The 129,036-nt window shown below is 46.6% G+C and overlaps 2 protein-coding genes across 4 annotated transcripts in view; one reads left to right on the top strand and one right to left on the bottom strand.

Annotated features, from left to right (window-relative positions):
- Positions 1 to 7,375: 7,375 nt before the first annotated feature.
- PCYT1B (phosphate cytidylyltransferase 1, choline, beta) lies at positions 7,376 to 92,508 on the bottom strand. The gene is made up of 8 exons (XM_029603089.1): positions 92,354 to 92,508; positions 88,279 to 88,378; positions 46,628 to 46,744; positions 44,478 to 44,629; positions 32,700 to 32,778; positions 22,587 to 22,729; positions 22,185 to 22,373; positions 7,376 to 9,510 (listed from the first exon to the last, which is right to left on the bottom strand). The coding sequence occupies exons 1-8, from the start codon at positions 92,390 to 92,392 to the stop codon at positions 9,310 to 9,312; spliced, it is 1,020 nt and encodes a 339-aa protein (XP_029458949.1). The 5' UTR covers positions 92,393 to 92,508; the 3' UTR covers positions 7,376 to 9,309.
- Positions 92,509 to 118,516: 26,008 nt separating this feature from the next.
- The window catches only part of POLA1 (DNA polymerase alpha 1, catalytic subunit), a 1,013,915-nt gene continuing 1,003,395 nt past the window's right edge, over positions 118,517 to 129,036 (top strand). For 2 of the 3 annotated variants that reach the window (XM_029603086.1, XM_029603087.1), the window contains exons 1-2: positions 118,518 to 118,814; positions 119,999 to 120,123. In XM_029603086.1, the coding sequence (XP_029458946.1) occupies positions 118,757 to 118,814; positions 119,999 to 120,123 (183 nt within the window). In that variant the 5' untranslated portion in view covers positions 118,518 to 118,756. Of the gene's footprint in view, positions 118,815 to 119,998; positions 120,124 to 129,036 lie in introns of all 3 variants that reach the window. The other variant, XM_029603088.1, reaches the window with a different exon arrangement.

Here is a 129,036-nt window from a genome sequence, read left to right as displayed (position 1 = left end):
GCAATCTTATGTCTAAATTAAGTAGTTGAGAGTATTCTGCTCCATCGTCCTATCTATGAAAGGAAGGGAAATTACCTAAGATGAAACAGTGACATTATCTTTGGAAGAAAGGAAAGTACCATTCAAATCATGACCTGGCTTCCTCCATGAGAATGCTTGTAACTCAGAAACTCATCTCACCGAACATATAACTACTAAGAACGCACTCTTGATGGAAAGAAGTTTAATGGAGATCATCATCAGAGGTTTGAATGGAGAAGCTGCTAGGTAATATAAGAACTAGATTCAAACTCCAAGATAGGACTGGACCCCACCCCAGAAGTCTGATGTTCTTCACTCCTCTAAGGAAACTGGAGCATCTGGATGAGGAAAGGGGTCTGCCAAAGAACTTGACCCAAAATCAATGCTATAGTTGCTGCTTGTACTCTTACAGAAATGTGAACTAAACCCTTATCTAAGCCATCTTGCTGTAACTGTAAAATAGCTGGCACTGAAGCTTTCTTTGCCAACAGCCTCCTGACCATATACCATTCCTCAGCAATCTTTCATACCATCACATTGGCCAAGGACATAGAATACTTCCTGGAGCTTAGGCGTTTTTGAATCACTCCCTGAGAATATCCCTTCCTAACCAAACAATTTCTCTCAAGAGCCAAGACAAAATTGAGCCAGATCATCATGCTCCAGTGGACCCTGGGACAAGAACCCCTTGTCTTGTAGAATCCGGAACAGAACTCCATCCAACCGCCTGACTAGATCTGCATATCAAGGATGCCTCAGCCAGTCAGGTGCCACCAGGATCATCATACCTTGATGCTTGGAAATTTTCTGAACTATTCTATTCACCATGGGAGAAAGACATAAAGAAGTCTGTCCTATGGCCAAAGCTCGACCAAAGTATCGAGTCCCAATAATCCCTTCTCTTTTCTTCTGCTGTAGAACTTTCTCACCTTGGCATTCTTGCTAAATGCCATCAACTCTACTAGCATTATTTGAGAAAAGACCTTTGCCAACAGCACCCATTTCCCAAAATTCAATATGTTCCAGCTGAGAAAATACATCTGAATGTTCTCTGTCTCTATGTGCAATGCAGAGCTAGCCTTCACATTCTTCTCTGCCCATTCTAATGGAGGAGCTGCCTCAGCTGATCCCTGACAACTTCTGATTTCCCCTTAGTGGTTGACATATGCTTTTGATTGATGATACATATGTTGTTTTGTCAGAATCTTGACCACCTGATTGTGAAGGAGGGATGTAAAATGGAGGAGAGCCAGTTGAATCACCATGGTCTCCAACTAACTGATGGACCATTGTGACTCTGTGAATGACCATGTTCCCTGCACTAATTGGCCCTGATAGTAATGCCCCAGCTGGATAGACTAGTGTCCGTTGTCAGAGTTATCCAAGAAGTAGACTCAAGCTAAACTCCCTTCTCCAAGTTCTTGTAATTCAACCACCAACCCAGATGGATCCGCATGTATTCAAAACTGAGAGCCTTAACTGGTATTTTTGAGACTGTGGATTCCACAGTAAAGGTTGTATATGAGTCATTGCCCAAGGTACTAAATCTTAAGGCTGCTGCCATGGACCCCAACAGTTGCAGGTAACTTCAGTCTGGCAACCTCCATTTACTCCTCAAGTTTGAACTTGTTTTTGAAGCTTCTGAATTCATTGCTCTTTCAGGTAGAAATGCCTTCCATTCATGTTGAAAAGAGCTCCTAAATATTCCAAGGTCTGAGATGGCTGTAATCTGTTCTTGGAAAGGTTGCCTACCCATCCCAGCTCCTGAGGCAACTGCCTTAGCTGATTTGCACTCTTTTTGACTTGCTTCAAATCAGCCAGATGTCCAAATACAGATGAATTAGAATCCCTTCTTGATGCAAAAATGCCACCATTACCCCCACCATCTTTGAAAAGGTTTGTGAAGCCATATCTAAGCCAAAAGGTAAAGCTTTGCATTGAAAGTTTTCACCTAAAACGCCAAAATGAAGAAACTTCTGATGTTTCTATCTTTTATAGGGACATGGAGAAATGCCTGTGTTAGATCTGATGACATCAGGAATTCCCCTTGCCTCACTGTTAGAATACCTGATTTCAAGTTTTCCATTTTGAAATGTGGAATCTTCAGCAATCACTCTCTTAAAGTCCACAATAGGGTGCAAGGCCCCCCCCCCTTTCTTGGGAACCACAAAGTAAATTAAATGCTGACCGAGGCCTCATTAAGTCTGAGGATCTGGAATAACTGCTCCTATGCTAAGAAGAAGATTCTGAGTTCCTCAAACTGATTCACTCTTTCTGACAAAGGAACAAGGAGAGATCATGAAAGCGTCTGCTAAGGGACAGGAAAACTCTTAATACATATCCGTCCCAAACAATGTTCAAGACCATTGATCTGTCATTAGCTGGACCCATCTCCGGTAAAATACTAATAACAGAATGCTTTTTTCACAACTGGAGATTGGTCTCCAAAACCTTCACTGTGAGCCTCGGGAAGCAGCAGCTGCTCTCAAATCCCTGTCATTTCCTCCCCTCTTGGAGGAAAAAACGGACTGGAATCTGCAAGTCTGGATCTCTGGCTGCTAGGGTAACACTGTGGATCCCTAAAGACTAGAGCATGGAAATGAAGAAAAGGGTGCATGGGGGTAACTTGCACTATCCTTAATAAATTAGCGTTCATGATTTTAATGCAATTGAAATATTGCTCTCTACTTCAACAGTGGGGGTGAAAGAGGAACTGGATTCAGACAACAACTAACACTGGGCCCTGACTCTTACGGTCCGGGGTACTGAAACACAGGATTTCCAACAGTGGCCTGGATTGGCCACTGTTGGAAACAGGATGCTGGGCTTGATGGACCCTTGGTCTGACCCAGTATGGCATTTTCTTATGTTCTTATGTTCTTAAGCGCAGGACTGCTTCTATGGCCAAATCCAAAAAGCAAAGCACATTCAAGTAGCACTGTCTGAATTATCAAGGTTGCTCACCCTATAAAAATGTTGCTGTCAATATTACTACCCTCAACATAAGGCTTGGAAGTAATCTGCAAGTAGCAGCAGTTACTATCATAAGAAACTTGCTGGGCAGACTGGATGGACCATTTAGTCTTTTTCTACCAACATTACTATACTACTGTGTTCCTCCCGGAATCGCAAAAGCAATTGCAGGCCTGAGATTACTGGAAGGAGCCTAGGTATTTTTGAGTCTTCCCAGGCTTTAGCCAGCTTCTCATGATCCTCACCAAATAAAAGCCTGCCCTTAAAGGTCAAATTAGTCTTAGAAATGAAATAAGATCTGAGGCCTCTGGTGCTTCCTGGCCTTTATCCTTGGCAGTATTCAGAACTTGTAAGGACTTCGATATGAGACCTACAAGTTCATCCTTGTGAAAAAGTCTTACCATTGTGGTCCCATCATAATCATGTGGAGGTTATTCTTCCTTCTCCAACTCACCCTCACTGTCACTCTGCCTCATATCCCTGAAGTCTATCAGCCTGTTGTGGAGGACTTGTCTCATCCATCCTCTCCTTTCTCCCTTCTGCCTGCTCTGTCCTCCTAAAGCAGGTGCCAGTGGGGAAGACAGCACAGCAGCGGGCCCTGGGGCCAATCCTTATCCCATACAAAAATACTTTAAAAATTCTGCCGATAGGCAGGCCCAGGAGGAAGGAGTAGTAATTGCTGGGAACAATGCTACTATTTAATAGCCAAAATGCCAGAGGCCCCTGAGGAATTTTTAACTGATTTCTATGTCATGGTCCATGATCAGCTTCCGTAGGCTGCATTGTCAAAATGGGGACTGTTCCTGCTTTGCATACTGGGGGTAACAGGATGGAGTTTGCCCATTGCTGCAGGCTCCCTCATCACCCCCCCCCCCCCCCCCCCCCCCCCTCCAATAGAGCAGACTGCGTGCGCTGCTCCATGTTTTTCTCCTCTCTGCAAATGTGAGAAAAATCCTCCCCCACCCCCCGGTCTCCTGGCATGTCCTCACAGCACGCATAGCACGGGCTTCTTTCTGCGCTATGAGGAAGAAGGCATCGGGAGTCGGAGCCCCAGCGAAAAAAAATGGCCCTGCTGGAAAAATTCCATTTTTGACAATCGCCTTCTCAGGATGTCATCCACTCAGTGCCCTTCACAGCTACATTTGGCATTCTGAGTAATCCTTTTTTTTTTTTTTTTTTTATTCTTTGTGTAGTGCACAAACACAGACTGACTTCTTAGTTCTCGTTTCTTTTTTTTTTTTCATTTAAAAAGAAGACCTGAAAATCAGGTGGGGGGGAGGATATTATGAAGAGTTGGGGAGAAAGGGGGGTGTGTGAGTAAAAAACAATAGCCAAATACTTCCTTTACCAAAACCTGGAGCCCCCCTGGACCAGGGCCCTGCTCATTCAAGGGAGGGAGTCTGTAACTTTTATCTACCTTTTAATCTGTAATCTTTTATCTAAATCCAGCTTCCTCCCCGCCCCCCCCCCCCCCCCCCTCAAAATCCAGACCCTCACTGGAATCATTTGAACTCACCTCCGCTCTGGAAAGTGAATCCCTAATAAAGAAAATGAAACCCTCTTACCACCCACTCGCCCAAATCCCAACCAAGCTTCTTCTATCGGTGCCAGACTCCATCTCCAAGTACCTAGCGGACATCATAAACTGCTCACTATCTCAAGGAATCTTCCCAGACGTCCTAAAAATTGCCACCCTCAAACCCCTTCTCAAGAAAGCAAATCTAGACCCTAGAGAACCCAACAACTTCCGCCCCATCTCCAACCTACCTTTTTTGGCAATGATTATAGAAAAAATAGTCAACACCCAATTATCAGAATACCTGGAAGATCACAACATTCTCCACTCATCGCAATATGGATTTCGCAAAGCACTAAGCACCAAATCCCTCCTCATCTCCCTCACAGATCATCTCATCATGGGTATGGACTCTGGTCACTCCTTCCTTCTAATACTCCTCGACATCTCGGCAGCATTCAACACTGTGAATCACTCCACTCTCCTTAAACGACTTTCAGACATCGGGATAACAGGTTCGGCCTTCAAATGGTTTGACTCCTTTCTCACGAACAGAGGCTACAAAGTAAAGATCAACAATAAGGAATCTCCGCTCAACACCACAAGAGGTGTTCCACAGGGCTCCTCTTTGTCTCCTACACTATTCAACCTATACCTTCTTCCCCTTTGCCAGCTGCTTACGAATCTTAAACTCAAACACTATCTCTACACCGACGATGTCCAAATCCTGATCCCAATAACCGAATCCCTCACAAAAACACTGAAGTTCTGGGACAACTCTCTCCAAGATATCAACGACCTCCTTACTACCTTAAACCTTGTTCTTAACACGTCTAAGACAGAAATGCTCTTTATATCTCTCAACAACAATGATAACCTACATTCAATTCACACCAACACCCTGGTCAGCCAAGCAAGAGACCTCGGAGTTATAATTGATAACCAGCTAAATCTAAAAAAGTTCATCACCAACACAACCAAAGACTGCTTCTTCAAACTTCAGGTACTAAAAAGACTCAAACCGCTCCTGTACTTTCAAGACTTCAGATCGGTACTCCAGGCCATTATATTCTCCAAATTAGATTACTGTAATTCCATTTTTCTAGGCCTTCCCGCCTCTTCCACCAAACCGCTTCAGATGCTACAAAATTCGGCCGCCAGAATTTTAACAAACTTCAACAGAAGAGACCACATCACACCCATCCTGAAAAATCTGCACTGGCTCCCTGTAAACTTTAGAATTCTACACAAATGTCTCACCATCATCCATAAAGCTATTTACAACAGAGCACCCATCGATATACACTACCCACTCACGATGCACTTCTCTTCTAGACCCATCAGAGAAGCCTACAAGGGCTCGCTACACACCCCCCCAGCCAAATCCACACATCTCTCTTCCACCAAAGATCGAGCCTTCTCGACAGCGGCGCCAACCATCTGGAACGCCAAGCCCCCCGACCTTAGACAAGAACCTTGCACTCTGACATTCAGAAAGAAACTCAAGACTTGGCTATTTCTACAAGCCTTCCCTTATCTATGACCTCCCCAACTACAATAACTCGCCATGGTCCTCCAGTCGATGTACCCCAACCCTGACATGGCTTCTGACTCTATATTAGTTAGTTCCGAGTTTTATGACCAGATACTATTTAGTCATGAATATATAATATTATTACAGTCCTGCGCATATGATATTATTTATATATTTGATAGTACTCAGTCCTGAGTACATGTTATTATTATAGTCCTGAGTATATGACCAGATATTTATTTCTGAGTTACCCATGCCTCTGGCTCTTCCTCCTCCCAGTTCGAATGCCCCTGTTTTATTGTTACTTTTGCACTTTTCGCCTATTGTTCATGTTGATGTTAATGTTATTGCACCATTGTTTCTTGTAAACCGATATGATATGATTGGTATCATGAATGTCGGTATAAAAAAAGCACTAAATAAATAAAATCTCAGGAGCCGCCCTACTTAGTCCTGAATTTTCCTCTTCAACATGGCGTAAACAGGCCTCAGCACAGAGCATGGGATGATATCCTGCTATCTACTGGAAACAAAGAATACTGGCAGGCTGAGGACAGCATGGGAGCCTATAAGAGGGTGGTGTCAGCAACACTGTCACTCTCTGACCCATACATCTGGACTGGCCTGTCTGGATTACGAAGAAAACAGGAGTTTGTTTCACTTATCTATACAACATCCATTTGCTCTTTCATTGTGAAAAAAACAACTATAGAAATATTCCAAAAGTAATTAAGAATTTAAAAAAACTTAATTGCATAAGTCTTCACATCTCTTGCCTCAATACTTGACGGAATCCCCGTTTGCAGCAGTAACAGCTATGAGTTGGTTTAGGATAAGTGTCTACTAACTTTGTACAGTAGGATGGTACAGTTTTTTTGCCCATCCTTCTTGGAAGAGCTCAAGCTCTTTCAAGGTGGCTGGCGATCATCTGTTGATTGCAGTCTTCAAGTCGTGCCACAGGCTTTCTATTGGATTCAGGTCTGGACTTTGACTGGGACATCCACGTTCTTCTTTCTGAACCACTACATTGTTGCTTTTGCTTTGTGCTTAGGATCATTGTCTTGCTAAAAGGTAAATCGTCTCCCCCATCTCAGGTCTATAGCAAACTGGAACAGATGTGCCTGTACTCTACACCATCCAGCTTCTTTATCTTCACAAGCCTCCCTATCCCTGCTGCTGCAAAGCATTCCCACAACATAGTGCTGCCACCATCTTGCTTTACAGTAGGGATGGTGTTAGGGTGATGTACTGTGTTAGCTGTGAAAAATGTACAAGGGTACGAAGACTTTTAGAAGGCACTGTAGTTTTTTTAAAACAGTATTCAATGCAGTTGTGCCACTAATATCTGCTTTTGTATCTCATATCATACCTGGGCTTACATGCTTTGAGCAATGGTCTATATTTGCATTCATGAAATGTGGAATGGGGTGTGCAGCGTTATTACATTGGAAGAAAAACAGAGAAACAGCTTTGTTACTGACTAGCTTGATTTATTGTTCACACTGAGCTTAGGTTTATAAATAAGAAGACATTCGAGCATGTGTACTGAAAAAGGAAGGAAACCAGAAGAGTGTCGTCCTGCCCACATTTGCTTAAAGGTTGTTAAAATGGTTTCTTTTCCATCAGTAAACACTAATGAATAGCAGCAGTGAGCTGTGCTCATGCCACACACAACCCAGAGATAAGGTGTACCAATGTGACTTTATTAGTGGTACATGTGAAAGGGAGCAAGAGGTAAACAACTCAGCTTTAATTATATCTTGTTAGGAGCTAACGCTTCTGGTTTCCTCAGCAGAACTGGACTGTGCTGCTGATATAGTTACAGTACTTATAATCTTGCGTTCTCTCTTGCATATTCTGCCCCAGTGGATCTATCTGATCTCGCTCTTGCGTGATAGGAAGCAAAATAAAAATCCACCTCCGAGCTGGAGCGTGATAAACCGGTTTGGATTTGTCTTTCTACTGATTTATAAAAGGTAAGCTTGCTGGGAACTTGGAAATTACTTTTACCATGGAAAACAAGTGCCAGCCCCCTCCCTGGTACTATGATGGCATTCAACTTTTCGGTTAGTACAAGAGGATGCCTACTTTTCGCCCTGAAATAACTATTTTGGACCTTTTAGTCCAGAAGCTTTCAGGCAGAGAGAGCTGAGGTTTGAACATGCCAGTGTGAAAAGGTTGAGTGCTGTCAGTATTTGGGTAAGGGCTGCTGAAGTGATAGAGGTTGGGAAGGTAGAACAGCTCTCCTGTGCCCAAGGAAACTGCAAGCTTCTGTGTCAAAATCTCAAGGGCTGGAAGGAAGAAAGAGGACAGGCAGCGTGGGAGGAGATGCAGTGTATGATGTATAGAGTGCGTGCTTATTTCATTAGTGCAAAGGTGTTGCTGATATTTCTCCCGAAATCAATGCCTCTCATTTCATTATGAAATGGTTGATCAGGTACAGTTCAATGCATGGCCTAACATCGCTGCAGAACACTCCCATGTCACTTGGCTGCCTGAAGGGGTGGTGACTTATTTGTGGCTGGTCCATTCCTTAGTTAATTATTCTATTTTAAACAAAAGTGTCATTGCCTACAAATTTTAATAAACACGAAAGGGGGAAAGAACAATCATTTGCTTATGAGGCACTAGTAAAAATGAAAAGAAGTTTGTCCACATCCAGCCACCTCTATCTGCCTGCAGTGCAGTGGACCTGTGACAAGTCGAGGCTTTTGCTTCGTTTCGTCTTGCATGTTGTAGCCTGTAGCAATAGTACACGGTCCTGGATAAAATGGGAGTCTTTGCAATTATGTTACCTTTGATGGAGAATTCTCCAAAGCCGATGTCATGTGAGAGCTTTCCTCCTGGTCTCTGGTGCTAAAGATACTGTAATATTGGTGACATTTCTTTGCACTAGCAAGGCTTCAGCTCAGCAATGTTCAGAGAAAGTTACACACTGTACTGAAATATCTGTCCCAAATGTGCTCCTTCCTTTTCACCAAGTGCACAATTTGCCAGTACACAGTTTTAATGATAGCAATAAAAGGTGCCAGGAGTAACAGTGCCACTAGGCACTTGCAGTTCATTCATCTGGGGTGATTTGGTCAGAGGGCCTTTTCCTATGTCCCATAGCAATGAGTGGTTTGGCTGTTCCTGAGATCTAATTTCATGGCTCCAATGGATTCTTGGTTTACTTCTTTTTCATAGATTCTCCGTCTGAAACCACCTTCAGTCACTCCTGCCCTCATTCAGCTGTTGGTTGTGTGATATTTCTTTTTGACTAGTGTTACTTTTCATCCTCATCACCCTCACTCATGCTGCCAATAGAGATTGAAGCAGCCTTGGGAGAAGAGGGCGTAGAGGATTTGTTTGACATCCAGGGGAAAGGAGGGGATGGAGAGCGCTCTCGGGTTGGACTGCTGCTTGGGCTCTGCCTTGGGGATAGTGCCTGCAGCATTCGGCCACTTCGTTCCTGAAACATCTGTTTCTGTACAGGCAGAAATATATAAAAAGACATTTAAGTGAACTTTTACAGTTATACTGAAGAAAAAGATGACCAGGATATCCTCAATGAATATTCATCCATTGTATGTGCATGCATATGATCTAAGGGAGAAGGCTGATTTGTATAGCTTGGTTCCCTTGAAATACAGACTGCCTGCGACCCTTGAAAAGTCATATTCTAAGAGCACAGCTCAGGTCTTCCCAAAGACAACAGCCAATCAGGTTTTCAGGATATCCACAATCAATATGCATGAGAAAAATTTGCATATGCTGGGGTCCCAGCGCATGTGCATTCATTTCCTTCATGGTCACTGTGGATATCCTGAAAACAGGATTGGCTGTGCTATCTGCAGGACAAATTTGGAAAATCCTGGCATAAGCTGAAATGCAGTAATCTACTTATTTGAGAAAGATGAGACTAAGGGGCAGATTTTCAAAGGGTAAAGCTGCCCCTGTGCTCGCCGGGCCTATCTTGCATAGGCTCGGCGGCGCGCACAAGCCCCAGGACGCACGTATGTACCGGGGCTTTGGAAAAGGGGCGGTCCGGGGGCATGGTGGCGGTCCGGGAACGGAACCGAGGCTTCCTTCATTGTGGCCGTGCCGGGGAATGGCGCGCCGCACAAGTTATGCCTGCCTCTGGTCAGGATGGGGGTTTAGATAAGGCTGGGGGACGGGTTAGGGAGGGGAAGGTGGGAGGTGGCAGAAGGAAAGTTCCCTCTGAGGCTGCTCCGATTTTGGAACGGCCTCGGAAGGAACTGGAAACTGGGAAAGCCATCGGGGCTCCCTTAGGTCTCGGCACGTGCAGGGTGCACAAGTGTGCACCCCCTTGCGCGCGTTGACCCCGGATTTTATAACATGCGTGCGGCAGCACGCACATGTTATAAAATCAGGCTTAGATTTGTTCGCGCCAGGTTGCGCGAACAAATCTATGCCCGAGCATATCTTTTAAGAGAATATTTTATTTTTTTAGGATGTAGCTGGATGAGGCTACATATCAAGTCATGAAAATGTTAGGACTGAGAGCTAAACCTTACAGAATATCTGAGCACCATTCCACTGTTGAGTGAAATTATTACTGTAGTCATTGATATAAAGAGGGGGTAGTGGATATAATGTTAGGAGAAGTGTGATCAGATGGCTCAAGCAGTGGAGAAAGCAGAGTTGCTTACCTGTAACAGGTGTTCTCTAAGGACAACAGGATGTTAATCCTCACACATAGGTGACATCATCAGATGGAGCCCCAACATGGAAATCTTACAAACTTTGTAGAACTTTGATTTGCTACATGGAGCATGCCCAGCATGCCCTATACCACACATCCACGAGGGGTCCCTCTCCAGTATTATAACAAAATTATATAAAAACAAAAACAGGAGAAACCCAATTTAGGCTCTTACATAGAAAGCTGAAATCCAGAACCTCCAGGGCAGTATTCTCTGAAATTCTCCCTGTTCCACGCGCAGGTACCCAGAGGCAGGAAGAGCACCGGAGTCTCAATGCATGGATGAGATGATGATGGAAGGAAGAGGTATTCAGTTTTCTAAGGAACTGGGGAACCTTTTGGGGAAGGGGGAGTCTTTTCCGAAGGGATGGGCTCTACCTTAACCAGGGTGGAACCAGGCTGCTGGCACTAACTTTTAAAAAGAAGATACAGCAGCTTTTTAACTATAACAAAGGGGAAAGCGAACAGTCAATCAGCAGCGCATGGTTCGGAGGGAGGTACCTTCGAAGGATACTAATGAAGCATTAGAGTTAGGACATACCAACAGAGAAGTTCCAATAATAAGAAAAGTAGTCCAAGTGCCTGTAAGTAATGAATCACCTGAGCTAAAATATTCCAATTTATCCCTGACAACTGAAAAGCAGAATGTTAATAAAAACAAAAAACACACTTTGAAATGTTTGCATGCTAATGCCAGAAGTCTAAGAAGTAAGATGGAAGGGTTAGAGTGTATAGCAGTGAATGATGACATAGACTTAATTGGCATCTCAGAGTCATGGTGCAAAGATGATAACCAATGGGATAGTGCTATACCAGGGTACAAATGATATCGCAGTGATAGAGAGGAGCAACTTGGTGGTGGGGTGGCATAGAGTCCAACAGGATAAAGATCCTGCAAGAGACTAAATGCGCAATCGAATCTTTAAGGGTAGAAATCCCTTGTGTGTTGGGGAAGAGAATAGCGATAGGAGTATACTGCCATCCACCTGACCAAAATATGAGACGGACAGTGAAATGCTAAGAGAAAGTAGGGAAGCTAACCAAATTGGTAGTGCTGTAATAATGGGAGATTTCAATTACCCATCAAATAATAAGGGTAAGTATATAATCAATTTCAGGTAAACCTAAACACATAAATTAAAAAAAATATTTTTATTCATTTAAACAATTTATAAACCAATTTGTATCAGCAATCAGATACACATCTACTTATATTTATATATCAAATGTTTATACAACAAATTATAAAGAATATATAAAAAATGTTTACATACACATCCATACCACAAAACACATGCATGCCCACAAACAATTTATAAAAACAAGGGTTACAATAAAATCTAAATATATGCAGCTTTCACAATAACATGAACAATCTGAGTTTTCTCTAACTGTTCTTCAAGAGATGACCAAACCATCTCATGGTTTCCTGCCTCCAGACCCTGCTGTACTACTGCTGAGAACGCATTCTGCTCCTGTTGAGGCAGGCGGTCTGACAGCTCCTGGACCTGCTTCCACTGGTTCCAGTTATACTGGATAATATATAGTTGGTAGGAGGCGATATGGGCGATGGGCATAGTGCCCTGATACACCTTCCTACCCAGACTATCCAACGCCCTGTGATCTCGACCTGGAGGGGCAGAGGCGTGGGTGCGGGAGCATTTGGCTTTTTTAAGAGCGAACTCCACTGCAACCAATTGGTGTGGGAGATGGTGCCTCTTAAATCTCAATGCTTGTTGGACCCAGGTAGATGGCATCCGTCTTATGATTAACTGTAGGGACAGACACAGGATATTCCCAGATCCTAAGAAGAAGTTCCTTAAAAATACGAACTTGGACAGCCACTGATTCCTTTGGAGCATCTACAAACTGGAGGACCTCCAGCATTTTTGTTACGCGTGGCCGACCACAGGCTGCCCCTGCAATCGGCCGTCCTTACCTCCGATGCCAGGAGTCGCCGGCAAGATATCCGTCCAGACCAAGATGCGGCAGGCTGCTGCGCAACACTATCCGAGCCGTGCAGGGGATACCACTCAGCTGAGCGGACATCTCTAGGCGCACGTGTGCGGTGCCCAATTCTTAAAGGTCCCATAGCGGGAACTCTCTGTGACGCTCCTCCCACTGTTGCCATCAAGACGTCCTTTTTAAGCCAGCCTGAACCAGACTCTAATGCCTCTGCAACAGGTCTCCTCTCTTGTGATTAGCTGGTTGAGTTCCTTGGTTTCTGTTTTCCTGGTTTCTACATCCTTGATCCCTGTGTTCCTGCAGTCTTTTTCTGGACTTCTCCTGGTGTTCCTGCTCTCCTGTTTTCGACTTCCTCCTCCCAGGACTGATTCTCTGGTTTGGACCTTGGCTTGCCTTGACTCGTCTTCTTCCCGGACTGACTTCTGGCTGACCTCGGATCTCCGCTCGACTACGCTTGTTCTGCTGCCTGCCCTCACCATGGTTCGTCTTCATGTTCACTGTCTGCTGCCTGCCCCGACCTTATCCTGCCTGGACCTCCTCTTAGTTTGCTCCTTCTTTGGATACCACGCTTCTCAAAGGCTTGTGCCTTAGTCCAGTCAATCCCGGTACCCAAGGGTTCAACCTGTGGGAAACAAGGACTGGTAATGGTGAAGTTCCTGTTAACCCTCTGTATCTTCCTACCTCCACCTGCCGACAGCGAGAACCTTCAGGGCCCTACCCTGTAGGTAGTGCTAACTCTGCTTCGTCTCAAGGGTCCACCGACGTAACAGTTTGCAGAGGCCATGGACATGGCAGATCATTCTGGCCTCCAGGCCATACCAGGGTTGGCTCAGAAGATCCAGCAACAGCAGTTTCTGGAAGTGCTGGCCGGCTCTATTGAACACCTCAGTGACCGCCTTGATGTCTCTACAGCTCTGACCAATACTCCGAGCTCTGCAACACCAGCACCTGGGTCGGTCACACCAACCATACGACTCCCCGCACCGCCTAGGTATACAGGAGACTCTAAGCAGTGCTGTGGGTTCCTAAACCAGTGCTTTATGCATTTCACCCTCCAACCAGCACAGTTCTCCAGTAATGTCATCAAGACCACATACATCCTCTCCCTTCTCGATGGGAAGGCCTTGGCCTGGGCATCTACCCTTTGGGAGCGAGGAGACGCTCTACTCCAGGACTTGCAGCAGTTCGTTAAGCCTTTAAGCAGGTGTTTGATGAACCTGGCTACTTGGCTACTATAGGATCTGATCTCCTGCACCTTCGAGAGGGTGCCCGACCCCTGGTGGACTACGCCATTGAGTTCCGTACTCTAGCCACCAAATTAAACTTGTGTGAAGATAGTTTGCGGAGCATTTCCTTGGAAGGACTATCCTCCCAAATAAAGGACGAGTTGGCAGCAAGGGAGCTTCCAGAGTCACTTGACACTCTCATAGATCTAGCCGGGAGGAGAGACCACCATCCCCAGCAGCAGAGGTCGGAAGTTGCGAGCCCCACGAAGGCATGGAGTGCTTGCCCCATCGTTCTCTCGACCCCCTCACACCAATCCCAGCAGCAGCATCCACAACTACCCAACCCGAGGAGTCTATGCAACTTGGGCAGAGTCGCTTCCCACCAGAGAAGCACCATCGTCGCACCCAGGGTCTATGTTTTTATTGTGCCAGGAAGGGGCACCTTCTTGCGCACTGTTCAGTGAAGCAGGGGAACCAATGAGCCTAAGCGCCAGTGGGGAGATGACCCTAGGCTTTACTACCCCTGTTCCCCAACTTATACTCCCAGTGGCTATCACTGTGGACAAACACGAGTTCTCCATCCTCGCATTGGTAGATTCTGGCGCTGGTGGGAATTTCATCATGAAGCCCTGACAGACCACTTGAAGCTGCCGACGATTTCCAGGGACTCTCCCCTTGTTATTTCATCTATTTCTGTGGAACCCCTTCTGGGTCAGATCACGAAGACTACCGCTCCATTGCATCTTTGCACCGGCATCCTGCATGTGGTGGAGATCACCTTTCATGTCATTGAGAAGGCAGTAGATCCCATTGTACTAGGACTACACTGGTTGCAACGCCATTCCCCCAGCTTCGACTGGGGAACTCTACAGTTAACCAGTTGGAATCCTCAATGTCATACCTCTTGTCTCCTCCAAGTCAGATGCCTATCGTTCATTCCTTTTGCTACAACTTCTCTGGACCTGCCATCGCAGTATGCTGAATATGCAGACATCTTCTCCAAGAAGAGAGCCGAGACCCTACCGAACATCATCCCTTTGACTGCGCCATCAACCTAATCTCAGACACTATGCCGCTGCAAGGAAGGGTATATCCCCTATCTTTCCCAGAGGCTAAGGCCATCTCCCAGTATATTCGGGAAAACCTTGAAAGAGGATTTATTCAACCCTCCCCCGGCAGGAGCAGGATTTTTCTTTGTGGCCAAGGATGGCACACTTTGGCCTTGTATTGACTGCCGAGGTCTCAATGCCATTACCAAGAATGATCACTACTCCTTGCCGCTCATTTCAGAATTACTTGACCATCTGCAGGGAGGCAGAATATTTACAAAGTTGGATCTCCGGCATCAAACCAGGCGACGAGTGGAAAACCGCGTTTAACACGCAGGGCGGCCATTATGAATATCTGGTCATGCCCTTCGGTTTGTGTAATGCGCCTGCGGTATTCCAGAATATGATGAACAAGATTTTCAGGGACCTCCTATATGTCTGCATGGTGATATATCTCGATGACATCCTCATTTTTTCCAAGGACCTGCAATCCCATCGTTGCGGCATCCAGCAAGTCCTCCAATGACTATGGGACAATTGTTGCGTCCGTCGCTGCTCAACGCCCTCACCTCGCCCTCTTTACCTCTGTGGTGACTCCCTCCGGGTCTGATGGACAGCTGGCTGCCGCGGCGTCTCCACACCGTCTCCCTCCGGCGTCCCCGGACCGGCTCAACGTTGCAGATCCGCCATGTTGCCTGATGACCTAGGGCGCGTGTGCGCTCTGATTGAAGTACCAGCAAGGGCGCGAACCTCAGGGGCATCCCCCTGAGATGACATCATTCGCTTCCAATATTTAAAGGTCTCTAATTCACTATCTAACTGAGTTAGCAAGGGGATTGCTTCAGCTTTACTCCCAAGCTACTCTGCCTCATCGGACTTATCAGAGGTACCCGCTCATCGGGGGCCTCGCTCTTTTCTTTACGTTCAGATTACAGATAGGAACCGGTACTCACTCCTCGAGGGCCCATGTTCCTGGACACTCTGAAAATTCTCTACTGCCTGGAAGCTATCGCTGCTATAAACAACTGTGAGTTGTCATCACTCTCTCAGAGCTTTCCCTGGGACCAGGTATTCGCTCCTCGAGGGCCTAAAACCTTTCCAGCTCCTGAGTTTCATTGAGACCTTATATGAGTTTTATCATCTAGTTCTGTTCATGAACCTTGTCTACTCTACCTACTCACTTTCTACAGTTTCTCAACAGCTCAGCCATCCTGGATCGCGGTTCCAGTGCCTGAGGGACTACAGCCCTGTCGAGCATATCAGCTCACTACTGCCACCTCTGGTAGTTTCCAAAACCTGTTTAATAAAAGAACTAATGTGTGTCTGTCTCCATACTCAAGCCTAGCCGGTGCTCCCTCTCGGGGTATCCTCCTGGGGGCATGGTCATCTGCCACCGGCCCAGGGATTCACCACTACTATCTCAGATTCATAATAGACTGCTAACTCCTCACGGAGAACCCTAACAGATTGCTACTCCCAGCATAACGGAATATACAGAATCTGAGACATTACAAGATAGCTGACTCCTCCTTCTTAGGAGCCATTCATTCAGATTGCTCCTCCCATCTAATGCCCAGCTTTCTTAACAGATTTACATCAGATTGCTAACTCCTTAGCAGATTTCCAACAGATATATTACAGATTGCTAACTCCCTAGCAAATCCAGAACAACAATAAGCTCTATGCAAAGTTAGAGAAGTGTTATAAAATCCACGCATCCATGTGTGCGCACCGGGAACCACACATGCACCCCATAGCGCATACCTGATCTCCCGAAGCTCCAGGAAGTTGATTTGAAAGCAGCTTTCCTGAGCAAACCAGAAACCTTGGGTGCTGAGCCCATCTGTTTGAGCTCCCCAGCCCAGAGTGGACGCATCCGTGGTGAGGACAATTTGGGTCGGAAGACTTTGAAAAGAGATCCCCCGTTCCAGATTTGAAAGTACCCAGATTTGAAATTACAACGAGTCCTGGAGGTTCTATGTGGACTGGCACCACTGTGACCTCAGGGTCCATTGGGCTCTGCGCATGTTTAATTGTGCCAAGGGTGTAACAAGGATGGTTGCAGTCATATGGCCCAACAGTCTCAACATTTTCTAGGCTGACACCTGCTGGCTCGGCTGAATTTCTGCCGCGATGGTCGTCAAAGTGACGGCCCTTTGACGAGACAGGAAGGTCTTGGCCTGAACTGTGTCTAGCAAGGCTCCTATGAAGTCTAATTGAGATGATGGGCCAAGATGGGACTTCGGGTAGTTGATGACGAATCTTAGCAACTCCAACACCCAGATGGTCAAGTGCATGTACCTGATGGCCTCTGCCTGAGATGTAAACAAAAGAAGGGGATAGATCTCAAGTCCTTTTGAAAATCTTTATTATTATAAAAACAAGTCGCTCAATAATAGCCCGACTTCGGCTGAGTTTCGCCACATTAAATGGGCTACGTCAGGGGCTGTATGAGTACTATATCAGTCATACACTGACTTGCAGAACCCGTTGATTGGCAACCATCTATTGGTGTCCCAGTCTGATCACATTGGGATCTTTACTGTGTGCAAGCTCCTGTCAATGACGTCATTCAAAGAATACCAGCCAATCATCCAGATAGGGGAAAACATGCACTTCCAGTCTGCGGAGGTATGCCCCCACCATGGCCAGGCACTTTGCAGAGACACGTGGGGCTGACACTTGCACCAACGGCAACACTCTGTACTGGAAGTGCCATTTTCCCACCACAAATCTGAGATACTTCTTTTGACCTGGAAAGATCTCAATGTCAGTGTACGCATCCTTTAAATCGCGGGAGCAAAGCTAGTCCCCTTTTTGCAGGAGGGAAATCAGGGTGCGCAGGGAAATCATCTTGAACTTTTCTCTTTTTAGAAACTTGCTTAAGGCCCTCAGGTCTAAGATGGGACGGAGTCCCCCTGTTCTCTTTGGAATCAGGAAGTACCGGGAGTAGAATCCCTGCCCCTTTTGCCTTGGTGGAACAGGTTCGACTGCTCTGGCCATTTAAAAGGGCAGAGAGCTTCCTTAACATTACCTCCTGATGCAGTAGCAGCCCCCAAAACGGGCACGGAGGCAAATTTGGTGGGACACCCAATAGAATTATTCGGTAGCCTTGACAGACAATAGACAGAACTCACTGGTCTGAAGTTATATGGGTCACCAATTCGCGAAGAAACGTAGCCTGGGGTCCAGCGTCTCGGTTACAGGTGGATGGCTTATGAGCTCTACGATCCAGTCAAAACCCTGTCCCAGGATTTGGCTGAGGCGCCGGTTGGGGCTTGGGAGCTTGCTGCTGCCTGGGACGGCCGCAGAAACTCACCCTTTGCGAACAGGTGCGAGGGGCCGGAGAATAGTACTTCCTCTGGTGGTAGAAAGCCCCCCTCTGACCCTGTCTCACAGACTAAGCCCAACAGGCAAGACAGAAGGTTAAGAAAGCAACTAGAACGCCCTGATGCAGCGTTAAGCAAAACGTTAGCGGCGGCTGAACAAAATTCTGTGTTCTTTGCAGGCACACGCTTTTCAACAGAAAATAGAAAAAATGGAACAGGTTGTGAGATAAGTGCCTTTTGCTCTTTATAATGTTGGGAAAAGTTGTTTAAAATTCAATGCATCCGTTCTAAAACACAGGACGCATGCAGTTTCATGAAGTTTCTCTGTTCCTTGAAGTATCATAAATTGGGCTATACTGTTAAGTATAAGTTGCTGTCTTGAAGATTGGAGCCATATTTTCAAGTTGATAACATCAGTTCAAATAACTTCAATTGCAACACAAGTAGTCCCATTGTGAACTTATACATAATTAGGATGAGAAAGAAGCAACATTTATTCACAAAGAATTTTAAGTAAAAATCAAATAAAAGAGGTATTAAGACCGGTGACTGCAACAACTGGCTACACAGTTTCTGTGCAAATTAGATTCTGTGCAGTACTGAGGTCTTTTCTCTTAATATAAATACATTTCACAAAAAAAATTAAAACAAAAATTTTTTATTGAATTTGTTGAAGTTACATAATAAATAAAAAATATTTTAACAGATTAGATACGGTTTCACAGACAAATAAATGGGAGTTATTGATAGCATTTTTGGATTTCATCAACTAATTATTTTTGGCTATCATTTGGAAACTAGTTATTCCCTTATTTTCTATTTCATTGGGTCTTATGGTGATCCCACAAATGAGCCATCCCTTGTCTCCAAAAAGATTATTTCCTGTGCGTGGCAGGTCAGCGAATCTTTCCTGTACCTCCGGTCAGAGATCCAAGGTCTGCAGCCATGCCATTCTGCAGGTGCCAATTCCCGCTGCAGAGGCTCTCGCTGCCGCTAGAAAACATCATAGGTGGAACACACCTTGTGTTTTCCACACTCCAGGCCCTGACGCACCAGTGACAGAAAGGTGTCTTGCTGCTGTTGAAGCAGCCCCTCCTGCACCTTCTTCCACAGGTTACAAGAGTATTAGCTCATGTAGAGCTGGTAGGAAGCAATGTAGACAATGAGCATAGTCCCCTGAAAAACTTTCCTCCCAAGAGCATCCATCACTCTATGATCCTTCCCCAGGGGGCACTGAGGCATGGGTTCAAGAGCGCTTGGCCCTCTTGAGAGAGGATTCGACCACTACCAATTGGTGTGCCAGCTGACTCTTTTCAAAACTGGTTGCCTGTTGAAGGAGGTAAACCCCGTCTGCCTTACTATTCACAGGCGGAACCATGAGGGGGTGCTCCCAAATCCTCAATAGCAACTCCTTAAAGATGTTGTGTACCAGGACCGCCACGATCTCTTTAGGAATCTCCATAAACTGGAGGATTTCCAGCATCTTGTGCCTGATGTCCTTCGTCATCATCAGCTGAAACGGGATGGCCTCTGCTTTTGCCCTTACAAAACTTGCAAAGATCAAAGATGGCGACCTCCTTCGTTCCTCTGGAGGAGACGGTTCTGAGGGAATACCCTCCAAGTCCTCTGAGGAGGATTCTGCAGTATACTCCTCCCAGGGGTCATAAGGGGGCCTCATCCTCGCTGTAATCCACAGGGGATGGGCCCTGGGTGCTCAGCCTTCGTCCAGAGGCCTAGGCATCAGTGGCAACGGTGCCAGACCCAGCAAAGCTGGATGGTGGGCTGCAGGCCTCGGTGCCCCCACCAGCCACAATGGAGCTTCCTCCTTGGAGTAACCGGCAACGAGCACTGCATCAGTTGGGGGAAGCATCGGTGCCCGGAACCGGTATCAGCTGGGTTGGTGACACAGCAGCGGATCCAGCAGGGAGAGCACAGGCTTCGATACCATCGGTGCCACAGGCTCAATGCCCCACAGAACGGATCAACTGCCAGCTGGACTCTGTGCTCCAACTCCTCCTCAAAGGTTGCCCATGCCAAAACGGACTGGGAGGCAGGAGGGGTGTTCCTCAGATTCCCAAGGTGGATCGGCGAATGACTCCAGGACCAGTGGAGACCATTGCGGACTTCCAGCATCTATTGAAGATAGGCACTCCTCGCTGTGGAGTCGCTTCAGAGGCATCACAGCAAGCTCTGGCGCCGACCTGAGCCCAGCACTGTGCATCGACTGAGACCAATACTGATGCTTCTTTGGTTTCCCTCGTTGCTCGACCCGGTCTTTCCCCTGGTCGAGGTCAATGACGACAAACCCGATGTCCTCGACCTGGAAGAGACTAACAGAGGTCAGTCCCCTGTGCCCCTATCTGCCGGCTGCAATGATGGAGCGGACGGCCCTGCCAATGTCAATGGCTCGGTGTCCATCGGTGTGGCTCATGTCCTTCGGCATTGATGCCACCGATGCCGATGTCAATTGCTCAGACTTCCTCACCCCAAAGAGCTTTTCCATTTTGTCAAGGCGAGCATGACATCCCTTCGGGGTCATTTGGTTGCACGAGCGGCAGCCCCGGACATCATGCAATGCCTACAGATAGAGGATACACACATAGTGTTAGTCCATACTGGACATGGTCCTCGGGCACTGAGGGCATCAACGGAAACCCAAGGCTATGACGATACGAACTGAACAGGGCAAAAAATGATTGCGGTGAGGGCAGGCGATCAGTGCTGGTGGCACCGAGGCACCATCACCATGGGGGGACAGAAGTGAAAGAAAACTTACCGAACCATGAAAAACTTCACAGAGACACTAGAGGAAACCGAAGAGGGATCCAGACCAAAAGAAAGTTGTGAAAAAAACGAAAACTATCGGTGGAAATGTTTTCCAAGCAATTTTTTAGAAAAAAAAGTCATGAGCTCAAGCAACCATGAGGGGAAAGCTCCGCATCATTAAAGAGACTGAAGAGAGACCCCACATGGATGCATGGTAGAGGGCATAGAAAGACATAAGTTTTCCGTGCCGGGATCCATCCGATGATGTCACCCATGTGTGAGGACACCATCCTGCTTGTCCTAGGAGAAACATTGATATCAACAAATAATATGCATTAATATAGCACATACTACTGTAAATAGGACTTGAGGGAAAGGGATTTTTTAAAATACTGGGTGGAATAAAATGTATGTTTTTTATTCGAAGGGGCTGATTCACCAATGATGTGGTTCCTATTTGGTGGTTATGGGAAAAGACCTTGATGAATCGGACCCTAAAAAGTACATATATAAAAATTAGACCAAAAAAGGAGACCTAGGAATAAGACTAAAAGAAGAAACAACAGAACTAAGAAATGAGATGATCCTGTGAAGAGTTTGGCTCAGGTAAGGCCTTCGCTAGTACTTCAGAGCTACACAGGTCTGGTTTTCAGGATGAGGCACAACAGGGCTTTCAGTCACATTCTTAAACTCCAGCTGTGGAATACAGATGTAGCTCATGAATATTCAATTATTCATTACAAGAACAGTGAAAAACAGAGCTGTCTGCAGCCCTGAAGGATAGGAGCTGCCCATCCCTCACAGGGTTGCTGATCATACGAATTACTCCATAGCTTACAGACAGCAGTTTCCCCTTTTCTTTGACCCTGGAAACCTGTTTTTATGTCTTTTGTACCTTCTGAGACTACAGGAGAGTCTCTTAAATGACCTAAGAAATACTTGCAGCCAACAAAAATCAGGAGGGTGCTGCAGCCTCCTAATGGTCTACGAAAGCACAGAATAACCAGCCTTCAGGCAGCATAGACAGGTCCCAAATAAAAGGTTTCACATCTTTGCCTGTGCTCTGTCTGGATAATGAAAGTGGCTGGAGAACAACATACCCAGGTTCCATCCGGACCAAACAACTCCAGAAAGTTCCCGATGAACTCCCGAGACTTCTCCTCCCACTTCTGAATGAGGTCATGGCTCTTTTCTTCTACTTTATACACAAATTCCTTTGATTTCTCCTCCACATTCTTAACCTTTTCCTTCATCTTGTCCACCTGGTTTTGAAAGCGATACTTCTTCTCCTGGTGAAAAGATCCAGGCAAAGAGAAAAGATTATCAGGCATAGGTCTGGAAGACTACTGGGCTATTTATTTTCATGTTAGCACTAACCAAACACCAAGCCACCCTGAAGATAAAAAGCAGGCTGGAATTAGTGTGCTCCACATGCTGGTCCAGCTGAGGTGCCGCACTGCACGCATGAAGATCCAAAGACCCAGAAAGGGAGGTTCACTTACATTTATAAAGCTGACGTTCAGCTCCTTGGCAGTGTATCCTCTCTGGAGATTGCGACGGGCATAAACATCATAATCTCGCACAATACGAGTGATGATGTCAGATGTGGAGATTCCTTCTGTTCTCTGCGTAGGTACAAACATTCCTGCCACAGAGTAAGTAGAGAAGCAGTGAAAGAGACCATTTTAAGTCAATGCTGCTGCTATTTAGAGCCCGATGTTAAGAAGCCCCTCCTTTACTCACCAGCAATTCTGCATGGCCTGTCTTCATTTTAATTTATTTTATATTAAAAATAAACCTGCTGGGCAATGTTGATTAACACTGCTTAGCTTTGGTTGGGCAGTCACAGTCTGTTTCTTTCTGCTGTCCCAAAGATAGCATCAGTATGTAGATACCAGCTCTTTCATGGGTGCCTGTTCTCTGAATTTCTGAGTCTGGCAGTGTTGCAGTGAGGGAGCTTTTAATGTTACTCTTATATGCAATTTCTACTGTGATGTCTGGATGCTGTAGATGGAACCAATTACACCTGATCTTTGAAATTTCCCAGTGTATAAAGAGATCAATATTCAAAGCTGGCTGTTTAAGTAACTTAGGCAGATATAACTTATCCAACTAAGTTACGATGCATATTCAGCGGTATGGCAAAGCCACTGAATATAGGTGTATAAGTGCACACCGCCGGATAAATCTATCCAGCTAAGCTTAGACCTGCTCTATGGGCCGTCTAAACTAAGACATACATTTATATGCCTACCTCCAAATATCTGTACTTAGACGTATAAGTTATACATCTAACTTGCTCTGCCTCCGATCTGCCCAATGCATGCCCACTCTTTTTGTGCGTACATTTTAGCCATATAAGGGACTTAAATGGCTAAGCGGCGGCTGCTGAACATGGGCGCACATTCAGCGGCCACTACTTAGCCACACAAGTTTCACTTATCTGGCTAAATAGCACTGAATGCATTTTGAATCTTGACCTCAAAGTGTGTAGAGGCTGGAGCAGGTTGTGATGGGGCTGAGGACATACACTGGCCTTACTGACATGTTTCACTAAAGGCTTATGACTCTAAATACTGTACTATGCACACTTCCAAACAAAAATCACTTGTGACGTTAAATATTATTTCCTTTCTACATAAAAGGTCACTTGCCACCACTGGATCCCCAATTATTCGGAGCTGAGGAGGTAAAAGGAACTATGCCAACAGACTCACTTTTTCTCCACCACAAAATGACGTATGTTTTTTTGAAAAGATGAAAGTCAGAAGGGCAAAAATCCAACCTTTGACATATGCCTTATCAACTCTACATGAGTGGGGACATTTCTCTTTTCTTCAATATGTCATTGCCTACCTAGATGCCCATACACAGGGCATGGGGAGTCAATAGCCATCTAACTGCTGCCTATACATAGGTATTGGGGAGTCATGTCTACCCAGAGGAAAGGAGAAAACTCCAATAAAACTGCCAAAGGTGGGAGAAATGTTTTTTTGTTGGACACAACCCTTTTTCTATTTTATTTCTTCATAACAAGAAAGATAACCCAAAATAATATAACATGTCCATGTCTCAGATGCCGAGGAGAACAGACTATCCAAACACACCATCCCACTGAGAGGCCATGTCTAACCAGTAAGGGGATGTAAAGGTTTGGTGTGAACGTCATGTCATGGTCTTACAATCTCAAAAGAGGTCACTTATATTGCTGTCATTAGGGGCTTTGACATACTCTTCTAAGGTCAAGTCAACCAGAGCTTAACAAAAGGAAATACAGTCTGTTCCCCAATTTGAAATGATGCACTTCGTCACACTGCAATCACAAGCCCCTCTAGGTCAAATGAAACAAGTTGAATAGGTTTTCTGTGGGTTTTAGTCTGCTAGAAGATGAGAGCACTCTTGCTATTCAAAGAATGCAAAGTTTGTTCAGCCTTATGGGAATGCAGCCTGGGAAAGGATGCTGGAAGGACAATTGACTGAATATGATGGAAACCTTTTGCTACCATCGGCAAGAGCACTGGAATTCATTTCCAGAGGACATGGTGAAAGCTTTTAGTGTGGCTGTGTTTAAAAAAGGTTTGGACAAGTTCCTGGAGGAAAAGCTATAATTCATTATTAAGATGGAGTTGCAGAAATCCACTTCTTATCTCTCAGATAAGCAGCAAGGAATCTACCTTTTGGGATCCTGCCAGGTACTTGTGACCTGGATCGGTCACTGTTGGAAAGGGGATAATGGGCTTGATGGACCTTTGGTCTGATCCAGTATGGCAAATCTTATGTACTTATGATTAGTGCAGAGCACCATCCTATAGTGATGAGATCTGGTGTGATGAGGCGGATCCCCCTTGCAGTCAGTAATAGTCTACAAATGGGGAGAAAGTAACCAGCCAGAAAGAAAGTAACCAGCCAGAAAGAAAGAACAGAAAACTGCAGACTGCTGGGAGTTGTAATCCCAAAAGGAAAATTAGTTCTTACCTGTTAATTTTCGTTCCTGTAGTACCACGGATCAGTCCAGACTGTGGGTTGAGCCTCCTTTCCAGCAGGTGGAGACAGACTAAAACTGAAAGGATATCCTATATGAGGACAGAGCCTATGCTATAACCCTTCAGTATAACGAATGTCAAAGCAGAAAATAACAAAACCAGAGTAGGATCAAGCAAGCAACCATAAAGCTCAATAGAGCAACTGTAAAACAATGAACGAAACATGTTATGCCTAACTGCTCTTGCATATACTTGGTACTTGGACAACCAAGGCTTCCGGTGTATTTGCTCAGTATTGTTGCACAAAATGACGTCTTAAAAAGAACTGCAACCTGCAAGAACAAGCTTCGAGAGGACAGAAAGAGAGACAAAGGGAAGGGCTGATCCGTGGTACTACAGGAACGAAAATTAACAGGTAAGAACTAATTTTCCTTTCTCTGTACGTACCTGGATCAGTCCAGACTGTGGGATGTACCAAAGCTCCCCTAAACCGGGTGGGATCGAGACAGTCCCACTCGAAGCACTGGTAGACCAAAAGAACCAAAGAGCGGAGCTCGCACAGCCAGGCGGTAGTGTCGATCAAAAGTAGGTAAAGACGTCCAAGTGACGGCACTGCAAATCTCCTACGGAGAGAACAATTGAAAGTTCGCCCAGGAAGTAGCTCGAGAACGCAGTGAATGAGTCGTTAGACCCTCGGGAACCACCCGAGCATGACAAAGATAAGCTGAGGAGATCGCTGCCTTCAACCAGCGCGCTATAGCGGACGCAGAAGCCGGCTTACCCCGATTGGACCCACACAAGAGGCCAAAGGATGGACCGAAACATGAAGGCCATTGGTAACCAGGAGGTAGCGACGTAGAACTCGTAAGGCATTAACGTAACAAAGATCGTCCCTAGTCGCAGGGGAAACGCGGGGAGTTCCGCCGACTGGTGGACATGGAGGTTAGAAGAACTTGCACCAAGAAGGAAGGGCCCGTACGAGAGATACCCCTGAGTTGGAAGAACGCAAAGAGGTTCCGACCGGACAGTGCTTGGATCTCCGAACTCCGATGAGTAGAGGAGATAGAGACCAGAAGCCAGTCTTAAGCGGAAGAGCCTTCAAGGTAGCGCGACGGAGAGGTTTGAACAGAGCCGCAGAGAGGGCCCGAAAAAAACCAGATGAAAACTCTACGACGGGCAAGCAGCGGAGAAGGCGGACGGAGATGTTTGACGCCCATGAAGCAGAAAATCGCAGCCGGGTGACCGCTCAGTGACGACCTTCCACCCGACCCAGGAGAGAGCCGAGAGGGGAGACTTAAACGTGCCAAGAACGAGAGGAAGACCCTCGGAGAGACTGTCTTGGAGAAGAAAAGACTAACGAGATCGGGGTGGCGTACGCTGAGAGATCCGACTCCGCACAAACAGCCTCAAACACGTTCTAGATACGCACGTACTCCAGGGAAGTCGACTGTTTCTGGGCCCGCAGCCAGGCGGAGAAGACCTCCTCCTAATAGCACTTGCGCCGGAGACGTCGTCGTTCAAAGGCCAGGCCGCTAAACAAGTGCAATCGGCCTGGACGAAAAATACAGGTCCCTGACTAGGGAGTCTAGGAAGATGGCGAAGCCGCAGAGGTACGTCCGTCGCTAGGTTGAGAAAAAAACCACGAATCACGGCCCGCGCGGCCACTCGGGGGCTAGCAGAAGCACGGGACCCAGATGGAGTTCTATTCGCCTGAGAACTTTCCCGACCAGAGACCACACACGTAGAGAAGGACGCCCGCCGGTCAAGGGAGAGCCAGAACATCCACGCCCGCCGAGCCGTGGTCCCTCCAGCGGAAGAACCAAGTTGCCATGGTATTGTGAAGAGTCGCCTAGAGGCCCAGGTGGGAGGGAACCACCGGTCGATGAGAAAATCCATGGCTGCGGCAAAGAGCGTCCACTTCCCGGGAGCGAGCAACTGACGACTGAGCGATCAGCCTGAACATTCCCCTGCCCACGGAGTGGGAGACCGCCGGGCACTGTAGATGTTGCTCGGCCCAGGCGAAGAGAAGGCTGGTGTCCAGGGCCACCAGCAGACTGCAGGCGTCTCCTGGGCGACAGATGGAAGCCACAGTGGTGGAGTTGTCGGACAAGACTCGTATCGCCTCGCCGCGGATGAGGGGAAGAAACTCCAGAAGAGCTAGAAACACCGCCCGAGCCTCCAACCGCTTGATGTGCCAGGAAGACGGAGCCGCTGGCCAGATCCCCTGGGCATACAGGGAGAGGCAGACCACACCCCAGCCCGAAACACAGGTGTCCGCGGTTACTATCACCCACTGAGGGACTTGGAGAGGCAGTCCCGGTAACAAATGAGGAAGGGGGAAGCTACCACAGCAAAGCGGCGACGGTAGAGCCCAAACAACGGAAGGACAGTGTGAAGCAGTGTTGCCACTGGCTGCCAACGGGACAGCAAAGTTGCTGGAACGGTCGCATATGAGGAAAAGCCCAAGGGACTAGGTCGACGGTAAGGGCCAAGGAGCCCGAGATCTGCAGGCAGGCACAAGCCATCGAAGAAGGCAGCAAGAGCAGACTCTGAAACTGGCCGAACAACTGGAGGACCCGCACGCGAGGCAAGAAGACCTCGCCCAGCCAGGTGTCGAAGTGGGCTCCCATGAACTCTAACTCCTGGGCGGGTGGAGGTTGCCCTCAGAGAATTCAGTATCCACCCGAGAGGCGCGAGAAGAGCTAACACGCGATACACTGCCCCCCCCGGCAAAGAACCACCGCCTTGGCCCTGACGCGCCAGACGTCTAGGTAAGAGTGAATAAGGAGACCTTCCCAGCGGGGACCTGCTGCCACCAACACCCAGACATTGGTGAAGGTGCAAGGCACCATCACGAGACCAAGGGAAAGCGCCCAGAACTAGAAGCCCCGGCGAAGCATGAGAACGGGAAGAGACTACGGCAGCCACGATGAATCAGAAAATGGAACACGCCTCTGACAAAAACAAGTGAGGTGAGGAACGCTCCCGGGGAAACGGCACGAGGACCGCTCACAGGGTTTCCATGCGGAGAAGCGGGATCTGGAGGGCCCGGGTGACTCATTTGAGGTCTAAGATCGGACGAAGAACATAGGATACTGGCCTGCGGCAAGTATACTGTCTGGAACCGGGACCTCCGCGCCCAGACACAGGAGCTTGGCAGGGGTTTGCTACACCGTTTGCCGCAGGGACCGACCGTACAGGGAAAACAGAAAAGATCCCGACAATCTCGAGTAAAGCGAAGACGTGCCCGTCTCTGAGAACGTCGAGGATCCACTGGTCCGACAGGATCTTGACCCAGGCCACGGAAAACAGGGAAAGGCGACCGTCTAGGAAGGGGACCGAGGAATGAGGCAAGGAAACTCCAGTGAATGTGCAGGCGTAAGGATTGAGTGTGTGGGCTGGCCCCGCGGAAGGGACGGCGCCCACGAGAGGGCTGCGACCAAAACTGCGATCAAGAAGGAAAGAACCCACTGAGGAGTTACCGAGCCCGCGTGGGGTATATCGTCTCTGGCCCCGAAAACGTGGACGAGAGGGAGTAAAGGACCAGGATGGGTTCGCACGGTCCTCCGCAAGCTGTTGGACCTGACTTTCCCCTAAGGAATCCACAGTTTCTCAAGGTCCGTGACAGGGAACAGCTTACCTTTGAACGGCAACGTGCCCCACTGGACTGTGAAGGAGGATCGGACAACCAGTAGCGCAGCTAGAGGAGCCGTATGGCGGATATCGCCGAGGCTATCGCCTGTGCCTGGAAGTGGAGAAGGGTCATATGCGCAGCCTCTGGCCACGGGAGGTTCTGGGCACAGAGCAAAGATGACACTGACCCTACCTGAGGCCTGTCCGCAGCAGGAAACCGCCGCAAAAAGTGGTACACACCCCCAGCGCCAGGACATCAAAATACGCTTCACATGAGCCACGAGCAGGTGTACCTGGGCGGCTTGAGGGTTTCTTTTTTTTTTTTTTAAACAAAGCAAAACAGGCTCAGGAGGTTGAAAGATAGTTTAGTGTTGAGGCTTAGGCCTCAGGGGTGGGGGTAGGGAAGGTTGAGGAGGGGGATTAATGGGGAACCATTTGGTTAAAATGAAACGATGCAACATTTGGGCTTTCCAATGCTTTATCACCAGTTGACTGTTTCACTGTTATATGGGCAAAGAAGTGTCTATGGATTGCAATGAGGACTTAATTGCATAGTAGCCTTACATGTGGAGATAATGTACTCTCTATTTAACTTTTGGACAGCTGGTTATTATGCTTATTTTATTGTCAAATGTCCACATTTATTGTATTTGTTGGTTTCTCAATAAAAAAAAAAAAAAAAAAGCAAAACACCGGGAGGGGGAGCTTGGTCAGGGCACGGCCCGGCCGGGGAGCCTGCCACGCCCACGGGCACAACTGGTTGGGTGTGGGAGGAAGGGGAAAGGCGCTTGCCCAATCCCTGAATCCCACCAGGACCGGGTCCATAACCGTGGGCAAAGCGGCTGTACCAGGGCTGGGAGGATAGCCCACGCAACCGGATTGGCGATGGGATCCGGGAGGACCGGATCCGCCGGGAAGTCAGGGGGGCAACTCCGGGACCACCTGCGCCCCAAGGGACCCCGGGGACTCCGTAGCCGGCCGAACTGTGAACAGCATGGGGCGGGGAAATTTTAAGTATTTATTTATTTTAAAAAATGGTTTTTTTTTTAATTTTTTTGTTAATATTGTTGTGGCCCAGTGGGGGGACGAGGGGGGACCTTCCACCTTCCCCTGCATGCTCGCTAAAGGGGATCTACGCAGGAGGAGGGGAGATGCAGAAAAAAAAGAGAGCCAAAAAATCCCAAGTGGGGGAGGGGAAGGGGGAAGCGAGGGGGGGACAAAGAACCCTTCCTGGGGGGCTTGGGGGGCTCAAATCGTGGGGTAGCTGCAAAGAATTCAGCCCTCCAGCCCTAGGGAGCTCCGAAAACGGAGCCGATAAAAAATCCAAAATGGCCGCTGTTCCCAGGCTTTCCCGACCTGGGAACGGCCTGGCCAAGCTCTGGGGACTCGATCCCCGGGCTAAATTAGCCTTCCCTGCCAAGGAGGGACCTTCCCCACCCGGCAGGGAGGCATAGAAGAGGCCCCCTCGAAAAAAAAACTCGAAGAGGGCTGGCAGAGAAGAGGCAGGCTGCCTGCCGTGGCAAACAGAGAGCCGCTCTGAAGAAAAAAAGGCTGCAGAGAAAAAGTTTGATTGACAGCCTGGAGGCCAGGAGTGAAGCAGGGGGAAAACCTGCTGACTCTGCCTGTCTGGCTGCCAGTTCAAGGCCTCCTGAGACCAGAAAAGAGAAAAAATACTGGTCTACTGCTGCAAATAAGTTAGAGGCAGGGGAATACCTGTAACATGTTTAAAACTGGAAATTGAACCTTTTTTTTTTTTTACTGAGCGCAGCAGTCGGGTTCTAAACCCTCTCGGCAGCCAGAGGGGGGTGGAGACGAGACCCGGAGAGACTCAGTCCCCACACCTGGAAGCAGATACGGACTCAGGCTATGCAGTGCACAAGGGGCAAAGCCCCCCTGAGACCGGCAAGAGCTGGGAGACGGATCCGTCTCCCACACAGAAGAAAAAGAAAAAGTCACTAAAGAAAAAATCTCTTTTAAACAGAAAGAAGAACAGAAGAAGTACTTGCTTGATCCATAAGGAAAGAAGAAGGAAAGGCTGACTAGCCTAAGCAGAGAACGAAGGGTGAGCTGCTAACACCTGCTGGAGACAGACAAATACTGAAGGGTTATAGCATAGGCTCTGTCCTCATATAGGATATCCTTCAAGTTTTAGTCTGTCTCCACCTGCTGGAAAGGAGGCTCAACCCACAGTCTGGACTGATCCGGGTACGTACAGGGAAAGCAATGGTGAGCAAGAGGCTGTTGGGGACAGTAGTCTCAGGGAATCTCAACCTAAAGTCAATCAGAAGGAAAGTACTTGCCCCAAGGGAATACAGGTGAGGCTAAATAAGAACTTGCTTACAGTATAGTCTCCTTTGGGTTAACAGACTGTTGGAGCAGGACACTGCCAAGGAAGCAGACAGTTTGCAGGGAATAAGGTTGCTAACTGGCTTTAGATTTTCCAGACAGCCTGATGCAGTCTGGTTTTACCCTACTGTGTAAAGTGATTTGTAGACTTGCTTTTCTTAGGGAAATCAATAGGGATATCAATACTATAAGTCCATGCAGACAGAGGAGTAAGACAAGAATAGGATCACTATGTTCTGAAAGCTGTAGTCAGCTGGTAACTCTATTACGGAAATAGAAGCTAGTCTCAGGAGACTATGAAAGGCCAAAAGTTTATTTTCCAAGGGAATATCTCAGTAGAAGGACTACAAAGTCTGCTAAGAGGTTGATCAGAGGAGACTGTGGTAGGATAATAGTTTTTTTTAAACTAGAAATGCAAAAAACAGGTTTCCTCATATGCATCTATCAAATAACCAAATATTATACATACGAAAGATGCAAAAACTAAATCTAAATTAAATTTTAATAACATTTCAAAGTACATATATAGTTCTATAATCAAATTAATCAAGTTTCAAAATCCACATATATTTAGACAATTAATATACATCAGAGAACACAAAAAATGCCCACACACAAACTACAGACAAACAAAACACAAACCATCCCCACAAAAAATAAAAAAAAGATTTTCAAAAGCAAGTTCCACTAAGCCAATATCAACACAAAGTTCCACAACTGTGATTCATATACAGATTTGATAGATGATATAGCCAAAGGAAACTGCTGAACTAAAGATAGTTCCAAACCCAATATTGGGTAGAAGAAATCTTCAAGTCTCACGTTGAAAAGTCCATTTAAGATGAATCCAGAAGCAATGAAGATCACATAAGCTGTACTTGGTGAAAATATATGTGTGGATTATGAAACTTGATTAATTTGATTAAAGAAATATTTATGTATTTTGAAATTTAATTAAAGTTTAGTTTACATTTAGTTTTTGCTTTTTTCTTATTTACATATAGTAGGATAAGAGTTGGCACTCCAGGTGTGAAATACCCCACAGGGAATTGAAGTCTATTGCTAGAACCTAGTTGGATACAGCCCATTAGGGATCCCTACAAAGGTGAGGCCTTGTAGAAAAGCCATGCATTTAGAGAAGGAGGGAGAAACGTACCGAGGTCTATGTTCAGACACAGTCCAGATAGCAAAGTTAGCTGAATAAACTTATCTGGGTAACTTTAGAGGTATATTCAATAGTGCAGCCGTGCTATTGAATAAAGCCAGCTAATTGTAGGAGAGGTCGACAGGCTGACCAGACTTAGCCAGCTAAATTATCTGGCTAACTCAACTCCTCCCACTTATGCCCCTGGAACGCCGCACACTTTACTGGCTAAATTCTAGCCGGCTCTCTTATTAGTCAACTAGAATTTAGCTGAAAGTGCCCAAATCTTTATTTAGCTGGCTAACTTCTGACAGGGGGGGGGTGCAGCTGCCCTGAGCGTGTTCCTTGACAGCAGAGATCTGAGAGCTTATGTGTTTTCTATGACAAAAGCCATAGTTATCACTAACACCAGATTCATGGGAAATAACCCCGTCCCTCCCAAGTCTTAGTATAGAGGCTGACTCATAGGAGACGGGCAGAGGAGGGGAATAACAGGAACGATCCTTCACCTGCCTCCTTAATGTGTTTATAGACATCATCTGAACCAGCAGAAGAGTAGGGAATGTCATCATGAGCAACAAAATCAATCTGCAGAGACAGTAAAAACAATTCACAGTAAGCTTATAGCAGGTTGGCACAGTATAGGAACTGATTATACTTTCTCATGCTTTTATTCTAATTAACTCTTCCTGCTTTCCAAATCCCTGCCCCTGGGGCTAGCTTGAGAAAAATGAAAAATGTATTCAGAAATCTTCATTAAAAACTAAAGAAATTTGATTCCCTTATTATGTTTGTTCAAAAAATGCATTGCCATGAACTGGCACTGGTACCCAGAATTACATGTCAGCCACTGAATAAACATCGCCCAAATATGTATTCTGTTTTCATGTTGCAGAATATGAGTTTTTCTGTTCTCATGCCACAGAATATGAGTTTGCAAAAAAAAGAGGTTTTAACCAGTGCAGAAGAAAGCCACATGGAGGTAACTTTAAAATCTGATTGTCACACCAGTGAGACCCTATGAAATAGCATGGTCTTTCTCACTGTATTATACACACTGTTGTGCTTGCCCTTTTGTGTTCCTATATTGAAAGTAAAAGTGATTCTGCAAATCAGGACTTTATCTGGTAACTACAACAGAACAGAATAGAAGAAAGGGATATACTACCATCTACCTAGCCAGAACAGACAAGACAATGACATTCGGGAAACTAACATAATTAGCAATACAGTAATAGGTGATTTAAATTACCTCAGTATTGACTGGGTGAATGTCACATCTGAGCATGGTAAGGAGGTAACACTTCTAGATGAAATAAATGACAACTTCATGCTGCAGCCAGTACAAAAACTAACATGCAGGGGAGCTATTTTAGACCTAACCCTCAGTAGCACACATGATTTGGTGTGAGAATGTTGGAACCACTTGGCAACAGTGATCATAACACGATCAAATCAAACTTCATAATTGGAGGGAGGATACTAAAGGAAAATTGGTTCTTACCTGCTAATTTTTGTTCCTGTAGTATCACAAATCAGTCCAGATTCCTGGGTTTTGACTCCTTGCCAGCAGATGGAGACAGAGAAAGTTTCACTGACACTGTACATGACCCAGTGTGCATTCTGCAGTCCCTCAGTAATGACCTGTACACAAGCCAAGATGACAGCAAAAACCATAAATTCCTATGCAAACTTCTAAGCAAACTCCCTTCGCTCCAATGAGCCAGAAGAAGGTGGAGTTGCTAAATAGACAATGAAAACATATTTCCCAAATTCAATATGAGTTATCAGAATTGAAACCCTCCAACTCTGCACTATATACAAAGCAACAGTATGAACGGCAGACTCTCTTCCTCCCCCCCCCAGTGGGTCTCTGGACTGATCTGTGATACTACAGGAACGAAAATGAGCAGGTAAGAAGCAAATTTTCCTTTCCCTGTATGTATCCAGATCAATTCAGACTCCTGGGATATACCTAAGCTCCCCTTAATTAAATGGGACCTGTAGAGTTCCGCTTATAGAAGACTCTCACCAAAGCACATGGAAATCGGAGCCCCGACATCCAAGCTATAATGAATTTTCTCCAATTAGTTTTATGGTTTAAACGGTTTTATTGAATTTTCAAAAAGAAACAATACAACCACCAGAGAGGAATGAGTCCTGCTCCCCTCCAGACATAACACCATACATGACTTGTTAACCCTCCAACCTCCCTCCCTCCCCCCCCCGCCCCAAAGTAACCGTGATTACACCAATATACATGAGGTTACTCCTTGAGTAAGACCAATGCAAAGGGAACACACAGTAATATGTTCTTAATCATTTAGCACATAACTTCTCGCACGATGCGGGAGAGACTGAATGTACAGTTGCCAATTAACTAGAAATCGTCGCCGTTGTGCTATGGAAGTCCGGCCCGCCAGATGCTCCATGGTCATCATAAAATGAAGGCCATTCCTCCAAGCCCAAAAGGACGGGCTATCCTTTGAACGCCAACCAGATAGAAGTATCTTCTTACCTACAAGACAAGCCTTTAGTAACAACATTCGAGAGCCAGGATCTCGAACACGAACCGGGGACACACAGCCAAAAAGCATCCAGTGAGGCGTCACCGGAAAGGCCACGTCTAGCAGGTCAGCCAGATAGTCCCCCACCCGCCTCCAAAACCTCTGTACTGGAGGACAGGACCAAAAAGCATGGGACAAAGTACTCACAGCTGCTCCACATCTCTGGCAGCCTCTGGTGCAATCAGCGCCAAAATGACAGGCCACATTGGGCGCCAGATAAGCCCGGCTGAAAAACTTAAACTGCATCTCTCTATAATAAGAGTTGCTCGAGATTCTGGCTGCTCGGCGAAATCCAGCACGCAATATATATTTAGTCACAGTAAAGTCCCCATCATGGTTCCACCGGGATACCAAAACATCTAGGTGGTCTTCCTCTCGTAATTGACGGATCTCCTTATAATACATGGATAAAGATGGGACCCTGGATCTCCCAAAGTGAAACACCTCCTCCAAAGCATGTACCATAGTGGGTGCCTTATAGGCATCCGGGATTGCTCTGAGATAGTGTCGAATCTGAATGTAGGAAAAAACCTGCGTGGCTCCTAACCCATACAGATCTCCCAGCTCCTCAAGGGACATGAGCGCGCCCTCCGTATTTAGCAAGTGACCCAGGCGAGTAATCCCCTTGGATTCCCAGACCAAGAAGCTAGCAGACTGGTAACCCGGGGTAAAGTCTACATTACCGCGCACTGGCAAAAGACTGGCACACTGGGTTGGCAGTCGCAGCAACCTGAGCAGTCTCCGCCATCCCTGTCTAAGGGGGCGCAGCAAGCTAGCAGTGCGCAACACAGGAGGGAGCTTACTAGAGGGGGCTTGAAGCACGCACGCAGGATCATAAGGCGCCATCAAGGACTTGTCTACCGACAATGGGGAAAAATCCGAGGAGCCCAACAACCAGTCCCTAATGGTCCGTAACAGACTGGCCAAGTTGTAGTCTAACAAATTTGGGACTCCTAAGCCACCCCGCCCCCACCGCGACTGCAACCATTTCAGTGGAACCCGCGATTTCCCACCTCGCCAAAGAAAGCGCCGCAAGCTACCCTTCAACCGCCGAGCGTCGGTCGAGCGTAACAGAATCGGCAGAGTCTGAAACAAGTAAAGCCACCGAGGCAAAATGACCATTTTGAATAAATTGACCCGCCCACTCAATGAAAGGGGCAAATTCATCCACTGTGCCAAACAGTCCTGGGTATACTTAATCCTATCTGGGATATTCATCCGGTACAAGAGGGCTGGGTCCGCCGGGAGACGGATCCCCAAGTAGGGTAAGGAATCCTCCACCCAATGCAAGGCGAAAGTATCCAGCCAGGCCGCGCGCAAATCCGGCGGATAAAGCAGTGCAGAGGACTTAGCTTCATTCAACTTCAATCCCGAGAAGACCCCAAACTCCCACACCAGGCACAGCAAAGGGGGTAAGGAGGCCTGCGGGTCCGTCACCAGTACCAAGAGGTCATCCGCAAAGGCCACGACCTTAAAGATGGACGCCCCCAACCGAACGCCCCGTATCTCACGGTGACCCTCCATCGCTAACAACAACGGCTCTAACTGTAAGATGAAGAGCAATGGGGATAGGGGGCACCCCTGTCTAGTTTCTCCAATTAGTTTTAAATGTACTACTAGCTAACTTCATGGAGTGCCCCCTAGTCCTTCTATTATCGAAAGAGTAAATAACCGATTCACATTTACCCGTTCTAGACCTCTCATGATTTTCAAAGACCTCTATCATATTCCCCCTCAGCCGTCTCTTCTCCAAGCTGAACAGCCCTAACCTTTTTAGCCTTTCCTCATAGGGAAGCTATTCCATCCCCTTTATCATTTTGGTCACCCTTCTCTGTACCTTCTCCATCTTTTTTTGAGATGCGGTGACCAGACTGCAGGTGCAGTCTCACCATGGAGCAATACAGAGGCATTATGACATTTTCCGTTTTATTCACCATTCCCTTGCTAATAATTCCCAATATTCTGCTTGCTTTCCTGACCACTGCAGCACACTGAGCCGACGATTCCAATGCATTATCCACCATGACGCCCAGATCCCCTTCCTGGGTGGTAGCCCCCAACATGGAAACCAACATCGCGCAACAACAGCATGAACTATTTTTCCCCATATGCACCACCCTGTACCTGTCCACACCAAATCCCATCTGCCATTTGGATGCCCAGTCTTCCAGTCCTGCAATTTATCACAATCCGCTTGTGATTCAACTACTGTGAACAATTCTATATCATCTGCAAACTTGATCACCCCACTCATCGTATTCCTCTCCAGATCATCCACAAATATATTGAAAAGCATCGTCCAAATACAGATCCCTGAGGCACTTCACTGTTTACCCTTTTCTACTGAGAAAATTGACCATTTAATCCTACTCTCTGTTTTCCATCCTTTAACCAGTCTGCAATCCATGAAAGGATACTGCCTCCTATCCCATGGCCTACCAGTTTCCTTAGAAGCCAAACGCCCTCTGAAAATCCAAATACACTTCACCCACTGGCCCACCCCCATCCACATGTTTACCAACACCCTCAAAAAAATGAAGATTTGTGAGGCAAGACCTGCCCCGGGCAAATCCATGCTGACTGTTTTCCATTAAACCATGTCTCTCTACATGCTCTGTGATTCCGATCCCCAGAATAGTTTCCACTATTCTTCCCGGCATTGAAGTCAGGCTCACTGGTCCATAGCTTCCCAGATCACCCCTGGAGCCCCCCCTCAAATACCAGGGCCACCTTCCAGTCCTCAGGCACAACGGATGACTCCAATGATAGGCCACAAATTTTAACTAATAGATCTGAAATTCCATTTTTTAGTTCCTTCTGAACTCCGGGGTGCACACCATCTGGTCCAGGTGACCTGCTACTCTTCAGCCTGTCAATCTGGCCTACCACATCTTCCAGGTTCAAAGTGACCTGGTTCAGTTCATCTGAATTATCACCCCTGAAAACCATCTCCGGAACCAGTGTCTCCCCAACATCCTCACCAGCAAATACAGAAGCAAAGAATCCATCTAGTCTTCCACAATGGCCCTATCCTCCCCAAGATCCCCTCAATCTCTCGGTCATCCAACGTTTCAACCGACTCTCTCACAGGCTTCCTGCTGCTTGCCATATGTGGGCATCACAGCCTGGCATCCACTAACTTGTGTCAGTGCTGCTTGGAGGCACAGGGAGAGTTCTCGCCGACTGATTTTGCTGAGCCTGGCCCATCCCAACATGATGTGGGAATGGGACCATAGGGGGAACCGCCAGAGGCTTCACCTGATTTTGGGGCTCCTCTAACTGATTCGTCAGCAGGAGAAGGCAACTCAGTGGGCGCAGGATCGACACCCTCTGATATGGATCCTTTTGCCTTTTCTTAGATGGAATTTTTTCAAGGGCTGCAGGTGTGGATTAACCTTTCTGAATCCTAAGAAACAGCGTAATACCTGAATGTAATCTGCTTTGAATTGGCTGAAAGGCAGAATATAAATGAGGAATCTTCCTGAAATAGGGATGTGCACAGATAGCAGAGTTGCTTACCTATAACAAGAGTTCTCCAAAGACAGCAGGATTTTAGTCCTCACGAAACCCGCCCACCACCCCGCAGAGTTGAGTTTCTCCTATTTTTTATTTAAATTCTATGTTACAAGACTGAAGAGGGACCCCATGTGGGCACATGGTATAGGACGTGCTAGGCATGCTCAGTATGCCAAGTCAAAGTTCTGGAAACTTTGACAGAAGTTTTCTATGCTGGGCTCCATATGATGATGTCACCCATGTGTGTCAAGGTGTTCTCCAAGGACAAGCAGGATGGTAGTCCTCACACAGGAGTGAATTCCTAAAACAAAAGGGGACCAGCAGACAGCAACCAAGTGTTAATGGGCACAAAAACAACAGTGCTGTTGGTAACTGAGGGGGAGACAGCTTGAATCCAAACAAAGGGCCCTAGGTAGGGAGAGTTGGGTTTTACACCTCCAAGAGTTTCCAAAGGACAGACTAGCTGAACCTACTGTCACATCAGCCATCCCTATCCAGTACCTACAGTACCTGAATGTAATCCACTTTGAAGCGCTAAAAAAAAAAGGTGCAAAAAGCGGAATCTAAATCTAAATCTAAATAAATCTAAATAATAGTGAGATGTGAATGTGTGGAGAGAACTTCACATTGCAGCCTTGCAGATCTCTTCGACAGGAACTGCTCGCAAGTGGGCCACTGACATTGCTATGACTCTGACAGAATGAGCCTCGACAAGACCCTCAATATGCAGTCCCGCCGGGGCATAACAGGAGATGCAATCTGCTAGCCCAGTGGTTCTCAACCGGGGTGTCGCACCACACCAGTATGTCGCCAAGAACACGCAGGTATGTCGCCACACTTCCCGGTCCCCCGCTGACCCAGCTGCTCCCCGGTCCTCCTCCGCCCGGGCTTAAAATGCTGTCAGCCCGGGTGGAACACGGCAGGACAGCTGGAGTCAGCGGCATCGGCATGGTCTCTTCTTCCCCCCCCGCGGCCCGGAAGAGGAAGTGGTGAGCAGCGGGTGTGTGCGGGGGAAGAAGAGACCATGCTAGTGTGGTCAGAATCGGCCCGAAGAACAGAAGAGAGGCGCAGTCTGAAGAATGTGCAGCGTGGCTCGGAGGAAAATGAAGAAGAGTGTCAACCCCCGCGGCCGATGGGACTCCTCCTCCGCGAGAGCTGAAAATGAAGGAGGTTAGGGTTGGGAGGAGGCTGCTGCTGCTAGTTCTGGGGAGGGAGAGAGAGTGAATGAACAAGCAAGCATGTGTGTTTGAGATCCTGTGTGTGTGAGTGAGATAGCATGTATGTGTGTGATTGAGAGCCTGTATATGTGAAAGAGAGTATGTCTGTGATTGAGAGCCTGCCTGTGAGAGAGAGAGCATGAATGTAAGTTTACGATTGGGAACCTGTATGTGTAAGTTTGATTGAAAACCTGTTTGTATGAAAGAGTATGTGTGTATGATTGAGATCCTTTCTGTGTGAGAGAGATCATGTGTATGTATGTTTAAGAGCCTGTGTGTATAAGTAAGAGAGAGAGCATGTGTGTCTGTGTGTGATTGAGAGCTGGTTTAGGTGAGGGAGCATGTGAGTATGTGATTGAGAGCCTGTGTGTAAATGAGAGAAAGAGAGAGAGCATGTTTGTAAGCATGTGAATGAGAGTCTGTGTGTGAGAGAAAAGGACAGTATGTATGTGTGTGATTGAAAACCTGAGTGTGTAAGCCTGAAAAGATACACAGCATGTGTGTAAATGTGTAATTAGCCTATATAAGTGAGAGAAAAAGCATGTGTATATGTGAGTGACTGAGAGCATGTGTGTATAGGTGTGTATTTGAGAGCCAGTGTGAGAGAGAGCGCTGGTATGTGACTGAGAAAGTTCCAAGCAAACCACCCCTCCTCCTGCTAATTCAAAACAATCTCAGGACACCTGGATATCAAACATTTCCAGGTATGCAGAGCAAATAAATTTTTGTATCCTTATTTTTCATTACTGGGTCTTTGTGTCTGCTATTTTGAAATATTTTATTGGTATCTAGAAATTTTTTATATGAGTTTTAATTATTGGATATTCCACTCATCATCTGTTTCGAAATAATTTGTTCTTTTTGTTAGTATGACTTTACTGCTACTGATTTTATATTTCTTGATTTGTTTTATAAGGATGGGTGATGTTTCTTTTTTCCTTTATTACACTGCATACAGAGACTCTGGCTTGTTGCAGTTTCCAATTCAGTTTTTTCTGCATGCTTCTAGTTATGCGTTTTGGTCTCTTTATTCTTTGTTAGGTGAGGGTCAGCACATGTGATTCAGGTGAGGTTTTCTGCTGGCGTGTAGTCTGTGAGGACTTTGTCCGTTTTCCTAATAGGAGATGTATTGGTGTCTTAAGGCCTGGTGTAATATTTCAGTGTTGCCTTTTCTTAGGTAAAGTGGTTACTGTTTAAGTGCTAGAAATTGGTGCTGTTTTGGTGTGGGATGTTTACTATTTATGCAATTTCTGTTCAGACAGAATATGTATCTTTTCCTTGTGTCATTTTAAACAATAAAAATAATTACCGGACCTTTACTTTTTATTTCCGCCGTGAATTGTAATGAGCAGTGTGTCACACATGTGAGCGTGGCCTGTCAGGTGTGTCACGATGGGAAAAAGGTTGAGAACCACTGTGCTAGCCAACTGGATAGTGTCTGCTTGGCAACAGCAACTCCCAATCTATCGCTATCAAAAGAAATAAAATTTGGGTGGACTGTCTATGAGCTTCTGTCCACTGTAGATAGAAGGCTAAGGCTCGCTTGCAGTCCAAACTGGGCAGTGCTCGTTTGACTTGCTGCCTTCGTCCAGAGATGCAGTCACCTGCAAACCCGGTGCAGGCCCCAGCAAAGCTGGAAGGGGGCCAGCAGGCCATGGTGTCTCTGCCGGCCTAGGCGGAGCTTCCTCCTCAGAGGAACCAGCAACGACCACCGCATCAGTTGGGGAGAGCATTGGTGCCCCGCCAGGCATCAATGGCCTCCCGGGAACCAGCACCAACCGGGCCGGAAACACACCGATGAGCACATTGAGCCGTTCCAGCAGCGACTCTAAAGTGGATAGGACTGGCATTGATGCCGTTGGTGCTACAAGACCGACATCCTGCAGTGCCCATTCCATCGCCAGCTGGATGCGCCGTTCCAGCTCCTCCTCGAAAGTTGAAGAAGCCAATAGTGACTGGGAGGAAGAAGGGGTGGCCAGATCTTCCTCAGATCCCTGAGGTGGATCGGTAACTGGCACCAGGACTGGTGGAAACCGTTGCAGACCCCCGGCATCAATGGAGGATGGGTGCTTCTCACCACGGGTTTGCTTTGGGAGTATCACGGCATGAGCCGGCAAATCCCCATGCCTGGCACTGTGCATTGAAGACGACCGATGCCGATGCTTCCTCGGCTTCCTTGGTGCTCAGCCTGATCTTTCCTTGGTATCGAGGTCTAAGGTGAGGAACCCGACCTCCTTGACCTGGAGAAGACTGAGCGTGGCTAGTGTCTGGCACCCCTATTCACCGGCAGCGTTGACAGAACAGATGGTCCCACCAATGTCGATGGCATAGTGTCTGTCATGCAGTTCCAAGATCCATTGATGCCAATGCCGATGCTGAAGTCGATGGCTCGGTCTTCCCTGACCCAAAGAGTTTCTCCATCTAAATGACCCTGAAGGGACGTCGGGTGTGACGTCCCTTCAGGGTCATTTAGGCGCACCTGTGACAACCCTGGACATCATGGGATCGCCCCAGGCAGAGGACACATATATCTTGGGGTCCGTGATAGACATGGCCCTTGGGCAATGGGGGCATCGACAAAAAACGGTAGTGGCATGACCGAAGTGAAAAAAAAGGGATGAAAAACGACTACGATGGCAGTGGGCAACGATGACTGGCAGGCACCAGGGGCAATGATGACCAGCAGGCACCAAAGCACCACCGCCACGCAAAAGAAAACTTACCCGAAAATGCCGAGAAACCTAGTTAAGGAGGCTACGGGAGGAACCAAGAGGGACCCGGCATCCATGGAATGGGAGAAACCCCAGAAAAATTGGGGAAAATAATTTTCCACAAGTTTTAATGAACAAAACCTAAGAGCTGACTCACACCATGATGCAAAAGCTCCACGGAAAAAAACAAACTGAAGAGGGACCCTGCGTGGACGCGTGATATAGAGCATGCTGGGCATACTCAGAATGCCAAGTCAAAGTTCTGGAAACTTTGACAGGAGTTTTCCGTACCGGGCTCCATCTGATGATGTTACCCTTTGTGAGGACTACCATCCTGCTTGTCCTTGGAGAAAAAATGATCTTCAGTTTCTTTTTTTTCCCCTTGTGTTTTTTCATTTTGTTGCTTTACGTATGTAAAGTCATATTTACATGCATAAAATCAGTTTTATGTGCATAAAAAAGTATGCATGCACAGAATTGAAATGAATTGAATGCACATCCCTATCCCAAATCTGACGAACAGAAGATGCGAGCTAGTGTGTGAGTGTCAATCATCAGGTTTATTATTTTTTAAATCTCAGATTTAAAAAAATCATGCTGAAATTACAGCAGTCTCAGACTTTACTGGATCAAATGTTAAGAAAAGGTTTCTCAACAATAACATTTTGGAGAGAATTGTATTTTTGTCTTATTTATTCTCTTGTAGGATCTGTTTTTAAAACTGTACATCAGTTTGTGCACCCCTTTGCACTGTTTTTATGTAAAAGCTGGAGATGTGAGTTAACAAATGATTGAAATAAAACAGATAACGAATGAGGATCACAGTGTGCTGTTGAAGGCAGGTACGATGAGACATTCTAAGGTGCTGGGATTTAGACATTTCTTTCAGTGTTTCTATGGTCTGTACCTAGTTCCAAACATTAGTTCTTTAGGATACAGACTGGAGGGTGGGGATTTAGTTTTCCTCAGACTGAACCTAAAATCCAGATATCAGAATGATACTTGCTTTTCTGCTGTTTACTGCAGTCATCTAGCAGATTTGTGACACTGGCTCCTTTTCGACATGTTGTGATGTGCTGCTTAACATTTCTCATTACTTTCAGAACCAAACTATACTTTTACAGTGATGCAAGAGAAGGTAAGCAATTGGAATACATTGTTACAACCGTCCCTTCCCGACGGCTTCACTCCGCCTACCTTTCTTTCTTTGCACTTCCTTTTGCTATGGATGGACGCCTGGCTGCTGCGGCGTCTGCCTGCCGTCCTCTCCAGTGTCCCCAGACCGGCTTGGGCGCTGCCTCCCGCCATGCTACGCTGGTACCTTAGGGCGCGTGCGCCGCGCGGCCCTCACTCTTATTTCCTACTTGGCGCGAACCTCAGGGGCGTCCCCCTGTGAAGACGTCACGCTGCCCGGATATTTAAAGCCTACGATGTTTGCTAGCCTTTGAGTTAGCAAGGGGTATCTTACGGATGGGATTTGCTCTCCGTACCCAGCTACTCTGCCTCTCCAATCTTCCATTGGACTCTAATGCTAACGGGGTACCTGCTCCTCGGGGGCCTCACTTGCTTTTCAGGTCACTATCAGGAAACCGGTACTCGCTCCTCGAGGGCCCATGTTCCCTGACTCGCTACCTGCTCCTACCTTCTCTTCTGCCTGGAAGGATTCGCAATCTACAACACCAGTGAGTACTACTACCATCTTCACCTCAGAGCTGTTCCCTGGAACCAGGTACTCGCTCCTCGAGGGCCTGCCCCCGTTCCAGCCCTAGTGCCATCTCCTACGTGGAACCATTGTGTGAGTACAATACCTTCAAGCCTCTCAGCTCTCAGGGATCAGGTACTCGCTCCTTGAGGGCCTGTTCTCCCTATCCTGGGTTCTCCATACTGGGGCTTTGTGCATATTCCACTGTACTCATTATTCTCAGTTCTATCCACTACAGCACTGCTACCGGAGGAGTCGCTGTTCCAGCGCCTGAGGGATACTAGCCCAGCAGGGCTACTTTTGCTGCTCACTGTTGCCACCTCTGGTGGCTTCATCACATTGTCTAATAAAAGATCAATCTCTGTGTTTGTGTGTCCTAAGCTGAGCCTGACCTGTGGCCCCTCACGGGACTTCCCCCCGTGGGCGTGGTCAGCTGCCACAGTGTCCAAGGGTCCACCCAAATCCACTAATTATAACATACATTTACAGCAAAAAGCATGACAGCTGATCCTGGAATGAATCAAACAGCATTAAAGCAGAAGGAAAAGGAAAATGCTTCCACAGTAATTCCCACCTTATGTTTCTCCAAAAACTCTGCAGTGAGAGTCCAGGGGGCATCTCTGATGACCTCATCCACATAGCGACAGTGTCGGAGAGCCTCATAACGCTCACTTTCAGTCATCACTGTGAAGCCTTTGTATTTATGGGTCAGTTCATCACTACAGACTAAACAGATACATGCCCAGGGATCAATCAGGAAATGTACTGCACCAAAGTGACATGTACACATGCAGAAATCAATCAGCAAATGTACTGTACCGAAGTGATATATATACATGCAGAAATCAATCAGCAAATATACTGAACCAAAGTGACATGTACACACACAGAAATCAATCAGCAAATGTACTACACCGAAGTGATATATACACATGCAGAAATCAATCAGCAAATATATTGCACCGGTGACATGTACACATGCAGAAACAAATCAGCAAATGTACTGCACCAAAGTGACATGTACACACACCGAAATCAATTACCAAATGGACTGCACTGAAGTAATATATACACATGCAGAGATCAATCAGCAAATATAATGCACCAAAGTGACATGTACACATGCAGAGATCAATCAGCAAATATACTACACCAAAGTGATATGTACATACACAGAAACCAATCAGCAAATGTACTGCACCGAAATAACATGTAGACATGCAGAAATCAGTCAGTAAATGAACTGCACTGAAGTGACATGTACACATGCAGAAATCAATCAGCAAATAGACTGCACAGAAGTGACATTCACACAAACACAAATCAATCAGCAAATGTACTTGAAAACCTTTACATGTACACACCAAAATTATATATCTTATTCATGTTAGTTTGGCTTATGCTTCAATGAACAGGAACCAGGATTGCTGTATGGGTTAAGCACTAACAAGTAGATTTTAAAAGGCCCGCGCACGTAAAATCAGGGAGATACGCTTGTAGTCAAGCTTGCGAGCACCGAGTGCATTTTTAAAAAGGCCCGGCCACATGCGTATTTCCCGATAGGCGCAGAAGTGCCGGGCCTGAAGAAAGGGGCGGGGCAGGGAGGAGGCCGGCCAGGACAGCAGCCATTAGGCCCTATACCAGGGTAGTGCACGCCGGAAGAACTTACTCCTGCTCAGAGGAGGAGTTAGTTCTTCAACAAAAAAAACAAACGCTAGTTAGGGTAGGTTTAGGGGTCAGGGAGGAGAGGGGAAGAGGGAGGAAGGACAGAGTTAGGGTTAGGGAAATTCCCTCCCACTCCGCTCCTTTATTGGAGCGGACAAGGAGGGAACTTGGCAAAAGCCCGATTGCAACACCGCGCAATTCTTTTAAAATCCTACACCCCGCCGCACGCAGAGGACACCTGCCTGCATATGTGTGCGCGGACATTAAAATCCGATGCGCATGAGCCTGAGGAAATTGCATTTTATAACATGTACGTGCCGATGCGCATGTTATAGAATAGCCAGGACCATGTGCACCCGCCGGGAACTGCACACACATGGACTCGCGCACAGGCTTTTTAAAATCTAGGTTTTAGTGCCATCGAAGTCTGTAACTTTAAAAGAGACTCCCAGCCTACTCAGACCCTGGGACAGCAGTGTCTGTAAGGTTAAAGGGTGTGGCTGGCTTTTCTTGGATTTGGGGGGAGATTGGAGATAAGCAGTTGTATTTGCCCTTGTACTTGGCGCTATATGAGGCCTGACTCTCATTTCAATTTTTTCTGTTATTGGCAAGCCTATTTTTCCCCACTGAGTAAATCAAGACTGTAATTACTCGGGTCTTTTGCTGCAGTTAGAATAAAGTTTAGTTCAATCAAGGAGTCCAGTGGGTTTCCCACAAGTAGAGTTCAGTGATAATAAAACATAGAGGAGGCAGAGTAGCTCCATTATTGCAGTTGTCAGGACTCTTCCATAGTTTCAGTGCATACTCTGGCCTTGCTGGACCTGAGAATAGGGAAGTTAACATGGCAAAAAGCCCTATGTCACTTCCAATTTTAGTTAATTCTGCTAAATACCAACTGTTCAATCACATTGACTGATTTATAATTTTGGTTATTGTTTTATATAAAAAACATATACCGTATATACAAATGATAATTAAAAGCTATAAGTCTGTGGCAGATTGAACAGGATGCATGAATCATGCTGACTTTTCCTACACTCCAATCAGTTTTGATCTTACCTCCTACAAGTAAGTAGCTGTTAGGAAACAGATTTTTGGCTTGCATAAGGGCTCTAGCATGGCCAGAGTGGAAGAGGTCAAATATCCCATCTGCATAAACTCGGACTGGCCTGTCAACTGTGTGAGAGAAAAGACAATGGTAACAACACAACTGAAAGTAAACAATGTCTCCAACTCAAAAGCTTAAGGAGTCATTCAAGTTCCACAGTAAGACAATGCTCAAACATTGTTCATACATATGGGATACAGATACACATCAGTAAACCATAAATGTTGGCAATAATACCCACAGTTCTTCAACCTCTCTGTAGTTTACAACAGATCTTACCATGGATCACTAATTATAACATTTCCCTTTGCAAAGCAGAAAACCTGGCACAAGATGGGTCCTAATTTAAATTTTAGATTCAATTAATCGCCATTCCAAATCTGAGCTAAACATGAGTTAAGCAGAGTTGCTTACCTGTAACAGATGTTCTCCTAGGACAGCAGGATGTTAGTCCTCACACATGGGTGACATCATCGGATGGAGCCTGGCACTGAAAACATTTGTCAAAGTTTCTAGAACTTTGACTCGCACACTGAGCATGCCCAGCATGCCACTATCCACGCATCCACGCGGGGTCCCTCATCAGTCTCGTAACATAGAACTCATGAGCGAAAAATAAAATAATAAAAAGAAAGGAGAACCCAAATTCGCGGGGTGGCGGGAGGGTTTTCTGAGGACTAACATCCTACTGTCCTAAGAGAACACCTGCTTTCTCCTAGGACAAGCAAGATGGTAGTCCTCACAGATGGGTGAATACCAAGCTACAGGCTGCTCCCGGATACAACAATGACCAACAGCCCTTAAAGAGGTGCCAATGGGTGTTGCGGCTTTCGGGGAAAGTGGTGTGCCCTTGGACCACAACGCGACTGCAGAGAGGAGCTCCTTAGAAGCGCCGAGGCAGATGAGACGTATCCCAGTACAGGTGGACAGGCAGAAGACCAGGGGCTCACACCTCCGCCGAACCTGACACATCAGTAGAGACCCAACAACGCAATGCTGGTCTCTGGGGTAGTCCTCCGGCCACTCGAAAGCCCTTTCGGACCTGCCATACGGGAACAGCAAATGCGCCAGGACAGACAGAGGTCGAGGGCAGATGATGGAACTGGAACAAGATGAGACTTGTAGACTGAAGACAATCAGACAATACTTGATGACGAGGATCAGACAAGGACTTGAAGACAAGGATCCAACGAGGTCTTGATAAGGATGAGGCAAGGCTGAAGAGAAAAACATCAGGGACACTGATGAAGACACTTGCTGAGTGGAAAGACAACAGAAGAGTTAAAACTCAATATGAAGGTATCCGGCCATGACTCGTGGCAGAATCCATCCTAGACTGAGCTTCAGGGACCAGGCGTGATCGACGCACCTGATAGGTCAATCGAAGGAAGATGAAACTTCTGACCTGGCGTGGAAGACACATCTGAGGGTCATCCGAAGTTGAACTGAGGATGGCCCACTAGGAGGTAAAATCCGGAACCTGGATATCCGAGAGGAAGGCTACCCTGATGAGGGAGCCAAAGAGCCTGAAGGCTCCTTGACGTAGGAGCCCAAAAGGGTCTGAACGCTTGGCAGCTGTTACGACTGTCGCTGCCCGACGTCTCCACTCCACCACCTTACCTTTTTTGCGACTCCTCCCGCAGTTGATGGACGTCTGGCTGCCGCGGCGTCTGCCTGCCGTCCTCTCCAGCATCCCCGGTCCGGCTTGGGCACTGCATCCCGCCATGTTGTCCAGGCCCTGTTTCTTATTCTCTCTTTGGCGCGAACCTCAAGGGCGTCCCCCTGTGATGACGTCACCCATCCCGGATACAAAAGCCTACACTTTTTGCTAGCTAATCGAGTTAGCAAGGGATCTCCTTATGGATGGGATTTGCTCTCCGTACCTAGCTACTCTGCCTCTCCAACTTTTGGACTTTATCCTATCGGGGTACCCGCTCCTCGGGGGCCTCTCTCATTTCTTTCAGGTCGCTATCAGGAACCGGTACTCGCTCCTCGAGGGCCCATGTTCCCTGACTCACTGCCTGAACCTATCGCTTCTGCTTGGAAGAAACAGCTGCCTATATCATCAGTGAGTTACCAACTTTATTTCCTCAGAGCTGTTCCCTGGAACCAGGTACTCACTCCTCAAGGGCCTGCCTCTATTCCAGCTTCTGTGTTACCTTCCGGGAGAAACCGCTGTGTGAGTAACTTTACCAATGAGGCTCTATACCAGAACTCTGTGTATGCTCCACTGTACTCACTATCTCAGTTTTCTCCACTACAGCACAGCCATAGAGCGAATCTATGTTCCAGTATCCTGAGGAACCCAAAGCCCAGCCGGGCGTCATCTCTACTCACTACTGCCACCTCTGGTGGCTTCTCAACTCCATTTAATAAAAGATATAACTGTGTTGTGTGTCCCAAAGCTGAGCCTGACCTGTGGCCCCTCACGGGACTTCCCCCCCGTGGGCATGGTCATCTGCCAGTGTCCAAGAGTCCACACAAAACCTTACAAACAATAACAGCAGTGAAAAGGACTGAAGACGAGGACGTCAAAAGGATTCTGAAGTCAAAGACTACTTGACACAAAGACGTCAGGTACGTCAGGACATCTGGACTTTAACCCCCAGGGCACTCAGTCAAGAGCATCATGGAGGTGTCAAGTGAACTGGAGAACAAGACATCTGAGACATCTGGACATCTGGACCTCGGTCCCCCAGGTCAACCAACCAAGAGCAGCGAGGAGGCTCCGAGAGGCAGGACAACAGGCTGACTGACTTCAGAAAGGACAGGACATCAGAAGATGAGGACTTCAGGAAGATCTGAAGGGGAAGATATCAGGAGGGTCGGACGACGAAGACATCTGAAGACAAGGACTTAGGATCCGGCGAGAGACCAAACATGGAACGAAGATGAGACGAAGGATCAGGAACCACAAAGGAAGACAAGGGAATTCCCACGAAGAACAGAGTGCCTTGAAGAAGCAAAGCGGGACATCAGGAACTCCTGGACTGAAGAGCTGGAATGGAGGATCCAGGAGCAGTCCAACTCCAGAACTGACTCCTTGCGAAGGTGAAGAGGAACTGAAGGTTGGGCCCTTTTGTAGGGCTGGAGAGGAACCACCTTGATGACATCATGAGGAGGAGCCAGGAGGACTGGCCCTTTAAATCCTGAGAAGAGGTGCGGCCCTGCGCCTAAGGAGGCAGGACCAAGGACAGCAGCCATGCTGTGCAGCAGGAAAGCAGGCCCAAGGCGATGAAGGCGGCTCCTGCTGCGAAGAAGGAAGACAGGAAGCGGAGACGGCGTCAGCAGCCTCCAGGCCGCGAAGAAGAGCTTCGGGGCAACCTCCTGGCCGCAGAAGAGGAGCAACAATGGTGGCACTCCTTGCCGCAGAAGGAGAAGCTGGAGGCGGCACTCCCTGCCGCAGGAGGGCCCAGGTGAGAATGGCTCAATGCCGCAGAGGCGGAACAACGGCGTCGGCAGCCTCCAGGCCACACGGGTGGAAGAAGAACGTTGGCGGCCTCTGAGCCACAAGGAGGCACAGCAGCAAGGCTCTCTGCTGCAGACGGCGACATAGATGGTAGCGGTCTCCAGGCCTCGAGGGGAAGATGGCGGCCCGAGCCGCAGGACAATGGTGTTGGGAAGCAGGCAAGCGGCTGGAAAGGTGAGAGGCTGCTTGCAGCTAGGCCCGCGAGTAGAATCGTAACAACAGGCATAATAAACTACGGTGTTGTTGATAACAGAGGGAGGCAGCATGAACCCAAACAATGGGACCTAGGCAGGGAGAGTTGGATTTAAAGCTGGAAAAGGTTGCGAAGGACAGATTGACCGAAGCAACTATCCTGATGACCATGTTTATCCAGGTAGTAATGGGCTGTGAACATGTGTAGAGAACCTCAGGTCACAGTCCTGCAGATTTCGGCGATGGGACTGCCCATTAGTGAGCCCCCGACGCTGCCATAACCCTCACAGAGTGAGCTTTGACTCGGCTTCCTAGCTGAAGACCCGCCTGTGCATAGCAGAAGCAAATAGAATATGCTAGCCAGTTGGATAGAGTTTGTTTACCCACCGCAACTCCCAATCTATTCTTATCGAAAGATATGAAGAGTTGAGTGGATTGTCTGTGAGCCGCTGTACATTCTAAGTAGAAGGCTAGGGCCCTCTTACAATCCAAGGTGTATAAGGTCCTCTCACCCTGGTGAGAATGGGGCCTCAGAAAAAAGGTGGGCAGAATGATGGACTAATTGAGGTGAAACTCAGTCACCACCTTATGTAGGAACTTAGGATGGGTGCGGAGCACTACCCTATTATGAAAGAATTTCGTGTAGGGTGAATATGTAACCAATGCCTGAAGCTCACTAACCCTACGCACTGAAATGATTGCCACTAGGAATAAAACTTTCCAGATGAGGAGCTTCAGCACATAGGCTCAAAGGGATGGCGCATGAGCCGCGCTAACTCAAGGTTGAGGTCCCAGGACACAATAGGAGGCCGGAGGGGGGTGCTTTAGCTGAAGCAAGCCCCGCATAAAACGACTTACTATGGGCTGTACAGAGATGGGTGTGCCTGCAACACCTTGATGGTAAGCACTAACCGCACTCAGGTGAACCCTGACTGAGGTGGTTTTAAGACCCGCCTCAGAAAGCTGCCAAAAATAGTCCAAGAACCTCGGTGTGGGGCAGGTGAATGGATTTAAGCCATGTCCCTCGCACCAGACTGAAAACCTCCTCCACTTCAGTTGGTAAGACTTTCTGGTGGAAGGCTTCCTGGAAGCTACAAGCACCTGAGACACGTCATCAGAGAGGTCCAGGGGCTACAGGACTAGGCACTCAACATCCAGGCCATCGGGACTAATGCCCGGAGGTTTGGATGGCGCAGTCTGCCCTGATCTTGTATTATCAGATTGGGGGAGGTCCCCATATGAATGGGCTCCCTGACCAACAGGTCCCAAAGGAGTGGAAACCAGACCTGTCTGGGCCAGTACAGGGCCACGAGAATCATGGTCCCCTGGCCCCCCTGGAGCTTCAAGAGAGTCCTCATGACCAGCGGAAGAGGAGGATATGCATACAGGAGACCTGTGCCCCAGTGTTGAGCAAAGGCATTCGAGGCTGGAAGCCTAGCCGTCCTGTATAGGGAATAGAAGTTGCTCACCTTGTAGTTGCAGGCGGAGGCAAATAGATCCACATCCAGAGTTCCCCACTGGTCGAATATCCAGGTCGTCACTGCCAGATTCAGGGACTACTCATGTGGCCAAAACATATGGCTCAGGCAGTCTGCCAGTACATCGCTCTCAGGGTCATGCCCTGTGACAGAGCCCTGGACCAAATTTGCACTGTCTCCTGACAGAAGAGGAACGAACCCATGCCTCCCTGTTTGTTGATGTACCACATTGCTACCTGGTTGTCTGTCCAAATCAGGACTGTTTTGTGAGACAGGTGATCCCGAAACGCCCAGAGAGCATAACGAATTGCTCGAAGCTCCAGGACGTTTATCTGGTAGAGAGATTCCTGAGCTGTCCACTGACCATGAGTGTGCAGGTTGCCCACATGGGCCCACCCAACCGTGGGGGGAGGCATTGGTGGTAAGTACTACCTAAGGCGGGGCAGCCTGAAAAGGAGTCCCCCACTCTAGGTTGGATTGGTTCTCTCACCTTGACAGGGAGACCCGCAGAGGTGCCGTGACACACGGGCCTTGAGGTGCTGGGACACTTGTAGCCACTGCGACCGTAATGTCCACTGTGCTCTGCGCATTCAGAGGCGGACCAGAGACAGCCATGTGGCCCAAGAGATGAAGCAGAAGATGGGCGGGAACCTGACTGCTGTGCACCAAGCTAGCCAGAGATGAGAGGGCAAGAGCCCAATCTCTGGGCAGAAACACTTTGGCCTGAACTGTGTCCAGTCTGGCTCCAATGAATTCCAGATGGTGTGATGGGCAGAGGTGGGATTTGGGGTAATTGATAACAAATCCCAGGGATTGCAGCACCTGGATAACCAGATGTAGAGAGCACAGTGCCCCCTATTGGGAGGCGCTCTTGATCAGCCTGTCATCCAGGTAGGGGAACACATGCATCCCCTGACGCCGGAGGTGTGCCCCCCCTACTGCCAGGCACTTGGTAAAAATACGAGGGGCTGAAGCCAGGCCGAAAAGAAGCACTCAATACTGGTAGTGAGCCTTTCCCACCACAAAGCACAGATACTTCCTGTGACTCGGGAAGATCGTAATGTGGGTGTATGCATCTTTCAGGTCGAGGGAGCAGAGCCAGTCTCCTCCGCTGAGGAAAGGGATCAGGGTGCCCAGAGAGACTATTTTGAACTTTTCCCTCTGCAGGAATTTGTTCCACGCTCTGAGATCGAGAATGGGGTGTAGACCCCCAGTTCTTTTTGATATCAGGAAATAGGAGGAGCTGGAAGGGGATGGCCTCGGCCATGGCCCTGACGAAACCAGCAAAGGAGAGATCTTCTGGGGAAGACCTGTGCCTTTCATCTGGCAGTGAAGGTTCCAACAGGATATCCCCGGAGTCCTCAGAGGAAGATTCCGAGGTATCATCTCCCCAGGGGTCATACGGGCCCTCCTCCTCTCTAAGATCCCTTGGGGGCTTGCTTGGTAGAACCCTGCCCAAGCCTATCGGCGCAGGCACTGAGGGCACTGGTGGCCTCGAGAGCGGCAAAGGCACTGATGGCCATGGGATTCCTGATGGCCTGGATAAAGGCTTAGGGAATGGAGGTGTCGGCACCAAAGGAGCTAGCAGGGCCGGTGGCTGTAGCACATTTTCCTCCTCAGAAGACCCAACAATGGGAATCGCTCCAGAAGGGGGCATTGGTGGCCACTGGAGCATTGAGGGTCCCCATGGCACCAGTTGTGACGGAAAGACACCGAGGACTTCAAGATGCTCGAGCAGGGGCGCCAACATGCTTGTGCAGGTTCTGGCACCTGTATGGGCGCCGGTGCTGGGAGTGCTTCAATGCTCCGCAGGGCTCGGAGCACCGCACTTTGCACCCTGTGATCCAACTCCTTCTGGAAGTCCGGCAAAGCTAGGACTGATGGAGGGGGATGAGACATCACCGTAGCCTCCTCGGGGGCCCTGAGGAGGCTCAGAGCCCAGCACCGATATCAGTGGGGAACACCTGGGACTCCAGGGTCTGTCGGAGGATGGGGGTCTCCTCACATGGGGTTGCTTCGGTGGCGGCATGGAAGTTGCCGGTGCTGCACTGGAACTGGAGCCGTGCGCCCACGGTGACCAGTGACTATGTTTGCGGAATTTCCCACGATGCTCGGCCCGGTCTTTCCCCAGTGCTGAGGAAGCTGAAGATCTCAATGTCTTTGAGAGCGTTGACATCGGAGAGGGCCTATCACCGGCGCCTCTCTCCGTGGACAAACCTGCCGGGGAAGTAGATGGGGTAAGGTATCCATCGGTTCCCCTCAGCTTCCAGGGGTCGAAGTCCCCGATTCCTGCGTAGATGGAGCGGACATTTTGGGACCAAAAAGTCTGTCCATCTTGTCTAACAGAGCACGACGGCCCTTGGTGTCATCTGATCATACAGCTGACACCCTTGGATGTCGTGCAATACCCCCAGGCAGATGATACAAACCTCATGCAGATCAGTAATGTATATGGTCTGCAGGCACTGAGGGCACCATCAAAAACCGGACAACGCCATAAAAAATAGCTGGTGAGCAGTCGATGGCCAGCGGCCTCCGACGAGTGACACGCCGGGAATCGACCGCTAGGAAGGTAAAAAAAACCTACTGTGCCGTAAAAGGAGCACCGACTGGAAAGAGGGACCCAACGTTGAAAAACCGAAGAGCCAGTAAGAAAAAAATGGAGAAAAAACACTCTAAAGAGCAGAGCTCCACCACAAGGCAACTTCTTTGCGGTAAAAAGGAGACTAAAGAGGGACCCCACATGAACACACGGATAGTGGCATACTGGGCATGCTAAGTGTGCCACTTAAAGTTCTAGAAACTTTGACAAAAGTACTCCATGCCGGGCTCCATCCAATGATGTCACCCATCTGTGAGGACTAGCATCCTGCTATTCCTAGGAGAATAAACAGATTTGGAAGGCAGTATTTAGAGACTTTACTAGATAGGAAAGATATCATTAATCTCTTCTGAAGACGCATTATGGAAAAAACCTTCAGCATTCTTTGCTGTGTTAAATTTTACATTCAGATGGATTATACATATCATTTGTATGAAAAATTGGATCTTATTATACCTGAGGAAAAGCCAGCAGATGTGATAGTGTATGAATATGCCTTTCTTTACTTAATAACATATTTCAAGAGTGAAACCTTGACCTGTTCTTTCCCACATCCAGCTCGTATGTGCAGGGAAGCAGTGAGTATTTTACTTGCTCTTTCCTACATCTAGCTGGTGTGTGCTGGGGAGCAGTGAGTATTTTACCTGCTCTTTCCTACATCCAGCTGGTGTGTGCTGGGAAGCAGAGTATTTTACTTCCTCTTTCCTACATCCAGCTGGTGTGTGCTGGGGAGCAGTGAATATTTTACCTACTCTTTCTTGCATCCAGCTAGTGTGTACTGGGGAGCAGAGAATATTTTACCTACTCTTTCTTGCATCCAGCTGGGGTGTGCAGGGGAGCAGTGAGTATTTTACCTGTTCTTTCCTACATCCAGCTGGTGTGTGCTGGGAAGCAGAATATTTTACTTCCTCTTTCCTACATACAGCTGGTGTGTGCTGGGAAGCAGACTATTTTATTTCCTCTTTCCTACATCCAGCTGGTGTCTGCTGGGGAGCAGTGAGTATTTTACCTGTTCTTTCCTACGTCCAGCTGGTGTGTGCTGGGAAGCAGAGTACAGTATTTTACTTCCTCTTTCCTACATCCAGCTGGTGTGTGCTGGGGAGCAGTGAATATTTTACCTACTCTTTCTTGCATCCAGCTAGTGTGTACTGGGGAGCAGAGAATATTTTACCTACTCTTTCTTGCATCCAGCTGGTGTGTGCAGGGGAGCAGTGAGTATTTTACCTGTTCTTTCCTACATCCAGCTGGTGTGTGCTGGGAAGCAGAATATTTTACCTACTCTTTCTTGCATCCAGCTGGGGTGTGCAGGGGAGCAGTGAGTATTTTACCTGTTCTTTCCTACATCCAGCTGGTGTGTGCTGGGAAGCAGAATATTTTACTTCCTCTTTCCTACATACAGCTGGTGTGCTGGGAAGCAGAGTATTTTATTTTCTCTTTCCTGCATCTAGCTGGTGTGTGCTGGGAAGCAAGGAGTATTTTACCTGCTCTTTCCTGCATCCAGCTGGTGTGTGCTAGGAAGCAGTGAGTATTTTACTTCCTCTTTCCCGCATCCAGCTGGTGTGTGCTGGGAAGCAGTGAATATTTTACCTTCTCTTTCCTGCATCCAGCTGGTGTGTGCTGGGAAGCAGTGAATATTTTACCTTCTCTTTCCTGCACCCAGTTGGTGTGTGCTGGGAAGCAGTGAATATTTTACCTTCTCTTTCCTGCATCCAGCTGGTGTGTGCTGGGAAGCAGTGCGTATTCTTCCTCCTCTTTCCTGCACCCAGCTGGTGTGTGCTGGGAAGCAGTGAATATTTTACCTTCTCTTTCCTGCATCCAGCTGGTGTGTGCTGGGAAGCAGTGCGTATTTTTCCTCCTCTTTCCTGCACCCAGCTGGTGTGGGCTGGGAAGCAGTGAATATTTTACCTTCTCTTTCCTGCATCCAGCTGGTGTGTGCTGGGAAGCAGTGAATATTTTACCTTCTCTTTCCTGCATCCAGCTGGTGTGTGCTGGGAAGCAGTGAATATTTTACCTTCTCTTTCCAGCATCCAGCTGGTGTGTGCTGGGAAGCAGTGAATATTTTACCTTCTCTTTCCTGCATCCAGCTGGTGTGTGCTGGGAAGCAGTGAATATTTTACCTTCTCTTTCCAGCATCCAGCTGGTGTGTGCTGGGAAGCAGTGAATATTTTACCTTCTCTTTCCTGCATCCAGCTGGTGTGTGCTGGGAAGCAGTGAATATTTTACCTTCTCTTTCCTGCATCCAGCTGGTGTGTGCTGGGAAGCAGTGAATATTTTACCTTCTCTTTCCTGCATCCAGCTGGTGTGTGCTGGGGCGCAGTGAATATTTTACCTCCTCTTTCCTGCATCCAGCTGGTGTGTGCTGGGAAGCAGTGAATATTTTACCTTCTCTTTCCTGCATCCAGCTGGTGTGTGCTGGGGCACAGTGAATATTTTACCTCCTCTTTCCTGCATCCAGCTGGTGTGTGCTGGGAAGCAGTGAATATTTTACCTTCTCTTTCCAGCATCCAGCTGGTGTGTGCTGGGAAGCAGTGAATATTTTACCTCCTCTTTCCTGCATCCAGCTGGTGTGTGCTGGGGCGCAGTGAATATTTTACCTCCTCTTTCCTGCATCCAGCTGGTGTGTGCTGGGAAGCAGTGAATATTTTACCTTCTCTTTCCAGCATCCAGCTGGTGTGTGCTGGGAAGCAGTGAATATTCTACCTTCTCTTTCCTGCATCCAGCTGGTGTGTGCTGGGAAGCAATGAATATTTTACCTTCTCTTTCCTGCATCCAGCTGGTGTGTGCTGGGAAGCAGTGAATATTTTACCTTCTCTTTCCTGCATCCAGCTGGTGTGTGCTGGGGCGCAGTGAATATTTTACCTCCTCTTTCCTGCATCCAGCTGGTGTGTGCTGGGAAGCAGTGAATATTTTACCTTCTCTTTCCTGCATCCAGCTGGTGTGTGCTGGGGCGCAGTGAATATTTTACCTTCTCTTTCCTGCATCCAGCTGGTGTGTGCTGGGAAGCAATGAATATTTTACCTTCTCTTTCCTGCATCCAGCTGGTGTGTGCTGGGAAGCAGTGAATATTTTACCTTCTCTTTCCAGCATCCAGCTGGTGTGTGCTGGGAAGCAGTGAATATTTTACCTTCTCTTTCCTGCATCCAGCTGGTGTGTGCTGGGAAGCAGTGAATATTTTACCTTCTCTTTCCTGCATCCAGCTGGTGTGTGCAGGGGAGCAGTGAATATTTTACCTTCTCTTTCCCACATCCAGCTGGTGTGTGCTGGGGTGCAGTGTGTGTATTACCTGCTGATTGGTTTCCTTCTGCTTTTGTGCACACAGAAGCCAGAAGCAGGACAGGGTGCTCAAAGGACTTGTAAATAAAGACTACAAAGTTTTGCTCTTTTTTGGTTGCCCACAGGAATTAAATCTACTCCAACCAGTAATTTAGAACCCGCCACATATAATGCCTGGGCTGTAAGGTGGTCCTGTTAGCTCACAGCAGTTTGAAAGAACTCATGTTTTGGCACTTTTGTAAAGAGAAAATATTGCATATCTCTGCAGATATACTGAAACTGAAAGTGAAAGGTTAACAGCTTAGGTGTAGTTTGGTTACTCTTCATCTTTACAAGGTAACCTTGCTATCCTCCAGTGACCATGGCTCACTTCTTTAATGGTGTTTTATACTTCTAGACCCATGCTTGCTGCTTCTGCTGCCATTAATGTGACTACAACGTTAAAAAATACAAGAAAGAAATACTGTGTAATTGATGGCCATAGTAGCCAGTCATTTTCTTTTAATAGTTCATTTGAGTTGTACTAAACAAGGGGCATTCACTTCCACACAGGAGAATCTCTTACTGACCTCAGTTTAGCATCAGCTTGCGAGCTCTGTGCACATGAAGGTCATATGGCAAGGAAAACTTCTCTTGAAGAATGTTAACTAACGCATATTATATGTATAAATTACTTTCCAATTTGTGTTTTGAATGTATTCATTAAGCAAAAGCGAATGAGAAAAAAATGTGGTTAAAAGGCTGCAGTGCAATTAACCTTTTATTCCAAGAAGGACGGAGAAAGAGGATGAAGGAACACATTTGCCTAAGTAGCCTGATGTGCTAGAAGAAAAAATGGAAAATTATAATCCTCTCTTCCTGGAGAGCCAAGTCACATAAAAATGAACAAGGAGATGTCTTACTGGTTTAACAAGGGGTGTGAGTGGGAACCATAGTTCTGGCTCCTGCAGCACCTGTGACCTACAGCCAACTCACTAAGGACTCAGCTCAGCACTCTTCTCTGGCCCCATATCTGGTGCACGGAGCCATCTGAGCAAGAGACGCTTATATGAAACCTTTTGAATCAGACTCCAAAAAAACTTTACCAAGATTATGTCAAGAGTTTCACAAAATCTATAACGTATTGGAAATGAGTCAAGGAGGGCAACTAATGCCAATCTGAAGACTCAGCTACCAAGACATCTTACAAATCCAAAGAAAACTCTTCTTGCATTTGAAAACAAAACCAAGATTATTTGTTTAAATTTGACTGCCGAGGGTCAGTTTTGGATTCTACTGCAGGAGAATTGCACAGCTCAGTGGTTAATCTTTCAATCTTGCAATATATTATGAAAACTCCTTTCACAACATGTGGCATGCCCCAGCCAGAGACAAGTTTGCTGGTTTGAAGATCTGTGCAGGACAGTGCTGGGATTCTCAGGATAAACAAGGGGTGTCTTACACTTCCATCTGCAGTTACTTCTCACCTAGAAGGATGCAAGCGATGGTGAGAAAATACCAACAGCCATGGGTTCTTGTAAGAATGGAAAGTGACAACACAGGGGAAAGAGGGTCTCGGTGTAGGGATGTCACAGGGAGAGCTGAATGAAGCTTATGGGGCAATTATTGGGATATCTCAGTGTAGGATATGATGGACTAGTGGATGGCTGTGTTTGGGCATAGAAGGTCTAGTATGGGTCGGTTGCAAGGTCAGAAATGATTTTTTGGCTGGGTCCAAGGTTAGCATGGGTGGGCACTAGGCATACAGGTCTGAACCATGGTAGTTATACCTTTCTTGATAAATAATACTCTAGCAAGCACCCGACAACAGATTTTAAATAATCTGACACAGTTGTGGTACTTTTAATCTCACTGACTCACGTCACTTCCTCCTATGACTGGTTTGAATCCTATGACTGGTTTGAATTCAGCAGCAACAGCATTTAGTATGTATGTATATGTGTATGTATGTGTGAATATGTTATTTGGCAGTTAAATATCATTTGAAAAATAGTCCCAAACATCACACTGTCATGTAAATATAGGCCTCTATTCAAAAAAAAGTGTTAACACACCAAAACACGTTATTATTGAATAGGCCTAACTAAAAATGATAGGGCCTGCATGAAATAGAGTACTTAATACACCTTTTTGAATAGGGGCTACAGTATTTGTTGTGAATTTTTCATGTTTGTGCCGCTAGGGGTATCTAAAACTCTTGAAAGGGATACAGAAGTCAGGAACGGTCGAGAACCATTTCCCTAGAAAACACACCCTCCTATCAGTTGGTGCAGCTTGGAAAACAGAACAGAATGGACCGCTACAGATCCCTACATAGAAACAATATGCTAGCAGATTACCTTCACCTTGGTTGCACATGGAAAAAAGGGAATAAGCAACCTCAAATAGAAATATGCAAACAAAAGCTGAATTGGAAACCCCAAGAAACTAGACTGCCTGCAATGCAACACCAGAGAAAAAATATATATTTCCTCCTGTATTGTACAAAATACAAAGATATCAGCGATGCACGTTTTCCAAAACTGGCAGAAAAATGAAAAACTTCCCACAGAAGAATGAGCAGGATTTACTCCTGGGAGAACATAACATTCATTTACATACCGCCTTCCTCCCAAGGCAGTTTACAACAAGAATACAGGTCAATAATAAGCATAAAATATCTGAAAATACATCAGCTGAAAATAATCCATCAAAATACGATATTTATTACAAAAGTGCGTGCATCCTCCACAGGAGAAACAGCAATAGAATATGTTGTATCCTGCCACTAGGCCAAAACCAATCTGACTTATGTTCTTACGACTAGGAACAATATGGACTAGCACTATTATTACATAGGCACGTATATGTGCGTATGGTATCAGGCTGAAAGCGCGTACATGTGCGCCCTATTTGAAATGTACGTGCACATGTGCCCGCAAATCCCGCTTCCACCACGTAAGTGGGGGGATTTTAAGGATGAGATAGGGGTTCATGTGGATTTGCACTGGGCTGCAAGGGGGCGGGGGGGTTAAGAAAAAACAAGAAGGTGATAATGGAAAATGTTTATTTTGAATTGTCTTTAGCGTACATAAGAGACACTGTACGCTGAAGATTTGTGTATTTGGATACTTTAGTTAATAAAAAGTTTTAAACTAAAAGGGACACACGCCGACACCATTGTCAGTTTCACTAGTTTGTTCCAGTTCGCCCAGGGAAGGGATAGGAATTCCTAACCCCACTAGTTTGTCTTCCTTTCCCCCATTAGCCCCAACCTGTAAAAGCCCGCTGAGTAGTCTAGATTTTTTTCTTTTATGATTTACATGCCATAGCAGTAATAAAGTTACGAGGTAGGGGACCCCAGCGCGTGCCTGTGTGCTTAAGTATATACGCGCACATCGATTGGCCTTCCCCTGTATGCCAATTCCCCGCCCCCTTTTTTGATATTTTTCACATGTGCGCATAGCGGGAGATACATATGTACTCGGGCGGCTTTGAAAACCCGTTCTGCATGTACTGGCCCAACTGAGTATCTCCTGGTTTGCACATACAACGTGCTAATGCATCGCATACCGCGATACTGCGTCCCGCGACACAAAAAACTATTGGGGGTTATGATATTTACCTATGCGATGTGGAATGTCACAATTTTGTATAACCATGACCCTTTTTTATCGCGGCCGCTACCGCATCATGTTCTCATGGTAATTATAACAATTTGAAGAATCTAGACCTAAGTTTGAACATGAGGCACACATGAGGTCACAAGGAACGGCAATGGAAGTTGAACCCTGGTTTGTAGCCCAAATGCTCTAACCACTGAGATACTCCTAGACTCCAGGCTACTCCTCCACTCCCTCTCTTTATCCCCAGCAGTCTCACACTCACCCTTTCCCCTTCATCTCCAGCAGTCTCACACTCATCCTTCCATCCTTCCATTCCCAGCAGTCTCACTCACCCTTCCCCCTTCATCTCCAGTCTCACACTCATCCTTCCATCCTTTCATTCCCAGCAGTCTTACACTCATCCTTCCCCCTTCATCTCCAGCAGTCTCACACTCATCCTTCCATCCTTTCATTCCCAGAAGTCTCACACTCACCCTTCCCCCTTCATCTCCAGCAGTCTCACACTCATCCTTCCATCTTTTCATTCCTAGCAGTCTCACACTCATCCTTCCCCCTTCATCTCCAGCTGTTGTGTCCGTCGGTTCCCGATGCCCTCTCTCCGCCCTCCTTACCTCTTTGGCGACTTCCTCTTTGACCGCAGGAAGATTGGCTGCCGCGGCGTCCTTCTGCCGAAGTCCCCCGGCGTCCCCGGACCGGCTAGACGCTGCAACCCGCCATGTTTTCCTGGAGGCCTAGGGGCACGCAAGCGGTGCGGCCCCGACATAAGTACCAGCGATGGCGCGAACCTCAGGGGCGTCCCCTGAGATGACGTCACCCGCGACGGATATATATAAGGTCTTAGAATTTGCTAACACTTCGAGTTAGCAAGGAATGGAACGGAACGGACTCGCTTCGGATTCCAAGCTACTCTGCCTCCTCGGACTTACCAGGGGTACCCGCTCCTCGGGGGCCTCGCTCTCTCCTTTGTTTTTCAGGTGACAGTCTGGAACCGGTACTCACACCTCGAGGGCCCTTGTTCCCAGACTTGCTCTTCTGCCTAGAAGTCATCACTGCCAACTACACCAGTGAGTTACCATCGCTCTCTCAGAGCTTTCTCTGGAACCAGGTACTCGCTCCTTGACGGCCTATTCATTCCAGCACCCGGGCTTCTATGAGACCATTGTGTGAGTGTTCTATCAAGGTTCCTTACCTGAACTCAGAATACCCTGCCTACTCAATATATTCAGTTTCTCAACAGCTCATCCATCCAGGGATCGCTGTTCCAGTACCTGAGGGACTACGGCCCTGCCGGGCACTCCAGCTCACTACTGCCACATCTAGTGGTTCCTTATATGGTTTAATAAAAGATCTAGTGTGTGTCTGTCTCCAGACTCTGAGCCTGACCGGTGGACCCTCTCGGGATCTTCCCCCAGGGGCGTGGTCATCTGCCACCGGCCCAAGGATCCACCCACAAATATCCATATCTGTTTGCTAACTCGTAACAGAACTCCTAACAGAACTCCTAACACCAGCAGTCTCACACTCATCCTTCCATCCTTTCATTCCCAGCAGTCTCACAATCACCCTTCCCCCTTCATCTCCAGCAGTCTCACACTCATCCTTCCATCCTTTCATTCCCAGCAGTCTCACACTCACCCTTCCCCCTTCATCTCCAGCAGTCTCACACTCATCCTTCTATCCTTTCATTCCCAGCAGTCTCACACTCACCCATCTCCAGCACTCTCGCTCATCCTTCCCCTTCATCTCCACAGCAGTCTCACACTCATCCTTCCTCCCCAGGACTCTCATACTTATCCTTCCCCCTTTATCCCTGCACTCACACTCATCCTTCCCTCTTCATCCCCGCACTCACACTCATCCTTCCCCCCTTCATCCCCAACATGGTGGAAGAGGTGTAAGCAGCAGCCAGGGTTTGGATGTGGTGGCAGTGGCTCTGGCTATTTCTGGCTCTGTGATTTCCTCTCTCTGCCATTTCTTTTTGCTGGCAGTGGCTTTTATTAGTTTTGTGTTCATTTCTGCTCCTCTCCCAGAAGATGGCTGGGTCAAGGTTTTCTGATTTAGGACAAACTGGGGGGCTGCAGTTTTTGGCAGTTGGTGCTGGAGTCTGGGCAGGACAGCCAATCACCAATCTTCCTTCCCGTCATGCTACCACTGATCTTCTGTCCCGCCGCAAACTCTGGCTGATGCTGATCTTCCTGGTGCACCTCCTCGAATTCCTCTTACTCTTCACGAGTCCTGCTGCTGCTGCTGAAGTTTTTTCTCACCGCTATAGACTCCTAGCACTCATTTGCTGTGAGCTGCAGCAAGAAACCAGCTGCAGTTGGCCCTGCCATCACGATGCATGCTGACTGTGGCTGCTACCTGGCTCCTTGACATTGGCCTTGCTTACTATTGCCTCCTAAAGCAAAACTTTCCAATATCTAAAAAACAATTAAGTGGGCCTGAGTAAAAAGTGGCTTTGCCACTGCCATAAGTAAATCACAGGGAGTGCTGGATAGCTCTGTGTGGGTTTTTGGAGGTCTCTGTGTGGGGTTAAGTCAAAGGCAATACTGAATGGCTCAGTGTGGGGTTGTGAAATCTCATTGTGGGGATAAGTCACAGGGAGTGCTGGGTGACAGTGTGTATGGGATTAGGAGGTCTCAGTGGGGGATAAGTAATAGGGAGTGCTGGGTAACCGTGTGAGATTGGGAGCACTGAGAGGAGAGGATCACCTTGCTGCTGGCTGGAAAGAATCAGTAAGTATTTATTTATTTATTTATTTATTTATTTTTAATTTTTATATACCGAAGTTTTTGTAAGGACTACAAATCACTCCGGTTTACATAAAACGATGGTATGCCCAAAATAGAGAAAGGGGCTTTACATGGAACATTAGAACAGAATGCCAATTTAACATAGAAATATTAAAATATATTATAGATACAGTATAAATATAATATAAGTAAGAGAAACGTTTGAACTCAAAATCTTTATACAGTTAAAAAATCATAATAGTAAAACTCAGTGAGGAATCCCATAAATTGGGTTTATCCTCCCGTCTGGGCAGCATTAAGAGTCTGGGAAGGCTTGGTGGAAAAGCCAGGTTTTTAGCTTTTTTTTGAACTTCTGATGACTTGGTTAGTACTGCTTGGGGAAATGTTTAAACGTAAAAGTATTGGGGAGAAGTAAACTATTGTGGTATATTATTTAGTGTGTTCGTGTGTTTTGTTTTAAATAGGTAGTCAGAAAGGCAGGCAACAAACAGAAGTTTGTGTGTTTTGTTTTAAATAGGTAGTCAGAAAGTCAGGCAACAAACAGAAGTTTTGTGTTTTGTGTTTTGTTTTTTTTTGTAATTTACTGTTTATTCCCAATGGGGCGGATTTTCAGAGCCCTGCTCGCATAAATCCGCCCAAAACCGGGCGGATTTACGCGAGCAGGGCCCTGCGCGCCGGGAAGCCTATTTTACATAGGCCTCCCGGCGCGCGCAGAGCCCCGGGACTCGCGTAAGTCCCGGGGTTTTCGGAGGGGGCGTGTCGGGGGGCGGGCCCAAACCGCGCGGCGTTTTCGGGGCGTGTCGGGAGTGTTCCGGGGGCGTGGCTACGGCCCGGGGCGGCCCGGGGGCGTGGCCGCGCCCTCCGGACCCGCCCCCAGGTCGCGTCCCGGCGCGCAGGAGGCCCGCTGACGCGCGGGGATTTACGCCTCCCTCTGGGAGGCGTAAATCCCCCGACAAAGGTAAGGGGGGGGTTTAGACAGGGCCGGGCGGGTGGGTTAGGTAGGGGAAGGGAGGGGAAGGTGAGGGGAGGGCAAAGGAAAGTTCCCTCCGAGGCCGCTCCGATTTCGGAGCGGCCTTGGAGGGAACGGGGGTAGGCTGCGCGGCTCGGCGCGCGCCGGCTATACGAAATCGATAGCCTTGCGCGCGCCGATCCAGGATTTTAGCGGATACGCGCGGCTCCGCGCGTATCTACTAAAATCCAGCGTACTTTTGTTTGCGCCTGGAGCGCAAACAAAAGTAGGCTATTCGCACTCGTTTTAAAATCCGCCCCAATATGAATACACATCAAAAGAAGGGGGTATCACTGGTCAAAATTAATTAACAGTAAGATATAACCATATGTGCAATGTCAAATATATTCATTTGTAGGACCTATAACTTGATGAGTTGGCTGTCATACAAGCTCATACATTAAGTAGAAGGTCCATTTACTTTATTTTTTTACACACAATTTAAAAACGCCACAGAGCTCTCTTGAATAAAATTCTAAATCAAAGAACTGAAGCTGCCACGCAAAGTTCTTCAAAAAACCACACGTTTCTTAGAACACTTCAAATATCAGAGGCAAATGCTCACAAAAAATGATGAAATAAACCTCTATCTACTTAGAAAAAGAGTCTCATAAACGCATATGGAAAAAGCATCAAATGCCCAGATATTTTTCCAATTATCTGGGCATTTGGGCAGCTTCAGTTCTTTGATTTAGAATTTTATTCAAGAGAGCTCTGTGGAGTTCTAAAAAAAAATTATTTTTTTTTTAAATTGAGTGTGTAAAAAATAAAGTAACACCATATATCAATATTAAAACAGTGCAGTATCAAACCAATACAAACTTACAATACAAACTTAAGACCAATTTCTTATTAGTAGCTCCAACTACAAATTAAACATCCCTGGAGACTATCCCACCACCCTCCTCACCCCCACCCCCACCCTCACCCCTAACCCCTCTACGCAAAAGAATATTCATTTTAACAGCTGAAATCCACCCAAATCAAGATAGCTGAAATCCATCCCATCTCTCAAGATCTCTCAGAATGGCCTGGAACAGAGAGGTATAGTTTAGAGTAAATAAACATGACAGATCTGAGCCCAGTAGAATCCCCAGATATTTCACACATCCAGAGGCCCTTCCGGAGGAAGTGGTGAAGACCAGAACTGTGAAGGACTTCAAAGGTGCGTGGGATAAACACTGTGGATCCATAAAGTCAAGAGGCCGCCAATGAAGAGTGGGTGACTCGCCAGAATGATGGCTACTGCCTGGACACAATACCCTTATTCAATAAACATACACATGGTTACTGTGACTCCAACATCACTCTAAGCTTCAACAGCAAGAGGAAATGTGGAAAAAAGGATTTGCACTCACAAAGCTGGGAGTAGCTGGCTTGTTACGGCGGTTACTACCCCAAACCAAATGTGCCTGATACTTCACTTTCGATGCACATCCAGCATAGCTCTCTGCTCCAACGGCAGGGGAGAAGAAAAACTGATACTTCACGCATACCCAGCATAGCTTCAACGGCAGGGGAGAAGAAAAAAGGATTCACACTCACAAAGCGGGGAGTAGCTGGCTTGTTACGGCGGTTACTACCCCAAACCAAACGTGCCTGATACTTCACTTTAGATGCATATCCAGCATAGCTCTCTGCTTCAACGGCAGGGGAGAAGAAAAACAACCAATAAGGGCTGTATAACATAGTCTGGGTTAAAACAAATAAGCATGGGTGTAGCTTGCTTATTGCGGCGGTTACTTTAGTACCCCTACTACCCCCTAACTAATCAAGCTTGATATTTCACTTGGATGCAGCTCCATCACTGCTCTCTACATTAATGGTGGGGGAGGAAGGGAAATAGAACCAAGAGCTAAAAGAAACAGATAAGTATGAGAGAAAAAATGTGTGAAGCTTGCTGGGCAGACTGGATGGGCCGTTTGGTCTTCTTCTGCCGTCATTTCTATGTTTCTATGTTTCTATGTAAAGGGGAGAAGCCGACGTAGCCACTCCATCCTCTAACGATAGGTTCAGAATCTCAGATTTGTCCTCATTGACCTTACACCCCAATATAGCACCAAAATGCCTCATATCCTCCAGACGTGCCCAAAGTGACATTTCGAGATCAGTTAAGGTAAATAACAAGTCATCGGCAAACAGAGTTATCTTGTATGGCTTCCCAGCTACATTTACCCCTCTGATCGACTCCGAACTCCTAATGTGACAGGCAAAAGGTTTCAGAGATAACACAAATAAGAGAGGAGATAGAGAACATCCCTGTCGGGTGCCTCTACCTACCTCGAATACTCCTGAATATTTCCCACTAATCTGAACCCGAGTTTGGGATATTGATAAAGCGTTTTAACCCATGTCAGAAAAAAAGAGCCTAGCCCGAATTTCTCGAGAACCTGGAATAGGTATGCCCAGTGTACCCAATCAAATGCATTCTCAGCATCTATAGCCAAGAGGACCGCCAGGATCTTATAATGTTGAACCTATCAACTAAGATTGAGTACTTGTCGAACATTATCGGCTGCTAGTCTGCACGGCACAAACCCAGACTGGTCCCCATGTATCAACAAGGGAGCAACAAGCCCCAGTCTAGTTGCTAAAATCTTAGCTAAGATCTTGAGATCTAGGTTTATAAGGGAAATAGGGCGGAAGGAACTACAAAGTGTGGGATCTCACCCCTCCTTCGCCAGGACCGTAATACCTGCTATATTTGCCCCCATCACCAACGAACCTCCTTCCCTTAAATAATTAAACATAGAGGCCAGAGGCTTTAAAATAGCTGGTCTGCAGGTTTTGTAAAACCTGGCAGTGTAGCCATCGAGACTAGGTGCTTTTCCCACCTTCAACTCCAAAATAACAGTAAAGATCTCCTCCTCCTGAATAGGGGCATTAAGGAGATCCCTAGCATCCTCCGGTACACAAGGTAGTGATATAGCCTCCAAATAAGCCACAATATCGGCTTCTCGGATGTTACCAAATGAAGCATAAAGTTCACCATAACACTGGGCGAAGCAATCCATAATCAACTTTATATCGTAGAGCATAGCGCCACCTAGGTCCTTGATTTTAAGAATCTGATTTTTCAAACTTTAAGATTTACCCTAAGCATTTGGGATGCAATTTCAGCCAGATTCTGTCGAGCCTCTTCCAGAGCCGACTTAGTATGGGAATCCCCACTCCGTTTATATCTGATTTCCAGTTTCCCAATACAATGCATCCACTGCAACCTATGTTTGGCTTTCTGCTTATTGATAAAGGTAGCACGAGAAATAAGTTTCCCCCTAATGACAACTTTCATGCCTTCCCATAAAGTTGCTGGACTAACATCCCCTGTATCATTGAGTGAAAAATAGTCCTCAATGGGCTGAAGAAGGCTGGCAGCAAATTCTTTATCTAATAGAAGAGAATCGTTAAGTCTCCAAAAACTATTACCTGGCGACCCATGCCTCATTCGAATCTCCACCCATATCAGTGCATGGTCAGACCAAGTAATATGTCCGATACCCGTAACAATAACATCTCCCACCACTATCTTGTCTACTAAAAAGTAATCAATACAAGAATAGGAATTATGAGGAGCAGAGTAAAAAGTGTAGTCTCGTAAGGAGGGATTCTGCAGCCTCTGGATATCTTATAAGTCCCAGTTTGTGATCAAATTTTTAAAAAGATGCTGCTAGAAATGAGACCCTCTCCCAGTCCTCAAGGAGTTGTCCAAAAAAGGATAATGGGTAAGATTAAAATTCCTCCCTAGCAAGATATGCCCCTCCGCCCAATTATTTAAAAAGTCTGATAAAGTTTGGAAAAAGACACCTTACTGCGTACTCAGAGCATAAATATCTCCCAGGGTAAACAACTCATGGATACCTTTAGAATCAAAAACCTACCACGAATATCTCAAAGGACAGATTGTACATCTACAGGTAGATTATGAGCAAACAAAATCCCCACCCCACAATATTTATTCTCCTTTTAGGCTGATGCAAAAAATTGAAACAGATATCGTTTATGACCCAGGAGATGAGAAAAACAGGCCATAAGATGCGTTTCTTAACAAAAAATCACATTCGCTCCCAACACTTCCGCCTCCTTAAACAAAAACGTATGTTTAATGGGGGAACTAAGACCCTTAACATTCAGCGACATAAGCTTGAGGGATGCTACCAACCAAGGTATAGAAAACTCGGTTTTGAGTCACGGAGGCATAGTCGCTTTCTCGAGGGAGATTGTGAGACCCTTGGGTCACGGCATGGCCCAGAGAGGAGCTCCAAGACACACCGTGAGAGGTGAGCGAGTACAAGCACGGGCAGAGCAGGAATGAGGCTGGACTGAAGACAAGGCAAGGAACAACTGGAACAGGAGCAAGGCAGGCTCAGCTCTCCACTGGACCCACACGCACCATTGAGACTCAGAAACGCAATGCTGATATGAGACCCTTTCCCAGCGTTAAAAATATGGACTTCCAATCCTCAATAAGCCAGGATCCTTGTAAATCAGATTCCCACGCCGCAATATGGGGAAAAGTTAAACTAAACGAATCAGCAATCAATAAGTAAATGTTTGAGATAAGTTTTTGCATTTTATCTGCCTGGCGACACATTTGTTCAAAACCAGAGATTCCTTTAGCTAGATCCTGTAGTATACCAAGCTGTAGAATAAAATGCCGTAACTGTAAGTATGGGAAAATATCCTTATGAGTTAAGTGGTATTGTTCTGCCAAAGTGCCAAACGAAATCACCCCACCTGGGTCACAAATATGTGATAAGCAGGAGATACCCTTCTGCAACCACTGCCTAAAACTATGCTGAATGTTAGCTGGACGAAAATGGGTATTATGATGTAAATGGGTACTGGTATAGTAAGCTCTTTGCCCCCCCAATCTCATTTTCCACTTTTCCCACGTGTTGAGAGGTACGGTTATAGTGTCTGGAAGTAGTACAGGTCTACGCCAGGTATCTCTGGGTTGCCAGAGTATAGCAGATAGTGGCATAGATCCCAGTATCGCCTGTTCTAAAGTTACCCATGGTTTTTTACTGGTTATTTTGTGCCATTCCACTAGAGACTTTAAATGTGCTGCTACCTGGTAATGATAAAGATTAGGCATCCCCAATCCCCCTTGGCATTTAGGTAACAGGAGAAGTCTTTTAGCTATCCTCGGTTTTTTCCCCTTCCAGAGAAACTTTAACAATCTAGTCTGCCATTTCCCTAAGATTTTAAATGGAATATCTACCGGCAGCGTTTGTAACAGATATAACATTCTAGGAAACACATTCATTTTAATCACCGCCAATCTGCCCATCCAGGAAATATGATAGCGATCCCATTCCTCTAGGTCTTTATATATCTTTGCCATAAGGGGCGGATAGTTAAGTTGAAATAAATCAGGTATGGGCCCTAGATAAATACCGAAATATTTCAGTTTATTCGAGGCCCAGCGGAAGGGATGATGGTTCTTAAGATAAGTAATGGTGTCATCTGGAGCTGAGATATTCAATAACTCGGATTTATCCCAGTTAATTTTAAATCCCGATACTTGACTAAATCCTGCTATCGCTAATGATATTGCTTTTAAAGAAGGAATGGGGTCAGTTATGGTAAATAATATATCATCAGCAAAAAGTGATAATTTGGAAGTAAACTCCCCCAATTGGACCCCGGAGATGTCAGGCTTGCAACGAATAACATGAGTAAAAGGTTCCAAGAATAATGCAAATAGCAATGGCGACAGAGGGCATCCCTGTCTCGTACCCCTCTCTACAGCAAAGGGCTGGGAATAACCCCCGTTCACCTTCAGACAAGCCCTGGGTTTCGTGTAAAGCTTTTGTATCCAATTGATAAAGAACTTCCCAAATTTAAAGGTCCGCAAAGTGTGGAATAAGAAAGGTCAGTGCACATAATCAAAAGCCTTTTCGGCATCTATGGCTAGCAATAGCAAAGGCACTTTCTGTGTACGGGCCCACCACATGGAATCAACGGTCTTGCGCACATTATCGGAGGCCATCCTCCCAGGTATAAATCCTGACTGATCAGGATGCACCAGACCAGGCAATATACAATTAAGCCTATTAGCCAATATTTTGGCCAATAGCTTCATATCCAGATTTATTAGGGAGATTGGCCGGTACGAGCCACAGGCCGTGGGGTCCCTCCCTGGTTTAGCAATCAAAGTAACACCGGCTAAGTTTGCTGCCAAGGAAAAGTCCTCCTGAACTCGCAAAGAGTTAAACAAGCGCATCAAGAGTGGAGCTAAAAGATGTTTAAAAGTTTTATAAAACACCGCTGTGAAGCCGTCGAGACCTGGAGATTTCCCGGATTTCAAGCTTTTTATGGCCCACAACACCTCTGTTACAGTGATTTCTTTATCTAGCGAATCCACTTGTGATGGCGTGAGTACTGGGTGCTCAACTTTGCTCAAGTAAGCTTCTATCTGTGACTGAGCAATATTGGCATCTGCTCTGTATAGATCTGTATAAAATCTGAGAAATCTATTCCGGATGTCGGTATTAGTGGTCAATAAATGCCCCTTTTCATCCTTAAGTTTAACTACGTTGTTTTGCAATTGAATCCTCTTCAATTTTCTTGCCAGTAATTTGCCGGCTTTATTGCCCCCTTCATAATAGGCCTGCTTACAGATTTCTAGATTTTGCGCTATTTGGGCTGCATCCACAGTCTCTAGGGATTGTCTGCATTTATCAAGTTCCAGCAGTATCTTTTTGGAACCCGTACTCTGAAACCTCCCCTCCAGACTCCTAATCTGAGCCATAATGGTTACTCGCTCCCGGAGTTTCACCTTTTTCTGGTGGGCCCCTTCGGCTATTAAGCGCCCTCTAATGACCGCCTTTAAACAATCCCATAAGACCATGTTAGAAGTTTGGGCATTATCGTTAAAGTCTAGATATTCTTGAATCGCAAGCCTAAGTTGGGCAACAAACTCAGAATCATTTAATAAACTATCATTAAGGCGCCAATATCTTTGGCCTTTATCATATTGGGAGAGTGTAAGTGTCATGCGTACCGGAGCATGATCAGACCACGTTATGGGCTCAATGATAGCCCGTCCTATCAGGTTAATACAACCCTTATCCACGTATAGACAATCAATTCGAGAATGAGAATTGTGTACTCGTGAATAGTACGTGTAACTTTTTGACTTTGGATATCGCTGTCGCCAGGTGTCCAACAGGGACAATCTAGATAACCAGAATTTTAACGCCTTGCGATCCCTGCCAGAGGCAGCCGCAGTACCTCTGGAATTATCCAGAGAGGGATTAACTGTGATGTTAAAATCGCCGCCCATGATCAGATGGCCCTCTACATGACCCTCTAAAAGTGATGTTAGTTGGTCATAAAAACAGCTTTGATGGGCATTAGGAGCATAGACATTTACCAGCGTGAATTTTAAACCTCCTATAGAAACCACCAGTATCAAGTATCGCCCTTCTGGATCCTCTAGAGTAGAATGCAGTTCAAAGATAAGATCCTGACTGATTAAGATGCCTACACCAGCGTACTTATGACTTTTAGTACAGGCAGCCCAATATTGATAAGGGTAAGACCTATGCCGAAGTAGGTGCTCATGCCTCCTTTTGAGATGAGTTTCTTGGAGAAACGCAATATGAATGTGGTATTGATTTAAGTCAGCATACAACCGGTGTCGTTTGAGTGGTGTGTTAAGACCCTTTACGTTCAAAGAGAAAAAATTGATATCCGCCATGTTATGGGATCAGTAAAAGACTAGATTGAGACCCGAGTTGTAATCCCTCATGTCTCAGAATTACCTCCCCTGCCAAATGCATCCCAGAATATCTGAAATTACAATATTGTCCGTAATCTCCACCCCTGGAGAACCCTCCAGAAAGGTACATAGTGCCCCAAACCCTATGTCGATCCCCACCCCACCTTAGAAATAGTACAATGTGGCACATCCGACCCACACTGACTAATATATGTATGGAGGAAAACAGTCAGCCCAGCCTCCCTCGAACTCACCCCGCAGCATAATATAAACAACTATATAGTACAAGTCTATATTCTCCTCTCTAAAAAACATCACAACCCATTACATAAATGACTGTTAGATAAACCATTTGCTAATAGAAACTTTGTCATGTAAAATAACTCCTCTGCTTTCACTTGACATCCTGCATGAAGGACCATAGAGTAATCATATTACTCGGAGAGTAAGCCCTCCCAAATATACTCAAGTTTGTCCTTTAACAGATTCTCCATGTTCCGGATATCTTCTAAGTCGCTTTCCCCCCTTTGGAACGCGTTGCCATCTCGGAGCTTCGTCCTTTCTATAGGTTGGCTTAGCAGCCTGCTGTGGCACTTCGAAACCTTGGTATCCAGCTTCCCGTAAGATCCTGGAGGCCTCAGACAGGGTTTTAATCCGATGCAGTTCCCCTTTAAGGGTAAAGCTAAGCCCAAATGGGAAAAGCCAGCGGTATCTCACATTATTCTGGCGAAGCGCATCCGTTATACTCTTCAACTCAAACCGTTTCCGGATGGTTACCGGAGAAAGGTCTGCAAAAATCAAAATATCATTGTCCTGCCATTTCCAAGAGGCTTGTTTTCGTGCTGCTGCTGCGACTCTGTCCTTAACCCGAAAGTCCTGATAGCAAGCAATAATGTCCCGTGGTTTGTTGCGTACACCCGAGCCCAAGGAACGGTGCGCCCGATCTAGGCAAATTGTAGGCATGTCCCCGTCAGTCTCAGTAGCGGACTCCGTCTGTAGAATCATAGTGCTGATTTGGGTCACAATAGCCACACAGTCCTGATAATCCGCTGTCTCTGGAACCCCTCTGAAACGCAAATTATGGCGTCGGGAACGGTTCTCTAAATCCTCGACTTTTTCAGTCAGCTGTTCCACCTCCTTAAGTAAGGAGGATTGAGTTTCCTGCGCCATTTTGAGATCTTCACTGTGTGCGTCCACTCTCGTTTCCACTTCAAAAATCCTTCTTCCAGTCTCAGCGAGTTCTTCTCTCATTTCGTCCAGAGATTCCATAATTTCTTTTTTGTTATCCTTCATATCCTGCTTTAGATCGTGCTTCAAATCGGCAAACCATCTCTTCATTTCTGCACGGGTTGGGAGATCGATTTCTGTAAGTTCAGCTTCCTCCGGGGAAAGATTTTCATGCAGGCCTTCCGGCGCCGTCGCCATGCTTGCGATGTCTGCCGACTCGGGTCCGTCTTCTTGGTGCGATTTCTGGTAGGAAAACTTCTTAAAATCTACCGTTTTTCGCTTTACCGACATCTAGAAAATCGGGGCAGAGGTACCACGAATAACAGCGAACGGTAAGGAAAGGGATGCCAAAGATTAGAGGAGAATGCTATTGCTGTCGGGGGAGGCACCAGATCAGGCTTCCATTCGCTGGAGTGACGTCACTTCCTCCAGAAACGCAATGCTAGTCTCGAGAGTGGCCCTCTGGCCATTCGATAGCCCTTCCAGACCCACTGCTTGGGAACGACAAGTGCGTGAGGCCAGACGGAGGCTGAGGGCAGGAACAAGAAAACTCAGAGGAAGACTCAGGATACTCAGAAGACTTAGAGATAAACTCAGGTTACTCAGGGGATTCAGACGTAGACTAGGATACTCAGAGGACTCAGACATAGACTCGGATACTCGGAGGACTCAGACAAGGATTCAGGTTGCTCAGAAGACTCAGACAAGGATTTAGGTTACTAGGAAGTCTCAGGTGAGGATACAGGAGAAAGTACTGGGTGAGTGCTGCATTGCAGTGCACGCCCTACACAGTTGCCCATGGCTGGTCGTGGACCACGCCAAAAGCGAAGCAGACTCCAGTCAAGGCAGTGGAACTTGAAGCCAGGACATGACGAAGATTCAGGAGAGGCCTGCACCGAGGAGCGCCCTACACAGCCGCCTGTGGCTGGTCGCGGACCACGCTGAAGTGGAGCAGGTTCTGGCAGTCTTAGGCATGGATGGAAGCAGGCACAAGGAACTCTGAAGACCGGGATGGGATTCAAAACTCAGGATTCAGAAGCTGGCATTAAAAATAAGAGTCTTCCAGAGGCTTGCGCTGCTGATGAGAAGAAGGCCTTGTACCACGAGGTGCCCTACACAGTCCCCCATGGGCTGGTCATGGACCACGACAGTGGCACGCCAGGAAGGGTGAACAGAAGAGGGACTTGGGAACTGGACGAAGAGCTGAAGACGAGATGGACGGAGTAAAGACAGGAACATCGGACATCAGGAACGTGGAACATGGTACCTCGGGACACGGAACATCAGGACATCTGGACACAGAACATCTGGACATCAGGGGAACTGGACATCTGGAACATCAGGAACACGAAACAAGTGACGAGGGAGCTCCGACGAAGGAATAGACCAGGAACATCAAGGTGAAGAAGTTCAGGAACACGAAGAACATGGAACGAAGATCCATCAAGGCACAGGAAGACCATGGAAGACCTGGATCGGGAAGGAAGATCACAGACACTGTTCAGACCAGATCTGAAGGCCCTGAGAGTCTGAAGCAGGGCCTTTTATAGGGTTGGTCCAGGCAAAGGCTGATGACTTCACTGGTGAGGGCCGCAAAGCTTTTCCCGCCGCTGGCCCTTTAAAAAAAGTGAAGAGGCGTGCACCCGCGCCTAAGAGGAAGCTGGAAGGCAGGAGCCTGCGGCGGCATCCTGCCATGTGGAAGGCCAGGCAGAGGGCGGCGGTGGCGGCGGCGGCACCCCTGCCGCGAAGAGAACAGGCAGCGGCAGCTTCATGCCGCAAGAGCAAGGACCCCGGCGGCAGCTCCAGCCGCGAAGATGAAAGAAGGCATCGGCACAGCAGCAGCCTCCAGGCCAAGCGAAGACGGTGGCGGCAGCGGCAGCGGCTTGCCACGGAAAAGTAGGGAACTGCCTGCGGGTCCAGCCGCAGGCAGGATCCTAACACTTGCACTCAGCAAGCCACCCCAAAACTGCCTCACCCCCTCCTAATCTAACCTTACAAGCTCTCCCACATGAGAAACCAGATACTCCAAATCACTAAGAATACCCAAAGAACCCAATCCTGGAAGAAAACCTCCCCCCACTCCCTTTCTTAAACTATACCTCATCCCCACGAGATGTAAAACCCCTGAGAGGGGAGGGAACAAGATGGCGGCGTGAGCCAGGTCCGTTAAACGCTCTCTCCCTGCGAAAGTTTACTTTTTGAAAGAATGCCTACAAAAAGGAAAGGGAAAGTTCATACTTACCCCACCGAAACAATTCTCCCATCTGGACAGTACCTAATTACATCGTTCAGTCCTGGTCCTGCTTCACAATCAGGGAGCATTCTCCCTGCTGCGGTTTCTGCTAAGGGAGCAGCGGAATTGTTTGGGGAGGTCATGCTTAGCCCCCCGGATCTTCAATCACCGTCAGCCCCGAGGTCTGCTGGAGCTCCTCTGTTGCCCATGGCGCTGGGCAATAACGTCGCTGAGGAACGTCTGGAAGGTGGGGGCCAGAGAGGAGGCTTATTCAGGCAGTCCATCTCCCCCCCCACCCCCACCCTGCGGTTGCTGGAGTCTGCTAGCATCGGCGCAGAGGATTTCCTTGCGACTTTGACGCCAAGAGGGAGTCTGGATATGTGCGGTGGAGTGGAGGTTGCCGCTATGAGACCAGAAGAGGAGGCAAATGTTCCCTTTCACGGAGTGGAGGGTGAGTCTTTCGTGGTTCCATCGAAACCTGTGGTGGTAACGCTAGACGAGTTACGGGATCTGGTAGTCGGTTTTGGCTGCTCATTGAGAGACCAAGGGACTAAGTTGGTTCACCTTAACAAAAGAATTGATGTCTTGGAAGGGAAAATGGATGGTCAGATAGCAGATGTTAAACTACGACTAGAGAAGGTTGAAGCCTCCTCTTTAAAGAATCATGACTGTAATGTTAAGTTAATTAAGGATTTCAGTAAAACCTCAAGAAGACTAGAATATTTGGAAAACTACAATAGGCATTTAAATCTTCGTTTCTTAAACTTTCCCAAAGTTATGGGGGAAGAACCCTATTATATTTTAAGAAGTTATCTTAAGGAAATACTAAAATATGAAGATGATAAATTACCATCTGTATCTAAATTGCTATTTATGCCTGTTTCTGCCAAAGGGAGAAGTTCTCAAAAGGAATCCTAGCCGTTAGAGAATTTAACACAATTTTTGGAAAACTCCTCTATGGAGGTGTATGACCGTGCAACCCTATTGGTTACATTCTCGATAGAGCAAGAACTTAGTGAAGTAATGCGGAGATATTTTAAAAATATCTCTGCTTGCTTTCACTCACAGAAAGTCCGTGTTTATCCGGACTTTACGCATGTAATCCAGGAAAGGAGACGGGAGTTTCTTTTGTTAAAATCTCAGATTTTGTTTAAGATACCCGTGTAAATGTGTGATTTGCTCACAGAATGATTCCTTTATTTTCTTTTTTCCAGAACAGTTGAAGTCATTCATTAACTCTAGGAACATAACTACCCTATCTCTAGTAAACATCTAAGTTGTGAAGATCTTTAAGTATTACAAAAAGCAGTGATCACATTAATTGCCTGTTTCTGCTATGAATATTTCTTTATTATCTCCCAGTAATTCGTTCCCCCCTACTTTGGGCAATTACTTAAATTGTTGAAAATGTGCATTTAGAATAATTATAAGTTATCCTGGATTGTATTTTGTTATATATTATGTATGCCATTTTCTTTTCTTTCTGGAAGTAAGTGTTTTCTTACTTGTATATTTGTTGAAAATGATAAAATAAAATAAAATAAAATTTAAAAAAAAAACCCTGAAAGACTTCACCCATTGTGGCATTAACCCCCCCGCCAATTTTCCCCAAGCTACTATTGCACACCCTGGCCGCACTAGGGCTGCAACCAGCCCTGCTCACCTTCCAGACCCAGCCTCCACTGCTCCCCCGGTCTCTCCCGCGATCGTAGATAGCCGTCTGCGCCCTCAGGCTCCTAGCTCCTTGACCTCCTCAACTCCGGATCCGTTTCCCTCCTGCTCTGGGACTCCGCGTCCCTCGCAAAGAGGAGAGGCCTGCGCCACGCCTTCCTGCAGTCGGCCCCTAGGCGCGCGCGCACAGGGTCGACTTTTAAAGGCGCTGCGGCAGGAAACTACTCCGTGGCGCCCAGTGATGATGTCACCTGAGCCCTGCATAAAGGCAGGGATCAGCCCTCCATTCCTTGCCTTGGCAAACGGGTCATCACATAGTGTGAGCTAGTTGCCGTCCTTGTTCCTGAGTTCCTGTGCTTGTTCCAGTGTTCCTGAGTTCCTGTGCTTGTTCCAGTGTTCCCACGTCTGTTCCTGTGTTCCTGTTCTCGTTCCAGTGTTCCTGCGTTGTTCCAGTGTTCCCGTGGTCCCTCCTGTGTTCCAGCGCCTGTTCCTGTGTTCCTTCTTTCCCGAGTTTGTTCCACATTCTGCAACCCAGGTTGTACCTTCTCAGACTGATACTCGGTACTGACCTCTGCTTGCCTCTGACCACGCTTGGACCAATACCTGGAACTGACCTCTGCTTGCTTTTGACCACGCTTGGACCGATACCTGGTACTGACCTCTGCTTGCCTCTGACCACGCTTGGACCGATACCTGGAACTGACCTCTGCTTGCCTCTGACCACACTTGGACTGATACCTTGAACTGACCTCTGCTTGCCTCTGAACACGCTTGGACTGATACCTGGAACCTCTGCTTGCCCCTGACCACGTTCAGACTGATACCTGGAACTGACCCTTGCTTTCGCTGACCATCCTCAGACGGATACCCTGACTTTGACCCTTGCGCTCCATTCAGACACTCTCTTTGCTTCTCCTGAGACCACCAGGCCCACCTGCCTTGACGCTGTCTGCGGCCTTCCTCGAGCTAGACCACTAGGCGCTGCCTACCCTGCCTGGAGGACCTTCAGTTCTTGCCTTGTACCCGTGGTCTCCGGTACTCTCTGTTCCGGTCTAGTTCGTCTGTTCACCATCAGCCGCGCACCTCTACTCCTTGTGGGCACACCTCTCCACCATCTCTCCGGGAGACTCCCAGAGGCCCACCTAAGCCCAGGCAGCCCGGGAATCATATTTTGAAGCACTTTGGTCCACTTGGGCTTATTTGCTGTATATCTTTCGCTCAGTACTGATTGTTAACTATTTTGTTGGTGTTATTTATGCCATGATTGCCAATAAAAAATTGTTTATATATAAAAAAAAACAAAAAACTGTAAGGTGCAGCTACAAAGGTAAAAAGTGTGCAACAGGTGTGGACATTGTTAAAAAATACCATCCTAGAAGCAGAGACCAGATGTAGTCCATGCATTAAGTAAGGTGGAAGGAAGGCAAAACGATTACCAGTATGGATAAAAAGTGAGGTGAAAGAGGCTATTTTAGCCAAAAGATCTTCATTCAAAAATTGGAAGAAGCATCCATCAGAAGAAAATAGGAAAAAGCATAAGCATCGGCAAGTTAAATGTAAGACATTGATAAGACAGGCTAAGAGAGAATTTGAAAAGTTGCCATAGAGACAAAAGCTCACAATAAAAGCTTTTTAAAATATATCCAAAGCAGAAAGCCTGCGAGGGAGTCGGTTGGACCGTTGGATGATCGAGGGTTTAAAGGGGTACTTAGAGAAGATAAGGCCATCACGGAAAGATTAGACGATGTCTTTGCTTCGGTGTTTACTGAAAAGGATGTTGGAGAGATACCCGTTCCAGATGATTCAGATCAACTGAACCAAATCATGGTGAACCTGGAAGATCTGATAAGCCTGACTAACAAAGTGAAGAGTAGTAAATCACCTGGACCAGATGGTATACACCCCAGCGTTCTGAAACAACAGAAAATGAAATTTCAGACCTATTGCAATTAATTTGTAACCTATCATTAAAATGATCTGATGTACCTGAAGACTGGAAGATGGCCAATATAACCCCTATAGTTAAAAAGGGATCCAGGGGTCATCAGGGAAACTATAGACCAGTGAGCCTGACTTCAGTGCCGGGAAAAATCATGGAAACTGTTATAAAGAATAAAATCACAAAACATTTAGATAGACATGGTTTGATGGTTCACAGCCAACATGGATTTACCCAAGGGAAGTCTTGCCTCACAAATCTCCTACATTATTTTGAAGGGGTGAATAGACATGTGGACAAAGGTGAACCAGAAGATGTGGTGTATTTGGATTTTCAGAAGCCATTTGACAAAGTCCTGCATGAGAGACTTCTGAGAAAACTAAAAATTCATGGGATAGGAGGTGATGTCCTTTTGTGGATTACAAGTTGGTTAAAAGATAGGAAACAGAGAGTAGGATTAAATGGTCATTTTTCACACTGGAAAAAGGGATCTGTACTTGGACCTGTGCTTTTTAATATATTTATAAATGATCTGGAAAGGGGTACGACGAATGAGGTGATCAAATTTGCGGATGACACAAAATTATGCACAGTAGTTAAATCTCAAGCGGATCGTGATGAATTGCAGGAGGATTTTGCGAGACTGGAAGACTGGGCTTCCAAATGGCAGATGAAATTTAACATGGACAAGTGCAAAGTGATGATTATAGGGAAAAATAACCCTTGCTGTAGTTACACAATGTTAGGTTCTATTTTAGGAGTTACCACCCAGGAAAGAGATCTAGGCATCACAGTGGATAATACATTGAAATTGTCGGCTCAGTGTGCTGTGGGCAGTCAAAAAAGCAAACAGAATGTTAGGAATTATTAGGAAGGGAATGGCAAATAAAACAGAGGATGTCATAACGCCTCTGTATCACTCCATGGTGAGACCGCACCTTGAATACTGTGTACAATTCTGGTCGCATCTCAAAAAGGATATAGCTCCACTGGAGAAAGTACAGAGAAGGGCAAACAAAATGATAAGGGGCATGGAACAGCTGCCCTATGAGGAAAGACTAAAGAAGTTAGGGCTGTTCAGTTTGGAGAAAGATGACCAAGGGGGGATATGATAGAAGTCTACAAAAACTTGAAAAGACTTGAACAACTTAATCTTAATCAGTTATTTACTCTCTCAGATAACAGAAGGCCCAGGGGGCACTCCATGAAGTTAGCAAGTAGCTCATTTAAAACAAATCAAAGAAAATTCTTTTTCACTCAGTGCATAGTTAAGCTCTGGAATTCATTGCCAGAGGATGTGGTTACAGTAGTTAGTGTAACTGGGTTTAAAAAAGGTTTGGTTAAGTTCCTAGAAGAAAAATCCATAAACTGCTATTACAATAATTAATAAGCAATAGTAGCTTGAGATCTATTTAATGTTTGGGTACTTGCCAGGTACTTGTGACTTGGATTGGCCACTGTTGGAAACAGGATACTGGGCTTGATGGAACCTATGTCTGACCCAGTATGGCATATCTGCTGTTCTTATGTTCTTATGCAGTGGTTCTCAACCAGTGTGTCACAGCACACCAGTGTGTCACGAAGCACCAGCAAGTGTGTCGCGTACCCGCTGCTCTTCCCCCCCCCCCCTTCACCTCAGCGAGACTAACACTGTTGCCGATCCTGCCCGGGCTATCAGCACATTCAAGCCCCGAGGGGAATGGCAGCAATGTTTGTGGAAGCCGGCAACAGGAACGTGACCTTTTCTTCTTCCCGCCTCTGTGACCTGGAAGAGGAAGTGATGTTTACCGGGCACGCAGGAAGAAAAGGCCATGCCTGCATGCTGCTGCAGAAATCGCATTTGATACTGGCTGGCCACTTTGCCAGGGACTGCAGGAGTACGGCGCTGCTGCCTCCCCCCCCCGGCTTCGACCTCCCCTTTTCTCACCAGAGCAACACCAGCAAGAAAATATAAAATTAATAATATTAATCAAACTACAAAAAAAAAAAAGGCTGGGGTGGAGAGAAAAGCTTAGAATTATATTCTCAGCTGACTGCTCTGTGCTGTGCGATTGCAGCAAAGCAAACAGCTGAGTGCTGCCTTCTTAGCGCTGTGGGGCTGGAGAGGTCACTCCTGCTGCATTTTCCAGCCTGTCAGGGCTCTGCTTTTAATAGCAGCATACCGGCTACCTTGTGCTGTGGCTGCTATGTGTGTTCTGGGTGGGGGTAAGTGACACAGAGAGTGAGCCAGCATGTGTGTAAGTGTATGAGAGAATGTTTGTGTAAGTAAGAGAAATGTGTGAGAGCAAGAGACTGCTCAGGAAAGTCAATGGTGTGTGTGAGAGAAAGAGATTAGTCAGGGACGTGACTGGTGTGTATGTGTGTGTGTGTGTGTGTGTGTGAGAGAGAGAGAGAGAGAGATTGGTCAGGGACGTGACTGGCGTGTGTGTGTGTGTGTGAGATAGTCATGGGCCCTAAGGAAGAAGAGCGTGAGGATAGAGCTTCAGTAGCCCTTGCTGCTTCTGGCATGTGCTATTGGCCTACAAGGGAAAGGAGTAGGAGAGTTACTGGACAGGGTAAGTAAAGGTGGCTTTTTAAGTTGATCTTTCTTGATTGACTGCCATTTTAACTATTAGGTATTATGTGATGTGTCTGCTGTAAATATTTTATTTATTTATTTATTAAAATTTCTATACCAGTATTTGGCAAAGCCGTCATATCGGTTTAAATCAAGCATATAACAAATTAAAACATATAGAAAATACTATCACAAACAATAAAACAATGCTGCTAAAAATGTATTGGTGTTTGGAGAATTTTTAATAATTTTGAAAATGTTTAATTATTGGATGTTCCATTTATCAGTTGTTTTGAAACATTTATTACATTGTAGTTTTAGAATTATTTTATATTTCTCGGGGAATGTATAAATAGAAATGTGGAGACAAAAACTGAACTGGAAACAGCAAGAAGCCAAACTCTGTATGCAGTAAAACAACGCAAAAACAAAAACATTAGCTTTATGGTCACTTTATTCTATATTTGGTGAGGGTCTGTCTCTGTTCTGCGTGTGTGACCCAGCTAAAGGTGTTCTGCGAGCTTGTAGTTTCTTGGTAGGGATCTATAGCAGCTTGGCTTGTTCTGTTTTCCTAATAGGAGGTGTATTGGTGTTTAGGGCCTGATGTAATTTTTGAAGTGCTGCCTTTTCATAGGTAGGGTTGTTACTGTTTGAGTTCCATAATGCAGGTGTAACTTTGTGCACATTAGTTTGTATACATTATTTCAGATCCTGGAAATCTGATAGTTGCTATATTTTTGTTTTGCACAGAATGCAGAGTGGCTTTTTTGGGTTTCCATTCCAGTTTCTGTTTCCATATTTGTAATTTGTGGTCTTTCTGTACTTGGTGAAGGTCGATTCTATGTGTGTGACCGAGGTGAAGTATTTTACTAGCATGTAGTCATTTGTATCAATATTATTTGTTGTGTTTTCTCAACAGAACATGCATTGGTGGTAAATTACTGTTTTTCATAAGGAGGGCTATTGCACCTGGTAGGAGAGAGTGTTTATGTTACTGTTATTGAGATGTCACCAGAAATATATTTTTTTCTATAGTAAATTGAACGGGGAATGTCCTAGTTCTGCTCTGCACCCATTGTTGGGGGTCGAGGGGGTTCCTGTGGAATGCAGAGTGTTTGTTTACATTTAGCCTGATGATGGTCACATGTTCAGTATGTCACGCATGTGAGAACCATCTGTCAGGTGTGTCCCGACAGAAAAAAGGTTGAGAACCACTGTTCTTATGTATAAGTCACAGGGAGTGCTGGATGGCTGTGGGATTGGGAGGTCTCTGGGGGTAAGTCACAAGGAGTGCTAGAATGCTATGTGTGGGATTGGGAGGTGTCAATTTGGTGTCAGTCACAGGGTGTGCTGGATGTCCCTGTGTGGTTGTGAAGTCTCTAGAGGTAAGTTACAGGGAGTGCTGGTGTTACGCCTGTTGGTCACAGATGGCTACGACCTCTCATGCTCACCTCTTTTTTCCCTGCACCGTCAAGTCTGGGAAGAATGGCGGTCTCTGCTAATCCCCGCCGACCTCTCCGGTGTTCCTGGGACAGCGTGGGCGCTACCAACCGCCATCTTGGACCTGGAATTACTTAGGCGTGCGCATGCGCGCGCAAGGGCCTCCTTTTAACACACCATGGCGTGAACCTCTGGGGCGTCCTCTCCTGATGACGTCAATCCACTAGTGTATTTAATCTGACCGTCCCTTGCCTTCTTTGTTAGCAAGGAGTTCCGTCTTGCTGAATCCACCTCATTCAAGGACTTCCTGTTCCTGACTTGGTCTTGGCATATAAGAACATAAGAACATAAGAAAATGCCATACTGGGTCAGACCAAGGGTCCATCAAGCCCAGCATCCTGTTTCCAACAGTGGCCAATCCAGGCCATAAGAACCTGGCAAGTACCCAAAAACTAAGTCTATTCCATGTTACCATTGCTAATGGCAGTGGCTATTCTCTAGGTGAACTTAATAGCAGGTAATGGACTTCTCCTCCAAGAACTTATCCAATCCTTTTTTAAACACAGCTATACTAACTGCACTAACCACATCCACTGGCAACAAATTCCAGAGTTTAATTGTGCGTTGAGTAAAAAAGAACTTTCTCCGATTCGTTTTAAATGTGCCCCATGCTAACTTCATGGAGTGCCCCCTAGTCTTTCTACTATCCGAAAGAGTAAATATACGCTTTGAGTACCCGCTCCTCGGGGGCTCCCCTGTGTTCCCGGCTATCCGCTCCTCGGAGGGCCTATCTGCCTGACTACTACTAGACCTACTTCTCAGGTCTCTCTCTCTCTCCAGGAACCATCTCTTGTGAGTACTTCTACTGACTTCTACTATATGAACTGTATTGAGGATTTCCCGCGATGTACCCCGAGCTTCGGGCCACTACCGCCTCACTTCAGTAGAAGCTATTCAGCATTTCCTGCACCGCAGAGTATTGACACACCAACTACGGGAGCCACTTCCGGGTTCTGGCATCTCTACCAGTTCTTCAACATCTACTGTACAGACATCCTCGGCACACCCCGCTCTGCGGGCCACTACCAGATCTGTATTGCTGAGGTGCCTACACTCATGAGGGGATCCCCGGCGTACCCCGCTCCACAGGTCACTATCAGATCTTCTCACCTGTTACTTTGCTCTGGGTATCCCCCATTGCTCAGGACTCCAACTCTGTGGACATTACCTTTTCCTTCCTACCTAATAAAGTCTCTACTTCTAGCTGTGTCCCACGCCACTGAGACTATGCCTGCTGACGGTGAGGCTCACAGGGCTCCTCCCTGTGAGCCTCACCTGAGACACCTCTCATCTCAGCCCAGGGTTCACATTCTTACAAAAACATAACAGCTGGATGGCAATATGTAAGGTAAGAAGGTCTCTGGGGGTAAGTCACAGGAAGAGCTGGATGGCTGTGTGTGTGGTTGGGAGGTGTCATTATGGTGTCAGTCACAGTGAGTGCTGGATAGCTGTGTGTGAGATTAGGAGGCTCTGGAGGTAAGTCACAGAGAGAGCTGGATGGCTGTATGTGGGACTGAAAGGTCTCTGGGGGTAAGTCACAGGGAGTGCTGGATAGCTGTGTGGGATTGGGAGGAGTCATTGTGATGTCAGTCACAGGATGTGCTGGATGTCTCTGTGGGGTTGGGAGGAGTCATTGTGATGTCAGTCACAGGGTGTGCTGCATGGCTCTGAGGGTTGGGAGGTCTCTAGGGGTAAATCTCAGGGAATGCTGGGTGGCAATGTGTGAGGGTAGCAGATCTCTGGGGTAAGTCACAGGGAGAGCTGGATAGCTGTGTGTGGGATTGGAAGGTCTTGGGTAAGTTACAGGGAGTGCTGGATGGCAGTATGTGAGGCTAGAAGGTCTCTGGGGGTAAGTCAGAGGGAGTACTGGATGGCTATGTGTGGGTCTGAGAGGTCTCCGGGGGCAATTCAGAGGGAGTGCTGGATTCCTGTGTGAGGTTAGGACATCTCTGGAGGTAAGTCACAGGGAGTGCTGGAAGGCTGTGTGTGGAGTTGGGAGGTGTCATTGTGATGTCAGTCACAGGGAGTGCTGGATGGCTGTGTGTGGGATTGGAAGATCTCTGGGGGTAAGTCACAGGGGGTGCTGGATAGCTGTGTATGTGGTTGGGAGGTGTCATTGTAGGTAAGTCACAGGGAGTGCTGATGGCTGATTATGGAGTTTGGGAGGTGTTACTGTGGGTAAGTCACAGGGAGTGCTGGATAGCAGTGTGTGAAGATGGGAGTTTCCTGGGGTTAAGCTGGAAGGCTGTGTGTGGGGTTGGGAGGTGTCATCGTGGTTTCAGTCACAGGGACTGGTAGTGTGTGAGGGTGGAAAGTCTTATTATTAAAACACTTGGAGACTCTGTGGATTCTTATTTATAGTTGGACTTAATATATTACCTACAGTATATAAAGATTTAGGTGGTTTACAAAGAAAAAAACCATATACATTTTGATAAAATAAGCATACAAACTAAAAACACTCAAGCAGATAAGTCACAATAATCTTTTAGTTGGAGGTATGTAGTAAAGCTAATTCTTTCCTTTTGATGCTGTTTTTTCTCCTTACAATACGTTTTAAATATTTTTATCTTAGTTTTTCTCTAAATATGGGATTGTTTAATACACAGAAGACTATGCATAGGCTGGATCCAAAAGATTTCACAGACTTACACTGAAATGTTTTCATATGTGTTATTCAGAATTTATCTCCACAGTGCTCCCTCCATGTCCCATTAGCCATTCACTGATCAAATCAGAGCAAAACTACAAACATGACCCAATATACACTCTTTCTTATAGGACCAATAGTATAATGTCTCTTTTTCTGGACATATTTTACCATGAAAATTGATAAAGTAACGTTCACCAGTTTTCACAAGTGTTATCTACAGGACAGCTGCTGCACACAAGTGGAATCTCAGCTTCCTTTTAAAACTGTTCGAGGAACATATTCAGAAGCTGTTGAGCAGAGTCATTATCTGGCTAAAGTTATCTCAATAACTTGCCCCATATATTCAATGGGATACAAGTCCCACTTAATATACTTGCCTAAAGTTATCCAGTTACATGTAGCCGAATAACTAAAAAAATCTAACCGGCTATGTTTGAACATAACCGGTTAGATTTTTTTGTTATCCAGCCTTGTGTCACTGGATAACTTGCTACGTAACCGGGCAATCTTCAAAAGATATCCAGCCAAGTAGCAATGCCAGATCTAAAACAAAGCAAGAAGTAAAAGGGCCTGTGGCTCAATTCCATTTGCTGCCCTATCAGGCTGTGCACCCCGCCACCCCTCCTAAATATTAAAAATGTTTCTGGGTTTGCTGCTGCCACACCCCTCATCCCCTTTCCTGATTCTACGAATATCCATAATATGGTGCTGCCGCTGGACCCTCCCACACACCCTCTCCCCCATCACAATCTGCACTCCCGCCATTCTCTCCCCCCCTCCCCCGAAACAAAACAAAATCTCTCCCAGCTCCAGGACAGCTTCCGACACAAGAGGCGCTGGAAGCGTAAACAAGCAGCGGGTAAGGTCCTATCCCACTTCTGGAAGGGATTTTTTTTTTGTCTTGGGGGAAGAGGAGAAGCTCCGGGGGGGGGGGCACAGTAAGTGAAGACTGTAGCAGTGGCAGAATCATATTATGGATATTCATAGAATCAGGGAAGAGGGGGCAGCAGTGGACCCAGGGACATTTTTAATATTGAGTGAAGGGATGTGGAGTGGGGGAGGTGCATGGTCCAACAGTGCATCTATGAAATCTGGGGAGCAGGAAGGAGGAAATAGGCCACAGGCCCTTGTTTTTGTTTTTTTTTAATTTGACAATCACTACTTAACAAGGTATCTTTTGAAGATACCCGGTTAAGTACCAAGTTATCTGCCCACACAAGGCCAGATAACTTAGACCTGCTCTGAACCAGATCTATAGTTATCCGGTTAACTTAGCCGTATATAACTGAAGTTCAGATAACTAAACCCTTCCCAGAAATGCCCCCTGAACGCGTCTTTATTATCCGGCTAAAATCTAGCCAGATAAAGTGATTCAATATTCAGGAACTCGCCATTTAGACGGGATAACTCGTGAGTAATCTATCTAAATGGCTTTGAATACTGACCTCCCTAGATACTAGAAGTATCCCTCATCCCAACCTCTCTCCACAAGACTACCATCTTACTACTCTATAATATAATATATCTTTAGAGAGACTGCAGTAGTGTACGGGAAGGAAAAGTGTGTGTTGTTGCTTCTGGCTGTAGTGGAAGGGACGCTCTCTCTTGCTCCAGTGGACCACACAACAGAGGAATATTTGCAGCTGACTGGTAAGCTTTGCTCTGTCTAATTAGAGTAATCAGTTGGTACCATCAGTCTAGGCTGAAGGACTCACCTGGGGTTCCCAGTCGTGCCTGAGAGACGGTCAGTTTCTCATGAGGAGCCTGACATTGACAGCTTGTCTCATGTGCAAATGGAGCTGGTGCAGCCAGAGTCTAAATGAAGATAATGCATTAATGACACTCTAGAAGTAGCATGAATACGTCCAGTGCAGCATCACATGACCTTCCCGTTCACCTCACACTGCCAAAACCTGAATATTTAAAACTCTCCAACATGTGTAAAACCAGTCCCCTGCTAGGTTCCCATCTTCCAGAATTAAATAGGGTAGAGATCGTACAGACTGATATTCTAAACTCTCTTATTTCTCTGTAATGCAGCTGTTTTTACCTTTTTTTTTAAGGGGAAAAAACATAAATTTCCATGTAAATATACTACCTTTGAAAAGTAGGTAATAACAGAGATTATGTCTCGTTCTGCTCCAGGTCTTCCTCCTAAGACACCTGGAGTGGTGCGGGTGGTCGTGGTGTCATTGTGAGGATCCCATGCTTAGCTTGACTTCAACTCTGTATTATTTTTCTAAATACATATTTAAAAATGTCTACTGGAATGCTTTAAGCAAATTAATTTAATATTTATGCAACCTATATTTACATAACTTGTCAATGAAAATCCTAAAAACAGGAATGAATCAGGCGTTTTATTCTGGATTTAGACACTGAGTGTATCTGCTAAGTGCAGCCTAAAGAAAGCTGTGTAGGCTATTCCACCCGAGCAGACTCAGCAAGCGCCTTCATTTTCTAATCACTGTTTTTTGTGCTTCTGTCTTCGTGATTATTGGGTGCTAAACCATCTTTTTATCTGCAAACAAGGTCAAGTTATACCCTATCCCATGCAGCCAAGCTCATGCTGGGATAAAGAAGAAGGCAGAAAAGTTTCAATAATGATAGCTATGGACTGAGGCCTACAGCTGGTAATCAGTCCCTGGCCAGGCAGAGGTCTCCAGGCAGAGATATTGGATGAAAATAGGTCTCTTTTGAAACAGAGATTTTTTTCAAGCAGAGTAAATCATTTGTGTATTTATAGAACACTTTTCCACCCCGAGAAAGGCTTTAACTGTTGGCAAGACTTAAAACAGTGAAAAGAGAATCATAGGGGGAACTCACCAAGGAGAGGCATTGCTTATTTGTTAAAGAACAAGTGCTCTGGAGACTTCTGAGATTCAGAAGTTTAGGGGATTATATTTGTATGTGCTTTGCATGCATTTTGGAGGGTTGTAATAATGTTAGAGCAATTTGGGTATAGATTCACAATAGAAAAAGGGAATTAAGGTAGTTATCCTCAGTTTAAGCCCTGGCTTGAATTAATTCCAGAAGACAGGCATATTCTTCCAGCTGCCAAGCCTGACCAGACTCCTCTGCTGTGCTGAGGAAGAGGGGGTTATTTTTTTGTAGTCTTCCAGTCTTCTTCCAGCATCCCAGTCAGATCCAGACCATTTGAGGGTAGCGGGGAGAGTGGGGTATTCTGAAGTGGTCAGACTTTTTTGTGTTGTTCTCGCTTCCTATAGATACTGTGAACAATGGCTCTCTAACACTCCAGTCCAAAAAGGAAGGTATCCACAGGATTCAGTAAATACGGTGAAGTTAAGCATAACATCAAAACAGCTCTTAAACTCACCCCATTAATTGATTTCTTCTGATAACAAAAGAGGGTCATGTGTAACACAAACAGATCTAGTTGGAATGGTTAATTGCAGCAGATTCAGACCAGTCCTTTAGGTAAACCAAAGGACATGACCTGTGGACTGAGGGTCCGGACTGGATAAGAAGGTTGGAAGGTGTTCTGGTGCTAACTGTGCAGACTTACAAGAACGCACAAAAATAATGTGCATCCACACTGCTCAATATTTCCTGCCCTTCCTCGGCCCTATCGTGATGCAGATTTAGCTTCAGTTTTCAATTGCAATGTATAATTACACAGCCCATAATAGCTCTAGTTACAGCAGCCTGACTCATCCATGGATCTCGTTGCTGGGGTTTGTACCGTCAGCAGAGCTGGGATTGAAACTCCCTGGTGGATCTGGGCGGTGCAGCTGCTTTAGTAATTCACAAGAAGGTTTGACACTAAAGTAATAAAACCTAGGAAATATACAGAAGCAAAAATGCCACAAGTGCTTTTAACCACTTCTATCATTTTCTAAAATGATGGACTTAAAAAAGAAGCAGCAGCAAGAATATTTAGTTTACAAATTAAAAGCAAAAGTTGTTTAAATTAAAGTCTCAGAACAGTCTTTCAGTTATTTTCTGATTCATAGTCAAAAAACTTAAAATGTGAAAAGCAACTATTCTAGAAAAATATGAATATTTAACAATATTTCACCAAAAGGAGGATAAATAGTTCCAAGTACTGGGAGGGGAAAAGGTGTTGATTGTAAGGATCAGTAACTGAGGCTTCAGCTGTCATCTGATTACAGTGATAGAGGATTTACAGAAAAACAGGAAGCTGGTTGCATTTCAGCTCAATTTCTTTATAAATGAAATTGCACAGTAATGTATATTTTATGAGAATGTGCTTACCCCACATTTATAGTTTGGGGATCTTTTGCCTGATAAGAATTTGGAGAGTGGGGTAAAAAAAAAGTGTCTGATCGCTTAGCTAGTACTACAACAAAAGAAAGAAAAAAACTATTGGGCAATATATTACAAATATATACATACATACACACACATATATACACAGTAAATATCTTTTCTTGATCTTCTGATGTGCATAATTTTGTTAATCTTACATTAGAAAATAACCCAGCAACTACTGCCTTGAAATATATCTTTCAGTTGCAAGTTTTTCCTACGATTCTCTACTGCTACTAGTAGCACAGGGACTGGAGTCTTCATCTTCTACTAACTGAATCACTGGCTGACTTCATTATGTGATCATGTTTGGCACCTGTACCAGAAAAAGAGTCTTCTCTCCTGCTCTGTCCCCAGCCTGCTCTCCACCCTTAGCCCCAATCTGACTAAAGCCTCCTCTCCAGCCTTTTCTCTACCTCTGGCTCCAACCTCCTCTCCATTTTCTCCAGCTGTGGATCCAGCCTCTTCTCTAGTTCTAGTTCCAGCCTTCTCTCTCCCCCTCCTCTCCAAAGCTAGCCCCAGCCTTCCCTATCCTTCTGTCCAGAGGTGACTCCAGATCAGTTCTTATCTCCAGCCTCCTCTCCACCCTTCTTTACAGTTCTGGCTCCAGCCTCTTCTCCAGCATTGGTTCTGCTTAGATAAAATTATTAAACTATTGTTTATTTTATTCCTGAGTAGATATTATTATATAAGTGAACATTCCTCCTACTTGTCTCCATCTACTGGTAGGGAAGCAAAACCCATGCGTCTGGAATGATCTGGGGTATGAACAGGAACTAGGGGTAAATGCAGCACTAGCGGTTGCACTACTTGTTTCACCTCTAATAAGCTGGTCTGAATAAAGAAGAGCTAAAAACAGTCAGCTGGGAATAAGAAAATTAAACCCTATCTTAAGAAAAAGAGATATGTGGTCCAGGTTTTAGACAGACAATGTTTGACTGTTAGTCTTTGTCCAGAATTTGGAAATGCCAGAAGCCACCTCTGCTGCTAGACTGCCTGCAGGTTCTTCAGGATTACTAAAACAAATGCAAACATTCACTTGACATTTTTAATGACTTTATGCGAAGTACAGTAAGTACTCTGAGTGTTTATACCTAGGTGTTGCTATTAGCAGGGCACTTAGAACAGGGCGGCCTAGAGCATAGTAAAGCTGCAGTGTGCCTGCCTGCGATTATAGATTTTAGAGCAAAGCAGAGCAGAGGATCCTGCTGGTTGGTGCAACTGGCTAGCACAATCCAGGCCCAGCACCGAATGCATCACCACCGGCCTCCCTCATGAGCAGGCCGATGTTCTCATTACAGCTAACTGTATTTTTTACAGTCTAAAAGTGTGTATTATTTTCTTTCGAGGTCTGCACAAGATGTTGAATAGGCAGAAACCCTGCTGTCAATAGGAAGTTAATGAAGGGCTTCCCCCGCCCCAGAGAACACGGTCACCTCCATCCTCCATCTTCCCCCGCCCAGACACCAGCTACGGCGGCCCTTTGTGCAGCTCACTCACCGGCCGGATCCGGGGGCACGTGTGCTCCGTCTCCTCCATGGCTCCTCGCACGGCCCTGCCCGGGCTCCGGGCGGCTCCGTCAGGCCATAGCGGAGTCCGGCTCGCGCCCTTCCTGGGAGCACAAAGCGCGCGGCGAAGGCGCCGGGCCCATCGCTATAACAACGGGCCGCGCGCTATCCGGGCGCCTCATTTGCATGGCGAGCCCTGGTTGGCTCCCGCCTTCCCCTCTGGTACTGATGCAGAGAGCTCGCGCCCGGGCGCCTATCCCCGTCTCGGAACGCGCGACAGAGGCGCCGGGCGCTTGGCTGCTAAGAAAGGGGCTCGCGCTTGCCGGGATCCTCAATTTCATGAAGAGCCCCGGTTGACCCCCAATGCCGAGGGCTCGTGCCCGGGCGCGGCGGCTGAAGCCGGGCAGCACGGGGCTCTGCTTGCATTCCTCGCTTCCCGGACGGTGCCAGGCCCTTAAACCGCGAGACCTTCCCAAGAAGCCTCTTAAATGGGCCTTCGTCCGTGCTCCTCGCTTCTTTACCCAACACAGATAAGAGCCGCAGCGGTAAAGCAAAAGAACGCAGTGGCCGTGGCTGCCCATCACCCTTCAGCAGACACAGCGGCACCGGCTGCTTTATATGTAATCCTGACAAAGAAGAAAAAGTGATAAATTCAGCTTTTCCCACAACTACTTCTGTCTCTTCCCATATATTCTCAAGACCGTGTGATCTTTCCCTTTTTGTTTTTAACACATTTTAGCCACCACTGAATGGCTTCATTTTAAATTAACTGTTCTGATAACGATGAAAATAAACTTGAAAGCAAAACCAAAGAGCCTCTCCAATGAGGCTTTGTTTCCGTGTGATGGTGCTGAAAGGACAGCTCCCATAACTAGGACAGCTTCTCTCACCAGGACAAATCATGTAACTTGAGACAATTCCCCTAACGGGGACATTTCCACACCAGCACAGATTCTGTAACTGGGACAGCTCCCATAAAGGGGACAGCTCCCCTAACTAGGGCAGCTCCTCTCATTAACAATTCCCTAAATGGGACAACTCCACACCAGTAGAGATTCCATTACTGGGACAGCTCCCTTACAGGTCGATACTGTAAGACCGCGGGAGAGTGGACGAACGCCCGCTCTCCCGGCGCGCGCACCAGCCCTTCACCGGTGCGGGCGATTCAGTATTTAAATGAGGTGACGTGGGAAAAACGGGGAAAAGGAGGCGCTAGGGACACTAGCGCGTCCCTAGCGCCTCCTTTTGTCAGGAGCGGCGGCTGTCAGTGGGTTTGACAGCCGACGCTCAATTTTGCCGGCGTCGGTTCTCGAGCCCGCTGACAGCCACGGGCTCGGAAACCGGACGCCGGCAAAATTGAGCGTCTGGTTTTCGGCCCGACAGCCGCGGGCCGAATTCAAATTTTTTATTTTTTTTTACTTTTTTTTACTTTTGGGGACCTCTGACTTAATATCGCTATGATATTAAGTCGGAGGGTGCACAGAAAAGCAGTTTTTACTGCTTTTCTGTGCACTTTCCTGGCGCCGGAAGAAATTAGCGCCGACCTTTGGGTCGGCGCTAATTTCTTAGAGTAAAATGTGCGGCTTGGTTGCACATTTTACTTACTGGATCCCGCGCGCATACCTAGTAGGGCCATCAACATGCATTTGCATGTTGAGGGCGCTATTAGGTGCCGCGGGTGGGCCGCGTGTTTTCCTCCCCTTACTGAATAAGGGGTAAGGGAAAACACGCGTCCAGAGCAGGCTGACAGTGCGCTCCGACGGAGCACACTTTACTGTATCGACCTGTTAATGGGGCCAGCTCCATGCCAGCACAGATTCCATAACTGGGACAGGTCCCATAAGGGAAACAACTCCCCTAACCAGGACATTTCTTCTCACTGGAACAATTCCCCAACAGGGACAGCCCCACACCAGTACAGATTCTGTAGCTGGGTCAGCTCCCCTAACCTGGACAACTCCTCTCACCAGGTAGAAACTGTGGGACAGTTACCCAGGTAGAGAGTCCATCAAGCTAGGTTGAGAGAACATTGTACAAATCTCATTGTTGTGTGAGTTTCCTCAGTCTGAAGGACATCAAATCTTCACTAGAGTGTACTGTTCTGTTCATACGTCTCACTCTGCATGTAAAAGTGGCCCCCAACCCCTACACTACTACCTAAACCTCACCTTGAGTTACTAGGTGGGCCTCCTATAAAGATATAATTAGTTCCCTGTACGTACCAGGATCATTCCAGACTGTGGGTTATGTTCCCTGTCCAGCAGATGGAGTTAGAATCAAAAATTCCCAGGGGAGGACCTATATAGCCACGCCTCCCTCGCCTCAATCCTCAGTATAGTTCTAACTCCAGCAGACTGAGCAGGGGACACAGTGGTCCCCAGCACTTTTCTAGTTTTATTTTCTCTTTGAGGAATCAATTAAATAATATTAGATAAAGGTTTTCTTCTAAGGGATAGGTTCTGTAGTGTTCTGACAGGACCACTCCGTTCAAAGAGAGACACTGTTTTCCAGTCAGGAACTTGCTGACAGGCTGTGTTTTTTGCCTGTCACTTTATTTCTCTCTTCCTATCTCTTTGTTTTTTCCTCTTCCTTGCCTGGCTAGAGTGTGGTAAGTGTTATTTTTATTTCATTTACAGTCGTTGGTAGGAACAGGAATTTATGAGGGGTGAAAGTCTGTAGTGCCGACCGCTCCCCTTAGCCCCGGAGTTTTCCTTTTCCCCTCCTCCCTTTCAGGGAGTGATTGGAGTTCCCGCCCTGCAGCTCTGCGACGACCCATTCCCTGGAGCTGCTCACCGTCGGGACGGCGTTTTTCCCCGACGGTCTCTTGGGGACGGTGAGGGGTCCGGAGGCCAAAGAGTTTTATTAATTCGCCGCTTCAGTTGTTGCCGCGCGCCGCAGCCGCCCCTCCCCCTCCCTCCCGCCGCGATGCAAAAATCACCGAACGGCTCCGGAGCTCGGCACGGGCTTCAGCAGACCTCAGAGGGATTTTCTTCAGCTTTTCCTGAGGGGGAGTATGGCTTACCTGGTAGGCAGCTTGGAGGAGAGTCAGACCGCGCTGGCAGGAAGCGGCATGCCCCGTTTCCCCTCAGCGCGGGAACGACGGCCATTTTCTCAGCTGGCTCAGAGGCAGCTCTCTCTGAGGAGGATGTCGACGCTCCTCTCCAGGTTTCCTCTAACAGTGTGGAGTTTCGGAGCGCAACGGACCAGGGCAGGCAAGGGGACGACGTCTCGGGGGGCCCCTCATCAGCACTTCCTGCTTTTTCGCCAGAATTCATTGTTTTAATGCACAAGGCATTTTTACAGAGCAGGGATCCGAATCTTGGAATTTGGGGTCCCCCCCCCCAAACTGGCCTGCTTGACACAGCTTTCGACGGCAGGCCCTCCCTTAGGGAGGGCTTCTTTGCCCACAGGGGGTGCGGGGTCCACTCAGCCCCCCCCTGTGATTCCTATACCGCTGCAACAACCGTCGGGGGATCCATGGCAAGATCCAGATGCGGATAATCCCTCCCTGGCGGCCCAAGTAGAAGGTGACGACCCGAGGGTCCTCCGTATTTTTCAAGCAGCGGAATTGGATGATCTCATCCCCCACATCGTCCAGGAAATGGACATTGACCCTCCTCCGGATCCTGTGGCTCAGGATCCGAAGATTAAGAAAGGGGATCCTCTCCTAGCGGGCTTACGACCTCTAGCGAAAGCTTTTCCCACGCATCACAACATCTTGCAATTGATTTCAAGGGAGTGGGATACTCCTGAGGCCAATCTTCGAGTCGGTCGAGCCATGGAAAAGTTATACCCTCTCCTCACTGATTTCTTGGAGATTCTTAAGGTTCCTGCTGTAGAGTCAGCGGTATCCACGGTCACGAAACATACTACCATCCTGGTCACGGGCGGGATGGCGTTGAAGGATGTCCAGGATCGCAAGCTCGAGGTTTACCTCAAGCGTATCTTCGAAGTCTCAGCGTTGGGGATGAGGGCTGCTATCTGCAGTTCCCTAGCACAGCGAGCAGCTCTGCGTTGGGTACAACAGCTTCTCACTTCCCAATCTTTGCCACAGGCAGAGACTATTCAGGCTGATAGACTTGAAGCGGTGGTTGCCTATGGAGCTGATGCTTTTTATGATCTGTTAAGGGTCCTCGCTCGTTCCATGGTGGCGGCGGTGCCCGCTCGTCGTCTTTTGTGGCTACGCAACTGGGCGGCAGATGCTTCGTCTAAGACGCGCCTGAGTTCCCTTCCTTTCAAGGGTAGGTGCCTATTTGGGGAAGATTTGGATCAGATCATCAAATCTCTTAATGAGAATGCGGTGCACAAGCTACCAGAAGATCGTCCACGTTCTTCTAGATCTTTTTATTCCTCCAGAAACAGGTACCAGAATCAACGGAGGTCGCGTCCTACTAGACAGCAGATACCTCGGGCTCCTTCTACGTGATCACACACCTGGAACCGGTCCTTTCGAGGGCGCCGCCACGGTAAGGATACTCAAGGGCAGGTCCTTCCTCGAAGGCTTCACAATGATGCCAGAAGGACCCAAGAGGGGATCCCCCACCTGGGGGGGTCGCCTTACTCTCTTTTACAAGGAGTGGGCCCAAATTACGTCGGATCAATGGGTGCTGGACATCTTAAGACAAGGCTATGTATTAGATTTTGTACACGAACCCCGAGATCGTTTTCTGTTTTCTCCTTGTGGTTCCCGTCTCAAACAATTAGCAGTCCGACAGACTCTCAATCGTCTGCTACAGCTGGGGGCGATAGTACCGGTAGCGGCCTCCGAACTGGGAAAAGGTCATTATTCAATCTACTTCGTGGTTCCCAAGAAAGAGGGCACTTTTCGACCTATCCTGGATCTCAAGACGGTCAACAAGTGTCTCAGAGTTCCTCGTTTTCGTATGGAAACGCTCCGTTCAGTGTTAGCAGCCGTGCATCCGGGAGAATTCTTGGCCTCTTTGGACCTTACAGAGGCATACCTTCACATCCCGATCCATCACCATCATCAGCGCTTCTTACGCTTCAAGATTTTGGGACAGCATTTTCAGTTAGTCGAGGACGCAGGGTTACCGTGCTGTAGACAGGGTAGTACAGCTTCTTCAGTCTCTGGGATGGATCGTCAATTTCTCAAAGAGCAAACTGATACCGTCCCAATCGCTGGATTTTCTGGGAGCACACTTCGACACCAGCCGAGCCAAGGTATTTCTGCACCCGGACAGAGCTCGGGCTCTGCGTGCTCAGGTAACACGGTTCATGGCACTAGTTGCTCCCACGGCGTGGGATTATCTCCAGGTACTGGGAACCATGGCCTCAACAATCGATTTGGTTCTTTGGGCCTTCGCTCATCTCAGGCCTCTGCAGAGGTCTCTGCTTTCGCGATGGAACTCAGTATCGAGAGATTTTCAAGCAGTACTGCCCATCCCGGATGTTGTCTTGCTCAGCTTACAGTGGTGGCTGGACCCTCAACAATTAGCTCAGGGAGTGTCTCTACAGAACCCGGATTGGGTGGTCGTCACCACGGATGCCAGTCTCACCGGCTGGGGGGCGGTCTGTCAGGACAGGTCTCTCCAAGGCCGATGGACGATGGAACAGTCCACTTGGCCCATCAATCGGCTGGAGACCAGAGCAGTCCGTCTAGCGCTGCAGGGGTTCTACCCACTGGTACGCAGTCGAGCGGTTCGGATTCTTTCGGACAATGCAACCACAGTGGCGTACATCAATCGCCAGGGGGGCACCAGAAGCCATCTAGTCTCGTTGGAGACCGACGAGTTGATGACATGGGCGGAGCTACACTTACAGCGGCTAGCGGCTTCGCACATAGCGGGCATGGACAACGTTCAGGCAGATTTTCTCAGTCGACAACACCTGGATCCCGGAGAGTGGGACTCTCGGAGGACGCAATGCGAAGGATAGTACAGCGTTGGGGGAGACCCCATGTGGATCTAATGGCAACCGCGACAAATGCAAAGGCCGCCCGGTTCTTCAGCCGCAGGCGAGAGCGCGGCGCGGAAGGAGTCGACGTGCTGGTTCTTCCCTGGCCTCGACAGTGTCTCCTGTATGTCTTTCCTCCGTGGCCTCTAGTGGGCAAGGTTATCCGACGGATAGAGACGCAACAAGGTCCGGTGATCCTAGTTGCACCAGAGTGGCCTCATCGACCATGGGTTGCAGATCTTCTCAATCTGGCAGTAGACGGCCCTCTTCGGCTCAGTCATCTTGCCACGTCTTCTTCGCTAAGGACCAATATTTTTCAAGGAGGCAGATCGCTTCTATCTTGCGGCTTGGCTTTTGAAAGGCGTCAATTGAGACGGCGCGGATATCCAGAATCTGTCATCTCCACGCTCCTGAAAGCTAGGAAGACATCCACGTCGGTTACTTATGTCAGAGTATGGAAGGTTTTTGAGGAATGGTGCGAGTCAAAATCGATTCTACCAACGCAGGCCTCGGTGACACATGTTCTTTCCTTCCTACAGGCTGGTCTGGATTTGGGCCTTGCCTATAATTCTCTTCGTGTGCAGGTGGCGGCGTTGGGAGCCTTCCTACGTAGTAATGACAGGGAGCTCCTGGCCTCACATCCAGATATCCTACGTTTTCTAAAGGGGGTAAAACACTTGAAGCCTCCAATTAGACCACCTTGTCCTTCTTGGAATCTCAATTTGGTACTCCGGGCTCTATGTGCACCGCCTTTTGAGCCTCTGACTTCGGCCACACTCAAGGATGTCACCCTTAAGACCATCTTCCTGGTGGCGATCAGCTCAGCACGTCGGATCTCTGAACTACAAGCTCTATCATGTAGGGAGCCATACCTTCGTTTCACGCCAGAGGGAGTATCCCTGCGGACAGTTCCCATCTTTTCTTCTGCCGAAGGTGGTCTCGACTTTCCATCTCAACCAATCGATAGAGCTTCCGTCATTTTTATCCTCTGATTCTTCTGACCTGCGTCGGTTGGATGTCCGACGTTCTTTGATACATTATTTGGAGGTCACTAATGAATTTCGACTCTCCGATCATTTGTTTGTCCTTTGGTCGGGACCCAGGAAGGGTTGCATGGCATCCAAACAATCAATCGCTCGCTGGCTGAAAGGAGCGATTATAGCCGCATACATCGGAGTGGGTAAGTCTCCACCTTTAGCTGTTAAGGCGCATTCTCTCGGCGCTCAAGCGACGTCGAGGGCGGAAAGTTCTGCAGTTTCTTCTCAGGAAATCTGTAGGGCGGCCACATGGAAGTCTCTCCACACTTTCGCAAGACATTATCGTCTAGACATTCGCGCGCCGTCTCACGGTCAGCTTGGAGACAGGGTCATACGGGCAGGGCTGTCCCGCGACCCACCCATGATGGGGAAGCTTTGGTACATCCCACAGTCTGGAATGATCCTGGTACGTACAGGGAAAAGAAAATTATTCCTTATCTGCTAATTTTCGTTCCTGTAGTACCATGGATCATTCCAGACCCCTCCCTGGTTTTGGGGGTTCTTTGTGGGCCATCCCTGCTTTCCTGTCTTCGCAATATTTTCACTCTGTATCTCTAGTTATTGCGAGCTGTGTCTTTGAACACAGTGCTGTTTGCAAGTTCTCAGTTACAGTTTTTTGAGTACAAGTTAGTTGCTGTCACTTACAGCTGTTATTTTTTCTCTATATTTTTGAGATTAACTGATTCCTCTGGTTCTGTCTCTTCTCGTCTTGGCTTTGCTAGTTCAGTTACTGAGGATTGAGGCGAGGGAGGCGTGGCTGTATAGGTCCTCCCCTGGGAATTTTTGGTTCTAACTCCATCTGCTGGACAGGGAACATAACCCACAGTCTGGAATGATCCATGGTACTACAGGAACGAAAATTAGCAGGTAAGGAATAATTTTCTTCTAACTACTACAAGGGCCTTCTAGCTAATCTCTCTCAGTCTCTCTCTCAAAAATTTACATTGTGTTATGGTGCTTATTTTGTGGTAAGGTGTTTTTCACATGCAAAAACACCATAATGCAATTTGATAAATGGCTTGGGAAATAGATTCTGTCAGTTTCCACACACAAACTTTATTTATAAAATACAAAAAAAGGCTACTTACTTCTGAAGCAGTTCAAAATGTCAAACATAAGTTGTCTGTCTCGGCTTCCTGTCTTCTCCCTGGGACCTCTCTAATTCTCCTGGGTCCTGACTTCTTATTGTTGCATCTGTCAGTCGCAGACAGCTGCAACCACTCTGCCTCACCTCTCTTTTACCCTTTTCCTCCTCCATTGGAAGGATGGCTGCCTCCTCTGCTGTTTGCCGAAACCCTCGGTGTCTCTGAGCCAGCATGGCTGTCCCCATCCGCCATGCTTCTTCCTGAGGCCTCCAAGGACACGCACGCGCATGCTGCCTATGTTTTTGAATACATCATAGCGGGAACCTCGGGGGCGGCCCCACCGCATGATGTCAGTACCTCCGGGTATTTAAACCTCCGCTCCACTCCAATTGAACGCGTTAGCAAGGACTCCGGTTTTGCTACTCTGACCGCTTCTAAGCTGCTCGCTTGGATTCCTCACTACCCTCCGGGGTATCTCACTACTACGGAAGCTCTGGGTACCCGCTCCTCAGGGGCCTCTCGCTTCTTCTCGCCCTCTGGGGTTAATCTGCCTAACCTTAAGGACACCCGCCCCTCAGGGGTCCTCTTTGCTTTCTTTCAGGAATCCTCGGTGCTTCTAGGTACTCACTCCTCGAGGGCCTATTCTGCTCAGGGTATCCTGCACCTCGGACCTCGGGTCCCTCTCTTCATTCAACTACCGAAGGAAGTTATTAGCACTGCTACACTGTGAGTATCACTACGCTCCAGCTCTCTCATTCCACCCTTCAGGTTCATGGCCTATCCCGTGCTGCAGAACACTACCGGATCTTTGCTACATCTGGGTGAGACCATCATCTACAGAGACTGTCTGAGCTTACTGTGATATCGCTGGACTACAGCACTGTCTGTTCCTTGGGCAAGATTCTACTCAACTGCAGTATAATAAAGCTTTCTCTCCTCAGTGTCTGCATACTAGAGTCTAGCCAATCTTTGTGGTTCCCCACGGGGCCCCTCCCCATGGGAGACGTCATCGCCACTTCGACCAAGAGTCCACAATATGCAACAAACCCAACACTTATCTTGTGCCCAGAAATCATCCCTGGACCCTGAATGCCTTGCTGGGTTGGCTGTTAAGGAGGACTGGCCCAGATAGCTGTGCCCAGTTCTTTAAGATGTTCTGAGGGAGTTTGCTATACACTCCCTCATACTTGGCATATAGAGAATTACTTCTTAGCTGCTGGAGCATGGCCTTAACATAAGAACATTGTGACTGACGATTGGATGAGAAGATCAGAATATCATCTAGAAGTCTCTGAATATGTCATTGACAAAATTCTGGAAGACTGCTCGGGCATTGTGCAGGCCGAAAGGCATAACCAAATCATCATAGTGACCATCTCAAGTGTTAAAAGAGGTTTTCCATTCATCACCTTCTCATATGCATATGAGATTGTATGCCTCCCCCAAAGATCCAACTTGGTGAAGATTGGAGCTCCTTGAAGCCAGTCAAACAATTCAGATATCAGCAACAAGAGATATTTGTTTTTTTATGGTGATGGCATTCAAACCCTGGTAATCCATGGGAGCAAAGAATGGCATTCAAACCCTGGTAATCCATGGGAGCAAAGAACCATCATTTTTGCCAACGAAGAAGAATCCTGCTCCAGCAGAAGAAATGGACAGCTTGATGAATCCTCTCTTGAGATTCTCATGGATGGAGAAGGTACAGAGAAGGGTGACCAAAATGATAAGGGGAATGGAACAGCTCCCCTATGAGGAAAGACTAAAGAGGTTAGGACTTTTCAGCTTGGAGAAGAGATGGCTGAGGGGGGATAAGATAGAGCTGTTTAAAATCATGAGAGGTCTAGAACGGCTAGATATGAATCGGTTATTTACTCTTTCAGATAGTAGAAAGACTAGGGGGCACTCCATGAAGTTAGCATGTGGCACATTTAAAACTAATTGGAGAAAGTTCTTTTTCACTCAACGCACAATTAAACTCTGGAATTTGTTGACAGAGGATGTGGTTAGTGCAGTTAGTATAGCTGTGTTTAAAAAAGGATTGGATAAGTTCTTGGAGGAGAAGTCCATTACCTGCTATTAATTAAGTTGACTTAGAAAATAGCCACTGCTATTACTAGCAACGGTAACATGGAATAGACTTAGTTTTTGGGTACTTGCCAGGTTCTTATGGCCTGGATTGACCACTGTTGGAAACAGGATGCTGGGCTTGATGGACCCTTGGTCTGACCCAGTATGGCATGTTCTTATGTTCTTATTCAGACATTGCTTCAGTCTTGGGAATAGATAGTGGGTTCACTTTACCCCAAGGTGGTTTTTTGTCAGGCATTAAGTCTATGGCACAATCGTATGGATGATGAGGTGGGAGAGTCTCAGTTCGCTTTTTGCTAAAGATGTCTGCAAACATTATGTAAGGCATAAGCAAACTTGGAAGAACTGAGAAATCCAATGAGTAGAGTTACTCAGGAGGATATACAGGAAGCAGACAATTCTGAAAACACTGGGCACTCCAGGAGAGGATATCTCCATTTCACCAGTTCACGACCAGACAGTGTTGTTGTAACCAGGCTAGACCAAATAGAACAGGATTGACCACTTTCTGAAGCACAAAATGTTATGCTCAGGCTTGTGGACCCTTGGCCGACGAGAGGATGGTATACCTTTCGGAGGGTCCGTAGGCTCTCTCGTCAGGTGGCGAGGCACAACAGGAGGCAGGACCAGCTGACCCTTGGCACTGGAGACTGAGGCGAACACAGAGATGATGAAGAGACGAGATAAGGCGCTGTCTCTTCACCACTGGTGGGCTGCGGTCCCCCCGGGAGGAGCCCATAGGGACCCGACCGCTGGGACTTAGGTGGACCTAGGGAGGTCAGGACAACGGTGCAAAGGCCAACTGGAGCTTCGCCCTGGAAGCCCGCGGTCCCCCCAGGAGGAGCCCTTAGGGACCTGGGCCGCTGGGACTTAGGTGGGCCCTTGGAGACGGAGTCTTGAAGGAGTCCTAGGTCGAGTGCCAGAGGGTTGTCGCTCACCAGTCCGAAGTCGTGCACCAGAGAATCACCGCTTGCCAATCCGAAGTCAGGAACCCGAGAATCACCGTAAGCCAATCCGAAGTCAGGAACCAGGAACACCAAGACGGAACAGGATCCAAAGCTCAAGGACTCACCGAAGCAAGCAGACTGGACAGCGCTGGAGGACGTTGCCAAGTCACTTGATGAGCAGAGGAAGCTGCCTTTTATACTTCCCCTGCTCTGGCTGATAGATTTAAAGGGATGGGTCCCTTTAATTCTGTGGAGGGGGCATGGCCTCGTGCTTAAGCATGGCGGCGGCCATTTTGGATTTCCCCCACGGAGGGGAGACGCCGCTGGGGGGAAGCAGGACGGCTTCCCCTGCAACGGGCAGCGCCGGAGGCCACGTGGGCACGATGGCCTGAGTCGGAGCCCTCCCCCGGGGCTCCCACGGCGAGGGAACACCGCGAATCAGGTAGGGGGCCGCGATTGTGGGGCGCCACAGCTGCGGAGCACAACACAAAAAATGAGATGCTTTCTATATTTAGGAGTCCCACTCGTATCATCATGGGTCTTGTAGTGTAGCAAATGATTCCTGGAAATAGTTCTTGGTAGACTGAAGAGATGCAGACAGGATTTTTCAATGGCACCAGAGGTATGTTAAATTTTTCCACCAGGGCTTCATTGATAAAGTTGCCAGTGGCCTCGGAATCCAAAAAGGCTTTTGAGAGGAATTCCTTACTTTCAAAGTCCAATTGAACAGTCTATACAATTTTATATGAGGGAGGAGTGTGAGTGATGCTTATGATTGCCTCACCCATCAACTGTAAGCATGGGAGTTTCATGACTTCTTTAGTCAGAGGAGGTATAATGACCCTTGCCTGTGCAGTATAATCAGAGGTTGTGCCACCTTTGCTGGTGCTTCTCATCTTCTGACAACTTGGATCACCCTAGTTGCATGGGTTCCTCCTTGGATGTGAACTGTGAATGGGGCGAAACAGGGGGCAGCATAGTTTTGAAAGCTGGGTGCCAAGTGGGCACCATGTCTGGGTGAATCCTGTTCTTGAGATCTCTCTTGCAATTGAATGTCAATTTTCATATACAGGGATACAAGGTCTTCCAGTTTGGTGGGGGTGTCATGGCCAGCCAGTTTGTTTTTGACCCTGTCTGATAGACCCTGTCAGAATACAGCTTTCTGTGCCTATTCATTCTAGGAGAATTTATAGGCCAGGGTATGGACCAATGGTCATGGAGCCCTGTCTTAGGTGGAGTAATTCTGAGGCTGAAGAAGATGCTCGAGAAGGCTCATCAAAAAACCTCCTGAATTGGGTCAGGAATACTTGGAGATTGCAGAAACTGGAGTCATCTCTCTCCCATAAGGGAGAAGCCCAAGCCAGAGCTTTACCAGACAGCAGAGAAATTATAGAAACATGGAAACATAGAAATGACGGCAGAAGAAGACCAAATGGCCCATCCAGTCTGCCCAGCAAGTTTTTGCACTTGTTTTTTTTCTCATACTTATCTGTTACTCTTGGCCCTTAGTAACCTTTTGGTTCTATTTCCCTTCTACCCCCTGCCATTAATGTAGAGAGCAGTGTTGGAACTGCATCTATGTGAAATATCTAGCTTAATTAGTTAGGGGTAGTAACCACCGCAATAAGCAAGCTACTCCCACAGAAGAAGAAACACTTAAGTTCAGTACCTTAGACCACTTGACAACTGATAAGAGTTAAGGTATCAAATTCAAGGACAAGCAAGTCAGAAGTGGGATTTGAACCCATGACTCTATCTGGAGTCCCAAACACAAACATAGTGAAGAAGGAACCCTTATTTGTAGTTCTTACAAGAATTTCGGTATATAAAAATTAAAAATAAATAAATAAATAAATAAATAAATAAATTCAGTGTCTTAGACCACTCAGCCATCGAGGCTCCCTCCTAATTATAAAGGCCACTTTCACTCATTCAGATGCAAAGTTGGCCAGCTGGAGTTTAAAGTGAATCAGGCACTAACTGATGAAGCCTCCGCAGGTCTTGGGATCACCATCATACCAAGGTGGCAGAGATAGGCAAAGTGAAAGAGTAGTCAGAGATGAGGCAGAGGCAGTGACCAGTTGTAGCAATGTTAGGGTTGATATAGCCATTACTAGGGATGACTACAATTTATTTAGCCACAAAGAAAGGTCTTGTAAGACCCCAATGTGAACTTGATATTCTCTTGTTATTGTACTGTCTGTGAGAAGCACCGCAAAAACTCTGGTAGGGGGAATGTCAGTTGGGTCCATGGTCTGAGCACACTGGGAAATGGACCTTGGGAGTGCTGATTGCTAGAGCCAAGGCACAGTACAGAATCATTTATTTATTTATATTTATTTATTTAGGTTTTTTATATACTGGCATTCATGATACAATCACATCATGCTGGTTTACAGTATAACAGGGGTGCAAATAACTTCTAACTGTATCTAAGGTGCGGAGAAAAGCAGTTACAAATAACAAGGGTGATTGAACTGGGTGAAGAGAGAAATAGCAGGAAAGGATAACGTCAGTAAGATAATTACAGAATTTCAGCAACTAGACTGGCTGAGAGAACTATGTTGACAAAGTAAGGGGTTAATTACAAATTCCTGAAACTAGTATGATTGAGAGAGATATGTTGACAAAGTGAGAGATTAATTAGGGTCCGGGAATGCTTGCTTAAACAGCCAAGTCTTAAGTCTTTTCCTGAAGGTTCGGAGGCAGGGTTCTTGTCTTAGATCGGGGGGGATGGAGTTCCATAAAGGGGGGCCGGCTGTGGAGAGGGCCTGATCCCTTAGAGTAATATGTCTGGTGGTTTTGGTGGAAGGTACTTGGAGTGATCCTCTGTATGTGTCTCTAGTCGGTCTTGAAGAGTTATGTAATTGGAGGGGGATTTGTAGGTCAATTGGAGCATGTTGGTGGATGGTTTTGTATATAATGGAAATGGATTTGTAGATGATTCTGAAGTGTATTGGCAACCAGTGGAAGTTTTTTAGGATTGGAGTGATGTGATCTCTCCTCCTGGTGTTGGTTAGCAACCGTGCTGCTGCATTTTGTACCATCTGAAGCAGTTTAGTGTAAGAGGATGAGAGACCTAGAAGGACTGAATTGCAATAATCTATCTTTCAGAAGATAATTGCTTGTAGAATTGTTCTGAAGTCTTGAGTATGAAAGAGAGATCTTATCCGTTTTAGCACTTGTAGTTTGTGGAAACAGTCTTTGGTAGTTCTGTTGATGGAAGCTTTCAGGTTCATGCGATTGTCAATAATCACTCCTAGGTCTCTCACTTGAGTGGTTGGTGGAATGGCCGGATGAGTAGTGGTGATGCAGCTGTTCTCAGGAGAGATGAGTAGGAGTTCGGTCTTGGAGGAGTATAGTACTAGGTTTAGGCTGGAGAGGAGGTGTTTTATTTCTTGGAAGTAGTTTTCCCAGTGGTCAAGTGTTTTCGAGTAGGTGTCTTTGATGGGGATCAAGATCTGGATATCATCCGCGTACAGGAAATGTTTTAGATTGAGGTTGGTGAGAAGCTGGCAAAGCGGTAAAAGGTAGATGTTAAAAAGTGTTGGGGACAAAGAGGAATCCTGAGGGACTCCTACGGGTGGTCATAGCGTGATGATTCTTTATTCTGGACCTTAACCTTATAGCCTCTGTTGCTAAGAAAAGATTTAAACCATGTGAGAGCAGTGCCTGAAATGCCTATGGAAGCCAACAGGTTTATGAGGGTGGAGTGGTTAACCGTGTCGAAAGCTGCCGAGAGGTCCAGTAGGATCAATAAGAAGGATTGACCTTTGTCGAGACCCATGATGATGTAGTCGGTTAGGGAAATGAGGAGGGATTCCGTGTTCAATGCTTTGCGGAACCCATATTGAGCGGGGAATAGCAATTTGTTGTCTTCAATGTAATCTGAGATTTGCGTATTCATTAATTTCTCCATGATCTTAGCTATGAAGGGAAGGTTGGCAATCAGGCGGAAATTGTTGGGGTCTATAGGGTCCAAATTTGGTTTCTTTAGGAGAGGTTTGATGGAAGCTAATTTGAGGTCATCTGGGTAGGATCCTTGGGATAGAGAGCAGTTTATGATGTCTGCCAGTGATTTGGAGATGGAGTCAGGAATTGTCAAGAGATGTTTGGAAGGAATATGATCCACAGGATGAGAGGAGGGTTTCATTCTCCTTAGAATGACTTGTATCTCAGAGGTAGAAATGGGTTTGAATGCTTCAAAACAAGTGTTTTTGAAGGAGTGAAGATGTGGAGTCGAGAGGGAAGAGGTAATGGAAGGCAGCTGAATCAGAAGGTTGCTGATTTTGGTTTGGAAATAGTGAGCGAGTTCTTCAGCTTTAGATTGTGCTAAATTACTGGGGATCTCCAGGGGCTGATTTGTGTGAGATTAGATACATAGGCAAATAGTGCTTTTGTGTCAAAGACCAGGTCATGGATCTTGGAAGCATAGAAGTCCCTTTTGGATCTCATTATGGAGGCCTTATATTGATGTAGAGTGGCTTTATAGGAGGCCAAAGTGCTGGCGCACGGGGCTTTACGCCATTTGCTCTCTTTGTGTCTTAAGCTTTGTTTTAGTTTCCTAAGTTCTTTAGTGAACCATAGTTGTCTTTTGGAAGAGTTGGAGTGCGATTTCTTTATTAATAGTGGACATAACTTGTTGGCAGTGGATTCTGTGATATTGTTCCAGGAGCAGAGAGCCGTATTCGGATCGGTGAGGTCAATGAGATGAAGTTGGGATGCCAAATGATTACTGAGGTCTTCAGAAGAACATGGTCTTCTGTAAGGAAAGGAAGGTGAGGGTATGTGTGGGGTGATGGTTTCTTTCAGCAGAGACGTGGTCAGGCAGGCAAGGTTGAGGAAGGCGGAGTTCATTCAAGGATCCAGGCAGACAGCAGGCAAAATCAGGAAGTTAGAACCAGGAACAGCCAGATGCAGAGGAACTAAGAAACAAAATCTGTTGTTCAGACTCCTGCCCAGAGGAGCAAGCTTCCTTTTACGTTAAGGCAGTGCTAATGTTATTAGTCCATGCCACAGAAAATCCTGAGTGCTGGATCTATAAAGCAGTGAGTTGCTAGGGGCCTTTATTCAGAGTGGCAGGATGCCAGGAGTCATGCTGGGAAGCCCCAGATGGCAGGAGACAGCACTGGGCTTGGAACCATGAGGTACAGGATGCCAACCACGATACAACACCATAGTTGGTAGCATGTTACGGTTGTAGGTGAATTTTCAAAGAAGTTACATGAATAAATGTAATATACTATCGTACCAATTTTAAAAAGCCATTTACACATGTAAAGCGCACTTACTCAGGAAAATCCTATGAACAATTCAGTGGCATCTATTGTAGCAATTTTAAAAGCCCACTTACATGTGTAAAACACTATTTTAAGCATGTAAATATTTTTTTAAATCAGGCCCTTGGTTTTTATTTAAATTCTGTTTATAACATTTCATGAATGTATTGCTGTATTAACTCTATTGACACACATTTATGTTATTGCATTCCACTTTGGGCAGCTTTTCTGAAAAGGCATCCTATAAATTGTTAAATTAAATTATGGCTAGTAGGGGCTACCACAACAGCAGCAGCTGTCTTGCCTCTGTGATATGTCCAAACCTAGCCAGGCCTGACAGGAGACCACTGAATGTAATTGTATATCATGCGTTCCCATTTCTCTCAGAGGCTGGCAGGTGAAGTTATGCTGAGGTGAAGCAGTCAACCATTCTGTAATTGGCCGACTGGCTGATACCTGACCCATCATTTCTTTCAATAAACAGACCTTCTGTTCTTTAGTCACCCAGATAGATATTCAACTCATCACTCTTACTGAGTAGTGTGGGAAGAGACTCTGGGTACAGAGGGAACTATTGAACTCAGAGCCTGAAAAAATCCAGGCTACCTACGAACAGCCGATTTCAGCAAACCCTCAGAAGCAGCAGCTACCCAGAATGCTAGAGCTGTACATAGATAGCTTGCATGGCTGTAAGTAAAACAACTGAAAAAGAAGGACAGTGATGAAGGAGTTCAAAACACTTGACTGATTAGCTGATTTGAAATAGCTTCCTAGTAGCATTTAGTGCTGAGTGCCTGCTGAGATCATGTCTTTGAAAGCCTTTCTTCAACTTGGGGTGGGGGAGACCCTTTCCAAATGCTAGTGCAAGTGAAACAATGGCATATGCTGCTTTTTTTTTTGTCTGTTGTGGCATTGAGAGTTTGGGGATTAGGAGAGATCATGTAGTGCCTTTAGAAAGTTACTGTCATCACAAATAACAGTGCATATTTAAGCAGTGGGTAGAAATGTTGCTGAGTTTTTTTGCATCCTTTAGCTTGTTCAATTTTATGCTTTAGGAAAAATGTATAAGAACATACATAAGAGGATAAGAAGTGCCATACTGACAATTTTATCTGTCCAGGCTCCCCCCCCTAATTATATTAATGTACTTGGGGGTTTTAGGAGATATGGTACTCGAACAAAAAAAGGGAAGGCATAGGTGAGTCACTAGATTTTTTTACTAATGTTGTATGGGTTACTAAAAAGTCCAGTAGACTAGCTTCTCAAACATCTAGGGCCTTAAAGATTCTTTGCATAAATGCAAGATTGGTCAATAATAGGATCCCCGTGTTGGTGGGTCTTGTAGTAGATGAACTGGCAGACATTGCAGTTTTTACAGAATCTTGGAAAAAGACTGATGATTTACCTCTAAATTTATTTGCTTCCTTGTGTTTGCGGCTGTTGGCTAATCAAGAAGGACCAAGTGGGATGAGGAGTTGCTGTGGTTTTCTGTAATACACTGCAGTTTAGAAAATGACCCATTATTCAGCCTGAAGTTTGTGAATGCCTGTAGTTCATGACTGAGGGCTCACCAGCAGTTGTTGTACCAGGCCCCAGTGCAAGATGTCTATAGAGTCTTTGCTGAAAATAATTTCTTTAGTACCATTAGAATCAGATTCCCTAATTATACTAGGGGACTTTAATTAGCATTGGGGTGAAGGCTTTCAGAAGGAAATTCAGTTAGTTAGCCAGTGCATGATTACATTGCAGTTTACTCATATAGTAGGCAGTCCCGCACATAAGGAAGGCACATTTTTTAGTTATTCTGCCCTTCAGAAAAACTCATGAGTGGAGGACTGACTATGTTCTGTCAACGCCTTTATCATGGACCGGCCATTTTATGCTAAGCTTCTCTCTTCTATTGTCTCCAATTGTAATTGGTACTAGCTTAAGGATTAGGAAAACTGGGAGGTTTACCCAGGTTACAGTCACTGATTTTCCAGAGTGTTTACAACCCCCTATTAAAGAAGCAAATAATTCCACCCTTGCAGCGCCGTGACTAGAAAGGGTGCGGTCACTGGGAATTCACCTCCATAAGCCATCAAGGCCAAGGAACTTGCCTGTGACATCCAAACCCAGAACATCCCTTCATCCTGGAGGTAGTTGCCTCGACCCTTGGGGTTGGGGCTGTCTTCAGTCAATACAATACCGAAGGGATCCTATTACTCTGTTCTTTCTTCTCCAAGAAATTTTCCCCATCTCAGAAGAACTACACAATTAGAGATCATGAATTTCTAGCAGTAAAGCTGACCTTGGGAAGTTGCATCATTTCTTAGAGGGGCCCAAGCATTGGATCATGATCTATACTGATCATAAAAACCTGGAGTATCTTCAGCAAGTCCAACAACTCTACCCTTGACAGGCTTGCTGGTCACTCTTTTTCTACTGCTTTGACTTTGAGCTTTGCTACCAATCAACAACTAAGAACCTAAGAGTGGACGCCCTTTCCTGATCCTTTCAAATGGAGAACATTAAGGAAAGCCCTTGTAACATCTTGATCTGGCAAGAATTATTCTTACACATGCTGTCACAGTTCTCCCTGGGAAGACAGTAGTGCCCAAGAGTCTGCAATAGCAAGTGTGAAAATGGACTCATAACTCTCGCCTGATGGGGCATCCTGGGATAATCAGTACAATCAACCTTCTTAAATGACATTATTGGTGGCCACAAGTGAAAACAGATGAGACGTTGTACGTGGACTCCTGCCCTGTCTGAACACAGCATAAACCTATACTTGCCCAACCTTGGGGGCTGTTACAGGCCCCATGGAGCCCAGGACCCACCTGTACTGAGACTTTCCTCTTTCCTCTTTCCTCTTTTACATGACTCCACTATGATATGGGTCATAGCATACAGGTTCTCCAAGATGGCACATTTCATATCCCTTCCCGGCTTGCCTTCAGCTCTTGAACTAGCTAGCCTGTTTGTCCAGCATAACATAAGAACATAAACATTCCATACCGGGTCAGAACAAAGGTCCATCAAGCCCAGTATTCTGTTTCTAACAGTGGTCAATCCAAGTCACAAGTAACAGGCAAGTATCCAAACATTAAATAGATCTCATGCTACTAATGCTGGCAACAAGCAGTGGCTATTCCCTATTGATTAATAGCAGTTTATGGACTTCTTCTCCAGTATCTTATCAAAACCTTTATTAAACCTAGCTACACTAACTGCCTTAACCACATCCTCTGGCAATGAATTCCAGAGCTTAATTGTGCGTTGACTGAAAAAGAATTTTCTCTGAATTTTTTTAAATGTGCCACTTGTTAACTTCATGGAGTACCCCCCAGTCCTTGTTTTATCTGAAAGAGTAAATAACCATTTCACATTTACCCGTTCAAGCTCTTTCATGATTTTGTAGACCTCTATCATATCCCCGTTCAGCCGACTCTTCTCCAAGCTGAACAGCCGTAATCTTTTTAGCCTTTCCTCATAGGAGATTCGTTTCATGCCCTTTTTCATTTTGGTCGCCCTTCATTGTACTTTGTCCAGCACAACTATATCTTTTTTTAGATGCGGTGACCAGAATTGCACACAGTATTTAAGATGCGGTCTCACCATGAATTGATACAGAGGCATTATGACATCTTCTATTGTATTTGCCATTCCCTTGCTATTAATTCCTAACATTCTGTTTGCTTTTTTGATCGCCATAGCACACTGAGCTGATGATGTCAATGTAATATCAACTATGACGCCCAGATCTTTTTCCTGGGTGGTAACTCCTAATATAGAACCTAATATCATGTAATTACAGTATGGGTTATTTTTCCCTATATGCATCACCTTGCACTTGTCCACATTATATTTCATCTGCCATATGGACACCCAGTCTTCCAGTCTCGCAAAATCCTCCTGCATTTTATCACAATCTGCTTGTGATTTAACTATTCTGAATAATTTTGTGTCATCTGCATATTTGATCACCTCACTTGTACTCCTTCCAGATCATTTATAAATATATTATAAAGCAACGCTCCAAGTACAAATCCCTGATGCACTCTACTTTTACCTTTTTCCACTATGAAAACAGACCATTTAATCCTACTCTCTGTTTCCTGTTTTTTAATCAGTATGCAATCCACAAAGTATATGTTCTATAATTTTATTCTTTATTATGGTTTCCATGATTTTTCCCAGCATGGAAGTCAGGCTCACCACTCTATAGTATTACGATCCTGCTCACGGAACCCATCCAGCTAGCAGGCCCTCACTTACCGCTGCCATCGCCGCTGCCGCCTCCTTGTGGCCTGACGGCACTCTGCAGCAGGAGGGGCCGCCGATGTCTCCCTTCACGGCTTGTGAGCCGCCGCTGCCGCCTCTGTCTTTGTGGCCCTAGCACCGCCGCTGCCGGGCCCTTCAAGCGGCAGGAAGCCGCTGTCGCTGTTTCCATATTCGCGGCTTGAGCGCCACCGCCGGGACACCTCATGCGGCAGGAAGCCACCGACGAGTCTCCTCTTCATGGCCCAGTGGCCCTCCGGGAATCCTCTTCGTGGCCTGTGCCGCTCAGGAAGCCACTGTCGATGCCATCTTGCGGCCTGGAGGCCGCTCCCAATGCCTGCCTGCTTTTCATCTTCGTGGCCTGGAGGCTGCCGCTGTCCGTGGTCCTGCTTCCTTTCTGGGCCCACTCTAGGCGCCGGCGCATGCCTCTGCTTCTGTATTTAAAGGGCCAGCGGCGGGAAGAGCCCACGGCCCTAACAGAAGCCAGTTTCAATCCACTTCCTGCTTCAGCCCTATAAAAGGGCTTAGTTCCTGTTCCTCAGGGCCTTTGATCCAGAATCCACAGTTGTCTGTGTTCCTCTTCGGGTCAAGGTCCTTCGTGGTCTTCACTTGCCTAGATGGCTCTTAGTTTCGTGTTCTTGGTCACCTCGTCCTGATGCTTCTGGTCTTGTCCTTCGTTGGAGCTCCTTCGTTGCCTGTCTCCTGTTCCTGATGTTCCATGGTTCCATTCCTGAAAGTCCTGATGTTCCATGTCCTGATGTTCCAGATGTTTCATGTTCCTGATTTCCTGGTCCTGATGTCTTCGTCTTCACCTCTGCAACCAGTTCCCAGATTCCTTGCATCCACCTTTCCTGGTGTGCCACCGTCATGGGGTTGTGTAAGGCGCTTCGTGGTACAAGGCCTTCTTCTCTTCTGCAGCGCAAGCCTTCAAGAGACTTCTGTTTTTAATGCCTTGCTTCTGAGAATCCTGAGACTTGAATCCTGTCCCGGTCTTTGGAGTCCCTTGTATCTGCTTCCGTCCATGCCTAAGACTCTGCCAGAACCTGCTCCGCTTCAGCATGGTCCACGACCTGCCACAGGCGGCTGTGTAGGGTGCGCCCCGGTGCAGGTCTCTACTGAATCTTTGTCATGTTCCAGTCTCAAGTTCCACTTCCTCGCCTGAAGTCTGCTTCGTGTTCAGCATGGTCCGCGACCAGCCATGGGTGGCTGTGTAGGGCGTGCTGCGATGCAGTTCTCACCCATTACTTTTGTCTGAATCCTGAATCCTTGCCTGAGACCTTCTGAGTAACCTGAATCCTTGTTCGAGTCTCCTGAGTATCCAAGTCTTCATCCAAGTCTTCTGAGTAACCTGAGTTTTCGTCCGAGTCTTCCTAGTTCCTGAGTTCCTGTCCTTGTCTTGTTCCTGCCCTCAGCCTCCGTCTGGCCTCACGCATTCGTCGTTCCCAAGCGGCGGGTCCGAAAGGGCTACCGAGTAGCTGGAGGGCTACTCTTGTGACCAGCATTGCCATGCTGGGTCACACTGGTGCGTGTAGGTCCAGCGGAGGGCTGATCCTGCTTGTTCCTTCTCTGAAGTCCCTTGCCTTGGTTCCAGTCCTGCACTGTTCTTGCTCCGCCTGTGCTTGCATGCTCTCACCTCCCACGGTGTGCCTTGGGGCTCCTCCCTGAGTCATGCCATGGTTCAGGGGCTCACACTCTCCCATGAGCTAGTGACCATGCCTCCATGCTCTCAACATCAGCCGAAGGCCGCGGTCGCAACATATAGTTTACCGGATCATTTCTGGAGCCCTTTTTATATATTGGGGTTACGTGGGCCACCTTCCAGTCTCTAGGTACAATGGATGATTTTAATGATAGGTTACACTTTGCTTGTAATAGGTCTGAAATTTCATTTTTTAATTCTTTCAGAACCCTAGGGTGCATACCATCTGGTCCAGGTGATTTGTTACTCTTCAATTTGTCAATCTGGCCTACTACATCTTCCAGGTTCACCATGATTTGGTTCAGTTCATCTGAATTGTCACTCTTGAAAACCATCTCCAGAATGTGTATCTCCCCAACATTCTCATCAGTAAACACTGAAGCAGAGAATTAATTTAGTCTTTCTGCAATGGGCTTCAGGCTATGTAGGCTGACTTCACATATCCTTTCCAACAGGGGCGTCCAATTTATGGCCTGCTACTGGAAGGGGCATGGTGAATAGGCAACAAATGAAACACTGACTCAATGTCTACTTTAGCCATCAATGCTTTTGCCCACAACAATGCACTAACTGCACAGCAGAAGCAAAAGATGAGTACCTCACTGTACTGTTATGCGTGCCGTCTGTGGCAGATCCATGGCACGGCCCTCTCACCTTTCTACAGTGACTCCAGCTCCTGCTTCCTCTTCGCTGGCAGCAGTGGGCCATCAGCTCTGTCCTCGGGCCTCCCTTGGTGCCTCCAGTCCTGCTGCAGTCCCCGGCATTCCCGGTCCAGCCACCACGTCCATTGCTTCTCGTTGGGTCTCTCCGTGTGGCCCGCAGAGAGACGCTGCTACTCGGTGCCGCGCCCCTCCGTAGGAGCTTGCACGCGCATCACAGATGTTTAGGGACTGCGGCGGGAACTTAGCCGCGGCCCCGGATGATGACATCAGCGGAGCTTCAGTATTTAAGCGCAGGCTCTGCTCCCTAGCTTTACCTTTGCAATAGGTCTCCTCGCTGGTCGAGTACTCGTTGCTTCCTAGAGATTCGTCTCACTCCTGTGTTACTGTTCCTCGTTTGTTCCTGGTTCCTGTCTCCTTGTTCCTGTCCTGCTTCATACCTCGGCTTGCCTACACGGACTTTGACTATGCTTCACCTGACCGCGCCATTGACTCTCTCCAAACTCGGACCTCTGCTTCACCTGACCATGCCATTGACTCTCTCCAAGCCTGAAGATACTCTGGAAGAATCAGCTACTCACCCAGTCCCTACTGGGAAGACTGTCGTGCTCCGACGACTCCAAGAAAGAGTCCTCCAGTGGGCACATGATTCTAAGTTTGCTGGTCACCCAGGGCGAGCACGAACCTTGACGCTGCTCCAGCGGGTCTTCTGGTGGCCCACTATGGTCTCTGATGCTAAAGAAATGTTGAATCCTGTAACACTTGTGCACAACAAAAACCCCCAGTCAGTTGACCTTGGGGTCTCTTTCAACCACTTCCAGCTCCCGAGGTGCCTCCATCTAAGGGCCATACCGTTATATGGGTAACCATAGACCGATTTTAAAAAATGGCCCATTTCGTCCCTCTACCGGGCCTACCATCTGCTCCTGAACTGGCACGCCTATTCTTCCGTCACATCTTCAGATTACATGGCCTACCCAAGTACATTGTCTCTGATAGAGATCCACAATTCGGCCCCCTCACCTTTCTACAGTAACTCCATCTCCTGGTTCCACCTTGTTGGCAGTGGTGGGCCGTCAGCTCCGTCCTTGAGCCTCCCCTGGTGCCTCCGGTCCTGCTGCAGTTCCCGGCATTCCTGGTCCAGCCACCACGCACATTGCTTCTCATCGGGCCTCTCTGAGTGGCCCGTGGAGAGACGCTGCTACTCGGTGCCACGCCCCTCCCTAGGCGCACGCGCAAAACTGATGTTTAAGTAGGGACTGCGGCGGGAACTTAGCCGCAGTCCCAGATGATGTCAGCGGAGCTTCAGTATTTAAGTGCAGGCTCTGCTCCCTAGCTTTGCCTTTGTAACAGATCTCCTCATTGGTTGGGTACTTGTTGCCTCCTAGAGATTCGTCTCACTCCTGCGTTCCTGTTCTTTGTTTGTTCCTGGTTCCTGTCCTGCTTCATACCTCAGATTGCCTACACGGACTTTGACTCTGATTTGCCTGACCACGCCATCGACTCTCTCCAAGCTCGGACCTCTGCTTCACCTGACCATGCCATTGACTCTCTCCAAGCCCGGACCTCTGCTTCGCCTGACCATGCCACTGACTCTCTCCAAGCCCGGACCTCTGCTTTGCCTAACTAAGCTATTGCCTATCTCCAGACCCAGACCTCTGCTTCATCTGACTACGCTATTGTCTATCTCCAGACCCAGACCTCTGCTTCGCCTGACTATGCATTGCCTGTCTCCTGCTTCGTTTGACTACGCTAGACTTTCTCCGTGATCAGACCTCAATCTCACTTGCCACTGCTTCCAGATTGCTGCCAGTCCTGAATCAAGCCTGTTCCTCGACGCCTCTTCAGTTTACTTCCTGGACTTGGTCTATTCAGGCTTTGGCCTGCTCTTGCTCGGGCGCCCCCTGTCTGCCTTTGGCGCCCGAGTCTCGGAACACTACCTTGTCCAGTGTAAGACTGTACTATCTCTCACCTGCAGTGAGAGATAGTACAGTCTCACTCTCAACATCGACTACAGACAGAGTCCCACCTAAGTCCAGCCGGCCCTGGCTCAACCCGCGGGGAACGAAGGATGGTATTGGTGAAGCTCCAGCTGGCCTCTGTCCATCAGCCCACTCTGCCTGCCGACGATGGGGACTCGTAGGTCCTTATCTTTGGGTTTCGTCACCCCCACCTCGGCCCAAGGGTCCACCTCCGACGCAACAACATCATTGTCATTGTTATACACCTATTGATTAAAAAAAAATTCTTCTGAAGGCACAGTTTGGATGCCTATAGGAAGGGGTGCTTAGCAATAGGTGTCTTCAGCAACTTTGGCCAGAAGCTGGATAAAAAACGGAAGCACGTAGTGAGCACCCATAGAAATTATGGGCACCTGATACATTTGAACCCTAGGGATGCACAATTCTCTAGTGTGTAATTTTTTTACGCATCCATTTAAATACTGCATTAGGTGTGCAGGGGTTGCAGTTGCTTACGCATTAGGAAAATCAGCACTCAATACGAGTGCCCATTTTCAGTGCACCATATTAGTGCATTGGCCCCAGAAATTGGCCTGAAGATGCGGGATAAAAATGGACAATCATATTGTCCATTTAACTTGAAGCGATAGTTACTGTTCATTGTAAACCGGGGTGATATGTATATTATACAGGAACCTTCGGTATATAAATCCGTAAATAAATAAATATTGAGTGCCTGTTGCAATTGCGGGCGCCTGATACATTTGAATGCCCTGGACACATACTTCTTTCCTAGCGCATCCTGTTTAACACTGTCCTTCATTTAAATACTGCATCAGTCACCCAGAGGATGTGTCTGCCTTAGGAAAACTGGCACTTATATTCAGCATACGTCTTATTGCATTGGCCTGTGTATGTTCTTGTGTGATTCACCGTTTACTGGGGATACAAGACATATAATTGTTTTAAATAAATGCATTTGCCAAATTCTATGCAGCCCAGCATCTTTCCAAGTGCTTGGCCGCCTCGAAACAATCATGACCCAGGCACCCCGAGCATAGCATAGCCCGATCACTCTCCGCTGCCCCAGCCTCTGTTCCACCCCTTCAACCTCCCGCGCTTTTGGTTCGCGGTCGCGACCCGGCTACAAGCGTCTGACGTCACTTACTGACTGCGACAGACGGCTGTTGGCTGACTCCGCCCTTTCCTCTCAGGCGTGCGCTCCGATTGGTCGGACCGTGCACAGTCAGGGCGTCTGCAGTCCCGCCAGTTTCAGCCTGTGTTGTTTAGCGCGTTTCTGAGGGGAAGTGAGACGTACAGTGGGTCAGCGAGAGCGGGGTAGACAGGTTATACGGACACCGGGTCAGCGAGATCCAGGGAGACAGACGCACGGATACCGGGAGAGGGACTCGGGGGGCTGTTAACAGTTACAAACGGCGGTCAGCGAACGCACGGCAGACCATGGCTCCCGTATCCAGCGCAGACACCGAGCCGGAGAGCAGCGGTAAAGAGAGAGAAGGTCAGAGCTCCTGAGAAGAGGGACAGGGAAAGTGGGAGGTTCAGAGCTCCTGCGAAGAGGGACAGGGATAGTGAGAGGGTCGGAGCCCCTGAGAAGAGGGATAGGGAGAGGGTCGGAGCTCCTGAGAAGAGGGGCAGGGATAAGGAGAGAGTCAGAACCTCTGAGAAGAGGGGCAGGGATAGGGTCGGAACCCCCTAAGAAAGAGGGACAGGGAGGGGGTGGGAACCCCTAAGAAAGAGGGGCAGGGTGGGAACCCCTAAGAAAGAGGGGCAGGGAGAGGGTGGGAACCAGGGAGAGGGTGGGAACCAGGGAGAGGGTGGGAACCCCTGAGAAAGAGGGCAGAGAGAGTGTTGGGAGCCCCTGAGAAAGAGGGCAGGGAGAGTGTTGGGAGCCCCTGAGAAAGAGGGCAGGGAGAGGGTTGGGAGCCCCTGAGGAAGAGGGAGAGGGTTGGGAGCCCCTGAGGAAGAGGGAGAGGGTTGGGAGCCCCTGAGGACGAGGCAGAGGGTTGGGAGCCCCTGAGGGAGAGGGGCAGGGAGAGGGTGGGAACCCCTAAGAAAGAGGGGCAGGGTGGGAACCCCTAAGAAAGAGGGGCAGGGAGAGGGTGGGAACCCCTAAGAAAGAGGGGCAGGGAGAGGGTGGGAGCCCCTGAGAAAGAGGGCAGAGAGAGTGTTGGGAGCCCCTGAGAAAGAGGGCAGAGAGAGTGTTGGGAGCCCCTGAGGAAGAGGGAGAGGGTTGGGAGCCCCTGAGGACGAGGCAGAGGGTTGGGAGCCCCTGAGGGAGAGGGGCAGGGAGAGGGTTGGGAGCCCCTGAGGAAGAGGGTTGTGGCCTCTGAAGAGAGTGGGTCGGGCATTTCATGAGAAGGCAACAGAGAGCAGGGCCCTGAAGGGGGAAGAAAATATTTTGCTGCATATCAACTCTACCCTGTGACCATGTCTGGACTTGTTTGACAAGTCACTGCCCCTATTCTTACCTTATTTCATGCCCATTTTCCCCATCACAGCAGAGCTTGGCCGCATGGCATGGGTCCAAGGATTGCAGCTGGGGGTATGGGTCCGCAGTGGCTGTGCTTTATTTTTTATAAAAAATTATGAATTGCCTTCCAGAACTTACAAAAAGTTCTTCCAAAACGTTTTATATAAGTTTAAAAAGTCCTGTATGCTTTAATATGAATTTTTCCCTTTCAGCCATGTCCAACTCCAGCAGTTGTGCAGCCTCACGCTCTCGACGGGAAAAGAGAGAGAAAAAAGGGCGCAGAGACGCATTGGAACTACTAAAGAAAGCCAAGGCTGGTGAAAAAGTCAAATACCAGGTAAATGGCTTTTATTTTCTTAAGAAATTAGATCTTTCAACCTTTTTTTTTTAAATTTATAAATTTTTATTGGCATAAAACACTTCGTTTAATACAAAGAGGTCTGAGTGGTATAATCTTTTCATAACGGATATAGTACAAAAGTATAGTAACGCCATTATGGTGTAGAAAGAATCGTGCTCCCACCAGTGTCCCAACCCTCCTCCCCCCTCCCCCGTTAGAGGTTAACAGTGTAAATAAAAATTATTAATTAAAGAAACACATTATAACATGGCTATGTATAGTCCAGAATACACTTAGGCAAAGTTTCTTGTCCATGTAGTCCTGTACCATTGACAACAAGATCTGCAGTTAAATCTGAATATGGGGATCCGATCAAAAGTCAAATAGCCAAAATTATAAAGAGGTAGTTAATAGCCACGAATCATAGATCCCCTAAGTTTTGGAAAAATTGTAAGTAGTCTGATGTTTGTAAGCATTAATTTTCCCTAAGGTATGCATGTTCAGTACATGTTTTTGTACATCTTGTAGTGTAGGAACCTGTATGTTCTTCCATACTCGTGCTATGGCGCACCTCGTCGCTGTTATCACATATTTAATAAAATAAGTATGAAATTTGGATCTGTCTGGTATTTCTTCGTTCAGTAGTGCTTGAGAAGGGCTAAGTGATATGACGCCAAGAATTGTGGTAACCCAAGACAATACCTTGCTCCATAGTTGCTGTATTTTAGAACATGTCCACCAAAGATGGAAAAAAATGCCCTGTAGTTGATATAGCTTCCAACAAAGTCCCGTGGTTCCAGGAGAGAGATGTTGTAGTTGGGTGGGTGTCATATACCACCGAAAAAACAATTTGTATCCATTTTCAATGTGAAGCGCTGATATTAACCCCTTTCTCATTTGTTGAAATATCCGTTTCCAATCATCAGCTGACCAGCCGCATTGAAGGTCTCGCTCCCAAGCTGTGATATGAGTTGCTGACATAGTTAAGCTACCAGCAAGTAGCCCATGAATTTTAGCAATATGTTTACTAATTTTATCTGCATTTCTACACATGAATTCAAAAGAAGATATTCGCCCTGTAAGATCCCTTGCAACCTGATTTTGAAGAAAGAAATGCCTGACCTGCAGATATTTAAAAATGTCCGCAGAGTCTAATTGGAATCTGTCACTAAGACTGTACTATCTCTCACCTGCAGTGAGATATAGTACAGTCTCACTCTCTACATCGACTACAGACAGAGTCCCACCTAAGTCCAGCCGGCCCTGGCTCAACCTGCGGGGAACGAAGGATGGTATTGGTGAAGCTCCAGCTGGCCTCTGTCCATCAGCCCACTCTGCCTGCCGACGATGGGGACTCGTAGGTCTTTATCTTTGGGTTTCGTTACCCCCACCTCGGCCCAAGGGTCCACCTCCGACGCAACAACATCATTGTCATTGTTATACACCTATTGATTAAAAAAAAATTCTTCTGAAGGCACAGTTTGGATGCCTATAGGAAGGGGTGCTTAGCAATGGGTGTCTTCAGCAACTTTGGCCAGAAGCTGGATAAAAAACGAAGCACGTAGTGAGCACCCATAGAAATTATGGGCACCTGATACATTTGAACCCTAGGGATGCACAATTCTCTAGTGCGTAATTTTTTTACGCATCCATTTAAATACTGCATTAGATGTGCAGGGGTTGCAGTTGCTTACGCATTAGGAAAATCAGCACCCAATACGAGTGCCCATTTTCAGTGCACCGTATTAGTGCATTGGCCCCAGAAATTGGCCTGAAGATGCGGGATAGAAATGGACAATCATATTGAGTGCCTGTTGCAATTGCGGGCACCTGATGCATTTGAATGCCCTGGACACATAATTCTTTCCTAGCGTATCCTGTTTAACACTGTCCTTCATTTAAATACTGCATCAGTCACCCAGAGGATGTGTCTGCCTTAGGAAAACTGGCACTTATATTCAGCATACGTCTTATTGCATTGGCCTGTGTATGTTCTTGTGTGATTCACCGTTTACTGGGGATACAAGACATATAATTGTTTTAAATAAATGCATTTGCCAAATTCTATGCAGCCCAGCATCTTTCCAAGTGCTTAGCCGCCTCGAAACACCAAACCCCCCTGGGTCCAAAAGCTGTGCAATTTGCATAATACCTTTAGTCGTCCAGCTTTTAAAAGCTTGTGGGTTCTCTGCTGGCCAAAAGGAAAGATGGTGCAAGAGGTGAGTACTAAGGAAAAAAGTTTTTTGTCCCACTAACACTTTCCTCCAGTGCTCCCAGATCAGTAAGGTAGAATTCACAGAATCAGGTAAAATTACTGTTGGTCGCCAAGTGGAACGTTTTTGCCAAAGTATTGCAGTTATAGGGAGAGTTCCTAATATCGCCTGCTCTAGAAGTATCCAGGGTTTTTGTTTTAATTTATGCCGTTCTACTGCTGCTTTAAGTTGGGCTGCCCCTTATAACGTAGTAGGTTTGGCATCCCCATACCTCCTTGGGTTTTAGGCAAATACAGTGTCTCCTGTGCTATTCTAGGTCTTTTGCCTTTCCACAGGTTTTTATTTAATCGTTTTTGCTACTTTTCCAGAGTTTTCGTTGGAAGCACAATTGGCAGCGTTTGTAATAAATATGGGATCCTTGGCATTATATTCATTTTTATAACTGCCAAGCGTCCCAACCAAGAGATATGGTAGCGATCCCACTCCTCCATTTCTTTATAAATTCTAGCCATTAGTGGTGGATAGTTGAGTTGAAATAAATTACCCTCACTACCTAGATATATCCCCAGGTATTTTATTTTATTTTTAGCCCATTTGAAAGGGTGTTTCTTTTTTAGCTGTGGTTATAGAATCAGGAGGGATTGAGACATTTAAAAGCTCGGATTGCTCCCAATTGATTTTAAAGCCTGATACTAGACTAAAAGCTGTAATCTCTTCCGTAACAGCCTTTAATGATTGGGTTGGGTCAGTAATGGTGAATAAGATGTCATCTACAAATAATGATAATTTGGGGGAAAAGTCGCCAGCCTTAATTCCTTTAATATTGTTCTTGTTCCGAATCCAGTGTGTAAAGTACTCTAAAAAGAGAGCAAAAAGTAACAGAGATATAATGGACAGCCTTATCTTGTCCCCAACCTACCAAAAACGGTTGAGAGTATCCCCCATTTTATTTTTAAGCACGCTGTAGGTGCTTCATATAGTTTTTGGACCCACCTAATGAATTTCTCCCCAAATTTGAAGTGCTCGCATGGTCTGGAAAAGAAAAGGCCAATGAACATAATCAAAAGCCTTTTCGGTGTCTATTGCTAGCAGCACCATTGGTACATTTTGAGACCGAGCCCACCACATGGAATTGACAGTTTTTCGGATATTGTCGGAGGCCATCCTTCCAGGAATAAATCCTGATTGGTCACAATAATCAACTCCAGGAGAAAGGCGTTAAGCCGATTTGCCAATATTTTAGCTAGAAGTTTCATATCTAAATTTATTAATGATATGGGGTGATAAGATCCACACACCGTGGGATCTCGACCAGGCTTTGCTATAAGAGTCACCCCTGCTAGATTAGCAATCTGGGAAAGAGAAAAAGGACATTGTAATGAGTTAGAGGGAGAATAATAAAGGTGTAATTGTACTGGCAAATTTTTTTATAGAAGGGGGCTGTGTACCCGTCGAGGCCTGGCGACTTTCCTTTTTTTCAGAGACTTTATTGCCTAAGCTACCTCAGCGTCCGTAATATCCCTATCAAGTACCTCTTGTGCTTCGGGTTGTACCTGTGGTAAAGATGTATTGAAAAGGTAACTGTCTATCCCTGTCTGCCTTATATTAGGGGTTGTTGCATAAAGATCAGAGTAAAATTGGAGAAATCTTTGTCGTATTTCTGTATTGGAGGTTAGTATCTGCCCTGTTTCATCTTTCAACTTTACAATGTTATTTTGGAATTGTTTTGTTTTCAGTTTGCGTGCCAGTTGCTTACCAGCCTTGTTCCCCCCTTCATAGTATATTTGTTTGTTGAGTTCTAGTTTGTAAGCTATCTGAGCTGCCTCCAGCTCCCCCAAATGAAGTCTTCGCTTGTCCATTTGAGCCAATATGTTGCTGCCCCCCGTACTAGAGTGAATGTGTCCCAAACGTTGCAATTGTATGATAGTTTCCATCTTATCTCGATTTCTTTGCTTTTTGAGGTATGTCCGTCTTGCAATTAGTTTACCCCATATGACGCTTTAAGGCAGTACCATAAAGTCAAGGGGGAGACCTCATCTGAATCATTCATTTGTATATATTCCTGAATGTCAGTCTGGAGTTGTGTGCAAAAGGCACTGTCCTCAAGGAGGTCATCATTGAGCTTCCAGAATTGTTGCCCTCTCTCATATGAGGAAATATTTAATTTCATAGTGACTGGACCTTGATTGGACCGGGTAATTGATCCAATAGAGGGTTGGGAAACCTGATTACCTCTTCGTAGCTAAGAGTTGTTCTAATCAATTCTGGAATAAGATTGATGGGCTCTGGAATAGAAAGTGTAATTTCTTAGTTTGGGGTGCTATACTCTCCAGGCATCTATTAGTCCTTGTCGGTGGATAAATCTTTTAAAGATCTTATGGTCCTTTCCTTTAGCATGTATTGTTCCCTGGGAATTATCTAGTTGTAAGTTGTGTCACATTAAAATCGCCACCAAGTATCAAATGGCCTTCGGCGGTGCATTGGTCAATGATCTGGGACAGATGTTCTAGAAGAGAACCCTGTGCGGTGTTCGGGGCATATATATTTAGGAGTGTGTATTTCTCCCCCCACCCCATTGTGATAATGAGAAGTATGTATCTACCCTCCGAGTCTGGAAAATAGGCCACTTACACAAGGATCTGATCTTTGAGGATCAGTATTCCCACCCCCAGATATTTGTGCCATTGGTCTGGCTGCCCAGTATTGCGTTGGGTATAAGTTATGCTTGAGTAAGCGTTGATATCTCTTTTTTAGGTGTGTTTCCTGGACAAAACTATTGAAGTATGATGTAGCGCCAGTTCAGAAAAAAGAGAGTGACGCTTTAAAGGAGAATTCAATCCCTCGACATTAAGGGACAAGAAATTTATTGTCTTCGACCTTTTTGTGAAGACGCTCTACCTCCGATTGCAATAAGGTGTAGTTTTCACTGTTCGCCTTGATGTCCTCACTGTTTGTTTCCGCTCGAGTTTCCACCTCAAATATGCCATGGCCATTTTCTGCGATATCTCCTTTTAATTACTCGATCGAGTTCATAATGTCGTTGGTATTGTTCAATATATCTCTTTTGAGGTCTGCAAACCAGATTTTCATTTCTGCTCTGGTCGGGAGCTCGCTTTCATCCAAAATCGGTCCTTCTTTGTTAGCGTCCATAGCAAGTGCTCCCGTTCCCACCACTGCCATGTCAGTACTGGGGGGCTCGTCTTCTAAGGCAAAGTTTTGGTAGGAGAACTTCCTAAAGTCGATAGGTTTTTGCCTATTGGACATCTGCCTTATCTTCAGGTAGTTGAGCAGCACAGTAAAAATTTGACCGCTGATGGGATAGATATGAGGAAATTCTGTTGGTTGTCAGAGGAGGCTCTAGTTCAAGCAGCCATCTGCTGAGGTGATGTCACTTCCTCTCCTTTCAGCCTTTTAAAGAAATGTGAAACCCTTTCCAAATATTCTTTGCCTTCAGATTCCCAGCCTACCTACTTGATTTATATACCATTGCTGTCTTTTTTTTTTTTTTTTTTAATAAATTTAGACAACACAATTTTGCATTTAAGTGCCTATTTACTAAATGTTTTCTCCCATTTTGTGTCTAAAGGAAAATTCATAGGAAATAAGACTCGAGGTTAATTTTCTAAAGGTTTCCACACAAAATCAGCATGTGTGTGTAAATACTAAATTAATGGTGGTAATCATTTAATATATTAATGCTTGATTTGTTCAAAATAAAAGGTTTTGATCATCTTCTAGAACTATCCTTGGACCCTCATCCTTAATCAGCTTTGTCCCCCTGGTATTCTTCTGACCATCAACTGACAGTTGGTAAATGGAGTGGTGTGTTCGTTGTTTAAATAAAATACTCTCTCTTTTTATATGCAAGAGAATAGTCATGCATGTCCTGTTTACTGCACTCTGGGCCCTCTTAGTGTTAATACTTTAGCCCTGACTGAGGTTTAGCTGCCCTTCAGTTCTTTCTTCATGGTTTATACACTTTAGGTGATTTAATCTTCACGCTTGGCAACCAAATTCATTGATACTATGGCTTCTCTTTTGCCATGCTATTAATTCTCCCACTCATGCAGCTGGTTACTTCTTAGATGTGTTATTCCATCAAGATAATGTGAAGAGTAGAGACCTGATTCACAGATTATATATCCAATCAGTCCCTTGATGAAACCACTGATTCAGTCTGGCCTTAGGTTCTCACTGAAGAGTAGCTTCTCCCCATTGTGAGAGTCTTGTTGGTCTTACAGAGGCTCTATTGACCTTGCAGAGTTTGAATCCCATTGGCTCCAGCTACAGAGGAAGGCATCCTTCAATGAATGTTGTTAAGAACATAATTCGCCATACTGGGTCAGATCAGTCGAGGTTGTAAGTACCCAAACATTAATGTCCTATTGTGTAGGCAGATGGACTCAAGGCCAGTGGGTTTATGCTCCCCTACCAGCAGATGGAGACGGAGCAAGACAGTATATAAAACCCTGCAGTGACCCCAGCCCTGTATACTCTGTCTCCATGCATCTCCCTATGGGGATTGCTTTGAGCTTTTTGAAAGGAGAAATTTGAAATTCTAAATTCAGGAAAAGAGAGCTCTGCTCTCCTGTGGTCATACCTAAAGGTCTCTCCCCCAGTTGAGAATTCCTGAGGCGATTTCCATGGTCTCTCAGAGGTGTGCCTTGGTCCAGTAGCTGAGTTTCCCAGCATGGACTTAGATGCTAGTTCAGCTGAAAGGAGGCTTGTGCAGGAGGCTGAGCACGGCAGTGACAGCTGATGCCCTCTCCCCCCACAGTCAGAGACAGTCTCTGTACTCAGCCAGTAAGCACTGAGCTCAGGGAGGGTTAAAAAAAGTTTTACCTGAATCAGAGACAGGGGTTTCAGGGTTTCCTCTGGTCTCTGTTCTCGGTATGCCGTTCTGATGTTCGTTCCTGCTCCCGTTGGGGTTGGGGAACTGGGCACCCTGGTGGGTTGCACTGGTTAGGCCCTGCACTTAGGCTTTTTTCTTGCACGCCGTGTGGTAGGCTGCAGCGGCCATTTTTGAGCGCTCTTGTGTGTGCTCTATTGCCCTCTATAGGCTGTTGGTGTGCACAGTGTGTCTGCTCTGTGCACGTGTTATGCGCTCTGTTTTTGGTCATGCTTTTTACACGCACAAACCTTTTTACACGCTTAACTTGGCTCACAGGTTGTGCGTGCTTGCCACGCTTTCTTCTAGGTGCTTATTTTTTGGACCCATTTCATTTTTTTGTTTTAAATATAAACTTTTATTGACCATAACATACCACATACTGCCTCACAATCTGTACAATTCAGTGTCAATAGTGTCAAGAGAAAATGGAATAATAATAATAGTGTCAAAATAATAATAAAATTTATTATTAATTATTAATTAAAAAAAAATAGTGTTAAGAGAATGGAGAAAAACCAAAAATACAACCGCACTGAATATTTATCGGAGCCAGTTAGCACAATATAAAAATATCATCAACGATACAAAGAAGGAATTCTTCTCCAAAAAAATCTCCAAATTTCATCATAACCCCAGAATGTTATTCTCAATAGTTCAGAAACTTACTAAAACCACCCAAGATTCTACATGTACCAAACATGGAAGCGATGACTTTGCTGACTTCAACAACAAAATATCTCATCTAATCCAAACCAACATAACCAACAACACCAAAACATCAAACTAACACTAAGATAACCTCATCATGGTCAAATTTTGATACCGCCTCCACTCTCGAAATTCAATCTATTATAAATAAAATGAACCCTGCCAGCCATCCAATAGACAACATCCCTATAACAACCCTCAAAACAATTGAACCCACCATATCTAAAACTATCACCAAAATTGTCAATTTATCCCTGACTGAAGGTAATTACCCCAGATGCCTCAAATCTGCAGTTATCAAACCTATTCTAAAAAAGAACAACTTAGATCCTGAAATCCTCGCTATCGCCCCATCTCAAACCTATTGTTCATAGCCAAAACCATTGAAAAAGTCATACACACCCAACTTGACTATCTTGAATCAAGCATCCTATCTCCAACTCAATATGGATTCAGAAAAAACCTAAACACAGAATCTCTCCTTCTCTCACTAAATGACATAATACTAAGAGGCTTCGACAAAGGTGAAAAATACCTACTCCTCCTTCTTGACCTCTCAGCTGCTTTTGACACAGTAAACCACAATATACTGTTAGAATGACTGACTCAAATCGGCTTAACTGACCCCACCCTACAATGGTTCTCTTCCTATTTATCTGACAGAACCTACCACGGTTTAATCAATAACAACCCATCCAAAAAGATCAACCTCAACAGTGGAGTTCCCCAGGGATCAGCGTTATCCGCCACCCTATTTAACATATACCTTCTCCCTATCTGCCAATTACTAAAAGATAATGGAATCACCCACTTCCTCAACACCGACGACATTCAACTTCTAATTCCCATCCAAAATTCGATCGAAGCCACCTACAAGAAAATCTCAACTCAACTTATCTCAATTAAAGATCTCCTAAATTCTCTGAAGCTCATAATCAACATAGACAAAACTGAAATAATACTCATGGACAAAAAACCCAATCCAACTCCGCCACCCCTGCCTTTACTTGACAAACAAATTAACTCTATACTCCCCACCACCCACACCGGGAACCTTGGAATTACCATCGATAAAGAATTTTCATTTAAGAACCACAT

This window comes from Rhinatrema bivittatum, chromosome 5 (genome assembly GCF_901001135.1).
Source record: "Rhinatrema bivittatum chromosome 5, aRhiBiv1.1, whole genome shotgun sequence".
Taxonomy (NCBI): domain Eukaryota; kingdom Metazoa; phylum Chordata; class Amphibia; order Gymnophiona; family Rhinatrematidae; genus Rhinatrema; species Rhinatrema bivittatum.
This window is presented reverse-complemented; position numbering and strand designations above follow the sequence as displayed.

Coding starts and splice junctions, on each gene's coding strand:
- PCYT1B (XM_029603089.1), bottom strand. CDS start 92,392: ATGGAGGAGACGGAGCACACGTGCCCCCGGATCCGGCCG. Junction 44,630..46,627: donor CAGCTACTTACTTGTAGGAG/GTAAGATCAAAA, acceptor GTATCTGTTTAG/TCTGTAGTGATGAACTGACC. Junction 22,730..32,699: donor TAAACACATTAAGGAGGCAG/GTGAAGGATCGT, acceptor ACTCTGTGGCAG/GAATGTTTGTACCTACGCAG.